The 134,663-nt window shown below is 59.4% G+C and overlaps 9 protein-coding genes across 32 annotated transcripts in view; 4 read left to right on the plus strand and 5 right to left on the minus strand.

Annotated features, from left to right (window-relative positions):
* Nucleotides 1-3,770: 3,770 nt before the first annotated feature.
* Nucleotides 3,771-9,494, plus strand: ZNF219 (zinc finger protein 219). The gene is made up of 4 exons (XM_077832521.1): nt 3,771-3,776; nt 5,002-6,496; nt 7,482-7,613; nt 8,800-9,494. The coding sequence occupies exons 1-4, from the start codon at nt 3,771-3,773 to the stop codon at nt 9,492-9,494; spliced, it is 2,328 nt and encodes a 775-aa protein (XP_077688647.1).
* A 3,875-nt stretch (nt 9,495-13,369) lies between these two features.
* LOC144273918 (uncharacterized) lies at nt 13,370-41,121 on the plus strand. 12 transcript variants are annotated; one of them, XR_013347811.1, is made up of 5 exons: nt 13,370-13,444; nt 13,959-14,898; nt 15,746-15,948; nt 16,791-17,031; nt 17,416-18,541. XR_013347811.1 is itself a non-coding variant. In XM_077832644.1 (5 exons), the coding sequence occupies exon 5, from the start codon at nt 38,533-38,535 to the stop codon at nt 40,774-40,776; it is 2,244 nt and encodes a 747-aa protein (XP_077688770.1). In that variant the 5' UTR covers nt 36,312-36,391; nt 36,747-36,848; nt 37,039-37,142; nt 37,619-37,765; nt 38,519-38,532; the 3' UTR covers nt 40,777-41,121. The 12 variants fall into 12 exon arrangements, 8 of the variants coding, with proteins under 8 accessions (XP_077688772.1, XP_077688768.1, XP_077688766.1 ...); XR_013347813.1 differs by lacking the exon at nt 13,370-13,444 and having other exon boundaries at nt 13,475-14,062; nt 14,812-14,898; XR_013347812.1 differs by lacking the exon at nt 13,370-13,444 and adding an exon at nt 15,512-15,558 and having other exon boundaries at nt 13,476-14,898; nt 15,820-15,948.
* Nucleotides 19,895-26,011, plus strand: LOC144273917 (uncharacterized). Its single transcript, XM_077832638.1, has 4 exons — nt 19,895-20,013; nt 20,844-20,919; nt 21,219-21,311; nt 22,008-26,011. The coding sequence occupies exons 2-4, from the start codon at nt 20,871-20,873 to the stop codon at nt 25,607-25,609; spliced, it is 3,744 nt and encodes a 1,247-aa protein (XP_077688764.1). The 5' UTR covers nt 19,895-20,013; nt 20,844-20,870; the 3' UTR covers nt 25,610-26,011.
* LOC144273919 (uncharacterized) lies at nt 28,839-32,708 on the minus strand. Of its 5 annotated transcripts, none has more exons than XM_077832650.1 (4): nt 32,611-32,708; nt 30,852-30,908; nt 30,505-30,601; nt 28,839-30,191 (listed from the first exon to the last, which is right to left on the minus strand). In XM_077832650.1, exons 2-4 carry the CDS (start codon nt 30,852-30,854, stop codon nt 29,173-29,175), a joined length of 1,119 nt encoding a protein of 372 aa, XP_077688776.1. In that variant the 5' UTR covers nt 30,855-30,908; nt 32,611-32,708; the 3' UTR covers nt 28,839-29,172. The 5 variants fall into 5 exon arrangements, with proteins under 5 accessions (XP_077688776.1, XP_077688777.1, XP_077688775.1 ...); XM_077832651.1 differs by lacking the exon at nt 32,611-32,708 and adding an exon at nt 32,385-32,409; XM_077832649.1 differs by lacking the exon at nt 32,611-32,708 and adding an exon at nt 32,268-32,403.
* Nucleotides 41,122-46,760: 5,639 nt separating the features above from the next.
* On the minus strand, nt 46,761-61,825 carry NDRG2 (NDRG family member 2). 2 transcript variants are annotated; one of them, XM_077832039.1, is made up of 16 exons: nt 61,726-61,825; nt 57,706-57,791; nt 56,780-56,885; nt 56,455-56,575; nt 56,243-56,305; nt 54,020-54,080; nt 53,589-53,675; nt 53,251-53,307; nt 52,305-52,408; nt 51,938-51,982; nt 51,496-51,547; nt 49,894-49,941; nt 49,666-49,701; nt 49,280-49,331; nt 49,061-49,094; nt 46,761-48,668 (listed from the first exon to the last, which is right to left on the minus strand). In XM_077832039.1, the coding sequence occupies exons 2-16, from the start codon at nt 57,781-57,783 to the stop codon at nt 48,443-48,445; spliced, it is 1,170 nt and encodes a 389-aa protein (XP_077688165.1). In that variant the 5' UTR covers nt 57,784-57,791; nt 61,726-61,825; the 3' UTR covers nt 46,761-48,442. The 2 variants fall into 2 exon arrangements, with proteins under 2 accessions (XP_077688165.1, XP_077688164.1); XM_077832038.1 differs by lacking the exon at nt 49,061-49,094.
* A 4,433-nt stretch (nt 61,826-66,258) lies between these two features.
* LOC144273865 (von Willebrand factor A domain-containing protein 5A-like) lies at nt 66,259-84,690 on the minus strand. Of its 5 annotated transcripts, XM_077832560.1 has the most exons (17): nt 83,810-84,690; nt 83,422-83,624; nt 82,733-82,955; nt 76,675-76,847; nt 75,867-75,981; nt 75,544-75,716; nt 74,118-74,206; nt 73,614-73,758; nt 72,467-72,546; nt 72,085-72,199; nt 71,727-71,891; nt 71,297-71,400; nt 70,192-70,400; nt 69,304-69,636; nt 68,735-68,871; nt 68,093-68,219; nt 66,259-67,657 (listed from the first exon to the last, which is right to left on the minus strand). In XM_077832560.1, exons 1-17 carry the CDS (start codon nt 83,847-83,849, stop codon nt 67,578-67,580), a joined length of 2,511 nt encoding a protein of 836 aa, XP_077688686.1. In that variant the 5' UTR covers nt 83,850-84,690; the 3' UTR covers nt 66,259-67,577. The 5 variants fall into 5 exon arrangements, with proteins under 5 accessions (XP_077688686.1, XP_077688688.1, XP_077688689.1 ...); XM_077832562.1 differs by lacking the exons at nt 75,867-75,981; nt 82,733-82,955; nt 83,422-83,624; nt 83,810-84,690 and having other exon boundaries at nt 76,675-76,748; XM_077832563.1 differs by lacking the exons at nt 75,867-75,981; nt 76,675-76,847; nt 82,733-82,955; nt 83,422-83,624; nt 83,810-84,690 and having other exon boundaries at nt 75,544-75,772.
* A 5,646-nt stretch (nt 84,691-90,336) lies between these two features.
* Nucleotides 90,337-95,331, minus strand: LOC144273867 (von Willebrand factor A domain-containing protein 5A-like). Its single transcript, XM_077832569.1, has 7 exons — nt 95,195-95,331; nt 94,732-94,835; nt 94,216-94,424; nt 93,188-93,322; nt 91,794-91,930; nt 91,072-91,198; nt 90,337-90,649 (listed from the first exon to the last, which is right to left on the minus strand). Exons 2-7 carry the CDS (start codon nt 94,818-94,820, stop codon nt 90,570-90,572), a joined length of 777 nt encoding a protein of 258 aa, XP_077688695.1. The 5' UTR covers nt 94,821-94,835; nt 95,195-95,331; the 3' UTR covers nt 90,337-90,569.
* On the minus strand, nt 95,207-115,643 carry LOC144273866 (von Willebrand factor A domain-containing protein 5A-like). Of its 4 annotated transcripts, XM_077832566.1 has the most exons (14): nt 115,575-115,643; nt 112,860-112,924; nt 112,369-112,571; nt 111,907-111,951; nt 109,917-110,139; nt 106,936-107,108; nt 106,184-106,298; nt 100,410-100,582; nt 100,177-100,265; nt 99,879-100,023; nt 99,235-99,314; nt 98,514-98,628; nt 98,222-98,386; nt 95,207-95,352 (listed from the first exon to the last, which is right to left on the minus strand). In XM_077832566.1, exons 2-14 carry the CDS (start codon nt 112,897-112,899, stop codon nt 95,326-95,328), a joined length of 1,593 nt encoding a protein of 530 aa, XP_077688692.1. In that variant the 5' UTR covers nt 112,900-112,924; nt 115,575-115,643; the 3' UTR covers nt 95,207-95,325. The 4 variants fall into 4 exon arrangements, 3 of the variants coding, with proteins under 3 accessions (XP_077688692.1, XP_077688693.1, XP_077688694.1); XM_077832567.1 differs by lacking the exon at nt 111,907-111,951; XM_077832568.1 differs by lacking the exons at nt 95,207-95,352; nt 98,222-98,386; nt 98,514-98,628; nt 111,907-111,951 and having other exon boundaries at nt 99,231-99,314.
* A 15,833-nt stretch (nt 115,644-131,476) lies between these two features.
* LOC144273541 (uncharacterized) overlaps nt 131,477-134,663 on the plus strand; it is a 12,772-nt gene continuing 9,585 nt past the window's right edge. The window contains exons 1-3 of the mRNA XM_077832180.1: nt 131,477-132,493; nt 133,917-133,978; nt 134,238-134,441. Of these exons, the coding sequence (XP_077688306.1) occupies nt 133,939-133,978; nt 134,238-134,441 (244 nt within the window). The 5' untranslated portion in view covers nt 131,477-132,493; nt 133,917-133,938. The remainder of the gene's footprint in view (nt 132,494-133,916; nt 133,979-134,237; nt 134,442-134,663) is intronic.

The raw sequence follows: 134,663 nt of genomic DNA on the forward strand, positions 1-134,663 counted from the left end.
GAGTGATGGTGGGGGAGAGTGAATGATGCAGGGAGGAGGGGATGAATGAGCAGGGTCGGGGCCTCGGAGAAGGGGTGGGGCCTTGGGGAGGGGGGTGAGGAAGGGGTGTTCTATTTTGTGCGATTAGAAAGTTGGCAACCCTACTTGGAGGGAGGGGGAGAATCCAATGTGATGCTGGTTTTGCGGGAGGTGTGAATTCCGGTGTGAGGCTGGTGTGTGTGTGTGTGGGTGTGATACTGACGTCGTATAGACTCTAAGGGCTGAATGAACCATCATGTTGATCTAGTTTTGACCTCCTGCAGGTTGCAGGCCACAGAACCTCACCCACCCACTCCAGTAACAGACCCCCGACCTCTGGCTGAGATACTGACATCCTCAAATGTTGGTTTAAAGACTTCCAGTTACAGAGAATCCACCCTTTGCTCTAGTTCAAAGGAGCAAGTGACCTGTGCCCCATGCTGCAGAGAAAGGGGAAAACGCCCCAGGGTTCCTGCTAATCTGACCTTGGGGAAAATTCCTTCCCGGTGTCAGATATGGCAATCGGTTAGACCCTGAGCATGTGAGTGAGACCCACCAGCCAGACCCCTGGGAAATAATTCTCTGTCGTAAGTCAGGGCCCTCCCCACCTAACGCCCAGTCACTGGCTGCTGGGGGTACTGAGCCATATGCGATTGCAGGCAGTCCCATCATAACATCCCCTCCAGACATTTACCAAGCTCAGTCTTAAAACAAGTTAATTTTTTTACCCCACACTGCTCCCCTTGGGTGGCTGTTCCAGAACTTCAACTCCTCTGATGGTTAGAAACCTTTGCCTAATTTCAAGGCTAACCTTGTTGATGGTCAGGAGAGCTGGTAGTAATAACAACTGAAATACATGGTTTCTGCCTTCAGCACCCCCACTGTAAAAGTTTTTCCAGCACCCTTGCAAAGAGGTGGCTTTCTTTACTGATCCATACCTTGCAGGCTTTCTGCTTTCTCTCAATAGCCTGTTTGAGATGCTTGTTCATCCAGCTTGGCCTGCAACCCTCCCTACAAATTTTTCCCTTGCTTGGGATGCCGACTTCACATAGCTTTTACTTAAAGTAATTCCAAGCCTCCTCCACATTCAGATCCTTGAGTTCCTCAGGCCAGTCCACTTCCATAATAAGTCCCTTCATTTTGTAAAGTTTGCCCTTTGGAAATCAAGGACCCCAGTTGCAGACCTATTTTTGCTTATCCTTCCATTTAGTTTAAACTGAATCAACTCATGATCACTCAAACGAAGGTTGTCCTCTACAACCAGTTCTTCCATGTGGTCCTTGCTTCTGACCGGCACTAGATCTAAAATGGCATCACTTCTTGTTGGTTCAGCGACAATAATAGCTCATCTTAATTAATTAGCCTCTTACAGTTTGTATGGAAACTTCCACCTTTTCTGTATGTATATATATATCTTCTTACTATACGTTCCATTCTATGCATCCGATGAAGTGAGCTGTAGCCCACGAAAGCTTTTGCTCTAATAAATTGGTTAGTCTCTAAGATGCCACAAGTCCTCCTGTTTTATTTGGTGAAGAAATCTGTCAGCTATCACATCCAGGGACATCTGGGCCCTACTATTATTAGTAGCACCTGTCCTCCCTCCTATATCTGGGAAGTTAAAGTCTCCCATAATCACATAATTCCTAGTAGTATTTCTTTCATTAAAAACCTTAAAGAAGTCTCTATCCCCATCCAAATCAGATCCTGGGGGTCTGTAGCACACCCCAAGCACTGCCCCAAGGGAGTCTCTGTTACCTTTCTTCCCCAAAGTGATTTTGACCCAAACAGATTCCCTTTTATCCGTTCCATCACCTCTAATTTCTTTACAATCTACCACATCGTTAACACACAATGTTGCTCCACCACCTTTGCCTTTATTTCTGTCTTTCCTGAAAAGCCTTCAATACCCGGGCTCCTGCCATAACCGCTCTTCCACCATGTTTCTGTTATCCTTGTCATAGGTAGTTTCACTTCCTGCACCAGCTGTTCAATCTCCTCCATTTTATTACCCAGGCTCCTTGCATTGGTGTACAGACATCAAAGCTGTTTCTGCTTGGCTTGGCACAGATTCCTCGCCCATTAGGTACAGTCATTTTACTACCAGCATCACCTAAGACTGTTAGTGTCATTGGTACTGGCTCTGTCTTTCCTCTTGTTGTCCATTATCCTACCCTCTGCTGTTCCTGTCTCCATTGCTCTATCTTCTTGTACGTGATTTTCCACCTGCTCAGTGTTAGAATCAGGCATGGAGATTACATGAGCATCGCCCAACTGTCTCTCCCGAGTTCCTAGTTTAAAGCTCTTTTAATGAGTTGTGCCAACCTCCAGCCCAGAGGTCTATTTCAGTCCCTACTCAGATGGAGTCCATCCCATGAGAACAGGCCTCTGTCCATGAATTGCGTCCCTGTGGTTGAACATCCCAAAGCCCTCCTCATAGCACCACTGCCAGAGCCCTCTGCTGATCTGCGGAGCCATCATAATCTTGTCTCGTCTTGGCTCTCCTTCTCTAGGGACAGGCAGAATCCCAGGGAAGATCCCCTGAGCCTCCATTTCTTTAAGTGTCTTCCCCAACCTGGTATACTCTCCCTTGAATCTAGCTGTATCATTTGTTCCCACGGGAAGGACAGTCAGTGGGTTCTTTCCTGCTCCGATCAGGATCCTCTTCAGCCTCAGGTCCCCATCCCGTACCTTAGCTCCCAGCAGACAGCACCCCCTGCTGTTCTCTGGATCAGCTCTGGTGACAGGCCCATCTGTTCTTCGAAGTAGCGAATCCCCAGTCATGGAGACCTGCCTTTTCTTGGGGATGGTGCAATTCTCCACCCTCCCTCCTTCTGTGCTTTCTGGCTGTGTCTTCTTGTCTTCTGCTCTCACTTGCAGCCCTCAGCATGTCACCGTCTCCTGTCCTCCTGGGGCTCCGAACTCTGGAGCTCCGTTGTCTCTTCCCTCTTCTTGTAGAACTAGCCGCTCTCCTCTTCTTCCTCGCCCTCCCACCTTCTGTCACTGCCTGCTGCACCCCTTCATTTTCCAGCCCAGCAAACCTCTTCCTCAGCTCTACTCTTCACTAGCTGGGTCTTTTCTTCTGCCTGGATCTCATGCTTCCACTGTGCAATTACCCCACCTGGCAGGCTAACCTCGCAGCTCTCCGGTCCAGCCTGCATCTGCAAGGCTGGAGGTTTCCCTTCAGCCACCTCCCTCCTTCCCCGCATCAGCTGCTCAAATCCCCTTTGAAACACAGCCAGACTTTCTAGCTGCGTCTCCAGACCTTGGGTCGTCTCTTCCATCCGCTCTATCAGGCAGCGCTTCATCCAAAGGCAGCACCTTTATGGTTCCCTCTCCAGAATAACATACATCCTGCAGCTTCCACATCCAGTCACCTTCATCATCTCTGCCGTTCCTTGGGCCACTTCCATTGCTGCCTCTGGAGGAGTCAGAGCCTTCCCACCTAAGCTCTTGTCACTGCCCCGAAGGAACAGGGGCTTGCCTCCCTTCTCCCACTCACCTCCATTCAAACTCCCCTGGTTTCAGCTCCGGCTGCCATGCCACTGCTCCGGAGTCCTGTGCGATGCTGGCGTTGGGGGCGAGTCCCGCATTGTGGGTGTCCGGCGTGAATCCCTGGGTGATGAATTCTGAGCTCCTCTGGTTTTTCTCTTGCAGCCCATGCCACTGTCTGTTGGGTTTGAAGATGCGCCCGGCCCCATCCCCTCGGCTGCCCTGAAAGAGCAGGACTGAAGCATGTGATCGCTGGCACCATGGAGGTAAGTGCTCTTCCATCCCACTGGGACGCTTCCTGGGACTGGATCCCATTTCCTAGCCTTGGGCCTGGAGGCAGTGGCTGGGGGAGAGGGAGGCCTCCTGGAAAGGAGAACTGATGAGGGTGTAAACACAGACAGCGGATGCCCTCACCCCAGCCAGGCAGCGGATTGGAATTGCTGAGTTTCATGGAGCCATAGGATCTGTGCTAGGCCCCAGCTTTTAACACTCTCAGTGGGCCAGAACGCTAAGGGGTCCAACGCTTCCTTCAGGGGAGGCCACGCGGCCTCAGTGCCTGAGCCTCGGGGCTCCAGCCGTCCTGCGTCATGCCCTGAGCTTGCCAGCGAGTCCCGCTGAGGCTTGTTGAGCGCGCTCAGCAAGTATTTACAGTGGCAGCAGGCTGCGTTTTCAAACCAGGCAGCAGTTTATTGTCGCCTGGCACACAGCGCTCGAGAGCTCAGGTTAGCACAGAGACAGAGGTTAAGACACAGTCCACCAGGCGAGGCCCATACTTTGTCCCCTGCTGGTCACCTCTCCTCCTTTGTCTCCAGGCAGGGCCAGGCTGAGTTCACAGCCCCACCTGCCTGCGCTGTTGAGTGTCAATTGTTCGGTCCTTGGGGCTTCCTTTGTTTCTGTGGACCCTCTGCTGAGCTGAGTTGGTTTCAATCAGTTCCTTAGCAACCCCATTCACTGCAGTCCAGACAGCAAGGAGTCACCCGCACCCTGTGTCCTGTGCTGTCCCCTTTCCCCTCTGCTGAGCAACAATGCAAACTATAGAGGGAAACTGAGGCACACATAGACTTCATGAAAATATTACAGAAAATTCCCACTTCGTCATATTGGACCCCTGGGTTAAAGGACCCATTCAGGAAGATTAGGGCATTGCTTTGCATCAGTCGTCGTTGCGTGGAGACGCTACCAGGGTGGCGCTGGAGAGGCCGCCAGAGCAGTGTCGTTCTGGGGGCCCCTCCAGACAGCGTAGCTGTGACAGTCTCACTTGGGGCAGCTTCCCCGTCTCACAGCGATGGGCTCAGGCTCTCTGCAGACTCAGGCATCGGTCACCTCAGGTCCAAAATCACAACTTTTTTCCTGGCTTGGGAAGTCCGTTTCCAGCCCATCTCTCACCCAATCTCCAACTATTGGGAGTCAGGAGGGGGCCCTTCCTGGGCTCCCTTTATTCCTCGCTTGTCTTCCAGCTCCAGTGCTCCCCTTCCCTCTTGTCCCCTGCAGGAGGTGGACTCCCGGTCGCCGTCCCCACACAAGGCGGTGGACTCCAGCCCTGCCAGCTGTGCGGCCCTGCCGTCTCCCCCACCCCAGCAGGAGCTGCCGCCGTCCCCCCTGCCCGAGGGGCTGTCCCCTGGCGAGGGCGACAACCCGGCCTTCAACGGAGAGCTGGACCTGCAGCGGTACTTCAACGGGCCGGGGCCCGCGCTGGGGGCGGGCGGGGGGCGCAAAGCCCGGCCCTACCCCTGCGCCGTCTGCGGCAAGCGCTTCCGCTTCAACAGCATCCTGGCACTGCACACGCGGATCCACGCCAGCGAGACCCCCTTCACCTGCCCCTACTGCGGGCACCGCGCTGCCCAGCGCGGCCTCCTGCGGCTCCACCTCCGCTCCCACCGCCCCGAGGCCTGCGCCCGCCTCAGCCACCAGAGCCGCCTGCTGCTGGAGCTGGAGGAGCGGGCGCTGCTTCGACGGGGCCCGCCAGCCGCCAGCGAGGGGGAGGAAGAAGAGGAGGAAGAGGAGGAGGAGGAACCCCCCCCACTGCCTATCCCCCCGCCAGCCCCACCCCCTGCCCCCCCGTCACCCCCACCGCCACTGCCTCCCCCCAGCTTCCGCTGCCCCTTCTGCAAAGGCAAGTTCCGGACGCTGGGCGAGCGGGAGCGACACCTGCGGATCCTGCACCAGCCCTACAAGTGTGGGCAGTGCCCCTTTGCCGCCGCCCAGGAGGGGGAGCTGCAGCGGCACAGCCGGGAGGCCCACGCCCCCCCGGCGCCTCCGGCCCCCGCCGCGCCGCCCCCCGCCGAGTTCCGCTGCCAGGTGTGCGGCCAGGCCTTCACCCAGTCCTGGTTCCTCAAGGGGCACATGCGCAAACACAAGGACTCCTTCGACCACAAGTGCCAGGTCTGCGGGCGCTGCTTCAAGGAGCCCTGGTTCCTCAAGAACCACATGAAGGTGCATCTCAGCAAGCTGGGGCTGAAGGGGGAGCGGGCTGCGGCCGTGCCAGCAGCCGGCGGGAAGCCCAAGGCGCCTCGGGGGCTGCTGCTGGGCTACGAGGCGCTGTATCCCGCCTTCCTGCCGCCCCCGGACAAGGCCGAGCAGGGCTCCTTCCTGGGCTACCTGGAGCTGCGTCCACCGGGCGACGCCAGCTGCGCCGAACGGCTCCAGGCCACGGCCCGCGCAGTGGAGAGCGGGCAGGAGGTGGCGGCCCAGCCGTGGGGGGAGCGCCGGCGGCACAGCGGGGGCGAGATGGCCAGGGAGGAGGGTGGCGCCGGCGTGGGACAGCACCGCTGCCCCGACTGCGCCCGGGCCTTTGCCACCTACCAGCAGATGGCCCTACACAGCCGCAGCCACCGGCCCCAGGATGGCGACTGGGCCAGGGGCCGGGCCCTGGGGGCGCTGGCCTCGCTCCATGCGGCAGCGGGACACGGGCTGCCCACGGACGGCGGGGGAGGCTCCAACGCAGGCAGTGGCTGGGGTGCGGCCCTGTCCAGCCCGGGGATACAGGGTGAGTACGGCCCCCACAGCACCCCCTTACACCACCTACATACCCCCGGCACCACGGCCCTGCCCAGCCCGGGGATACAGGGTGAGTATGGCCCCCACAGCACCCCCCACCCACAGCACCCCCTTACACCGCCTACATACCCCCAGCACCACAGCCCTGCCCAGCCCGGGGGTACAGGGTGAGTACGGCCCCCACAGCACCACAGCACCCCCTTACACCGCCTACATACCCCCGGCACCACGGCCCTGCCCAGCCCGGGGGTACAGGGTGAGTACGGCCCCCACAGCACCCCCCACCCACAGCACCCCCTTACACCGCCTACATACCCCCGGCACCACGGCCCTGCCCAGCCCGGGGATACAGGGTGAGTACGGCCCCCACAGCACCCCCCACCCACAGCACCCCCTCACACCACCTACATACCCCCAGCACCACGGCCCTGCCCAGCCCGGGGGTACAGGGTGAGTACGGCCCCCACAGCACCCCCCACCCACAGCACCCCCTTACACTGCCTACATACCCCCGGCACCACGGCCCTGCCCAGCCCGGGGGTACAGGGTGAGTACGGCCCCCACAGCACCCCCCACCCACAGCACCCCCTTGCACCGCCTACATACCCCCAGCACCACGACCCTGCCCAGCCCAGGGGTACAGGGTGAATATGGCCCCCACCCCCACCCCCCTTCTTATCCCACCTGCATCCCCCCGGCACCAAGGTCCTGCCCAGCCCGGGGATACAGGGTGAGTACAGCCCCCACAACACCCCCACCCTCTGTGTCCCCGTTACCCACACCTGCCCAACCCGGGGATACAGGGTGAGTACGGACCCCCCAGCTCCCACCCATCTTCTGCATCCCTCCCACCCACATGCACCCTGAGGTGCCTCCCACCTCCCCATGTCCCCCCAGCCCCACAGGCCTGCACTCCCTGCCCCTCCCCTGAGCCCCCATCTCCTGGGCTCACGCTGTCCCTCCTGTCTGTGCAGAGGAGAAGGGGCTGCGCGGGGGGGCCCTGCGTCCGGATGGGGGCCGTGGCACGTCAGGCAAAGACTGTCCATACTGTGGGAAAACCTTCCGCTCCTCCCACCATCTCAAGGTTCATCTGCGCGTCCACACAGGTGAGCTGGGCCCTGGGGGGCCTGCAGGACAGAGCCCTACCCAGGCTCTCTACGGCCCCTCCGTCTGGAGGGGAAAGACAGAGTGGAGCCCATGCAGTGCAGGGCACCTCAGGAACTGCACTTGGACTGGCAGCCCCACAACTCCAGCCTCCGCCAGCCATGCTGCTGGTGGGACTGCCTGTGCTGGCAGCAGCAGTAGGCTATTACCTTCCCTGTGCCAAAGGGTTTCCTGAGACTTCCTGGGAGTGGGTTCCGCCTTAGAGGTGGTTGCATCTGAGCAGGTCTCCAGATCACAAAGCTGGCGTCACATGGAGTGGACTTAGGGTGGGGCAGTGGGCTGGGTAGGGCAGCAGGCTGGGTAGGGCAGCTGGTGCCCAGAGCAGAAGGGTGTCCCTGGGTGGGTGTCTGCATCCTGGCCCATGCAGTGGGCTGGACTGGATGGTCCTGATGGGCTTGCCTGGCCAGGGTGCCTGGCATGATCTGGATGCGAGGTCTCGACTGATATTTTAGTTGCATCAAAGAAAGTGTTTTTTGTGTGAAAACAAAAATTTCACCCCAACATGGACTTTTTTTAGAATTTTCCAGGTTTGTTTAAAACCAAAAAATGGTGGGTTTCCAGTGTTCCTCACTTACTCCCCAAATTATTAGGGACAAAACCAGAAAAAGGGGGGATGGAGGATGGCAGCTGTTTGGTAAAAAGTGCCATGCTGGAGTCCAAAATCGGTTCTGCTTGGGATGCCCCAAGGGAGCTAGGCTGACATGCCTGGGTGTGTCTGTCTGTCTGTCTGCATCTGTGTCTGTACATCAGTGTCTGTGGTGAGTCTTTGCATCCGTCTGTCCTGCTGGCACAGGGGAGTGAAACGGTGTGATCTCTGCCGGCGTGAGCCCAGAGGGTACATGGAGTTACACCAGCAAAGCTATCGTCTTGGTTTGTGTGCGTGTGTGAAGCGCGGGTGGGTGGGTGTAAGTGTGCATGTGTGTGGAGGGGGGTGTAGTGTGCGTGTGTGCACAGTGCCCATGCATGTGGGTGTTAAGTGTGCGTGGGTGCGTGGAATAAACTAGCCCGGTACTTGGCCTGTCTTTGTGTCCGTCCGGGCCTCCGTGTTTCTCTGTGTCCCTCTTGCTCTGCGTCTGTCTCTCTCTGGGCTCCCCAGCAGGGTCTGATGTCTCCCCTCTCCTCCGGCAGGCGAGCGCCCCTACAAGTGCCCACACTGCGACTACGCTGGCACCCAGTCCGGCTCTCTCAAGTACCACCTGCAGCGCCACCACCGCGAGCAGAAGAACAGCACTGGTGCCGGGGCGGCCGGGGGCTTGGAGCCGAGGGGCCGCCCCGCCCCCAGTGCTCCCGCCAAGCCGCCCGCCTTCCCGCCGGAGCTGCTCCTGCAGGCCGCCGAGAAGTACCGCGGGGCCTTCCTGCCGCAGGCCTGGGGCACGGCCAGCCACGAGCCCCTGCCCCGACCGTCCCGCCGCAAGCCGGCCTGCGCTGGCCGAGCCCTGCGCAACGGCCGAGCCGACTTCGAGCCACTGGACCTGTCGCTGCGGCCGGCGCTAGAGGGGGTGCCGCCTGGTGAGCTCACCCTGCACCGATGCCTCTTCTGCCCCTTTGCCACCTCCGCACCTGAGCTCATGGCCCTGCACCTGCAGGTCCACCACAGCCGCAAGGCCCGGGGGCGCCGCCCTGTCACGGCCCCCCCCGCACGGCCCCACGCCTGCCTGGGGCAGGATGGGGAGCAGCCCCCACTGCACCCCCAGGACGAGGGGCCTGGAGTTGGGGAAGAGCCCCCCACCGCCGTGCCCCACATGTCCCAACAGCCCCCCGGAGCCCCTATGGACACGGAGCCCAGTGAGAGGCAAGGGGAGCTGGAGCTGGTGCTGGCTTGAGGCAGCGGAGTGGCCAGCCGGGGCCCCGCTCTCCACACGGGGCCTGGAGATCCCAGTGCCTGGGCGGGGCAGGGACATGACCCCCCAGTCCTCCCACTAGTGGGGCAAGGCGGACGCAGGGGCCTGTAGTGTAGACATGAAACACTAACACTGGGCGGGAGAACTTGCTAGAAAGTAGACTCATAGGGACAGTGAGCCAGCAGGGGAGGGAAGCCACGAGGGGGCAGAGAGTTGGGGGACAGAGAGCCACTGATGGGGGATATGCCTGGTGAGGGGCAGAGAGCCGTGGGGAGTGGACAGCCCCTGCTGCCCTGCGCCCTCTGCAACCCGACTGGCTGGCAGGGGGCTATGGCTGGCCAGGGACTGTGGTGGGGCACTCTGGGTGTAGTGGGGTGCTCTGGCTGGCCGGGGGCTGAGTCAGGGTGCCCTGGCTGGCAGAGGCTGGTGGCTGGCAGGGGGCTGTTGTGGGGCACTCTGGCTAGCGGGGTGCTCTCCCCTGGGGTTGTGGTGGTAGTTTCCTAGTGTCTGTAGACGTCTCCGTTGTCGGTTCCAGTGTTGTCGTGCTAACGGAGGCCCCGGCGCAGGCTGTGGGTCTATGCGGCTCTGGGACACGGAGAGCTGCCCACGAAGCGGGCCGAGCAGGGGCGGCCGTGTCCTGGGGAGGGCCGTGTCCATGGAAGGGTCCCTGGGTGGGTGAGTGTCCACACCCTGGCCTTGTCTCCATGGGGACTCATGCTGTAGCGTGGTCTCCGTGTTGATCGTTGTGTGGCCTCCCTCCTGTGGCCGCCGGTGCTCGGTGCTGTGGCCTCGTCTCCATGGTGATCGGTGCCATGGCCTCGGCCCCATGACGATGGTTGCCGTGGCAGCTGGACGATCCGTAGAGTTCTCTATTTTTTTTATTCTTTTCTTGTAGAAAATTTGAAACTGGAAATAAAAAGAAAAATGAACAAATGGACTTGCTCCCTGGCCCCCCCCCCCGGAGGCTGGTGTGTGTATTTGCCAGGAAACTTCCCCACAGGCCCCAGCCTGGTGCAGAACAGCCCCCCAACCTGGGACCAGTTCCCCCTCTAGCTCCCTGGGGTCAGTTTCTCCCTCGGGCTCTCCCAACCCTGGGGACGTAGGCTAGTCAGCTGAACCCTGGCAGCCAGGCTGGAGGGCTGGCTCCCCACACACCCACAGCCCATCAGCCCTAAGCTTCAACCACCCCACCCATCCTGGGACTGTTCCCACCTCCCAGGGGTGTCCCCCTCCGCACACCCCCATCTACGTCACCCACACACTCCCCCCGCCACATCACCCCCAGCCACGTCACCTGCCAACCATGTCAGTCGTCCACACACACACACAGCCACATCACCTCCCAGCCATGTCAGTCATTCACACACTCCCCAACCATGTCACCCTCCCAGCCCCATCAGCCATCCACAACCCTAGCCACATTACTCCCCTCTCTACACCCAGCTCCCAGCCACATCACCTCCCATCACACTGCCAGCCACATCACACCCACACACGCCCCCAGCCACGTCACCTCCCAACCACGTCAGTCATCCACACGCCCCCAGCCATGTCAGTCATCCACACACTCCCCAGCCACATGAGTCATCCCAACACCCCAGCCATATCACCCTCCCAGCCACATCACTCCCCTCCCCACTCCCAGCCCCCAGCCAAGTCATCCCCCAGCACACTGCCAGCCACGTCACAGCCACACATTCCCCCACACCCCCCAGCCATGTCACCCCCAGCCACGTCAGTCATCCACACACCTCCAGCCATGCCACCTCCCAGCAATGTCAGTCATCCACAGACACCCCAGCCATACCACCCTTCCAGCCACGTCAGTTGTCCACCACACCAGTCATATCACTCCTCTCCCCACTCCCAGCCCCCAGCCACGTCACCCCCAACACACTGCCAGCCACATCACACCCACACACCCCCCAGCCACATCACCCCTCAGCCCTGTCACCTCCCAACCATGTCAGTCATCCACACACACTCCAGCCACGTCACCCTCCCAGCCGTGTCAGTCGTCCACCACCCCAGCAACATCACTCCACTTCCAGCCCCCAGCCCCGTCACCTCCCAACCACATCACCCTTCCAGCCACGTCAGTTGTCCACACACTCCCAGGGGTGTCACCCCACCACATCCCTAGCCATGTCACCCAGCAGCATCACCCCCCCCAACACACTGCCAGCCACATCACCGCTCCAGCCACATCACTCCCAAGATCCCTTAGCCACGTTACACCCCCCAGTCACATTACCCCCACCAAAACTCCCCAGCCACATCCCAGGGGTGTCACCTCCCCCCACATGACCAGACAGCCCCCCCAAGACCTCAGGTGCTTCGCCCCACAGTCCCAGACACATCAGCCCGCATACCCCTCCAGCCCTTCATTGAACTCCCCAGCAGCTGCTGACCCTGCCTGGGAGCCTGGCCCTGGGAGCCAATGCCCTGGCCACCTGGGCAGCTCCCCAAGAGCCAACCTCGCCTCAGGGACCCCAGCTCTGCCCTGCCCCAGTGCATTCTGGGAATAAGCCCAGCTGGGCCAGGGCAGAGCATGGGGTAGAATGGAGGGGGTGTATTGGGCAAATCTCCTGGGGCTGGAGAGAGGGCGGGTAAGTCTCCTCCAGTCCCCAGCACATGGTGCTCTGGCACAGCACTGCTGATCTGTGGAGCAGAAGGGGGGACCTGGACTGGATGCACCTGTGGATTTGATCTGGGGGGGCAAGGGAGGGATACTGGGCTGGACGGGCCTGGGGGGGCGCAGCTCTGCTCTGGTAGGACCCACCCTCCTCCTATGGATTCGCAGACAGTGCTGCAGCCACCCAGCCGCTACACTGGATTCCTACCCCAGCGTCTCTGGGAAAGAGCAGTCGCCCCCTTGGGAAATTCTGCAGCCCCCAGCCCCAAACCCTCGGAGCTGGAGCAGGAGTTGATGCTTCCCAGATGTCTCTTGGGAAATCAAGCCCATCCCACCAGCACCCAGCCTGCCCCATCGCCCCTGTGATGCCCCATCATGGGCTGTCCTGTCCTACCCTGCACTGTGGCTCCGTGGTCCCTGCCCCAGCTGCTCTCTGGCTACACAGCTGTGACCCGAGCCTCGGGGGGGAGCCCCCTGCCATCTAGGCATGGCCCCACACTACAGGCTCCATGTGTGGCTCCTGGGATGGGGCAAGCTCCCCAGCACCCAGTGGCAGGCTGCAGGGAAGTGACATAGCCCTGAGCTGGGATGCTGCAAAGGGCCCATTCCTGGTTGCTTTGGAGAGTGTGGGGAGAGCCTCGCCCAGTCCAGCCAGGGTTGCTGGCCACCCATCAGGACCCCTGGCTTCTGTCCCTGGCTCTGGAGGGGAGTGAGGGCTAGTGGCTAGAGGAGGAGCTGGCTTGCTTCTGGTCAGAGCTAGGATGGAGGGGGGACACTCAGGACTCTGGAGTATAACATCCTGTCCCTGCCACAGACATCCTGTGTGACCTTGGGGGAGTCACTTCAGGTCGCCCCGTGCCTCAGTTTCCCCATGTGTGAAATGGCTATAATAAGCTGTTCTTCCAGCCAGCAGAGCAATTCACAGCTCTGGCAGATGGATCCAATGGGATTACTCCCGATTGACACCAGTGTAATAGAATCATAGAATCTCAGGGTTGGAAGGGACCTCAGGAGGTCATTTAGTCCAACCCCCTGCTCAAAGCAGGGCCAACCCCAACAGGTCTTTGGGGCAGGGGGCAGTAACAGCCCCCAGCAGCCTCACTCTTCGGGGGCCCCTGCGGAGCAGCCCTGGGCAGGGCCCGGCCGGGAGCAGGCGCCGCCAGAGGGGGCTGGCTCCGGAGCGCAGGCGGCGGCGCTCGCTGCCCCACGTCCCGCTCCGCCCAGCGCGCACCGAGCCGGCTGCGCCCGGGGCCCGCGGGGCGAGCGCCGGGAATGCGGCGCCAGCCCAGGGGCCCCGGTAACTGGGGGAGCCGCGGGGGGCGGCACCCGGGATCGGGCAGGGGATCGGGGCAGGGGCCCCTGTGCCTGGGGAAGGGCAGGTAGTGTCCCGGCGCTGCACGACACAGCCCCAGCAGTGGGGGACTGCCCGGACCAGACACCCCTGACAGCCCAACCCCTGGCAGGGCTCCGCCCCCTGCTAGAGCCACCCACTCCCCCTCTGCCACTGGGGAGGGGCTCAGAGATATGGCTGGTAACAGCCCCCCGTTGGCCCCAGGGCTTTCCATGGGGTCCCCCTCCCAGAATGCTCCTGGCCCCTGCACCCCGAGCAGCCTCCGCCCCATGGGCTGTTCTGGCTGGGAGAGTTATCTGAGCACCGCCCGCTGCCCTGCCCCCCCAAGCGCTGGGATGCCCAAATCCCAGACATAGCGCACAGCCCCCCACCCCCTACAAGGTCTGGCTTTCCCCGAGGCCCTGGTACGGGCATGGAAGGGTCTCAGGCGTGACCTGGCCTGTCTCCTTCCCTCAAACAGGCTCCCCCCACCCCGTCCCAGGTGGCCCTGACTTTCCGGAGAGAGTGCGGGGAGGTGGTCACAGAGCTGTGAGGAAGGGGAGATGCCATGTGGCGACTGTCCAGGTGAGGAAGGGGTTAACCTGCCCTGGCGCGGTTGGTTGGCGCAGGAGTGCCGCCATGTGGAATGGCCCTGGTGCTGCCATGAGCAGTATGGGGCCTATGAAGTGGCACCCTGTGGAGCCCCCCATGCCTGGCCCTCTCTGGGGCCAGGTAGGAGGTGGTCACAGCTGCTCTCCCCTTGGGAAAAGTTTGGGGGGGTCAGCCCCTGGTTCCCAGCCCCATAAACAGTGATTGGTTAGTGACCCCCCGCCCACCATCACGGGGTGTCCCTTTGCCTCAGTGCCGGGGTGGCTCTGGGGGCTGTCTATTGGGCAGCAGTGATGGGAAAGGATCTAGGGGGCACAGCGGACAAGCAGCTGGACACAAGCTACCAGTGCAGTGCCATGGCACGAGGGGTCGTGCAATCCTTGGATGTGGATGTAGAATGGTGTACACATTCTAACAGGGGGGTGATACATTGGAGAGGATGCAGGGAAGAGACCTGCAGAGTTTGAGGGCTGGAGAAAATGCCCTTGAGTGACCAACATAAAGAGCTAGATCCGTCTGGTTTACCAAAAAGCAGACTCAATGTCTTAGCCAATAATCACATGACTCCAGGAACTGGGAATTCGAGGAAAACACCAGATAGAGGTTGAAAACATGAGAGCCTCATCGCTTTCATTTGTCCACGAGAAAGTGAAGTGGGTGTGCGATCGTGATCTCTAAGTACCAATCTGGGGTCGAAAGCCTGAGTAGAGGGCTTTTCAACCCAGCAGGGGAAGTCAGAGCAGGATCCAGTGACCAGATGCTGAAGCTGGAAAAATTCAGATGAGAGAGAAGGTGGAAATTTTTCACTGAGGGTGAGTAACCATTGCAACAATTTACCAAGGGCTGCGGTGCATTCTCCAGCACTTGAAGCGTTTGCATCAAGATGGCTGCCTTTCTAAGGGATCTGCTCTAGTCTGGACATGGTGAAGGAATCAGTGGGTGATTCTCCGGCCTGTGCTGTGCAGGGTCAGAATGGCCCTTTGGCCTTAATATCTGTTGGGCTAAGACAACATGGGAAATGGGGTGTTTGGTGGAAAATACCTTGTTTTTAAAGATCTTAGACAGTTTAAAATGGAAGGGTCGTTAGACTATTGTGGAAAATCCAGTGTCATCCTCTTTTGGGAGTAAGAAATGGGAGGTTGAAGATGCCCTTCACTTACTTTGTAGTTTTCCAGTTTCTTAGTGATTGTATAAAATGGGGACAGAGACCTTTAGCTGACATTAAATGACATTTTGTTCTGTGTGAATTAGTCTCAGGACAGACTAGGTACCACCTCTGTGTTAATAAAGTACTTTATAAAAACGTAGAGCGCAGGCCATTGAATTATTATGTTATAGTGGTTCAAAAAAGAAACTTTTACAAAGGTGACAGAATAAACCACTTACTCACCTTATATGTTTTTTTGCCATGTGCTGAATCTACAGAGAACAATTTTATTCCTGCCAGGACACTGAAATGCCAACATAAAGCAGTAGGTCAATGCCCAAGTTTTTTATGAGGATTTGTATATATGGTTTTCGCTGCTTAGTTACGACACCATTTAGTAAATGTTTCTAAGGAATAAAAAGCTTTGCAAAAACCCCCTTGCTTTTCTTACCTAGTGTTTATTTCTGCTGCTAAACAAAAGTATCGTTTCCTTCCTTTTTCACACTTTTTAGTTAAAACATCGTAACGATGGCTGCATTGGAATAGATACAGAGAACTCTCTTATGCTGGTCTCTATCTTCTGTAGCATACTAACTGGTCGAGACGGTAGACTTCATAGAATCTTTGTCCAATCTGCTGTCAAGCCCATCTCACAGCCGCTGACGTTCAGATTGCTGCAGCTGGAGGAGGAGTTCCATGGATGGGTGAACTCTAGGTGTGCATTTATCTCGGGGGGATTCTCTTCAGAGCAGTGTGGCCAAGTGGATAGAGCAATGGACTGGGACTGTTGAGACCTGGGTTGTCTTCCTGGCTCTGCCCCTCCTGCTTGGGTTTGCTTGAGCAACTAATTTTCCCCTTTTTGTGCCTCAGTTTCCCCATTCATTAAATGGGAATCATGCTCTGAAGTGCTTTGAGATCTACTGATGAATAGTACCAGGGATTAAAGTGCAGGGCTCCCTTCCGCTCCCAATGGCCCAGAATATTCAAAGCCCTCCTCCTCTGTTGTGGATGATTCAGTTTTTCTCTAAAGTCAGACATTCAGCAGCCGTTCTCCGTTTCCGCTGCTGACACCATTTGCTGGCACAACTTGCTGCTGCCCTACCATGAGCCATGCCAATGCTGGGAAGGGCAGAAGTTGGGGTTTGTGTCTCTGCGAAATGCAGCAACGTCTGCCTTCCTGGGTCCCTTCGCTAGGCTGTGTGCCAGGGGCGGGATGTCATTTAAGCTACTGACACAATCTACGTGTGGTACTACATAATGCTAATGGGAAGACTCTTCTCCTTCGTGCACCTGGGACAGGGGCAATACGTTCTGGTGGTCGGCACAACAGCCAGGTCCCAGTAGCTCAGCCCCTTCTGTGAATTACTGTAGTGTGGAAGGACCCCAGTCGTGGTAGGTGCTGCACAGAGAACGAGCTCTGCCCCTGCCCCCAGAAGCTCACAGTCCAAGTGCGAGGCACAGGCCAAGAGATGGATACTGAGCAATGTGGGAGGACAAGGAGGTCAGCAGGATGTGCACTAGGCTCAGCTCACCAGGGGCCTGTCTGGTTTTTTGTAGGGCTCACAGCCCAGGAGAGTTCCGTGGAGGGATGTGAAGGTAGCTAACGAGGCTGCTGAAGGCTCCAGTTCCTGCAGGACTTGTGGTTGCACCCCTGCTGCTTTTCTGACGCCCCGCGAACCTGACAGCACCTCAGCTGTATCTTCCCGACATCCTCTGGGGCGCAGGGTGATGCAGAGAAATTGGTGTGGCCTGGTGGCCAGCGCACAGGCTGGCCCTTAGGCTCTATTCCCAGCTGTGGGTAAGTTCCGTCACATTCTTCTCTGGGCCTGAGTTTCCCTATCTGTAAAATGGGGATAATGCTGCACCGTTCTTTAGGACTGATGGATGGTAAGGGCTGGGTCTTGTTTGTTAGGTCTGCTCTAACTGAAATGATACACTGGCATAGCTTGGTCGGTCAGGGGTGTGAAAAAACACCCCAACTTCCCTTTGCTGACAGCCCCCCCAGTGCAGACACAGCTATGCCAGTGGAAGGTGGCTAGTGGTGTTCAGGGAGGGAATGTTCCTACACTGCAGAAAAACTCCTGTAGGTGAAGGCTGCGTCTACCCTATGGGGCTGCGCTGTTTAGTTTCCATAGTGTAGACGTGCCCGTACCTTCTCGGCCACGTCTTTATCTTCCCTCAGGCCCTGCCAAGTTCCTTACAGGCTTCCTGCTCCTGAGAGAATCTCTTGTTTGGGTTTGCTAGCCTTTCCTGTTTGCTCTTCAAAGTCCCTCCAGCCCTTCCGATTCCTTGTCACTTGTGGGACTGGCAGACGCTCTTTTCCTGGATTTCCATTCCTGAAAGATCTCGTCTGGCTCGCTTCACTTCCGGCCACGCAACCGTCACAGACTGTCCTGCCAGCATCACTACCGCTGGGGTTTCACGGTGCAATGGGTGGTGTGGATGCTCTGACTTGGGTTCAAATCCGCCTCATTTTGGTTTTGCTTAAAACCAGGTCTACACTTGGGAGTGTTAATTCATTCGTAGATTTTAAGGCCCTGTGATCATCTTGTCTGACCTCCTGTAGAACCCAGGCCAGAGAACATCCCTGAATCAATTCCTATTTGAACTTGAGCAGCTCTTTTAGAAAAACATCCTATCTTGATTTTAAAATTGCCAGGGATGGAGAATCCGCCACAAGCCCTGGGAGGTTGTTGCAATGGTTAATTATCCTCTCCATTAAAGATGTGCAGCACTCTGCCTTTGTCTGGCCTCAACTTCCAGCCACTGGCTCTTGTTAGATGTTTGTCTGCTAGACTGAAGAGCCGTCTGCTGTCACATTCCTGGTTCCTCTGTAGGTATTTATAGACCGGGATCAAGTCACCCCTTAACCGTGGCCATACGAAGAAAAAACCCCAGCTATTCCAGTGTGAAAATGTTTTTGCTGGTATAACTTATATTGGCTCAGGGTGTGAAATGAGCAATACCAGCAAAGAGTGCTTTTGCCACTTGAACCGCTTTGCTAGTACAGAAATGTCATACAACATCACCCCCAAACAGCCGTTGCTATTGGGGTAGCTGTGAGGCGTAGCCCTGCCCCACCTCAAGAAGGAACAGATTTAAGCTGCACTTTCATTATGTGAAATTGGATCATCCACACAGGGTTTCTGACGGGGAGTAGGGGATGTGGTTTCTGCGACAGCAGGGCCTGGACTTCATGCCCCAGAGGTCCCTGCCAATCTTGTGTTCTGTGGATTTGCCATCAGACCTCTCCTTCAAGCTCTCCTTTGCTGTGAGGCCTTCAATAAACATTTTTATCATCTGTTAAACTTTTCCGGTCTTTTTCTTGTACCAAACCAAACCCATTCCAGGTGTCAACACGTAGAACATGCCAAGGACAAAAAAAACTCTATGCCAGAAAAAAGGAGAGACCCCGGACCAGATCTGTAAAGGGATTTAAAAATCCCCAGGTGCCTTCGGTGCCTAAATACCTTTACAAATCTGGCCTCTAGCTATTGACACTATACTTGGATTCCCATGACAATATTCCCAGCCCTGTATTCAAGTATAGAAAAAAGAGGAACTCCAAGTCAAATGGGAAAAGGATGGGGAAGAGACAGGGAGGGGTGTGGATTGATCACCTGCCTTTCATACATGCAGCCTGCCGGGATCTTTAGTCCACTAGTTCTAGGAAACTGGCAGAAAAAGCCTACAATAAACTCAACAAGGGTTCGGCGGCTGGTGCGCCGAGGTGGCTGCCCATCGTCACATCGTCTCCTTGTGCTCCCCCATCAGCCTGGCTGATCCATCAGGGATGGGTGTTTTGTCCTGCGCTTGTACAGTGCCTAGCACTGGGGGCCCTTAGTCTCCTCCTACATGGGCTGCAGCGTTCCCATATGTGCAAGGCAGGGGTCTGGATTCTGTTCCCAACAGGGCGCGGGCCTGTGAATTCCATGTCCAGCTCTCTGCTCCTGTTTCACTCTGGGGCATGCACCTCACCTAGATGCCTTCCATTCGGTGTCCTGGGAGCATGATTTCCTTCCTTTTCAGTGCAGGGCCTCTGCGATCTGAGTAATAATAGGCTGTTGGGGGAGACTCCAGAGCTTTAGGAGTGAATCCAGAGTGGCTCCTGGGGCAGCAGGGACCATCTGGTCTGTGTCTGTGCAGTGCCTGGCATGGGCGGCCGCTGGTCTGCCAGGGTGAGTGTTGGACAGGTCAGGGCTGCTTCTTGGCGCTGTGGGGAATGGAGGGAGGTGGGGGTGCAGGAGGGCCAGGGCGAATGGGGGGCAGGTGGAGGGGTGCGGGGGGGAGGTGGGGGTGCAGGAGGGCTGGGGCAAACGGGGGGCAGGTGGAGGGGTGTGGGGGGGACGTGGGGGTGCAGGAGGGCTGGGGCGAATGGGGGGCAGGTGGAGGGGTGCGGGGGGGACCTGGGGGTGCAGGAGGGCCGGGGCGAATGGGGGGCAGGTGGAGGGGTACGTGGGGGTGCAGGAGGGCCGGGGTGAAGGGGATGCTGGGGGTGAGGGGGCTGTGGGGAAATGGGCATAGCAGGGCGGGGGCTGCATTTACGGGCAGGGGCCGGGCTCCCCTGCAGGCCCCGGGGCCGGACCAGCTCTGGGCCCGCCCCGGGGGAGGGTCCCGTGGGGCCGGCTATGGGGCACAGGGCGGAGTCCCCGGGGCTGGCGGCGGGAGGGTCCCGTGGGGCCGGGGGGGTGAAGCTCCAGGTGGACCCCGCCCCGGACGGCGCTGGGGCTGCCTGGGGGTCGCTGAGCCCGGGCCCGCCGCGGAGCCTCCCGCTCACCCGGTAATTGCACCCGGCGGCGGAGCAGCGGGGGCTGGGCGCAGCGTGGGGGGCTGGGCCGGGGACCTGGGAGCCATTCGGGGGGCTGCGCAGGCTGGGTAAAGCGTGGGGGGGCCCTGGGTGCAGTGGGGGGGGACTAGGTACAATGTTGGGGGGGGCTGAGCAGGATAGATTGGGTGCAGCGGTGGGGGGGGCTGGGTGCAGAATGGGGGGATGGGCAGGCTGGGTGCAGCGGGGGGGTCTCGGTATCTGGGGGCTAGGTGTAGTGGGGGGGCTGGGCAGGGCAGGGCAGGCTGGGTGCAGTGTGGGGGGACTGGGGGCTAGGTGTAGTGGGGGGGCTCGGCAGGCCGGGTGCAGCATGGGGGGGCTGGGTGCAGGGTGTGGATAGCTGGATGTTTGGGGCAGGTGCGAGGCTGGGCACAGCCTGGGAGGGGGCTGGGTTTTTGGGGCAGAGGGGCTGGGCAGTCTGGGTGAGGGGTGGGGGGTTGCTGAGTGTGTGGGGTGGTGTTAGGGTTGGGTGGGTGCTGGAATATCAGAATGTTGAGGGGGGGCTGGCTGCAGGAGTCTCTCTGGGGCTGGCTGGAGGTGGGGGGCTGTGTTTCCGGGGCTGGGGCCTGGCTGGTGGGTTTCTCAGGGCCCCGTTGGGGGGCACCTCGGGCTCCGTCGCTGGGGGCGCTGGCTGCTCCAGTTCTTTCCCTGCCATGTCTATTGGCTGGAGAGTGACCAAATGTTTCCCCAGTGACACAGATACCAGGGGCAGGGAATGGGGAGAAGCACACCCCCCCCCCCCCCCGCCCGCACTCCCCCACTGACTGCCTTTCTCACCCTGGCAGGCTGCAGAGCCACGTCCCGGTTCACTCATGGCTGCGGCAGAGCCCGCTCCGGGAAGGGACTCTCAGCGAGCTGCAGGTGAGTCTGCCCCAGGGGAGGGGGTGATGGTACGGGAATCCTGCCTAGTGGGGTGTGAGCCGCATGGGATGGATCAGGGGAGGGGGAATCCCTTGGGATTCTCAGTAGGGGGCACCCAGCGCAGCCCCCTCAATGAGGGGCTATTGGAATTGGCCTCCCGAGGGCTTCCCGTGGTGCAGCGGGAGCCTCCAGGCAATGACAGTCACCCTGGGACTCCCCCAGATACAGGGTGGTGCCACCCTCCCGTTTCCAGGGCTCTCCAGGAGGTCTCCCTGACCTCATCTCTTTGCTTCCTCCAGAAGGATGCTCTGTCCCCCTGCCAGACCCGGCGTCCTGGGTGGAAGGGGAGAATGTGTGGGTGCTGGAGCTGCAGCCCTACAGCGATCCCAGTGGTGAGTGAGCCCTCTGTACTTGGCACTGGGGTAACTGCTGCTGGGTCCAGTTCTGGGGCCCACAGTTGAGGAAGGAGGTTGATGAGTTGGAGAGGGGTCGGAGAAGAGCCACGAGACTGAGGAAAGGATAGAAAATCTGCCTTACAGCGATAGATCCCTGGAGCTCGATCTCTGTAGCTTAACAAAGAGAAGATTCAGGGATGACTTGACCACAGTCTGTACGCACCTACACAGGGGGAACAAATATTTGATAATGGGCTCTGCGCCCAGGGGAAGGGGTGATGGTGCGGGAGCCCTGCCTAGTGGGGTGTGAGCCGCATGGGATGGATCAGGGGAGGGGGAATCCCTTGGGATTCTAGCAGTTGAAGGTCTAACGCAAGCCAGTGGCTGGACACTGAAGCTAGGCATGTCCAGACTGGAAAGAAGGTGTGCCTTTTGACAGTGAGTAATTAACCATTAAAAGCATTTACCAGGAGTGGTGGTGGATTCTCCATCACTAACAATTTTCCAGGCAAGATGAGATGGTTCTCTTAAAGGGCTGCTCTGGTTCAAATCGGGATTGATTCCGGGCAGGTCTCGGGCCTGGGCTACACAGGAGGTCAGATTACATGATCGCGTGGGCCCTCCTGGCTGCACCCAGGTGGTTGCCCGGCTGAGGCTGGAACTCACCTCTGGTTGCGCTCTGTTTCCCAGCAGGTGATGAAGCGGTAAAGCTGGAGCCGCAGGGGCCCTTCCTGAGAAGCGCTGTGAGGGCTGGAAAGCAGGAGATGCCGAAGCCAGGCATAGCAGGGATGCTGGAGCCGGAGGGACCATTCCTGAGAAGCGCTGTGAGGGCTGGAAAGCAGGACATGCTGAAGCCAGGCGTAGGAGGGATGCTGGAGCCGGAGGGGCGCTTCCTGAGAAGCACAGTGAGGACTGTAAAGCAGGAGGTGCAGGAGCCAGGCGTAGCAGGGGTGCTGGAGCCAGAGGGGCCATTCTTGAGAAGCACAGTGAGGGCTGTAAAGCAGGAGACATTGGAGCCAGAGGGGCCGTTCCTGAGAAGCGCTGTGAGGGCTACAAAGCAGGAGATGCCGGAGCCAGGCGTAACAGGGATGTTGGAGTCGGAGAGGCCCTTCTTGAGAAGTGCTGTGAGGGCTGTAAAGCAGGAGATGCTGGAGCCAGGCATAGCAGGGATGCTGGAGCCAGAGGGGCCATTCCAGAGAAGTGCTGGAGAGAATATTCCCTGGATCCCGGAGCAGGGCAGAGCTGGCGGAAGCCAGCACCGGGCAGTGAGGAGGAACCCTCCACGGAGGAGGCAGGGTAAGAACAGCCGCTATGACCCCCCGCCGGGGAGGCAAGGGGGCAGCCCCCTGCGGGACATCACTGTGCCCCAGAGCGCAGCTGCAGGGGGGCCGCCCCACACGTGTGCCACCTGCGGAAAGAGTTTCAGCCGCCGCTCCAAGCTGAGCTCCCACCAGAGGAACCACACTGGAGACAAACCCCACAGCTGTGGGGACTGTGGGAAGGGCTTCCTGTGGCGCTCAGACCTGCTCCGACACCAGCTCATGCACACGGGGGAGCGTCCCCACCACTGCCCCCAGTGTGGCCGCGGCTTCAGCCGGGCTTCACGGCTCCTGCAGCATCAGAGAGTGCATACGGAAGCCAGCCATGGAATGGAGGGCAGCCCGGTGCCGAGTGCGCTGCAGGGAGTCCACGGGGAGCCTGGCCACGGAGTGGGGCAGAGCCTGGGGCTGAGTGAGGGGCTGGGAGTCCACACGGAGCCTGGCCACGGAGTGGGGCGGAGCCCGGGGCTGAGTGAGGGGCTGGGAGTCCACACGGAGCCTGGCCACAGAGTGGGGCGGAGCCCGGGGCTGAGTGAGGGGCTGGGAGTCCACACAGAGCCTGGCCACAGAGTGGGGCGGAGCCCGGGGCTGAGTGAGGGGCTGGGAGTCCACACAGAGCCTGACCACGGAGTGAGTGAGGGCCGGGAAGTCCACGGGGAGCCTGGCCACAGAGTGGGGCAGAGCCCGGGGCTGAGTGAAGGGCTGGGAGTCCACACAGAGCCTGACCACAGCATGGGGCGGAGCACGGGGCTGAGTGAGGGCCGGGGAGTTCATGTGGAGCCCAGCCATGGAGTGGTACGGAGCCTGGGGCTGAGTGAGGGGCTGGGAGTCCATGCGGAGCCTGGCCATGGAGCAGAGAGGACCTGGGCTCTGACTACGCTGCAGAGAAGCCATGTGGAGCCTGCCCATGGAGGGGAGGGCAATGTGGCACAGAGCCCAACCTTGTTTGCACTGCAGGGAGTCCATGGAGAACCTTGCCACGGAGCAGGGTGGAGCCCGGTGCTCACTACACTGCAGGGTGTCCACGTGGAGCCTGGCCACAGAGTGGGGCGGAGCCCGGGGCTGAGTGAGGGGCTGGGAGTCCACACAGAGCCTGGCCATGGAGTGGGGCGGAACCCGGGGCTGAGTGAGGGGCTGGGAGTTCACGCAGAGCCTGGCCATGGAGTGGGGCGGAGCCCAGGGCTGAATGAGGGGCTGGGAGTCCACATGGAGCCCGGCAATGGAGCAGAGAGGACCTGGGCTCTGACTACGCTGCAGGGAGTCCATACAGAGCCCTGCCATGGGGCGGGGTGGAGCCCAATGATGACTACATTGCAGAGAAGCCATGTGGAGCCTGCCCATGGAGGGGAGGGCAATGTGGCACAGAGCCCAACCTTGTTTGCACTGCAGGGAGTCCATGGAGAGCCCTGCCCTGGAGCGGGGTGGAGCCCAGTGCTCACTACACTGCAGGGCGTCCACGCAGAGCCAGGCCATGGAGCGAGGTGGAGCCCAGTGCTAACTACATTGCAGGGAGTCCACATGGAACCCTGCCACGGAGCAGGGTGGAGCCCGGTGCTCACTACGCTGCAGGGCGTCCACGCAGAGCCAGGCCATGGACCGGGGTGGAGCCCGATGCTCACTACACTGCAGGGTGTCCATGCAGAGCCAGGCCACGGAGCAGGGTGGAGCCCAATGCTCACTACACTGCAGGGCGTCCATGCAGAGCCAGGCCACAGAGCAGGGTGGAGCCCTGTGCTCACTACGCTGCCGGGTGTCCACGGAGAGCCCTGCCATGGACAAGAATGGAGCCCAGCCCTGAGTGCATTGCAGGGCATCCACGGGGAGCCCAGCCACAGCCCAGAAGGGAACCCGGCGCTGATTGCCTTGCAGAGGGTCCACACGGAGCCCTGGGACAGCGCAGAGGGTAATGTGGCACAATGCCCAACCTTGTTTGCACTGCAGAGAATTCAGGCAGAGCCCTGCTACAGCACTGAGGGACCCACGGCCCAGAGGCTGGAGCTGATTGTGCTGCAGAGAGTCCACGGGGAGTCCTGCCATGGAGCAGAGGGGAGTTCAGGCCTGATTGCCCGGCAGGGAGTCCATGGGGAGCCCTGCCACGGCACCGAGCAGAGCCCGGCACTGAGTGCAGTGCAGACAGTCCACGGGCAGCCCTGCCACGGCACCGAGCAGAGCCCGGCACTGAGTGCAGTGCAGACAGTCCACGGGCAGCCCTGCCACGGCACCGAGCAGAGCCCGGCACTGAGTGCAGTGCAGACAGTCCACGGGCAGCCCTGCCACGGCACCGAGCAGAACCCGGCACTGAGTGCAGTGCAGACAGTCCACGGGCAGCCCTGCCACGGCACCGAGCAGAACCCGGCACTGAGTGCAGTGCAGACAGTCCACGGGCAGCCCTGCCACGGCACCGAGCAGAACCCGGCACTGAGTGCAGTGCAGACAGTCCATGGGCAGCCCTGCCACGGCACCGAGCAGAGCCCGGCACTGAGTGCAGTGCAGACAGTCCACGGGCAGCCCTGCCACGGCACTGAGCAGAACCCGGCACTGAGTGCAGTGCAGACAGTCCACGGGGAAACCTGCCACGGAGCAGAGAGTCCCGTGGCCCAGAGCCTGGCACTGGCTGCGCTGCAGTGTCTCCAGGCTGGAGAGGCTCAATGTGTCATTGGTGAGCGAGGGGGAGGCCTGGCTGAGACCCCCCCATCCCCCGCAGCCTTGGTGCAGGATAATCCCTTCCAATGTCCTGAATGCCGAAAGTGCTTCGGCCGCAGCTCGTACCTGGTGAAGCACCGCCGGATCCACGGGGCGGGGAAGCCCCACCAGTGCCCCCAGTGTGGCAAGTGCTTCAGCCAGCGCTCATACCTCTGCAAGCACCGCCGCATCCATGCCGCCGCAGCCGGCAAACCCCACGAGTGTGCGCTGTGCGGCAAGCGCTTCAGCCTTCGGTCCTACCTCTGCAAACACCGCCGCATCCACACGAGATAGACCCGCTCCCCGGGCCTGGGAGCCACAGCAGCCCTGCACGGGCCGTGCACGGCCCTGGAGCCAAGGGGACGCCGCCCCGGAGCCATGGTACAAGCAGCCCATGGAGCGTGCCGTCAGAGCCCACGGCATGGGAGCACTACCGGCTGAGCTGGCAGGCACGCGGTGCGAGAGGGAGCGCTGGGTGAGGCTGCGTCCTTATGGGAGTGGTTGGTGGGAACAGAGGGGAGAACTTTCTGTGCCATGTTCTGTAATGTTTTTGGTCAATAAATGGTTTTGAAGAGGGGGAAATGCTCCCTTGTAAACGCGTGTCTCCTCTCTGCAGCTGTTTGGGGGCAGACACAGGGCAAGGGCTGTGGCCCTGGGGTGAGAGCAGGACAGCCTAACCCACGTATCCTGCGTGAGCCTCTCCAGCGGGGAGGCCAGTGTGCCCACGCAGCCATTCCCGCGGGGGGGACAATGCTGTCACGGGGCAGCCCATCACCCCTGCTGGAATGCAGCAGCTCACCCAAGGCTGGGATTCCCATGGGGCATCAGGTCCCCCTTTGGGAGCCCCAGCTTCCAGCAGGCCCTGCCACTCTGGTCCGCGGGCTACACCCAGGCTGGGGCAGCACATGGGAGGGGCAGTGCATGGAGTGGTGAGTGTCTTTCCTCCCGTGGGAGGCCCAGGGGCCAGGCCCAAGGTTGGGTTCCCCACAGGAATGGCATGATGCTGCTGCTGCCCCAGCCAAGTGCTCAGTTAAATAGAATCATAGAATCCCAGGGTTGGAAGGGACCTCAGGAGGTCATCTAGTCCAACCCCCTGCTCAAAGCAGGACCAAGCCCCAATTTTTGCCCCAGATCCCTAAATGGCCCCTCAAGGATTGAACTCACAACTTTGGGTTTAGCAGGCCCATGCTCAAACCACTGAACTATCCCTGCTGCTTGCTGCCCTCACAGCTGTAGGGTGGAATTTGGGAGCTGAGGGCATCAGAAACGCTAAGCTAGCGCCCGGCAGCCTCTCTAGCCCACTGGCTTATGCTGGGCTCCGGGGCCCATTGGAGAGCACCTGCTACAGCATAATGGCCTTGGCTGTTGGGGCCCCGGGGCCCGCTCGCTGTGGGGGCTCCCTCCCAGGCGTGTGCCCAGACCCTGCACCCAGTCCCCCGCTGGGTAGCAGCACCTCTGCCTGTGAGACAATTGCTCGTTCCCAAATTCTCTCTGGCCCTGGACTGGGCGTGCCGGTCACGTCCTGCTGTTATTAGAACAAACGTGGCTGGGGTGTTACTGGTTAAAACTTACCCAGAGAGGCAGTGGCCTTGAACCCACCAGGGGGGAGGGCCCGTCTGGGAAAGGGCCATTTCTCTGGGGTCTCTTTGGGGGCCCCAGAGCTGGGAGCACGGAGCCAATGGGGAAATAGACCCTAGGGTTAGGACGAGGCAGAGTGAGTGCCACCTCTGGGAGGCAGGGAGGGGACCTCCCCAAGCAGAGAGGAAGGTGGGGGGCGGGGCGATGGGCATGCATGTACAATCCCCTGAAGCCTGTGTGGGGGCCTAGGGCACCCCTTAGCTGAGCATCGATGAAGATACTGAATAGCATCGGACCTGACCCCCCACTCCATGACAATTCAATTGCTTTTTGCCTTCTGTTGATCCTGATCCCTTTAACAAGGCTGAGGTAGGTTTGGGGCAAATTTAAGCATTCAGCTGCACTTCAACAACCCAAAAGCAGCTTGCTCAGCCCCGGTCCCTGAGTCTCATGCCCCCAGCATGCAGGCCCCCCGTTCCCCTCACATGCTCCGCCTGACCCTCCCAACAGCAGAGCCACATACCCCCCCACGCCGGTCTGCCTTCACCCCATGCAGAGCCTGTGGGAGGAGCTGAGGTCTCGCAGGCCCACCTGAATTGTGAGCACAATTGTGGAAATGTGGGTAAAGGTTCGGAAATAGTTACTAATCCCCTGTAACAACCGACATTACGAAAAGGGAGCCAGCTGGCCTGCACTGGGCCAAACAAACAGGGCTCCAGCTCCAAGCCAGGAGCCCACGTCTCATGACCTAGAACTGGAGCCAGGAATCGATGGACCAGAACTGGGGGGTTGGCAATTAGGTCTGATAACGAGAGGAGGGGGCTGTGCCACTCTCAGGGCCGTACAGAGAAGGCTGCGAGATCCAAAGGGCCGGGAACTGGTGGCGTGAAACTGAGCTTCCGCATCAGAACTGCCCCCCAGCCTCCTGTGACCCCAGGACCCATCTTGAGCCCATTGGGCCTTCATTGCCCTGCTCCTGAGACATGCCAAGGCCAGAGGACACGGCTGCCCCCACTGGTGCTGGCTCGAGCCCAACCACCACCCGGGATGCGAATCCTGGGTTCCTGCTGTTACCCCATTCCCTGACGCTTCCTGTCACCCCATTCCCTTGGACACCTCCTGTCACCCCATTTCTGTGGGCTCCCACTGTCATCGCATTCCCTTGGCACCTCCTGTCACCCCATTTCCATGGGCTCCCGCTGTCACTGCATTCCCTTGGGCACCTCCTATCACCCCATTTCTGTGGGCTCCTGCTGTCACCCCATTCCCTTGGGCACCTCCTATCACTCCATTTCTGTGGGCTCCCGCTGTCACCCCATTCCCTTTGGCACCTCCTATCATCCCATTTCCGTGGGCTCCCGCTGTCACCCCATTCCCTTGGGCACCTCCTATCACCCCATTTCCGTGGGCTCCCGCTGTCACCCCATTCCCTTTGGCACCTCCTATCATCCCATTTCCGTGGGCTCCCGCTGTCACCCCATTCCTTTGGGCAGCCTTATCCTTCCCCACCTTAGCGCTTTGCTCTCTCTCTTGCCTTCTGTTCAGTGCCTGGCTCTCTCGCAGCTGAGCCTGTGACCAGAGTGGCCATGGATAGCAATGCCCTCGCCAGCCCAACGCTGGGACAGGTTTGCCAGGGCTGGGCCTGGCTTGCTCCAGCAGACAGGCTGCAAGCGAGACTCACCGGCGTTTTCTCTCCGGGCTGGTCTTTCCTTGTGTGTGTCTGCCATGCTCTGTCCTCAAGGAGGAAGGGCCAAAATAATGGCAGCTCCAGCCCATTCTCTTTGCCCCACAGAAAGCCACTGATCGCCAGCTCTATTGCTCGCTAAGAGACTGCCAGATGGGAGAGAGTTTTAGGAGAACCCCCCTGCCAGTGCGAAGAGGAGCACGGGCTGCCGGTGAACTAAGAGCCAGACTGAATACTTTACGTTTCAAAGGCTACAACTGGTTAGCGCTCTTTTCGGTAGCTTTAATCGAAGGCTAAGGAGATGTTTGCTGGGACATCAGCCCCCTATGGGCTCAGCAAGGCGGGGTCTCTGGACTGGAACCCCGAACCGAGTGGAACTGCTTAGCCCTGGGCAGCGACGGGGTCCCGTTAACGGCACAGACCCTGTGGGCTCATTTATTCCCGCTGAATTAACCCACCTCCGCAGAGCACCTTCCCCTCGCCCACTCGCCCAGGGCCCCCCGTGGCACCCTTCTCCCACCAGGGCCTGGAGCCTCCCCCTCCCACCGGGGGTCGCGCCCTGGCTTGTCGCCGCCGGGCCTGGGACTGCCAGGCCCTAGTCATGGAGCCTCTGGTGGCGGACGAGCGCCGAGCTCTGGCTGAAGCCGGAGCCGCACTCGTGGCAGGTGAAGGGCCGCTCCCCGGTGTGGACGTGCTGGTGCCGGAGCAGCGCGGAGCTGACGGCGAAGCGGCGGCCGCACTCGGCGCAGCGGAAGGGCGCCTCCCCGGAGTGCCTGCGGCGGTGCTGGCGGAGGGTGGCGCGGGCAGCGAAGGCGGCCCCGCAGTCCCGGCAGGGGAAGGGGCGCTGGCCGGCGTGCAGGCGCCGGTGGTGCTGCAGGGTGGCGGCCCGGGTGAAGCCCTTGCCGCAGTCGGAGCACTCGAAGGGGCGCTCGCCCGTGTGCAGCCGGCGGTGCTGGATCAGCGCGGTGGCCTGGGCGAAGCGCTCCCGACACTGCCCGCAGCAGAAGGGGCGCTCGCCGGTGTGGGTGCGGCAGTGGGCCGCCAGGTGGGCGCTGCGGGCGAAGGCGGCCCCGCAGTCCTGGCAGGCGAAGGGGCGCTCGCCGGTGTGGGAGCGCTGGTGGCGCAGCAGGTTGGAGCTCTGGCTGAAGCCCCGGCCGCACTCGGCGCAGCGGAAGGGGCGCTCCCCGGTGTGGGACTGGCGGTGCCGGGCCAGGTCGGCTTTGGTGCCGAAGCGCCGGTCGCAGTCGCCGCAGTGGAAGGGGCGCTCCCCGGTGTGGGTGCGACGGTGCTGCACCAGGTTGGCATTCTGGGTGAAGCGCTTGCCGCACTCAGCGCAGGCAAAGGGGCGCTCCCCGGTGTGGGTCCGCTCGTGCTTCACCAGGCGGGCGCTCACGGCGAAGCCGCGGCCACATTCGGCACACACGTAGCGCTGCTGAGCCCCTCGGGGCTGGGGGACTGGCTCGGCGGGGGTCGCTGGCTGCTGCCTAGAGCCGCTTCTCCTTCCCGACCGGCGCAGGCTCCTGACCCGCTCTGAGCGCTGGCAAACGTCCAGCTGGGCTCCTCTGGGTGCCCCGTCCAGCTGGGCAGCCCCCTCCTCGCTCGCCCGGTCATCTGCTGAGACACAGATGTGAGTAGCTCCCTGCACCGGGGCAAAGGGACCCTGCGGGTGGGAGTGCGTGTCACTAATAAACCTCTGTTTGTAGGGCTGGGAACCAGGGTCTGACCCCCAAACCCACCCATGGGGAGGGCAGAGTGTCCAGTTCTGCTGCATATCCTGGCTGAGCCCTAGAGACAACATGGGGTGGGGGATTCCCCCAGCACTAGTGGGGCCGTATCACAGGTCAGGTGAATACAGGTGGTCATGCTGGGAGCTTTGCAGCAGTTTTGGGGCCATTCCGCGCCAGAGCTGGGTTAAGCCCTTCCTCACCTGGGCTGGCACCACGTGGCATCTCCCCTTCCTCACAGCCCTGGGGATCCGGGACCTGCAGCTCCTCCCTGCACTCCATCTGGGAGTTGAGGGCAGCCTGGGACAGGGGAAGGAGATGGGAGAGGTCAGGGTTTAAGCTGGATTCTCACGGCCCTGGCCCCATCTCCAAGCCCCGTTCTCTCTGGACACAACGGTTCTAGATTCTGCATGTCTGGCAAAAGGCTCAGTCACCATATTGCACTGCAGCCCCCAGCTCTTCCCAGTGAGGGAGCCCCTGGGGTAGCCGTTGACCACCTGAGACAGGGCCCCTCTCCCCAGTCACGCCTTCACCAAGAGAAGGGACTCACCATGCTGCTCCCCGACGCGTCACGAAGGCAGGTCACGCTACCGAGGCTGGGAGAAGCCTGTCGAGAAATAACAGCGTCAGAGCCTGGGGAATCTCCAGGGGAGCAGTATCCAGGGCCGCAGGGACACTGGCAGCCGAGCCCTCGGGGACTGCCCCAGGCCGGGAAACGAAACCCAGGGAGTTAAGGCCAGTTCAAACCTCCCCACTTTCCGCTCCACATGCCAGGCCGGACGAGCTGGTCCCATGGCCCCGTCCGGCCCCACCCTCGACCAGAGGTTGCTTTGGTTTCATCCGAGGGTATTTCATAACAATCTCACTTTTTCCTTCAGCTTCTGGAACGGGGTCAGAGCCCCCAAGCAGTGCATGAGGGGTGCATCCCACACACCTGCAAGGAGCCTCCAGGAAGGCAGCCAGGCTGCATTTGGAGACTCCAAGCCCACCGCTACCCCTGGCCGTCCGTTCAGGGGTTTATCGTCTCATGGCACTTAGGCACTACATTGTTGCCAGTTAACCCAGAGGCATCTGCCCATCCTCTCAGCCCTGGGGAGCCACGACCCGACCCGGGGCTCTTCCACCCAGGAAGTCAGGGCAGCCCGGGGGGCGGGGTCCCGCTGGGGGGGAAGGAGACAGGCGTCTCCCATGGCACCATCCCTGTCCTGGGGGAGAGCCAGGCCCTCTCGGGGGCAGGGAGGCTGTGCCCGGGCGGGGATCCGGGGAGGCCCCTCTGCTGGGGGGCGGGGGACAGAGGGCAGTGTCCAGCCCCTCTATGACAGTAGGGAGAATCTCCCGCAGAGGCTGCAGCCGCCCCCCCGCCTAGTGCAGGAAGCCCGGCCCCGATCCCCTGCTCGATCCCGGGCGCCGCCCCCCGCGGCTCCCCCAGTTACCGGGGCCCCCGGGCTGGCGCCGCGTCCCCTGCGCTCCCCCGCGGGGCCCCGGGCGCAGCCGGCTCGGTGCGCGCTGGGCGGAGCGGGACGTGGGGCAGCGAGCGCCGCCGCCTGCGCTCCGGAGCCAGCCCCCTCTGGCGGCGCCTGCTCCCGGCCGGGCCCTGCCCAGGGCAGCCCCGAAGAGTGAGGGGGCCTGGGGATGTTACTGGCCCCCTGCCCAGCCCCCCAGAGAGGGGTCTGCCTCGGCTGTGTCACAATCTGGCTCTATTTGGGGGCCCTATCCCTGGGGGGCTGGGGCGTGTGGGGGGCTGCTGCCTGAACCCCGCGGCTGAGATCTCGCCCCCATTTTGCTGGTTGCTGCAGACACTGACCGAGATCCGGGCCCCCCTTGACACCAGCTGCTGCACAGCTCCCCCCCCCCCCCCGCCAGCTCTGGGAGGGGCAGATGATCCAGCTCCGTAATTGCTGGTGCTGAATGAAAGCAGTTTTGTCAGGCTTTGCAGCCCCCCACCCCCTCTTATGATCAGACTCACCAGCTGGTTATGAGCAGGGTTTGGAGCCAGGTTTCCAGACCCGGGGTGTTGCGTGTCCAAGTTAATGCCTACTCCCACTTGTTGAATGACAGTGAGGAGTTGGAATTATTTACTCACAGGTTCCACCAGAGATTAGCACTGTACAGGACTGTGCAGAGCCACGGGCTAACTAATCACCCTGTGACAGCAGATCCAGAACGGCTGGGACTGGGACTCCTTTGCTGCAATTGGAGGGATGCCTGGTTTCATTCCCCAGCTCAGTTCCAAGACCAGTGTCAAAAAGACCCTCTGCCAAAAGAAACATATATTCTGATGTCATAGCAGCTATACATGCTCAGTTTACCTGGTTTATGGGTGAAGGCAGGATTATTTACTGTCGAGAGGACTAATAATTCTTCAAGATAATAATGTTCACTGGCTCGCTCTTCCCCCCAATCAGTCTTCCCTGTTGATTCCCTAATAGAAAACATTTGCTGGAACAATCCTCCCTTATCAGTTTCCCAGGTTTATATATGCTTATGTAAGCAGGATCGATATCTATGTGAAGGGGATGGTTCCCCAAACTAACTGGAGTTTTATAGACACAGGGAAGCCACAGATTGTTAGCTATAATCTAACACACAGAATTCCCGAATAGGAACCTACTCAATGTGCAGCGGCAGGCAAAGTTAACAGAGTGTTGGGAAGCGTTAGAAAAGGGATCGATAACAAGACAGAAAATATCATATTGCCTCTATATAAATCCATGGTACACCCACATCTTGAATACCGTGTGCAGATGTGGTCACCCCATCTCAAAAAAAGATATATTGGAATTGGAAAAGGTTCAGAAAAGGGCAACAAAAATTATTAGGGGTATGGAATGGCTTCCGTATGAGGGGAGATTAAGAAGACTGGGAACTTTTCAGCTTCAAAAAGAGACAACTAAGCGGGGAATATGATAGAGGTCTATAAAATCATGACTGGCGTGGAGAAAGTGAATAAGGAAGTATTATTTACTCCTTCTCATAACACACGAACTAGGGGTCACCCAATGAAATTAACAAGCAGCAGGTTTAAAACAAACAAAAGGAAGTATTTCTTCACACAACACACAGTCAACCTGTGGAACTCTTTGTCAGAGGATGTTGTGAAGGCCAAGACTATAACAGGGTTCAAAAAAGAACTAGATACATTCAGGGAGGATAGGTCCATCAATGGCTATTAACCAGGATAGGCAGGGACGGTTTACATCTTGGACCAGATCTTGTGCTCCACATTCCTTCTGAAGCACCTGGCATTGGCTACTGTCGGAAGACAGGATACTGTGTTAGATGGACCTTTGGTCTGACCGAGGATGGCCACTCTTACCTTCTTATTGATCAAGGTTACTTATCGGTCAAGAACCAGTGTTCTGGGCCTTACAATTCACACATACTTTTTGTTAATATCCTAGAGATTCTAAAGAATAGTTAATATATAAATTAATCAAATATACGTAAAGAAAAGGCCTAAAAGGGTGAATATTTACTAACAGGTAACAGGTACTAACAGTATATGGCTAGAGGAGCGTATGGGGTTAGGCAGCACAAGGGGTGTAGGGCGGTGGATTTATCGGCAGAGGGAGGATGTATGGGGATGGATAGGGTCCAAGGGGTTTGTGGTGGTGGCTGGTCTCAGTGCAATGTCAGCCCTAGGGCTCTCACAGGTTCTGGGGGGGGTCAGAGGCCTGGTCTCCTGTGAAATCCAATGGGGCTGGAGCCCCGCCCTCTGCACTGCCCACTCCGGCAGAGTTTCACTGCCAGCCCCAGCTCCCAGAGTCCTGCGATCCCGCCTCTCGGCACAAGCACAGATCAGGGCTGTGGGGGACGCCTGACAACCCGCCGCAGACAGGCACAGCCGGGCGGCTCAGCCCCTGACAGCATCCCCCCCCCCATGTGACCTTACAGTGACCCGGTGTTTGGGGCGGGGGCTTGGCCAGGCTGCCTCTCCAGCTCCCTGGGCCCCGCCTCGCTGCAAGGCGCCCGCCCGCCCTCTCGCCCGGCAAGGGCTGCAGCCCCCGCCGCCCTGGGAGCAGGGCATGCTGGGAGATGTAGTTCTGAGCAGCGTGGCCAGGACAGCAGCCGAGCAGCCTGCTGGGACATGCATCCAGAACCTGTGACGGGTCACGATGGGGGATTCCCTTGGGCGCAGGGAATGCTGGGAGATGCATCTCTTACTGAGCATGATGCATGCTGGGAGATTCCGCAGGGGCACAAGGCGTGCTCGAAGATGCACCGCCCTCTTGAGGCCGGGCATGCCGGGAGGTGCGTCTCTACCGGGAGTGATGCATGCCGGGAGAGTCCTGTTGATCGCGGTGCATGCTGGGAGATGTAGTCCTGAGGTGCTCAGCGCGTACACAGGCAGCGTTTGAACCAGGGGCAGAGAAGCAGTATCTGTTCAGGTGCCCCTGTTGTGGGATAACTGTGCAGCAGCCCCCTCACCCCTGCTCAGGGCAGCGAGGCCCCCAGCATGGCTCCTGCCCTCTGCCCCCTCCCCCCCGAGCCCTGGGGCTGGACAGGGCTGTGATACCCTGACCTGGGCGTGCGGGGGACACCGAAATACACCAGCAATAACGCACACCCTGTACGCGAACAATAATGCACACCCCAAATCTGGGCTCTGGGCTCTTTCTGAGCGGTTTGGCACGGAAAGCTAGCATTGGAGGGTATCAGTTACTCAGGAAAGAATTTTCTGTAGTGTCTGGCTGGCTAATCTTGCCCATATGCTCAGGGTTTAGCTGATCGCCATATCTGGGGTCGGGAAGGAATTTTCCTCCAGGGCAGATTGGAAGAGGCCCTGGTTTTTCGCCTTCCTCTGTAGCATGGGGCACAGGTCACTTGCTGGAGGATTCTCTGCTCCTTGAAGTCTTCAAACCATGATTTGAGGACTTCAATAGCTCGGACATAGGTGAGGGGTTTTTCGCAGGAGTGGGTGGGTGAGATTCTGTGGCCTGTGTTGTGCAGGAGGTCAGACTAGATGATCATAATGGTCCCTTCTGACCTTAGTATCTATGAATCTATCTATGAATCAGCTGAGCACACGTCCAGTGGATGCAGGATGGGCTCACAGACCAAACTCTGAGCAGCAGTGGACAAGCTCCATAAAACGCGGTGGTCTCTAGTGAGGCTCTGTGGGGATCGTGCCAGCCCTGGTGCAATTCACAATGATCTCCATTGACGTCGAAATCAGTCTAAGCTCACCACTGAGAAAATTAGTGGAGAACCCAAATATCGGCAGGGTGGAGGACAGGGTATACGGAGCCATCTGGACTGCTCGGGAAAATGGCCTAATTCAAACAAAATGCATTTTAATCCAGCCCAGTGCAAAGTGACACATCAAGGCCAAAGGAAACCAGGCCAGCCCTACCAACTGGGAGAATGAGTCCTGGACAGCAGCCGCCCTGGAAAGGACTGAGGGGGCACAAAAAGCAAGACACTCACCACGAGCTCCCAGAGCGATGCTGTGGCACAAGAGCTAAGGGGAGGTGCAAATGTATAAACAGGGTGGTGAGCGGGAAGAGGGTGGTGACGGTACCTCTGTGTAGGTCACTGGGTTGAGATGGATACGGGAGCACCGGGCCTCCAGCCCTGCTCTGGTGGCCACATTGTACAGGGATGTGGAGGGTGCAGAGCAGAGCCACACAATAACTGGAGGGGCCTGGAGACAGGCCTGCCAGGGAGAGGCCCATCCCAAAGCAGACAGAGCGGAGACTTGATCACAGTGTCCAAGGCCCAGCCCAGGGCAGAATCCCCCAGGCCGGAGAAGGGCAGAAGAGGCGGTGGCTGGCAGCGGAAGCCAGACCGAGCCAAAGCAGAAATAAGGCACCGGGTCCCCCAGTGCTGGTGAGGAGCCCCCAAGGGCAGGGCGGGTGGGACGGATCCGCCGCCGCCCGCACCGCTGCTCGGCTCCAGGAGCCCGGCGCCAGGCGCTGGCTGAGCTCGCAGCCCGGCCGGGAGCAGGCGCCGCCAGAGGGGGCTGGCTCCGGAGCGCAGGCGGCGGCGCTCGCTGCCCCACGTCCCGCTCCGCCCAGCGCGCACCGAGCCGGCTGCGCCCGGGGCCCCGCGGGGGAGCGCAGGGGACGCGGCGCCAGCCCGGGGGCCCCGGTAACTGGGGGAGCCGCGGGGGGCGGCGCCCGGGATCGAGCAGGGGATCGGGGCCGGGGCCCCTGTGCGCGGGGAGTCGTGCGGGCCCCGCGGGGCGGCCGGGGCTCGGGGCTGCCTTGGGAGCGATGGTGCATGGGGTGCGGGGTGTGGGTGTGAGAAATCCCGGCCCAGCCAGAGAGGACGTGCATGTGCCCGCCGGTGCAATGATGTGTTGATGTCCCCAAGTGGGGTGTGTGTGGGGGGGTCTCCCCTGCACAGTTGTGGGGTGGGGGGGGGGCTGCGGGGAGTGGTGGCCCCGGCTGGGTCCTGTTTTACCCTCCTTCACTGGCCTCTGCTCTTGTTCTTTCCTTTGAAGCAGCAGGCGCTGTCCAGCGTTGCAGCCCCGATACCAGGCTAGATGGGCCCCTGCTCTTACTGGGCCTGGCAGGTCCTGAGCAGCAGCTTGTGCATCCCCCAGGTGAACCCACGTGTGTACCTGGCTGGGGGGGACGCTTTTCATGGTTGTGGGGATCTGTCCCCATGGGCGGGGGCAGTGAATATGCAGAAGTGCCCATCTCTCCGTGGAGGAGATGTGGGGGGCTGGAGGGAGTGGGGAGCAGACGGGGGGAGAGCAGCCAGGACTGAGCGTGGGAATCTTGTTGTTTCAGAGCCTGAGCGCACAGGGAGGTGGCCGGGGCATCTGCCAGGCAGAGCAGCCCTGTACAGCGAGCCAGTGCAGGAAGACATGCAGGAGCCCAGGTTCACAGCTGCTGTGAGTGAGAAGCCCTTTCCTCTCCATTAGCAGGAGCTTTGCGGGTTCTGGAAGGCAGGGGGCGGTGTCAGAGCCAGAGGCGGCTGGAGACCGGCCCCGCTGGGCCCCTGAATGCTCGAGAGAGACTGTCCCGTTGCTCGTTCCCAGTGGAAGGAGATTCTGAGACAGTGACATGGTCAAAGCATGCACCTAGGGCTTGTGCCCACCTGGAGCTGGGCTGGAGCAGAGCTGCGCCTCCTTCCGAATACACCGGCCCTGGCACCGCTGTATGCGCAGTTCTGGCTGGATCACCCTTGCAGAGCTTTCTGTCTCCTCCAGAGAGGGACGTGACGGGCTCGTGGGGGAGCCGTTCAGGTGTACGGCAGATACTCAGCTGCTGTGGTGCTGGGCCGCGGTGTAAAACTCTAAGCCCGCCAGCCGGCTTTGTGGGGTGGCTGTCCTTGTTCCCACCCTGAATTCGTCTCTCCGCCTGCCAGCCTTTGCACCTCCTTCAGCCCTTTCCTGCTAGAGCAAAGAGCTGCCAGAAACCTCCCCGTGGCCGTGCTCGGCTGCCCAGCTCAGTGCTCTGTAGCCCCAGCGAACCGTCCTGGTCAGACAGTTCTCAAGCTGCATCGGGAAACTAGGTAAGATGTTTGCCCTGCTGCTCCAGCCTCCCACCCCCTGGTGGTTAGGAACCACCTTCTCCTTCCAGCCTGCATTTACTCCTGCCCGTTTATCCCCATTCGTTTGTGTGCCAACGCTGTCCTTTAGCATCAGGAGCTCTTCTTCCTCCCTAGTGGTTTGGTGAAATCTCAACTCCCTTTACCAGCTGGGAGTTGAGATTTCCTTCCAGACCCTTGGTAAAGGTCCTGAGCGGCATTGTGCCAGGAACAGATCCCCGCAGGCCCCCACTGGAACCATCCCTCCTTGCATGAGGGTTTCTCCATTGGCTGCTGTTCTCTGAGATCTGCTCGGCTGGGTCCTTGGTGCTGGCATTGCAGACATGAGGAGGAATCGCAGAGCTTCCGAAGGGGCTGGGATGTGCCCGCCTCCCAGTTGGTATAATAGTGAGAACTGAGGGCCGGATTCTAAAGAGATCTGGGCACCTGAGAAGCGGATAAAAGCACCCACTAGTCCCCTATTAGCTTTTTAGGTGTCCAAACAGCTGTCAGTCTGGACCCGGGTGTCTAAATCCCATGAGCCACAGTGAATCGGGACTTGCAGCCCTTTGCAAATGTCACCGTGCCGGCATTCTGAGAGTGACTGGTGGCTGCGACTCCCAGGGCGAGTGTCCCAATCCCTTAGGCTGCTCTGCTGCTGCCCTTTTCCACCCCCTGAGGTTCCCGTTCTCCCTGGCACAGGGACAGATTCATCTCTGGATTTACTCTGTGTCTCAGCAGGCAACAGAGCCATGAGTGAGAGCGAGGAGGGGGCTCCCCAGACAGATGGAGCCATGAGTGAGAGCGCGGAGGGGGCTCCCCGCCTGGACAGGATCGGGCCGGAGAGCGCGGAGGGGGCTGGGACAGAGGAGCTGCAGGGGGACACTTGGTGGAGCCAGCAGCAGACGGAGGGGCAGCGGGGTACCGGCCGCTTCGAGGTGGGGCCGACAATCTGTGCCGAGTGCGGGGAGGGCTTTGGGGACGACGTGGCCCTGCTGGCCCACCGGGGGGCGCCCTGCAGAGGCGCGGCGGCGAAGCCGTTTGGCTGCTCCGGTTGTGGGCGGCGGTTCAGCCGCAGCTCCAACCTGCTGCGTCACCAGCGGGTGCACACGGGCGAGCGCCCCTTCGCCTGTGCTGCCTGCGGCCGGTGCTTCAGCCAGAGCGCCCACCTGGCCAAGCACCAGCGCCTCCATGGCGCCGCGGGGCTCCCCTCCCCGCCGGCGGAGCGCAGCTACAGCCGCAGCCCCGAGTTCCTGCGGTTCCAGCGGGCCCACGCCGGGCAGCGCCCCTTCGCCTGCCCCGACTGCGGCAAGCGCTTCGGCGCGGGCTCCTCCCTGGTGCAGCACCAGCGCATCCACACGGGCGAGCGCCCCTTCCCCTGCCCCGACTGCGGCAAGCGCTTCCTGCGGGCCCCGGACCTGAGCCTGCACCGGCGCATCCACACGGGCGAGCGCCCCTTCCCCTGCCCCGACTGCGGCCGGCGCTTCCTCCGCGGCCCCGACCTGGCGCTGCACCGGCGCACCCACACCGGGGAGCGCCCCTACCAGTGCGGCCAGTGCGGCCGCCGGTTCAGCCGCGGGCCCGGCCTCTTGCTCCACCTGCGCACCCACACCGGGGAGCGCCCCTACCAGTGCGCCCAGTGCGGCCGCCGCTTTAACCGCAGGTCCAACCTGGGCCGCCACCTGGCCACCCACAGCACCCCAGGGGGAGAGCCCAGTGCCCAGACCCTCATGCAGCAGGGAATCCCTGCGGAGGGGGAGGAGTCCCGAGGGCTGAAGGGGCGGAGCTCGGAGCCTGTGACTCAGCAGGGAATCCCTGCGGAGGGGGAGGAGTCCCGAGGGCTGAAGGGGCGGAGCTCGGAGCCTGTGACTCAGCAGGGAATCCCTGCGGAGGGGGAGGAGTCCCGAGGGCTGAAGGGGCGGAGCTCGGAGCCTGTGACTCAGCAGGGAATCCCTGCGGAGGGGGAGGAGTCCCGAGGGCTGAAGGGGCGGAGCTCGGAGCCTGTGACTCAGCGGGGTATCCCTGCGGAGGGGGAGGAGTCCCGAGGGCTGAAGGGGCGGAGCTCGGCGGCTGTGACACAGCAGGGAATCCCTGCCGAGGGGGAGGGGTCCCAAAGGTGGGAGGGGCGGAGCTCGTTGGCTGTGATCCCTGCAGAGGGGGCGGAGTCCCAAGGGCTGAAGGGGTGGAGCCCAGGCTCCCTGGGGGCTCCCCCGGGGAAGCGCCACGGCTGCCCGGACTGTGGGAAGGGCTTTGCCCAGCGCTCCCATCTGCTGGTTCACCAGCGGGTGCACACCGGGGAGCGCCCCTTCCCCTGCCTGGAGTGCGGCAAGCGCTTCAGGCAGAGCTCGGTGCTGGCCCGGCACCGGCGCACCCACACGGGCGAGCGCCCCTTCGCCTGCGGGGACTGTGGCCGGTGCTTTGCGGAGAGCGCGGTGCTGCTCCGGCACCGGGCCGTGCACTCCAGCGAGCGCCCCTACTGCTGCATGGACTGTGGCCGTGGCTTCAGCCTCCACGCCAACCTCCTCCAGCACCGGCGGCTCCACGCCCGGCGCCCCCACGTCTGCACTGACTGCGGCAAGGCCTTCAGTGAGGCCGCAGCCCTGGCCGCCCACCGCGGCACCCGGCACGGGGCCGGCAAGCCCTTCACCTGCACCGGCTGCGGCAAGCGCTTTGGCCGCAGCTCCACGCTGGCTCGGCACCGGCGCATCCATGCTGAAAGGCCCCATGAATGTGCCCGCTGCGGCCACAGATTTGGGGAGAGCGCCGAGCTGGTGCAGCACCTGCGGGTGCACAGCGAGACCCCCTACGAGTGTGCCCGATGCGGGGAGCGCTTTGCCCAGAGCCACACGCTGATCTCACACCAGGCCATCCACGCCGAGCCCAGCCACGGCCAGAGCCACACTGCCCATGCCCGCCGGTCCCCCCTTGCCAAGCATGGGGACATCGTCCTGCCCAAGTCCCCAGCTGTGTCCCACCAGAGACTCCACACCGGATAGGAGCCAGGACAGAGCCCTGGAGTCCTGACTCCCAGCACCCCCCCCAGCAACCCATTAGACCCCATGCCCCACCTAGAGCCAGGGATAGAACCCAGGAGCTCTGCTCTGACCCACTAGACCAGGGGCGGGCAAACTTTTTGGTTTCAGGGCCACCTTGGGTTTTGGAAATTGTATGAAGGGCCGGTTAAGGGAGGCTGTGACCCCGCTCCCTATTCGCCCCGCCCCCCCGATGGGCCCCTCCCCCAGGACTCCTGCCCCATCCAACCCTCCCTGTTCCCTGATGGCCCCCCCAGGACCCCTGCCCCATCCACTCCCTGTCCCCTGACCGCCCCCGGAACCCCTGCCCCTGACTGCCCCCCACCACCCCATCCAGTCCCCCCTCCTTCCTGACTGCTGCCCCTGGACCCCTGCCCCCATTCAACCCCCCCCTCCCCCCATTCCCCACCCTCTGACCGCCCCAATCCCATCCACAGCCCCGCCCCCTGACCACCACTCCGAACTCCCCTGTCCTCTATCCAACCCCCGCTGCTCCCTGCCCCCTTACCGCCTAGAGCATCGCACCGGTGTAGCGTAGTAAATTGCTCCCTGTAACTGCTACCAGTAGCTCATTCCTACGCGGAGCAGTTTAATACACTACGCTGGCAGCATGGCGCGCCAAGGCTGCGGGGGGTGGGGGTGGGGGGAACAGCAGGGGAGGGGCCGGGGTCTAGCCTCCTGGGCCAGGAGCTCAGGGGCCGGGCAGGAGGGTCCTGTTGGCCGTAGTTTGCCCACCTCTGCACTAAGCCATGGGTGGGCAAACTACGGCCCGGGGGCTGTATCCGGCCCTTCAGACGTTTTAATCCAGCCCTTGAGCTCCAGCCAGGGAATGGGGTTAGGGGCTTGCCCCGCTCTGCATGTGCCGTGGCTCCATGTGGCTCCTGGAAGCAGCTGATATGTCCCCTCTCTGGCTCCTACACGTAGGGGCAGCCAGGGGGCTCTGCCCCTGCCCCAAGTGCCACCCCCGCAGCTCCCATTGGCTGGGAACAGGCCCATGGGAGCTGCAGGGATAGTGCCTGTGGATGGGGCGGCGTGCAGAACCGCCTGGCTCCCCTACATGTAGGAGCTGGAGGGGGGACATGCAGCTGCTTCCAAGAGCTGCTTGAGGTAAGCGCTGCCTGGAGCCTGCATCCCTGACCCCCTCCCATGTCCCAGCCCCTCGGTCCCAGCATGCTCCTGCACCCTGAATCCCTCATACCCAGCTCCACCCCAGAGCCTGCACCCCCAGCCGGAGCCCACACCACCCCCCCACACCCCTCAACCACCTGCCCCAGCCTGGAGCCCTCTCCCACACCCTGAACTCATTTCTGGCCTCTCCCCAGAGCCCAAAACCCCCAATTTCGTGAGCATTCATGGCCCGCCATACAATTTCCATACCCACATGTGGCCCTGCCAAAAAGTTTGCCCACCCCTGCACTAGGCCCCACTCCTTCCCCAGAGCCAGGGATAGAACTGAGGGGTCCTGGCTCCCAACCCCCCCTGCTCTAACCCACTAGACCCCACACCTCTCCCAGAGCCAGGGATAGAACCCAGGAGTCCTGCCTCCCAGCTCCCTGCTCTAACCACCTTGGAGCCTGGCTGAGGGGGCACATCTGTCCCTGCAGTGCTGTGGGGCTCCAGCCTTTTTGGACCTAAGGGGTGGGCAGGCAGCTCCATCTGAGTGGGGTCCTTGGGGAACTGTACCTTCCAGAGGCTCATGTCTTGTGATACAGAGGCTGTTGGAGATACTGAATGAAGCAGGTCTATGTCACGAACCTTGTCTCTGAGTGATTGTTGGGCTCAGGATTCCTGGGTTCTCTCCTTGGCTCAGGGAGGGGGATGGGGGCTAGTGGGTTCGATCAGGTGCAGTTTGGGAGCCAGGACTCCTTGGTTCTGCTCTAGGAGGGGAGTAGGGTCTGGTGGTTAGGGCTGGGGGACTGGGAATCAGGTCTCCTGGTTGCCATGTCTCTAGACTGCGTGGGAGGCACATGGGATAAGTTACATGGATATAAAAAGAAACAGCACCCTACTAGACTGAATGCAGGGTGAGTGTCTCTGGGTGATGTGCTGCTATGGTCCCTGGGAGATCCTCCCCCTCCCTCACTTTGGGCAAATCACGGCCCTGCTTCCTGCCTCAGTTTCCCAACGTGTAAAAGGGGGATAATGCTCTCGGCCCTGCTTGGTAAAGATGTGAGCATTAGGGCATGTGCCCACCATGATAGCTTAACTTTCTTGCCACTCGTTTTCACTGCTCTCCCCCAAAGGGGCATCGGGTGCCATGTCCAGCAGTGGAGACCCCTCTGCCAGGCTCAGCGCCGTGGCTTGCTCCCCAGGTCTGGGCAAAAGCCCTTGGTAAAATCCCTAAACTTGGGGAAAAGCTGGGGCCTTTATAGCTTGGGGATCCCTTGGTCAAGTGACCCTAAATTGGGGTCTCTAACCCAGTCCTGCACCCCTATGAGACACCCCAAATCTGAGTAACGGCGCAGTGTTTAGGGCACTGGGAAGACTCAAGCCTTAAAGAGCAAGCTGGGCTTAGCCTGGCTGGGGTAAGCTGCTGTACATGATACAGGACGCCCCCGAGCTGCAGGGCTGCGCTCGGGGGGATGGTCTCTCGAAGGAACCTTGCCTGGGTGCCGGCACCCAGCCCCTGCACCCACTGTCTGGCAGGCGACCGCTGCCAGCTGGGCACTGACTAGCCAGGAGACACCGCCCTTCCCTGAGCCCAGGGCAGAGTTGCTTGCAGAGCCGGGACTCGGCGGGCGCACGCCCTCCCCAGCGTCGCCCCGTCTGGCTCGCTGCCCAGCGGAACTGAGATGGCGTTGCTGGTGCCAGCTTCACGCTGCGCACTTGGGAGCACAAGCCGGCCCAGTGTCGGCATGCCAGCCAAGCAATACTGACCCGGGGCTGGGCGGATGCCAGCTCTGCTATAGAAAGCCTCGGAGATAAGAGCCCACCGATAACATGCCAGCTGGGAGTTCTCCCCGCGCACTTGGCCTTGGGCACCTTGCAGCCAGCCCGAGATGGTAGCAGCAGCGAAATCCGTGGGGCAGTAATAGCCCCCCCTGCCTCCTCGCCCCAATGGCCAGACACGTGCTCAGTGCCCAGTCACCGGCCAGAGAGAGCTTGGCTGGCAGCAGCATGCGCTGGACTTCTGCTACACTGAGGGGCTCACAGACTGTAGGCTGCGCTTTGAGGGGGACAGAAGTCACCCCTCAGAATGCCCGCGGCCTGGCCCCAGAAGAGACCAGAGTGCTGCATGGCCGGGGGCGGGGGGAGGGGGGCGCTATGTAGAGCAGCCAGCTTTTCCGTTCGAGGTGCTCGGTTTTGTTACTGGTTTTCCATGCGGCCGCTGGATACCCCCAGATCTCTGAGAGCCCACAGGTCTGTAGCTGCTCCAGCCCCCGGTGGAGCAAATGTGCTGGTGAGCTCTCAGACCAGACCTGGCCTTTGCCCTGCCCCTGTGACCAGCATCTCCCCGCACCAACCACCCCCTGGGGGCCACTTCTTGTTCAATTCCCACCAGCACCTCATTAGCATTGGTGTAAGTATGCAAATCAGCACCCAGTGTAAGCCCCACAAGGGCAGTGAGGGAATGAGCATCTCCCTGCTCCTGGCTGGAGGAACCCACCTTTACCGGGAGGGTTGGCCAGCCGGGCTGAGCTGGGCAGTCTGCTCACATGGGAGCCGTACATACAGCACACAATGGTGGTGACACCCAGGGGCCACTGGAGCCCTCCCATGACACCTGTTAAGAACGGCCCTACTGGGTCAGAGCAAAGGTCCATCGAGCCAGTATCCTGTCTTCCGACAGTGGCCAATGCCAGGTGCCCCAGAGGGAATGAACAGAGCCATCAAGGATCCATCCTGTCGCCCATTCCCAGCTTCTGGCAAACAGAGGCTGGGCACACCATCCCACCTAACACTCATTGGTGGACCTATCCTCTATGAATTTATCTAGTTCTTTTTTGGACCCTGTTATAGTCTTGGCCATCACAACATCCTCTGGCAAAGAGTTCCACAGGTTGACGGCGTTGTGTGAAGAAATACTTCCTTTCGTTTGTTTTAAACCGGTTGCCTACTAATTTCATTGGGTGCCCCCTAGTTCTTGTGTTATGAAGAGTGAATAACACGTCCTTATTCACTTTCTCCACACCAGTCATAACTTTATAGACCTCAATCACATCCCCCCTTAGTTGTCTCATTTCCAAGCTCAGAAGTCCCAGTCTCATTAATCTCTCTTCATATGGAAGCTGCTCCATACCCCTAATCATTTTTGTTGCCCTTTTCTGAACCTTTTCCAATTCCAATGTATCTTTTTTGAGTTGGGGCGACTAGCTTTGCATGCAGTATTCAAGATGTGGGCGTACCAGGGATTTACACAGTGGCATATTTTCTGTCTTCTTATCTAGCCCTTTCTCAATCATTCTCTAATTCTGTTCACTTATTTGAGGGCCGCTGCACGTTGAGTGGGTGTTTTCAGAGAACTAGCCCCCGTGACTTCATTGGCGAAAGGCATTGTAGTTGCCAGACCCTAGGGAGCCCTGTGCCCCCTCCATGCCCCCGTGACCCCTGCCAGTTGGCCCCAGAGGGCCGAGGGTCCTACTTGCCTGCCTGGCCATTGCCTTCCCTTGGTGGTGACGAAGGAGCAGGGCTGTGCGTGTCACACACCAGTGCAGGGAACAGACACCCCGGGAGCAGGCTTACCCGAGCTGGAGCTGCAGGAGAGCACATTCACCGCCAGCCATGCAGTGACGGAGTGGCAGGCCAGGGCAGGCACCATGCAGGTCAGACAAAGCCGGGAAAGGTCAAACGGCCCCACGCAGCAGCAATGTCAGCGGCAGGGGTCTGGAGGCCTTGGTGGAGAGCAGCACGGCCCAGGCTGGGAGGCTGGGGTGGGCGCGGAGAGGCTCTGGTGTATGCCGGTGGGTTAGAATGGAAGCTCTTTCATGGGCTGTCAGAGCTGTAATTCCCCATCCACCCACAGGGGGGTGACACTGAGCCCAAAGTACCCCAATCCACTGGGGGGGAAAGGCTAGGCAAGAAGAGAGGACACTGCGCATTAGCAGGATACGCCCCAAGGCCACCTGCAGCCATGCGCCAAGGAGCTGATGGTGTCAATCACCTAAAGCCCGACAGCCGCTGAAAATCCCAGCCTCCATGGCCGCCAGCCCGTGGTGCTGTTCCTCGTCAGGGCACGTGGGGAAACAGAGGCACAGTGCACTGAAACGGATCTCCGGCAAGGTTGGGTCTGCTCGGCATCCTACCGCGAGTAATGCAAGGAGCTTGTAACTCAAAGCATGGTGGCCTTACTCCAGCTGCCTCACGTTTCACACACTGCCGGGCCCCTTGCACCAGGGTCACCGACGCTTGGAGGGGAGTACGAGGCGAGCCAGGCGTGTGTAGCACCATGACCGTCCTTGCCCACCTTCTAGGGCTGCAGCTACATGGCGGGGGGGGAGGTTCTTTCCTCTGGTAGTCAGTGCCGGCCCCAATGCCCCGTGTGGTGCAGGGAGTGGGGCGGGGGGAATCGGGGGGGGGTACTCTCTCCTGGCAGGCACTGCTGCCCCAGTTTGGCACTAATGGGCACTATGCTGAAGGGAGTAGGTCAGAGGGAAACCAGCAGGGGGTGCTCTCCCCTGCCAGCCAGTGCTGCCCCAATACGGGGCTCGGGGGCGCTGTGCTGCGGGGGACAGAGCGAGAGGCTTGGGGGGCAGCGTTGTGTGGGGGACAGACTGAGGGGCTCAGTGGGGGGGGGGGGCTGTGCTGTGGGTACACATGATTTTCTTTCCCCACCTGCAATATTTAGGATCAGCCCCCTATGGGGTCCTGGGGCCCCGCTGGGTTTTCTTCCCCTCTTATTCTCACCTGAGCCTGCTCTGGGCAACACACCAGCTCCTGCTCTGACCTGCTCCTTCAGCCAGTTATGCCCCTCTGTCTCCTTACATCACACACGGCCAGTCACAGAGGGGTGCGGGGCAGATTCCTCTACAGATTTTATTGTTAAGGCTGGGATTGGCTGTCAGTTGCTCTGGAACAGCCCCAGCCCCGTGGATATACAGCTGCTACAGCCAGACAGAGCCCAATACATCAGCAGTACAGTCGGACACAAGAGCCCGGCGGAGCCAGAGCGCAGCACACAGTGTTGTTACAGTTGGAGCCTGGTACGTCACCGGTACAGTCGGAGCCAGACTGGTACATGGGCAGTACAGTTGGAGCCCAGTACGCACAGAGCTGTTACAGTCCGACCCAGTTACATTCACAGCTTGTTACAGGTGGAACCCAGTTCAAACAGGACCTGTTACGCAGCCAGCACAGGCGTGTCCGCTACACTCAGTCTGTCACAGTCGGAGCCTAGCCTTATAGTGCCCAATACAGGCAGAGCCTTTACAGCTGTAACTCTACACCAGCATGAGTCCATTACACCTGGAGCCCTCTACTTACAGTGCCCATTACAAACCCAGTACAGCCAGAGCTGGTTACACAGACAGCTGCTACAGTCAGAGTCCGTTACTAGGACCAGCAGTCAAGAGCCTGGTGCAATTGTTGGAACCTACCCCAGGCTAAAGCTGTTACAGTCAGAGGCTGGTATAACCAGGCACTTTTACAGCCGGAACCCAACAGTCAGAACCTGCTCGAGTTGGGGCCTGCAACAGTTGGCAGCCAGTTGAATATCACATTCCTGCAGGCCCCCTTCTTGTACCACCCCACCAGCTCGCCAACATCCCCAGCTGAGCAGTTCTCTGCCTCAGCCACGCTCCAGCCAGCATGGCTCCTGCATGCACGCCACACGCCGCTAAATATCTACGCAGGTTAGTGCACAGTGCCCTGCCCCCTCGCACCTGCGCCCCCTGGGGGAGACGCCCTGAACACCCAACGTCTGTGGGGAATAACTGGGAAGGGAGCCAAATGTAGACACACGGGCCTCCCAACCTCCCCGTACAAGAACCCAGGTTGGGGGATGGCGAATGGCTTTGCAATGCATCCTGGGAAAGGATGGAGACGTGTGTGTGGGGATTTAGATGTCACATCAGGACAGATGTGGTCAAGGGGCACTCAGGACAGATAGAGACTGGGGGGGGAGGCAGGGAGAGACACTCCCAGAAGAGGGGCTTCCAGGACAGACACGTATATAGGGAGGTGGTGGGTGACCCTTGGGATGGCTGGATGACACGGCTGTCTCTGGACAGACAGATGGACGGAATGGGGAGGGCTCACAGGAAGGGGATGTTCATGACAGACAGATGGACACGAAAGGGGCAGGAACAGGACTGCCCTGGGACAAACGGACAGAAGTCAGGGCTATGACAGGCAAAGGGGGTGTGGGGAACACACAGCGCCCCCCCCCCGAACTTCTTCCCCTCCACTTGCAAAACACCTCCCACCCCCAAAGATCCAGAAAGGCCAAGGAGGGGGAAGGAGCCAAGGTGATGGGGGAGGGAAGGGCTGGGGCTAAGGAGGGGGAGGAGCCAAGGGGAAAGGGGCAGGGCCCAGAGGGCGTTGATTATTTTGTGATTATTTTGTTTTTAAAGGGTTAACGCTGCTTGTGCTGTTGTTTCTGGGATCGGGGCCTCCCCGGTTTAGTACCGTTAGGGGGTGAGCGTCGCATGGCCCCTGGGGCCGGAGTGCATTGTGGGATAGCAGGAAGTCCTGGTCAGAGGCGGGAGGTGTCTCCATCCCCTCCCCCTCCTCTGCTCAGCAGGAGACCTCCATGGTGTGGGCTCCGCTCCCCGGGGTGGGCGGCGGCGGCGGCTGGGGGCTCCCCGACTCGCTGTTCTGGGACAGGGTGCGGGAGCGGGACTGGCTCCCGTCCCCTGAGGCTGCGCTGGACAGCGAGGCGGTGCGGGAGCGCGACAGGCGCGTCATGCAGGAGGAGGCCACTATAGGGAGACAGAGAGGGGAGGAGTCAGATGGGCCCCGCCCCTCTGTTCTGCCCCGCCCACCAGATCCCAGCAATAGGCCCCCATTTGTACTGGTGTGCCCCACAAGAGGCTGTGGAGTGAGGGGTGGGGGCGGGGCACGGCCAGGCCATGCAGGGGGGCAGGGAGCTCCCCACACAAACTGCACAATGCCCCCCATGCCTGAACAGGGAGTGGATGGGGGTGTGTGTGTGCAGGAGGGGGGGAGCTAATGTGGGGAGTGTGGGGTGCATGGGAGGCAGTGCAGGACACTGGGGTGTGGGGGACAGGGAGCCAGTGCAGGATGTGGGGTGGGGTGGCCACGTGTTGGGATCTGGGGGTGCAGGGGGGGGATAGCAGAGAAGGTACCTGACCCCATACTCAGTTTCCTGTCCAGGACGTAGGGGACTGAGAAAGACAGAGACAGACACTTCAGGAACTGGCCTGGCTGTGGGACAGCGGCTCAGGGCTGGAGAAGGGCCAAGGACCCACCCATGGGGGAACGGGGGGGGGAAGGGGGGGGGGCTGGGCCAGGGCGCAGGTCTGGGAGATCGGGACATTCCCCTCCCTGCTGCCCCCCCGTGGCTACTCACTGTATCCCATGCCCTGGACGAAGTACTTGAATGCCTCAGTCAGCTTCCCAGGCTGAGAGATGGGGACAAGATGGAGATTAGACCCTGTGCCCCACAGCTGGGCTACCCCCAGACCCTCCCCTATTGCCCCTGCCCCCTATATACCCTAGCTGTGCACCACACCTCACAACCCTCCCTCCACCCCTTACATCCCCAGACTGTGCCCCACAACCCTCCCCCTATAGATCCTGGCTGTACCCCCCAGCCCACCCCCCATTATGTCCTTCCAGTGCCTCCCCCAGACTCCTCCCCCCATGCTGCCCTGTGCCCCCAACTACTGCCCCAGAGACACCCTCCCCTTCACACTGCCCTGTGCCCTCCATCCCCATTGGGAAGACAGCTCTCACCTGTGTCAGCTGGGGCTGCCCCCCGGAATCTGCCATCTGGAAAACAAACCCAACACTCAACTATTGGAGGGGCCCAGGGCTGGGCTAGCAAGGGGCTGTGGGTTGGGAGTGAGGAGCACCGGCAGAGCTGGGGGCGAAGGGGGGGGGCAGGAGGAAGATGGGGAGCCCAGGGCTGGGCTAGCTGGGGCTACGAGTTGGGATGGGGCGGAGGCAGGGGACGTCACTCACCTTGAGGAAGGAGGTCTGGGTGGGATCCAGTTTGGAATTACACTCCACCTGGTTTTGGGGGGGGGGGGGGGGGAAACAGAGAACAGTGTGAGGGGCAGGCAGAGCACAGAGACACCTGGACCTTGAACCCCAATCCCCCCCCCAGCCCAGCCTAATGCCATCCCAAGGCCCAGAGCTCGTTGTGCCCCCAGAGGGTTGGCCAGGGAGTGAGATGTTACCCCCATGCTTTGCTGTGTGTGTGAGAGAGAGAGAGAGGGGTGGGGGGGCCTGGAGCCCCTGGCTAGTGACACTTTGTATGATGCCTGTGTGCGTGCCTCAGTTTCCCCTGTGTGCCACATGTCTCAGCACAGGGGGTGGGAGAGCATGTTTATTGTTGCAGAGGCCCAGGTATTACCCTGCCTAGCAGCCTGGACTCCAGCCCAGGGCCGGGACCCTTTTTAACCTAGCAACAGCTGACCAGAGGGCCCCATCTGAACCTGGAGCCATCCGGTTGTGTGAGCTGTTTGCCCGGGACCAAAGACAAAGAGCGGAGGAGGGGCTGTTGGGGGAGGGGATATAGGGGGCTCAGCTGGAAGGAGGGGGCGGCTGGACGGGGGACAAGGAGTAGCCGGAGCCCATGGGGATGGGGACGGGGACAGACCCAGCTGGTCGGAGCTCAGACTCTCCAGACCTGAGGGCCCCGAGAACTTCCTGGGCTGGGTTCAGACGTTCAATAAACCTGTTTCACACGGGCTGAGTCACTGCAGGCTAGAGACCGGGGTGGGCTCCCCGGGGGCCCACGGCAGAGCCAGGCGTGCTGGAGGCTCAGAGGCGCGGTCCTGGGAGGCGGCAGGGCCAGAGCCCCAGACCCTGGAGAGCGAGTTTGACCCTTGCAGGGCACTGATGCACCCACTGGGGTTCCTCGCACGGGGCCTGGGAGTCTGGGGTGCTGCCCCAGAGCCACAGACCCTGCGAGCCAGGCAGGTCCTGAGGGAAACCAACACGACCCTGGTCGGTTTCACGATGCTGGTCAGTACCCAGAGCAGGAAATCAGGGCGGTTCCTGCCAGGGCAGCCCAGGGGGCAGGTGACGTCCCCCCCAAACCAGCCGGGGACCTAAAGAGAGGACAGGCAGAGAGAGAAAGTGCGTGTGCGTCCATCTGTCTGTCCGTCTATCCCTGCTGGAGGGAATGAATGTCCGTGTCCCTGCTGCCCCCAGCTGGGTGTGATGAGCCCGGCTCAGAGTGTGCGTCCGTCCGTCTGTTCGTCCCCAGCAGGGGGGAATGAATCCTGCACTGTCTGTCTGGCCCTGTCCCCGCTGCACCCTGCTGGCGGGAATGAGCCTGGCTCTGGGTGTGTCCCCCACCGTGTGGCGTGCTGGGGTTGTGTAGCAGGGTGCGCTGTGGGGCTGTGTGCTGTCTATGCTGTGTAGTTGTGTAGCTGCAGGTCTGGGTGCTGTCTATGTTGTGCAGCTGTGGGGGGCTTGCATAGTGGTGGGGGGTTGTGCAGCAGAGTGTGACGTGGGGCTGTGCGCTATGTTGTGTAGCTGCAGGGGGTTGTGTACCTGCAGGGCTGTACGCTATGTTGTGTAGTTGTGCATCGTGTGGTTTGTTCTGTTACTCACCACAGCATCTTCGTGGGGGGCCTGATCTCCCACCACCAGCATCACAGGGCACCTGTGAGGACAGACAGATGGAAAAGGGATGGTCAGAGCGCTCCCTCTCCCCCTTGGCAGCTGCTCTGGCGGTGGGCAGGGAAGCTGGGCAGAGCAGAGGAAAGGGGTGGAGGGGGTAATGGGTCTGCTAGGTGTCCCCCCCAATCCCTGGGGGGTTCTGGAGACAGGCCCTGCCCCTAACCAGGGGGCTGAGGGATACTTGGGGGGCAGGGGTACAGGGCTGCTCTGGGGTGTTTGTGGAGTACCCAGAGGACAGTGGGGAGAAGGGGGTCCCTGTGTGCTTATGGGGGGCTGAGAGGTGTTAGGGCATTCATGGAGGACCATGAGCAAGGGTGTCCTAGGGCGGCTGTGGGGTGCTCGGGGGATACCTGGGCAGGCCGGGCTCACTTACTTCAGGGTGACATCTCCTCCGCGTTCGAAGTTCAGGTCCCGGCGGCTGGGGGTGGGCGGGAGGAAATGGGAGGCTGAGAACTGCCCTGCACCCCCCGCGTCTTCCAAACCAGCCCCCTGAACACCCCTCCCCCCCGCCCACCGATTTCCCCCCAGTCTCAGCACAGGGGGCAGGAATCTGCAGCAAACTTCCCCGCCTGGGGCCCCCAGGTCACCTCTGCCCCATGACCCTTTCCGGTAACTCCAGCCTCAGTCTTGCCAGCCCTGTGGCAGAGCCCCCTTGCCCCCCCCGCAACCTCCAGCCCCCTCCCAGCCAAGTCCCCCATACGTGACCCGCCTCCAGCCCCCCAGATAAGCCCCCCACACACGTGTTGTAGCTGCTCCAATAGAGCTGAATGTTGCTGAGGTTCGGGGCTCCGACCAGCGACTCCCTGCACTGCTGGACCAGCTCCGTGCAGCCAGACAGCTCCTCCTGGGGGGGGCAGGGCATTAATGACCAGTTATACCCCCGTCGGTCCTGCTCCCCCCACCCGTCCCCCACAGCCCTGCCCCCCAGCTTCGTGCAGCCAGACAGCTCCTCCTGGGGGGGCAGGGCATTAATGACCAGTTATACCCCCGTTGGTCCTGCTCCCCCCACCCGTCCCCCACAGCCCTTCCCCCCAGCTTCGTGCAGCCAGACAGCTCCTCCTGGGGGGGGGGGGGCAGGGCATTAGTGACCAGTTACAGCCCGTCGGTCCTGCTCCCCCACCCGTCCCCCACAGCCCTGCCCCCCAGCTTCGTGCAGCCAGACAGCTCCTCCTGGGGGTGGGGCAGGGCATTAGTGACCAGTTACAGCCCCTGTCGGTCCTGCTCCCCCCACCCGTCCCCCACAGCCCTGCCCCCCAGCTTCGTGCATCCAGACAGCTCCTCCTGGGGGGGCAGGGCATTAGTGACCAGTTACAGCCCCCGTCGGTCCTGCTCCCCCCGTCCGTCCCCCACAGCCCTGCCCCCCCAGCTTCGTGCAGCCAGACAGCGCGTTACTGACCACTTACAGCCCCTGCTGGTCCTGCTCTCCCCACCCGTCCCCCACAGCCCTGCCCCCCCCAGTTCCCTGCAGCCGGACAGCTCCTCTTGGGGGGGCAGGGTGTTACTGACTAGATACGACCCCCCTGCTGGTCCTGCTTTCCCTGCCCTTCCCATCTAACCTCTCCACTGCCCCCCTCCCCAGGCTACCTCCCTCCACCCTGGGAAGACCCCTGGATCTAGCCCTTGGGAGCACAGGAGTGGGGCCCATCCGCAGCCCCCGGGGGCAACACATAGATTTCCCCCCCTCACCTGGCTGAAGAGATGAGCCAGGATCATCTCGGGGATGGACGAGGTCAGGCCGGTCAGCTGGGGGAGGAAGGCAGAGGGTGAGAGGGGGCACCAGGGATGCGGGGAGGGGTTGGGAGAGCAACACCTAGGGGGGTGAGAGAGACATGACCTGGGGGGGGGGGGCACCAGGAGCTGACCCTAGGCCAGAAGAAAATTCCGTCTGATCTCTCCAGCTGTCCACAGTCTCTGTTTGCTACCCCAGGACTGTATGCCCCCACATCCCGGCACAGCCCCCCCGGTACAGGAAAGCCAGGGGAGGGCTCCAGGGGCTGCAGAGACTGGGGAAGGGATCCCTGTACCTTGTGAGCTGCCCAGTCCATCCAGCCCTTGGCATTGGGGTCGATGTTGATCAGAACCAAGCCCTCCACGGTGTCAGGGTGAGAGAGCTGTTGGGGGGGGCGGGGAGGGTGGGAAGAGAAATAAGGGTGAAACCAGCCCCCAGTCCCAGCCCCCACTGCCCACTGCTAGCCCAGCTCTGCCCCCCTCAGCTCTGCCAGGGCCCCTCACTCCTGACCCACAGCCCCCTGCTAGCCCAGCCCTGTCCCCCCAGCTCTGCCGGTGCCCCTCACTCCTGACCTGCAGTCCCTGCTAGCCCAGCCCTGTCCCCCCAGTTCTGCCAGTGCCCCTCACTCCTGACCAACAGTCCCCTGCTAGCCCAGCCCTGCCCCCCACAGCTCTGCCGGTGCCCCTCATTCTTGACCCACAGCTCCCCTGGGCCTGCGTCACTCACACTGTAGCGGGCGAGGATGTAGGCGCCGGCTCCCACCCCGATGCCGATGATGCTGGTGAAGCTGTGGGAGGAAGCGAGGGGGGTGGTGGTGGTTAATAAACCTTGGGGGGATGGGGGGGGGGCGTTGTTCCTAGCTCCCAAGGACCATGAAATCTGGGACCTGTCTGGTCACCAGCCCTACAAATTCACCCCCCCCCCCCCGTGGTAACAGGGAGCGTCAGTTGGTGGGTGTCACGGTGACCTGGAACAGGTAAAAGATGGACGCAGGCTTTGGCTGCATGATGTTACCCAGGGACGGTGTTTAGATCAGGCCTGAAGCCAGTGCAGGGCTGGAGACCAACACCCCAAAGCCGGGAGGTTGGACGCGGGCGAATTGGGGGACGTGGGGCCAGATTCCGTCTCTTTCCTCTCGCTCTCAGTCTCCCGCGGGTCTAAGGAGCGTCTGGCGCAGCCCCACCAGGCCAGCTCTCCCGCAGCACAGCTGATAACCTGGGACCAGACAGGCTTCTGAACGCAATGCCCTGAACAGCCTGATGCGGCTCTAAGTTTGCCAGGTCTCGGCACGGCCGATCAGGCCGTGGGCTGAGCCTGGGTTTTGCCAGCAGCGAGGCTGCAAATGAGTCTGTGTGAAGTGGGAATTTTTATGAGGCCTGTGTGTGCCTCAGTTTCCCCAACACGTTGCATGGTGTGACGAAGCAGAGGATTGTCTTGGTGTTTTGCAAGAGCGGGGTGTGTGCCTCAGTTTACCTGTGTGCTGCATGTGTAACAAGGTAGAGGGAGAGGGTTGGTTGTTACAGAGGATCAGGTGTGACGCCTAGTAGCCGGGACTCTGACAATGGCCTGGAGATGGGGGACCCTAGTGACCGAGAGGCCCAGCCCAGCTGGGAAGGCGGCCGGTTCTGGCCAGTGGGAGGACAAAGGGCTGAGGCGAGAAGGGCCTGGTGACCTGACAGCCAGTTCCAGTGGGTGGGAACAAAGGCAGAAGAGAGAGGGCCCCAGTGACCTGTTTAACTGGGAGTGAAGACAAAGGACAGGGGAGTAGCTGTGGCGGAGATGTTATAGGGTGATTGGCTGAAAGAAGGGGGGGGCTGGAGTGGGGAGAGAGGGCAGCCAGAGCCCACCTGGATGCAGGACAGACCTAGATGTGCTGTGCTGAGGGTTGAGAGGGCCGGAGAACCTCCTATGCTGGCTCAATAAGCTGGCTGAGAGTCACTGCAGGCTAGAGATCGGTGGGCTTTGCTCCCCGGGGGGCAAGAATGAGGAGACTCCCTGAGGGGCCCACGGCAGAGCCAGGTGTGCTGGAGGCTCAGAGGTGCGGGTTTGGGAGGCAGCAGGGCCAGAAAGCCCCTATCCCCAGCGGGAGAGCGACCTTTCCGGGGTCTGTCACACCGAAGGGGGGTTCCTCCCAGGGGCCGTACAAAGCCGGGAGCACCAGGCCTGTGAGTCCGTGACACCCGGCTACCCAGCGGGGCAAAGAGGAGTTGCGTTTGCTCTCAGGGCAGGCTAAGGCCACGTCTATACGTGCAGCACGCCTGGCGAACACGCTCTCTCCCGTCGGTGTGAATACCCAGCCCTGCGAGCGGCAAAAGCGCTGTGCACACGGACGCGCCCGTTGGAACAGTCATGCCCCGGAGCGACACACGCTTTGCCGACACTGGCTGTAGTGTAGACGTGGCCGCAGAGACACAGGTGGGGGCATGTCGCCTGCTGTCTGAGCAGACTGAACGGGACAGGCTGACCCCGTATCAACGGAAGTCGCAAAGACAACGGCAAACCCAGTTCCCAGGACACGGCCACCCCGGAGGAGATGGGTCCTCTGCCTCTCAGCAAAGACGCTGGCTAGAGGAGGAAGGACTGGGGAGGTGGGAGCTGGGGGCCGGGAACGGGCAGACACCCAGACGCAGCCGGAACGTGGGGTGCCTCCGGCTGGGCCCCGCCTGAGCAGAACCCACGGAGCCTGGTTCACATGGTGCGAGGCCAGGCAGTCCCAGGGGCTGTTCGCACCTTTGGCTCTCTGTTCCACCTCGATTAACTCAGCAGAGCAGAGACAGGGGTCCGGCCAGGCATGGTACAGACCCCAGCTCCCCCGAGACAGGGTCCCATCACCCCCCTCCGCACCTGAGCTCTGGGAGCCAATTCCCCCCCAGACAGCCCCACAGTGCCAGGAGGGGGAGGCGGGGAAGGGGTGCATGCTGTGTTTGTCTGTTCCTGCCCCCTACTCACTTCAGGTACTGCAAGATGCAGGGGATCATGTCAGCCAGCTGGTCCAGCGACGGGTACTGGTACCTGCAGGAAGAGGGCACGTCAGCTGGGGTGGGGCGGGGGAGAAGGCTGCACCGGGGGGGGCTCACTGCATGGGAAACAGCGGGGGAAAGGGGAGCAGAGAGGGGTAGAGTGGGGGTGGAGAGAGAAGGGTGGGGGGCAGCGGGTCTCACCCCAAGGGGAACAGCGGGGCTCCTTCCTCCATGCCGGGGGCGTCCACGTGAACCACCACAAAGTTCTTGATGATCTCCTGCATGTCCTCAAAACGGAAGAGCGGCTCGAAGCAGGACTGGTCTGGAGCAGGCAGAATAGACCCGAGTGTCACAGCAGCAGGGGGCGCGGTGGGGGGAGCACCCAGCAGGGGGCCCTGGGGGGAGTGGGATGGGAGCTCCCAGTAGGGGTTTGCTGGGGGGGGTGGGAAGCTCCCAGCAGGGGGTACTGGCTGTGGGGGGAGATCCCTGCAGGGGTCCCATTCCTCGCACTCCCAGCCCCACTTACGGTTGAGCCCCACGTCGTGGTAGGTCAGGATGGCCGGGCGCTTGGGCTTCGGGGTGCCATGGACGGTGAAGGCCACGAGTCCATAGGGCGTCTCCACCGAGTGCTTCTGCCAAAGAGAGAGAGAGAGATGGGGGCTGTGAGGTGTAGGGGGCTGCCCCATGGCTGGCGCGGGTCCCAAGATGGAAGCAGCTGACGCTGTCGCGGAGAGTGGGCCCCCTGCTTTCCAACAATGCCCAGGGGATGCCTGAGATATCGGTCCCCAAACAGCCCCCACCCCCCGTTCCATGGCCCATACGCTGCCGTGGGATCCCCACAGAGCTGGGCCCCTGCGGGTTCGAATCCTGACTCTCCAGCAGAGGGTGGGGGAGGCAAGGCTGGGGTGCCTGGGGGTCCACTACTAAAGTCCTGCTCCCTCACACCCAGGACACTGCGAGACGGGGTTCAAGCCAGGGAGGGGTCAGTGCAGCTCAGACAACAGGAGCCAGGACTCCTGGGTTCTCTCCCTGGCTCCTAGAGGGAGTGGGGGTCTCGTGGTCAGAGCAGGGGTTGGATGCGGGGGTGGGCTGGGAGCCTGGACTCCTGGGTTCTCTCCCTAACTCCAGGAGGGAGTAGGGTCTAGTGGTTAGAGTGGGGGGGCTGGGAGCCAGGACTCCTGGGTTCTCTCCCCAGCACAGTCTGTGGAGTTCAGGGAGGGGTGGGGAGGGAGGACCTGGTGGTGCCCTGGGAGGAGTCCAGCTGCTAATACCTCAGTGTCCTACCGGGGGGGGGGGGGGGGGAGAGTCTTGTCTGGGGGGGGGCAGGCAGGAAGAGGGTGGATGGGGAACAAGGCCAGAAGCGTAATGGGGGATGGGGGGGCCGGATGGGGTGTTGGGAGGGCAACGCAGCAGTGAGCACCCCTCCCCCCAGCGTGCCCATTGCCCTCTGACCTTGCCCGGGACGGGCTGCGAGGGGGGCAGTAGCAGGGGCTTCTCCTCCGTGATCTGCACCTCGTGGAGCTCGGTCATGGCTGCACCTGGGGGAGAGGGAAAGGGGGGGGGGTCAGAGCGGGACACAGAGACACCGGCCAGCGCTACCCCTCCTCCACCCCGACACACAGACCCCCCAAAGCCGCCCCCCCAACTCACAGACCCTCCCCCCCAAAAAATACCCAGCAGATCCCTGTGGCCTGAGGTGCTCAGAGACCTCCCCCCAATCCCAGGAGCCCCCTGCCCAGCCCAGCCCACTACCCTGCTCTGGGCAGGGCCTCAGGGCTGGGGGGGGGGGTAGGGGGTGATATTTTCCCAGGATCGGGGACTGTGAATCAGGCTCAGGAAGACCCTCCCCACATTGGTGTCCCAGGGAGTTTGGGCATCAGGCTCCATTGGGGGGCAAATTCTGCCCCCCCACTCATCAGGAGGCCCTGGCTAAATGGGCAATGTGGGACATGCCCCTCTCCCACCCATCCTGCCTTGCACCCCACAGTGCCTCTTGCTGGGAAAGTAGCCTGATTCTGTCACCTCCACCCTCTCCAGTCCCCGTGGGAGCGGGGATTCAGCCCCCCAGTGCCCCAGGCGGGAAGGGGTTAGTCCCTGCAGCCCAGTGAGGGGAGAGAGGTGGGGCGCTCTTGTGGGCAGGGCCGGGTACCAGGCCGGGGATGGGGGGAGGTCAGGGGAAGCAAGGCATGATCAACTGGAGCCGACCTAAGGGAGAACATGAACGGGCTCTGAGCTGGGGTGCTGTGCGGCCGAGGGATTCAAACCTGCCACGAGGAGGTGTCCAGTGGGATGGCTTGGGTGGAGCTGGGGCCCAGGCTGCAGCCTCTCTAAATGGCACGGGTGGGTGTGAATGCCCCCCCCAGGCCACTGGTCCCGACGAGTGCCGTTCGCTCTCCAAGGGGGAAAGAGCTGTGACGAAGGTGGGATTTTTGCTGATATTTTGATGACCCCCATTGTGTGCCTCAGTTTCCCAATATGCAGCATGGTTGCCCAGTAGGGTGACCAGATTGCAAGAGTAAGATATTGGGAGACACGGGGGGAGCCACAGGCTCACAGCTTTCACTGGAGCAATAGGGAAGGGGGATGCACAGCCCTAGGAAACTGCAAGGAGGGTGCATGGTCCCGGCTCCAGCCCCTGCCGCAAGCCAGGGGTGCAGGGCCCTGGCTCCCATTGCAAAGGCGGGTCTCAGCGCTGGGGCAGAGGGTTGGGGCACAGGAGGGGGGTCAGGGTGTTGACTCTGGGAGGGAATTTGGGTGTGGGAGGGGGCTCATGGCTGGGTGTGGGGGGGGGTCAGGGTGCTGACTCCAGGAGGGAGTTTGGGTGCGGGAGAGGGCTCTGGGCTGAGGCAAGGGGTTGGGGTACAGGAGGGGATTCAGGGTGCGGGCTCCGGGCAGGGTTTACCTCAGGTGGCTCCCCGGAAGTGGCAACATCTCCCTCTGGGTCCTAGAGGGAGGCACCAGGAGGCAGCTCTGCACCCTGCCGTGCCCCCAGGCGCCGCCCCCGCAGCTCCTATTGGCCACGGTTCCTGGCCAATGGGAGCTGTGGAGCCAGAGCAGGGGCAGTGCACAGAGGGAGATGTCACCACTTCCAGGGAGGAGCAGGGTAGGGAGCCTGCCAGCCCTACAATATCGGGAGAAATGGGCATCCTGATCGTACATCGGTCGGGACGTGGGACAAAAAATTAAATATCGGGACAGTCCCGATTTTATCAGGAGTCTGGTCACCCTCTTGCCCAGCACGGGGGAAGGGCTGCGGGTGCTTTCAGGAAAGGCTAAAAGGCACCGGCGTTGGGGACACCTCCCTGCCTGGGGGGAACGAGGCATCGTTAAGGAACCGGCTGGAACTGACCCAAGTGAACAAGGCGCCCGGATGCCAGCTCCAGTGACGCCTAGATTCCCCCTCCCCCATCTCAGCAGGGGAGCTGAGCAAAGAACCCCCAGCTGAAGCAGAAAGGGCTGGGAAAGTGGGAGCTGGGGGGCGAGTGGGGGCTGCCCACCCGGGAAGGGACGAGGGGGTCAGACACTCAGATGCAGCTGGAACACGGGGTGCCTTGGCCCAAGGCCGACCCGACGCCGCGTCTCCCTGCCGCCCTCAGGGCTTCTTGGGCCGCGTCCCGGTGACTAACCAACCCAATCCTGCGTGGCTCTCCCAGGAGCCTGGCTCTGCTCACCGGGTGCGGCGGGGGGGTTGGAGCCCCAGCGGGCTGGGGAGGTTGTGTGGCCTCCCCTGAAGGGAAAATGGGACCTCTTGGGGGTCCTGCAAGGGGCTACTCTAAAGCTGGAGGCATAGCACCGATCCTGGGGATCTGGGACACAAGTTTGGGGGCAGGTTATGGGGGTCAGGGGGGAGGTTATGAGGGTGGTTGCCAGGTGGGGCAGGGGAGTTGGGAGGGGAGTTATGGGGCAACAGGGACAGGTGCAGGGGTCATAGACGTAGGGGAGTTGGAAGAGTCATGGGGAGCCAGGGTGGGTTCCAGGCAGGATGTCACAGGGAGCAGGGTGTAGGGGAACTGGGGAGTTAGGCAGAAGATGGGGGGCCAGGAAAGGGCGGGTCAGTGATTGTCCAGGCTGGGTCCCTACCAAGGTGCCAGCAGCCAATGCCCCCTTAGCCCCTCAGTGCCTGGTCCATTCCCTGGACCCCGGCCCCCTCCCCTCTTGGACCAGGACCGCAGGTTGTGGGGTGTTGCCAGCCCCAGGACATGTGGGGCCCCGGGTGGGGAGCAAGGGAAACAGACAGACCAGCACAGTCTGTCTGTGGGCTGCCCTATGGGCTGGGAGGGTCCCATCCCATAATCCCCTAAGCCTAGCTCTCCTGGTCCTGGGGCAGGTCTTCTTCCATGCTTCTGGGGGGCTTGGGGTAGCTGGGTTGGGCTGGCTCTGGGGTCATCTTCAGGAGGAGGGGAGAGACCAGCTACTGGCTGGGGGGAGCCAAACCTGCATCCCTTGTGGACAGATCTTGGCAGGGGGCGGGACAGAGGTGGACAGATGGATGGACAGTTCAGGGGAAGGATGGCTGGCTCTGAATGGCTGGGGAGCTGGCTGGACAGACTGATGGGTGGGGGTGGGGAGCTCTACCCACTACACCCCACTCCCCTCCCAGAGCCCAGCAGTCCTGGTTCCCAGCCCCACCTCCCCTGCTCTAACTACTACACCCCACTCCCCTCCCGGAGCCAGGGATAGAACCCAGGAGTCCTGGCTCCCAGCCCCTGTTCTCAGAGGCAGCCAGGCGGCCCCACGGGTGTATGTGTGTGTCTGGTACCATGGGGCTGGGTGACGGTGACCAATGACTCTATTCCAGCCCCAGGGGAGATGAGGGGGGGGGCACAGGGCTGGGCTCAAGAGCGGCCAGCCAGGGCCTGAGACTAGTGGCCCCCCGTGAGTGGCACAGCCTTGTCAGGACCCCCGAGGACACAGCCCTGCCCTAAGGACGCTGGGATGGGCCCATGACCCCGTCCCCCAGAACCCCCCCCAGAAACCTCGCCCCTATCCTGCTCAGAGCCGGGGAGAGAACCCAGGAGTCCTGGCTCCTCCCAGCCCCCACTGCTCTAACCCACCAGCGCCGCCTCCCAGAGCGAGGGAGACAACCCAGGCGTCCGGCCCCTTCGCCATGGTGGGTTTTTCCGCTTGACATTTCGCGTGTCGCCGCTCGGAGGAAGAGCTGGGAATCGGGCCGGGTAGCCGGACACACGGAGCTGCGCCCCGGCCCCCCTCCTTAGTGATCGCCCCCCTCAGCTCCCCCCACCTCGCCAAGTCCTACCAACCCCCGCCCCCATTCTCAGCCCCTCCCACCGCCCCGATCCCCCCATCTCAGCCACGGCCCCACGACACCCCACTGCTCCCCGGGGACCCCTCCCCTGACTGAGACCCCCCCCAACCCAGACTGGCCCCCCCCCCCGAACATCAGCCCCCCTCCAGGCCTATCTGCTCCCCCCCCCCAGAACCCCCCATCAGACCCTTTCCACCCCCCCGTACCTGCTCTGTCCGTGTGTCCGGCTCCGCCTGCGCCTCCGTCCGCCCGTCTGTCCACCTTCACTTGCCTTTGACTGACTCTGGATACAAACAACACCCCCCCCTCCACAGGCCCCGCCCCCCAGCTCGGGGCTGCCAATCCCAGGGCCGGGGCCGGGGCCGGGGCGGGGGCGGGGGGGGACTTCCCTGCTACAGCGCTGGCATAGGGGGAGGGGAAGTGGGGAGGGGTCAGAGTGGGGGGAGGAGAAAGGGCGAGGGCAGAGAGTGGGGGAGAGGATGGGGGAGGAGGGGGAGGGGTCAGTATGGGGGGAGGGTATGGGTGGGGGGGAGTGGGCAGAGTGAGGGGATGGGGAAGGGGGCAGAGTGGGGGGAGGGGGATGGGCTCCCATCCTAGGGAGTCCACCCCACCAGGCCAGATTGGGGCTGGGCCCCCTGTGGGGGAAGGACCCCATGGCAGCCGCTCTCCCGCCTATTCCGTGCCATATTCCTGGGTCCCCCGTCCATCCGGTTGGACCGGTCTGAGCCTAGCCCTGCCCTGCACCAGCCAGCACAGCCGGCTCCTCCCAGCTCCTCAGCCACGGGCCAGGGCGTGTGCCCCCTCACCAGCTCTGTGTGCCCCCCAACCACCACAAACCAGGCTGTAGCTCCCAGCCCCCCGCTGCTCCCCTCCCCCCGCCAAAAAACAGTGGATAGAACCCAGGAGTTCTGCCCCCAACCCAACCTGGGGTTAGGACCCAGGTGTCCTGGCTCCCAGCCCCCCCAAACCCACTAGCTGTTCCGCTGGAGCAGATGGGCCAGATTGCGGGGGAGCGGAACCAGGCTGGGGGGCAAGTGAGGGGAGGGACAGGCCCCTGGGGTGTGCAGCGGGGCTGTCATGAGTGCGGCTGGCTCCCATCACCCACTCAGTCCTGGACCAGGGTCCCTGTGGGACTGGTGTGTGGGGCACTGTCTGAGGGACCCACCGTGGGCAGCCCCTCCTGGCAGCCAGTCAGATGTGCCCTTCGCCACCACCCATCTGTCCGTCCATCTATCCGTCCACCCTTCCCCTGCATCCATCCATCCATCTCCTTCCCCCACATTCGTCCATCCATCCATCCATCCTTCTCCATCCATCCACTCACCCCCTTCCCCCACTCATCCACCCTCCCATCCCCATGCCCACCCCCATCCCCCCACAGCCTCCACTCAGCCAGCTGTCCCCCAGGCCACCCCCCACACCCCCATGGCCAGCTCCTGGGGCCTCCCCGCCCAGCTCCTGGGGTCCTGCTCTGGGCAGGGCCCCTCATCTCGCACCCTCCAGTGGGGCTTTTCCTGGCTGTGCCACCCCTCCCGGCGAGCCAGGTGGACTGAGCAGGGTTTTGCTTCGAGGCTGGGGCCCAGCGTCACCCACGGGGCCGGCGTCCGTCATCACAGGGTGGTTTTTGAGCCGGCACCAGGTGCAGTTATTCCGATGGGGCCACAGGGCATCCCAGTTCCTACATGCGAAACACTCCCCAGCGGGCGTCTGGGGCCTCTGGAGGCCAGTCCCCGTCCAACCCCCCCCGGGAGGGCTGGGCCCTTCCCCGCTGGCTGCTCGGCTCTGGCCGGCCCAGTTTGACCCAGTATCTTGGAACCCTGGTGGGGGGAGAGGGGGGGACACGACTCCCTGGCGATGTTACAGGCTGCCTAATCACCCCTCCTGCTCTCAGCATCTGCCCCCGCCATGGAGGGATGGTCCCTGCCCACCCCCACACCCCCCCCAACCGGGCAGGCACCCAAAGCTTGCATGGGGAATTGCCAGATCTTTCGCCCTGACTGGCCACCAGAACCTCCCCGCCACCGGCCCGCATGGCTCAGGGTCCTGGGCCCCGCACTGCTGAGGGCGAGTCCCCGGCCACCTCCAGGCTCATTGCGGGAGGGGGATGGGGGGAGAGTGGGTTTCCCGTCTGAACTGTGGCTGGATTGAACCTTCCACGCGGATGGCTGAAGGGGTCCCAGGGTGGATGGGAAGGGGGGTGCAGCGGGAGTTGTTGGGGGACGGGAAGGGAAACTACACTGGGGGGGATTGAACTGGGGGGGTCCAGCCCTGATCACGTCCTAGGCCCCCTAGTGCCGGGCGTGGGGGGGAGGAAAGGCCAGAGGCCAATGCAGGGACAGTGGGGAAGGATGGGACGGCTGCCCCACCAGGAGAGAAAAGTGTCACCCCCCATCCCAGCACTAAGAGCCTCTTTCTGACCCAGCCCCTCAGCGCCCACCCCCCAACCCCCTCTTGTCCCTTCCCCTCCCCATTCCGCTTAGGTCCAGCCTTCAGTGCTCCCTTCCCCCGCCCCAGACTATGGGCCTGAACATTGTGTTCCCTTTGTGAACACAGAGTCATGGGCCCAGAGCCACTTTAAAAACACCAGCCCCTTGCACACCCCCCACCCCCCCCCAAATCGCAGCTCAGCCTGGATGGGGCGCCTGGATTATTAACCCTTTGCCCTGTGGAGAGAGACACTGAAGACACAGTTTGAGTAGGACCTACAAAAATACAAACTCTGTCCCAGTGGCCGCTGTGCAATCTAGGCCTTTGCATTCCTGTGCGTGTGTGTAGAGCCCAGGGCTGGGCTAGCGGAGGGGGGCTGCGGGTCAGGAGGGAGGGGCACCGGCAGAGCTGGGGGGTGGAGGGGAAGGAGTGAGGGGCCCCAGTGTGAGAGGGCTGCGAGTCGGGAGTGAGGGGCACCGGCAGAGCTGGGGAAGCCCAGGGCTGGGCTAGCAGAGTCTGAGGGGCACTGGCGTGGGAGGGCTGTGGGTCGGGAGTGAGGGGCACTGGCAGAGCCCTGTACGTGGGGCAGTGGGGAGGAGGCAGGAGGCGCCTGGATTCCTTGGCCAGGGCTCCGAGTTGCTGGCAGGGGAAGCTGCAAAACAAGCCGAGGGGGGTCGGATTGGAGACAAGAACCGGCTCTAAAAATAGGGCACTTGGCTGAGCATGTGAGCCAGGCCACAGCGATTTAAAGGGGCCGGAGCTGGGGGGAGAGGGGCCCGTGGGAGGACCCCCCAGAAGGCACAATTAACCCTTTGGGGTCCAGAACTCCCTTCCCCTCCCGTATCCTAGCTGCCCGCCCAAAGGAGTGGAGTCCACTGGTTAGAACAGGGGGGCCAGGAGCCAGGACTGGGAGGGCAGTGAGCTCTAATGGGTTGTGGGGAACGAGCCAGGACACCTGGGTTCTATCCCCAGTTCGCTGTCTCGGCCCCTCCCTGAACAGCCTGGGACTCGAGTCAACACTTGCGGCTGCTTCGCTGCTGATTTATTCTATTTAATTAAATGAATTATGAGCCGGCCCTGAAGACACCAAGCCAGAGGAGATTAGCTGCTGTTGCACAGCCAGTAGAACAGCGCCCCTAGTGGGAGTGGTCGGGACTGCGGTGTGGGGCTGGAATGAACACTGACCCCTGCTGGGGAAATGAAATATTCCCATGCAGGATACGTGAGAGTGTGTGTGTGTGTGAGGGGGGGGGGAGGGGGGTGTAGCCCAGGGTAGGCTAGCTGGGGGCTGCTGGTCAGGACTGAGGAGCACTGGTAGAGCTGGAGGGAGGAGGGAGCCCGGATTGGGCTAGCAGGGGGCTGCGGGTTGGGAGTGGGGGGGCAGGGCTGGGCTAACAGGGTTGGGAGTTGGGGGCAGGGCTGGGCTAGCAGGGGGCTGTGGGTTGGGAGTGAGGGGCACTAGTGGGGAGCGGGGAAGCTCAGGGCCATCTGGGTGTGTCTGACACCCTGCTGGGTGGGTGAGCTTTGTCGCTCCACCCAAGGGACGTTGAGGTCCAGCCCTTGGCCCGCAGCCCCCAGTGGCGTCTCTCTCCCTGCGCGGGGCTGCTCGAGGGATGGGAACAATGTGAATGGGGCTGGCGGTGCCAAGGTGGGGGGGGGGAGCATCAATGCTCCTTTATGTGGCTCGCTGCGTGCCTGGGCTGATAATGTGCGGGGAGGGGGGGCAGGTCCCTCTGCCCCCTGGGCCCCTCCCTGCCCCAGTGCCCCCCTGGCATTTGCGGGGGGGACAACAGTGGCTGGATTAACCTATTGGGGAGGGGTGATGCCAAGCGAGGCTGGCGGAGGGGGCCTGGACTCCCCTGAGCCAGCCGGGTCCCGCCCTGGGGCTGGATGGGAGCTGGCACCCCCTAGAGGGCACAGGCCCTGTGCCGCATCCTCCCCCCAGTCTGCCAGGCCCCACCCTGGGGCTGGATCAGAGCCTAGTTCTGGCACAGAACGGACCTGAAAATTGATTCAATGGGGCCAGCTGGCGGCCAGAGACTGGCAGAGAAATTCCTCCCCATTTAGCATCAGAAAACTGAAACCCAGGGCAGGGTCAGTGAGGCCGCGAGGGGAGACGCGGCTGCCTGGGGCGGGTGTTGCAGGTTATACAGGGACGCCTCACCCAGTGCTGAGATGAGGCCACCTCTGGGGTGGGGCATGAGGTCTGGTTACATAGGAACTGTTTGCCCAGCTCTGAGAAGCGGCTGCCTCGGAGGGGAAGGGAGATGGGGGGGCTAGTTATACAGGGGCCCCTCGCTTGGCACCGAGACGTGACTGCCTCAGTGGGGCTATACAGGGACCCCTCGGTCATTTGGAAAAAACAAACGATGGTGGTGTTGCCCCCACAGTGGCTGGGAGCGGCGTGGGGGATACGGAGCCGTGGGGTCAGTGCTGCAGCGGGTGATGTTATGATGAACTCAGATCTGTATCATGATCAGAGGTAGGCTGTGTGATGAAGCGGGACTGTTCTTAATGTTTTCTCTGAATAGTGTGGGGGTGCCTCAGTTTCCCCTATGCAGTTCTTAAGTATCTAGGTAGTGGGATAAGGGTGTATGATCATTGCAGAGCCCTAGAGGGCAGGTGTGTGCAGGGGTCTGGACACCGAGAATGGCCGACACCCTGTTTCCTGGCCACTGATGGCCTGGCCCTTCCCGCCTGCAAGGTGAGAGCTAAAGGGTTGGAGAACAAAGGAATCAGGAGACCTCCTGGCCGGGGAAAGGGACAAAGCCCAGAGGAGGAGGGGCTGGAGAGAGTTTCAGTTTGGTGCTGGGTGGTGGAACGCAGGGAACCCCAGGGATGGGGTCTAAGCTTCCTGCCCCCAGAAGGACTTGACTGAGGGGTCCTGGTTGTGCCCATCAGCTCTGTTTTAGACTGTGTTTCTATTGTCCAATAAACCTTCTGTTTTACTGGCTGGCTGAGAGTCCCAGTGAATCCCAGGAAGAGGGGTGCAGGGCCCGGACTCCCTCACACTTCATGACAGGCTGTACAGTTGGAGACACAGGGGACCGATTGGGATTTAGAAGGGATAAGCGGACATGAGATATCTAAGTAAAGCAGGGCTGAAACCCACTGTCCGCAGCAGTGAGATGTGATCTCCCAGCTTCGCCAGACGACGCCCTAGGCGTAAGAAATGCTTGACATAAGTAAATGACCAAAGAGCGACTCTTATGTCACAAGATCAGGAGAAAGACGTGCCGACAGGTGATGCTGCGAAAAAGCGACCGCGATGTACGTAGAAGCTCTAAATCTGAACCAAGTAGCAGAGGAGACTTTCCCTCCATTGGGCTTGTAACTGGCCACCAGAGGCGAACCCACGGTGGTGTAAGAGAACATCACTAACTCGATGCTAAATAAAAATAAAGGCTCCAGCCAGCGTGGGGTGGAGCTTAGTTCTCCTCTTCAGCTAGCAGGAGGCAGATGCATCCGAATTGGTGGTAGCGGTGGCATCCCAGTTGGGGGTTAGCTCTGGGCTAGGCACAGGCTGGCCAGGTGGGGCTGCACCCAGTGGCCCCTGCTGGCCTCTAAGCTCCAGGTCGGAGGCCCAGGGTAGCTTGGGGGGCGGGTTCAGGGATCCCGGGGCAGGGGGAGCTCAGAGCTCGAAGACGGCAGGGCCGATGTTTAAGCCCAGCAGGGCGTTGGCAGCTTCCAGGCACTCACTCAGCCGGGGCCCTGAAACAAGAGAGGGGTCAAGGGGGAGACACCAGCCTGGGCAACAGGGAGGGTCGGGGCAAAGGGCAGAGAGCTCACAGAATGGGGGACTGGCATGAGGGTCAGGGACCTGGAGGGGTGCATGGGGGCCCAGGGAGGGAGCCAGGATTGTGACAGCGAGCAGGAAGCTGGGAGACTGTCATGGGACTGGAGGGCTCTGGAGGGGCCAGACTGGGGGGCCCAGAGGCAGAGGTTGGGGCTGGGCTTTTGGGGGCTGGGCTGTAGAACCTGGGGGGCAGGGCTCTCAGGGATGGGGGCCCTGTGAGGCAGGGTTGGGGCTGTGAGCCCTTGGGGCAGGGGATCTTGGGGGAAGGCTGGGCTGTGGGGTTCCCATGAGGCAGAATCTTTCCAGTCGAGACCCTGGGCCCTGCTCCTGACCCCCCACTCCCCTCTCACCTGCTTGGCCCCGCACCCAACCCACAGCCTTGGCCTCCAGCAGCTCCCACTCGTCGCGTTGCCCCGCGGCCCGGCCGTGCAGCCAGACGACGGCCAGCACCGTGGCCCAGATGCCGGGAGGCATGTCCTTGGGGGGGAGGGGGAAGAGACAGCCTGAGACAGCACCCAGCCTGGGGAACGCTGCCCCCATCCCCCCACCCTGGGGACCCCCTGCCTCCCAGCACTGCCCCCCATGCCCTCACCCTGGGGACCCCCCAATCCAGTGCTCCCGCCCGCTCCCCAGAATCAGAGGGTTCCCAGCCCCCCTGCTGTAGCACCATGGACCCCCTACCCAGATGCCCAGTGCCATGCCCAGGGGTAGGGAGACAGCCTCAGAGTGGGCCTGGCCTGGGGCCCCCCATGCCTCCCCCAGCTCTGGGGCCTCTTGATCCAATGCTCCGACCCCCTGTAAGTGGGGTCCCAGACCCCCATTCTGGGTCCGTCTCGCTGACTGGGCTCCAGGTTCAAGAGTCATTTGATCCAGTTGTCCTCAGACCCACCCCCTCAGTCTGGGTCACCCTGTCTCATCTAGGAGCAGAGAACAGGCTCAACTCATGGCACCTGCCCCCCATCTCTCCCCTGTCCCTCACCTCCCACACTCACCTGACTGGGCATCCTCCCCCTGGCATCGGTCTCGCTTACCCCCAGAGCGGCGGCCAGCTGGGGGTCCAGGTCCCACGAGCCGTCAGCATTCTGCAGAGACACCAGCCTCAGCAGGGGAGACTCCTCTGGTGCCCGCTCTAGGGAGAGACGTGGGGAGATGGGGCTGGGACATGGTTACAGAAGAGTGACATGGCCTGTCCAGGTTGATTCTCCCCCACGCATGCCGCCCATCCGGTTTGCCCCCTCCAAAGAACTTTAGCTCATTGATACAAACTCACACCCCAAATTCCAGCTTCACAGAGTTTTGTGCCTGGGAGTTTCCTTATCTTTTTTCATTTTGTTGCAAGATAATTTGCATCACAACACTTAAAAAACCCAGCTGTGGACTCCCCCTCCCGCAGCGTCACACCGGTGTTTTGCCCAGGAAGTTCCTTCGGATCGGATGTCGCTGTTAAACACTTGCCCAGCTCCGTGACCGTCAGGGCACGTCTGTCTCGGCCCCGAGGAAGCATCATCCTGGCGTTTGCCGCCCTCCCGGCGCCCTGACTCCCAGCCCCTGCCCCCCTCACCTGGCTTGCCGCGGCACCGGGCGAGGCGTGTTCCCAGGACTTTCCGCAGTTGCCCTTTCACTGGGGGCTTTCCTGGTTCAGCTATGGGTGGGGGAGGAGGCGGACAGTTCTGGGTTTGGGGAGCACATGTGCGGGGGCTGCTCCTGCCGGTGCGTGCCATACATTCGTTCTTGAACAGTTCCATGGAGGGGTGGTCCTCTCTGGCCTCGAGGGCGGAAGCAGGCATCAGGACGCTGCACTCATGGGAGGCGCATCTGGGCACGGGCCTGTGGGATCTACGTGCCATCAGCGAGAGACACTGCGTGTACGGTATCCTGGCCGCAGCCTTGAAGTCTGGGGGGGGCAGACAGACGGACATGGAGACAGACAGAGAGAAGCTAAGGGAGGGAAGAACCCGCCCACCCCCCGGCACCCAGAGCCAACGCACTGCTGGGACCCCTCCTCCCTGCCCGCCAGCTGGGACCCCCTCCCCGCACCCAGCCCCATCCTCTTCTCCCCCCAGCTACCTCTGAGTCCCTCCCCCGCCGGACTGTGACCCCCCAGATCCAGCCTCTCCCCCACAGCTTCCCCCCAGGAAGGATCCTTCCTCCAGCCCCAGGGGATGCAGGGGTGGGTGCTGCACCCCATGGATGAGGGCAGGACTCTGTGGGGCAGGGAGGGGGTGGCACAGCCCCTTGGGAGCTGGGGCAGGGAGAGGGGCAAAGGGACATTCGCCCAGAAACATGATGCCCCTCCATGCTTCCAGATCCCCCTCTTGCACTGGGATCCCCCTGTGCTGGAATTCCCTGTCCCCGCCCCCCCACAGTGCCAGGTTCCCCCACCCACCTGAACTTCCCCCCCAACCCGCCCCGCACCCGGTGCCGGGAACCCTGACCCCTCCAGGGTTACCTGCCAGCGGGATGTCCCGTCTCACCAGCGGCCCCTGCACTGGCTGCCTCCACTCTGTGTCCACCCCCACGTAGGCCGTGACGGAGCAGACGACCCCCGAGCTCAGGCTGGTCGCCAGTGCCCGGTGCTGGTCCCCCTCCGACCCGGTGTCCATGGCCCCCTCCAGCTCCAGCAGCAGCCATTTGGCTGCCAGCCGGTGAACGGGCAGCCTGTGCCGGGGACAGAGAGTCACGGGGTGAGCCCTGGACGACTGCGTTCCAGCCGCACCGTGGGGAGCAGGGGCTAGTGGGATGGAGTGTGTTGGGGGGGTTGGGTGCCAGGACTCCTGGGTTCTATCTCTGGCTATAGGAGGGGAGTGGGACCTAGTGATCTGCATTGCCAGCAGATCGAGGGACGTGATCGTTCCCCTCTATTCGGCACTGGGTGAGGCCTCATCTGGAGTACTGTGTCCAGTTTTGGGCCCCACACTGCAAGGATGTGGAAAAATTGAAAAGCGTCCAGCGGAGGGTAACAAAAATGATTAGGGGTCTGGAACACATGACTTATGAGGAGAGGCTGAGGGAACTGGGATTGTTGAGTCTGCAGAAGAGAAGAATGAGGGGGGATTTGATAGCTGCTTTCAACTACCTGAGAGGGGGTTCCAAAGAGGATGGATCTAGACTATTCTCAGTGGTAGCGGATGACAGAACAAGGAGTAATGGTCTCAAATTGCAGTGGGGGAGGTTTAGGTTGGATATTAGGAAAAACTTTTTCACTAGGAGGGTGGTGAAACACTGGAATGCGTTGCCTAGGGAGGTGGTGGAATCTCCTTCCTTAGAAGTTTTTAAGGTCAGGCTTGACAAAGCCCTGGCTGGGATGATTTTGTTGGGGTTGGCCCTGCTTTGAGCAGGGGGTTGGACTAGGTGACCTCCTGAGGTCCCTTCCAACCCTGATGGTCTATAATTCTATGAAGGGGACTGGGAGCCAGGACTCCTACGTGCCTCTGTGGCCTGGGGCAGGTCCCATCCCATCTCTGTCCTGTTGGGGGTGGGAAAATGGGGTGGCGGCGGGGGGCAGGAGCCAGCTGCCTAGTGGGGGATAGGGGCCGGGGGAGTGTTGCTGTCACCTGTCTCCATCTTGTGGCTGCAGGGGGAACTGCAGCATCTCCTTGTAGGTCTGGTCCTGGACGCGGTACTGCAGGGTAACGCACCCCACGGCAGTGTCTGGGGGCTGCAGGCAGAGAAAGGGGGTCAGAGGGGCAGTGTGAGGGGGGAGAAGATGCCCAGGAACCCCCAGACCCAGGTTACAGAACAAAGAGGGTAAATACACCTGATGAACACCAGTTGTTGGGCTGCCTAGTCAGCCAAATGACCATCATTAGGGGCCAGGGTCAACATCCCTGTTTGAGATCAATGGGGTGGGGTAGCGCAGAGATCTCCAGCTCAATGGCCATTGTCAGGGGTTAGAGTTATCGCCCAGGGGTTGGGGGGTGTTCCCGAACCAATCACTGATCCCAAGCCCTGGGGGCGCCCCGGGCAAGGGCCTTGCTCTCTCACCTGGGGCTGCCCGCGGAGCTGGGCGTAGATGAGGCACCGCTGCCCAGGGAAGATCACCTCAGGGCCCCGGCCCAGCAACTCCGCCTCCATCCCAGGGGGAAGATCCCAGCTCAGCGAGATCCCGGTCACGGCCGGCTGCAGGGCCCGCTTCAGAGACTGCAGTGCCTGGGGGAGAGACCGATATACCAGGGTGGGGCCAGGACGCCTGGGTCCTATCCCCGGTCTGGAAGGGGAGTTGGGGCTAGTGAGTTAGAGCACGGGGGCTCGGAGTCCGGACTCCTGGGTTCTCTCCCAGCTCTGGGAGGGGGTGGGGTCTGCTGTGTTAGAGCCGGGGGAGCCTGGACTTCTGGGTTCTCACCTTGGGCTGCATGCGGTCCTGGCCCGTGATGAACTCGGCGCTGCCCCCTGCTGCCCGGGCAATGCCTTTGACCAGAGCTGTGGAGGCTCCGGCCCCGATACCGAAGGAGAAGCATCTGCAGGGGGGCAGAGATAGGAGAGAGAGCGGCAGAGCTGGGGGGCCCAGCCAGTGCTGGGGTGGGGGCAGTGCAGTTGGAGAGGGGCCAGTAGGGCTGAAGGGAATGGGCTGGGGGGGTCTCCCCATACTGGCAGGGCAGGAAAGCAGAGTTGGGGAGATGATAGGGGCAGGGGTCCCCATGGAAGGAGGCTGGGGATCACGGTTGGGGGTCAGGACTGGGGGGGCAGGGTTGGGAGGGCACTGGGGGGGCAGGTGCTCCGGTTACCTGTGGGCCCCCTGGTGACGCTGCACCTCGGCAATGATGTCCTGGGTGTTCGTCACCTCCCCGTCCGTGAACACAAAGAGCTGGCAGGGGAGAGATGCTGTCAGAGCCAGGGACCCCAAATTTCCTCGGAGACCCCTCTCCCGCTGGGAATGGGGGCAGCCCCCAGCGAATCTTCCCCACTGACCCCCCTCCCAGAGACCCCCAGCCCCTTAAGACCCCTTCAGCCCCCCTTCCTCTCCTCCTAGACATCTCCCCTGGGGAGCCTGACAGACAGGGACCCCGACCTTCTGCCCTGTCTCTAACTGTGACCCCCAACCCTCCACCTGTCACCTTTTCATCAGCCCCTGGAGACACTAACCTGCCTGACTGCTGTGGACACCTTTCTTGGATGCTTCTGACCCCCACCACGTGCCTCCCTGCTCCCCGGCTGCAGGACGCCCCCCAGAGCTGAGCACAGCACCCAGGGCTGCCCCCCGCCCCACAGAGGTACCCTGACCGGCTTCTGCCTGCCATGCCCTGCTCACACCCCAGGGACACCGGCCCCTGGTTGGCCCCAGTCCTACTCTGAGCCACCCCCAAAGCCCCCATCAGCTGCCTCCCAGCCCCTCTCCAAGCAACCCCCATTGCTCCCTGTCAGCTGCCTCCAGAGCACCTTGCCCCTCTCTGAGGGTCTCCCCACTGGGAAATTCAGGAACAGCCTCCTCAAGCAAGCTGAGGGGTAGAGAATCCTTCCCAGGGGCTGGCTGGGGGGTCTTGCCCCCATGCTCAGAGCTCGCTGACCCCCCATGTGTGGGGTGGGGAAGAGATTTTCCCCAGTGTCAGATGGGCAGAGATTCTGGGGGGTTCATCTCCCTCGGAAGCAGGGGCACTTGCTGGTTTGAACTGGAATAACTAGGGGGGCTCTGGGACCTGACTTTTGTAACTCAGGGTTTGGGGGTGTTGGTGACTCAGCCCCAGGGATTGTGGCTTTCTTGTGGGGGGCCAGGGGCTGTCTTGTGGGGGGCCAGGGGCCAGATGAGATGATCAGGATGGTTCTTTCTGGTATGAAAGTCTCTGAGTTTATCCTCCCCGGCCCCATTCCCTTCTGAGAGGCCCCCAGAATCCCCCTCTCTGAGCCCCTGGGACACCTTGCTACTGCCCCCAGTACCTGGCGTGGGTGCCCATCCCGGCAGGGGCTGCGGTAAATGGCTCGTAGAGGCTCCAAGATCTCGGTGCCCCCCAGGTCGGCCTGGAGCTGCTGGACGCGCTGCAGGGACTCGGCCATGGTCTGTTGGGTGTATCCCACACTCTGCCTGTGGGGGGCGCTGAGCGGTCAGGGGCCGGGACAGCTGGAGCCAGAGACACCCCTACCCCAGCCTGCCCTGCTCCCAACCCAGGGACACCCCAACCCCAGCCAGGCCTGCCCCCCACCAGACCTGTCCTGACCAGCCCTGGCCCCAGCCCACAGACACCCCAACCCCAGCCTGCACTGCCCGCAGCCAGGGACACCCCAATCCCAGCTAGCCCTGTCTCCCACCAGACCTGTCCCTGCCAGCCCTGCCCCCAGCCCACAGACACCCTGACCCTGACCCTAGCCAGCCCTGTTCCCAGCCAGCCCTGCCCCCTAACCCAACCAGCCCCTTTCCTGCCCTGCCCTGCCCCTTTGACTCACGGGTAGAAGGACTCAAAATGAGATCCAAAGCCATAGATGTTGAAATAACAGCCCAGGGGCAAACTCTTCAACAGCAGGACCAGGGTCTCCTGGGGATGGAGAGAGATGGACGGAGTCACCCCCCATGTCCAGCCAGCCTGAGCTGCCCCCTCCCTCCCCCAGCTCTGCCCCCTGGGCCCAGCCAGCCTGGGTTTCTCCCCCCCCCGGCTCTGCCCCCTGCTCCCACCCTGTTCTGCCCCACGGGTCCAGCCAGCCTAGGCTGCTCCCCTGCACGGCTCTGCCTCATGGGCCCAGCCAGCCTAGGCTGCTCTTCTCCCAGCTCAGGCCCTCTGGGCCCAGCCAGCCTGGGCTGCTCCCCTGGGCTCTGCCCCATGGGACCCTTCTAGCATGGCCTCCTGCCAGGCTTACGCCTGATGGAATTCTGCACCACTGCGCAAGCGCAGAACTAATGTGTCCTGCAGAATTTATTTCCTGCAGAAAATACATTTCTGCCTGAGAAGTTCTGCAGTTCCGCCTTTCACCCACCAAAGGCCACAGTGGTGCCAGAACAGCCAGCAGCATGAACACAGTCGGCTGTTGTGGGCAAACAGCGTAACTGCAGCACTTCTGGGGCAGAATGTATTTTCTGTGGGGAAAAAAATTTCGGTGCGTGCCTGGTGCTTCAGAATTCACCCAGGAGAAGAACTTCATCACAGCAACCTGCTAGCAGAGCCAGGTTACAACAGACAGAGTGGGGCACATGGGGCTGCTGGGTGGGACAGACTGGGGCACAGGCTCAGGATCTAGTGGGGTGACACCATTGAGCCAGGAGCTGAATGGGAGTGGGGGTGCAAGGCCACATGGGAACGAGGGTAGAGGAGATGCAGGAACACATGGGGATGGGTGTGTGTGTGGAGGAACAGGGGCAGATGTGGCTGACTGAATGGGAGAGGCTTGGGGTCGGCCAGGATCTACATGGGGGAGGCTCCCCAACTCCCTAACAATTTGCCACTACCCCCAAAACACCTGTTCCATACTTCTCCCATCCACACCCAACAACCCTCCCGATTCGCTCCAGGCTCCTTCCCTCTCCCTCAGATCCTCTGTTACCCCTGACTCCCCCAACCGTTTGCACTGCTTCTGAGGGTGGCAGGAAATAAGGTTCTGTATTGTAGTTTAAATGAATTACTCAAAGTTCTGTGTTAATATGCCCAGTAAGGAATATATTTGTCAAAAAAAAATTTTACCAAAATCTTTTTGTTGTCTGTATTGTTACAGACATACTTTCTGATAGATATTTTGAAATAAATTACCAAAATAATTGAAACTGGCATAATTATATTCTGTTATTTTGACAAAAAATGCAGATTGTTGCAGAATTTTAAAACATTGTGTGCAGAATTTTAATTTTTTGGTACAGAATTCCCTGAGAAAGTACTGGCCGTACCTTGGCGCTGTCGATGCGCTGGGGGGAGCGGTCTTGGCCGTCCATGGGGCACTCCATGCTGCCGGAGCGGTCCAGCAGGAAGATGAACTCTCCGGCTGGGCTCTGGCCCGGCACCGCCTCGGGCAGGCTGGGCAGCAGGGTCACCATCACGGCCGGGTTGCCCATCAGGGAGTCTGTAGGGAGATGGGGCCAGCCTGATCCTGTCCCCAATCCCCTTCACACACTCTATCCCGAGCTCCTTCAACGCCCACCCCTAATCCCCACCCCACAGTCCCTCCCCACCCAGGGGAAGCAGGGTGTGGGACCCCCACCCCCACCCCCACCTGGCTCTGCTTCAGGCAACCTGGCCTCCAGCACCACGCTGGGTTTGTGCGGCTCCGCATAATACACCAGCAGCTCCACGTCCCGGTCCCACGGTGGGTCCTGGGCTAGTGACACCTGGGGGGGTGACAGACACACAGTCCCCTCCCTTCAGTTCCTGGGGGGCAGGATCTCGCTGGCTCTCGCTCCTGGCTCAGTGCCCCTCCATGGAGCCAGAGGGGAGGGGGTGACCTGGGAACATGAGCTGCACCCCCCCTGGGAACTTGGGCTGGGCCCCCTGGGTTAGGTAGGAGGGAGAGAGGGAAAAACACCTGGGGAAAACACTACAAAACTCTGAATTTTTGGGGGTGCTAAATCTTTCCAATATGAGGGTGACATTTTCCCACCCCACATTTTATTCTACTGAAAATGAAGGAGAGGGAAACTCCCAGAAAGTGAAGGGGACCAGGGCACATCCAACGCCCAGGATTTCACCCCATGGGCTGGTCTCAGCCCCTCAAGATTTTCCCCAGAGAACTCGGGGAATTCCCCGGATCCGTTTGTGTCGCTCATCCCTCCCCCACACCTTCTGGGACACACCCCCTGCCCCACCCCAGAGCTCCCACAGCTGTATATGTCCCCACAGGACCCATACCCAGATGGTCCCCTGGGACCTGCCCCACCCAGCCTCGCCCCAAATCCCCCCCAGCCCTGTCCCCTGGCATCCACCCCTCAGCTGAGAGCCCCCCATCACCCCCTCACTCAGAGCTGCCCCCCACTGCCCCTCCCAGCAGGGCTGGTCAGGACCCATGCATCTGGGCAAGCCCTTACCTGGGCGCTGGTCCGGTTCCCGGCCGTGTAGCTCAGGGGGGTGAGGGAGCAGTTGGAGAGCACACGGTCGATGCCGTGGGGCGACTGCAGTGTGGCGCTCAGACTCAGGGTGTAGGGCAGCGCCCCCTGGGGCACCCGCGGGACCGCCTGGGTGGCATCCGCTCTGTCCCACCCTGCAGAGAGACACGGGGTGAGAGCCGGGGGCTGGGAGAGTGGGGGAGGAGGGGGGGTCATGGGATATTGGTGGGTATGGGGAGATGTGGGATATTGGGGGAGGGCCCAGGGGAGTCACATATTCTGGGATAGGGATTGCGGGGCACTTACCGTGGGGGACATAGCAGTGACCTATGGAGTGTTAAGGGGTTATGAGGATCCATGTGGGTCTTTCCCTGGAGGGTATGTAGCAGGGGCTATGGTGTCTCATTGGATTACAGGCTGTGGGGTCACTCACCATGGGGTGCATAGTGGAGGTTCAGGGGGTCATGGGTGTCACCATGTAGGGTAAAGCAGGGATGGGGAGGTTATGGGTCTCACCATGGGGCATGCAGCTGGGGGTGTGGAGGACTATGGGAGGCAAGGAGTTATGCAGGGCTATGTGTTTCACTGTGGGGTGCATAGCAGGGTTATGGGGGGCTAGATGTACAGGGTGCTACATTAGCCAGCGGGGGAAGCTATAAACAAGAGATTTACAACTCACCCGAAGGACAGTTGGCAGCTCACGTATGCCCTGGAGCTGCCTAGCCATGTAGCCCGGCCAGGACTTTTCCAGTAAGAAGCGCCAGAATATAAAAAGGGGGGAAACCAGCCCCCAGGCACCTCTCCTCCCACTTCGTTCCTGACGGCAATGTGAACACTCAGCAGACATTGAACTGGGGAGCTTGGTGCCAGGCTGGGAAGGGAGTCCAGCCTGTGCACTCAGAACTGGCAGCTGCCTGCAGCATCCTGTAGGGCAGGGGTTCTCTAACTGGGGGTCGGGACTCCTCAGGGGGTCGCGAGGAGATTACATAGAGGCTTGTGAGCTGTCAGCCTCCACCCCAAACCCCGCTTTATATCCAGCATTTATAATGGTGTTAAATATATAAAAAGGTGTTTTTAATTTATAAGGGAGGGTCGCACTCAGAGGCTTGCTATTTGAAAGGGGTCACCAGTACAAATGTTTGAGAACCACTGCTGTAGGGTGAGAAAAACTGCCTGCTTCAAACCTTTCTTAACATGGTAAGGGTTCAGGACGGAGAACGCACATTTAACTTTTATTTCTTATGTAACCAGTTCCGACCTTTGTACCCCATAACTTGGGATCACTTACAACCCTTCCTTCTCTAGCTATTAAACTCGCGTTAGTGTTTGATCTAAACCAGGGCGTTGGACTGGAGTGTCTGGGGAATGTCACTGAGCCCAGCAGGGCTGGTGAAGGATCGTTACCCTGGGACGGCCTGACAAACTAATCGATGAACTCGTGCTGCGCAGTGACCGGACTGGACAGCACAAGACGCACGTCTCTGGGGTGCGAGGCTGGGGCTGGAGAATTTGCGGATGTTGCCCTGGGTGTGGTTCCGGTGTGGCGGGGAGAGCTTCATGCAACTCAGCTGGGGGTGTGTTTGCACACTGGTGGCTGCGTGTGAGCAGAGCCTGGAGGGGCCGGGCGTTCACACAGCAAAGCCGTGTAAAAGACTCCCTGGGCTGGAGGATTAAGGGGGAACAGCGATTCAGCAATCCAGGAATGCCACAGTGGCACAGTGCGAGCAGGGTTAGATGCACAGCTTGTTGCTGAGTGAAGTCTGCACTTGGAGCACACAGGCGATGATTTTAAGTGGGCTCAAGTGTGAACAGGTTCCAGTTTTTTTATTTTCTCTTCGCTTATTTCGGGAAAGGGAAATAGACACAGAAAGGTAGAAAAATGAGCCAGCATGATGCAGTTGCAAAGTTAGCGCTGTGCAAACTGCGGGTAGCAGGAAAGGAGAAAGAATACCAGTGAACCTTGGAGCTGAAGGTTGAGGCTCACCAGCCCGTGTCGAAGGAGCAAGAAATAACTGCGGCCCCGGACATAGCAGCACATCAGAAAGCTTGGAGCTGCGAGGCAAAGAGGGAAAACCCCAGCTGGAAACATTAGACCAACAGAAGGAAATCCCAGTGTCACCAGCAGCTTCCTTTAACTCCAAATGTTTCGGACTGGGACCAGCTGTGGGCCTGTATACATAGAAACAGACTGTATGGAGGAATATTTCACCACTGCTGAAAAGCTGGGTGGTGCCCATGGGATTCCAGAGGGCAAGGGAATCCTCACACTCCGTGCAGAACTGCCTGGTAAAGCCTGGGCTGTACCCAATGCAATGCCATTTTTCTGGATGCTTTGGCATAGTCTATGTTTATGGACACTGTTTTGAAAGAGTTTCAATTTACTCCTGAGGTGTGTAGGACAAAATGTAGAGGTCTTCAAAGGAATGCTGGTGTGAGTAATCGGGAGTACGTTTACAGGGTGAAGGTGGGGCAGATTTTGGACAACTGCTAGATCTCATTGGCCAAGGATGTTTCCGGAGTCTCTGGGCTAACGATGCGAAGCAGCGTCTGTGACAGAAACGGTCACTTTGGATGACATCTTTGAGCACTCTCAGATGTCTAACAAGTCACAGAAAAAGAGGTTTAAAGCTGGGGCAAAGGGGGGATCCCATTTTATCTCTGGGAAAAAGGAGGGGGACTGGGAGGCTGGGCACCCACCTCCCCCAAAACCATTCTTCTAATCTCCTCCCCAAACCTCCTGTAAAAACAGAGGAGCACCTGCCATGGTAATTCCACTGCTCCCGGAGAACCCATTGCTCTGCGCGCAGGGACAGACAGCCCCGGGCAGCCCGTGTTAGTACCACTGTGCTCAGCACAGAAACCCCTGAGGAGCCTGAAGCGTACCACATTGGTTTTGTGGGATTTGGCTCTGCAGAGCCAGACGGGACATACTGAGACTTAGAATTAGTAACAGGGAACACTGGGATGGGAAGATACAGGTGCACAGATGACTGTGGCTAAACAGATTGTCATGCAAGAAGGTGACATGTGGCCAGGTCAAATGGAAGAGATTTTACCAGTTGGAGGAGTCAGGACTCCTGGGCCTTTAGCCAAGGTGCACACAGAATCTGGTGGCTCCGAAAGTGAATTGAAGGTGGGAACAGTGGACGATATCCCTGTCGACCTGCTTGTGGGGAATGATGTTTTCTGCACAGCTGAGGTTGTTCGTGTGGCAAGCTGCTGCCACAGGAAGGAATACTGTGCTGGAACCGCAGCGGGAAATGGGAAAGCCCCAGAGACTGCTAACGGAAACAGAGGAAGGCTCTCTGCTCTGCAGCAGGGGGGAGCAGCGTGCTTCCAGACATGGGAGGGGTTGAGACCAGCTTCTGTACCACAGCAGAAGGCAACATGTCCTCTGATCCCAGGGAGCAGTAGGGAGAGCCTATAACAGAGGACACTGTTCCAGGTGGCGACTGGCAGAGTTTCGCAGCTGAGCGAACCATAAATCTAGCTCTAGAGGGCACCAGGGAAGGGATCTTAGAGGGGGTCCCAGGAAAGGAAAATGGAGAGAGGATTTTTGTAGAAAATGGACAGCCCCTGTAAGCAGCTGGCTGTGCCTGGCCAGCCTTGTGGGGAAGTAGTGTTGTTAGCACACGGCTGCCCTCACACTGGTTGCTTATGGGGGAAATGCAGACTCAGCCCCTGTCCACTCCAGCAACAGAGTCAGAGGGTGGACCGTGCAGCTGAGGAAAGCGGTCTCACAGCCAGCTCCTTGGGGACATGGGGGGGTGGTGACAGACAGGCTCCCACTCCAGACCCTAGAGTAGATGGCCGGTTGTATTCTCCAGGTGACCAGTCTGGAAAGACTTCTGGAAAGTGATGGTCTCTCTTTAAAACAGGATGTAAACTCGGCTTGGGGAAAAGGGGTCAGTGAAGATGCAACAACCTGGCTGATAGGGTGGGGGTGGTTTCCCTCCCGAGGGACAGCACCAAGGAAGCAGCTGAGAGAATAGTACTAGTTACAGAAAAGGGGGCTGGGGAAGGACGGCTCTGCAGGCGAGGGGAACACGGTAACCCCAAGGGGGAGGGTGGCCTTCTTACAGATGCATCGCCATGGGGTTGGGACACAGCTCCAGTGGGGGCCTGCCCATGTGGGGGAGCCCCCTGCATCGCTGCCTCACCAGCCTCTGAGACACCCCAGCCCCACAGACAGGGCTGGATTAAGAGCGGATACCGAAGGGAACCCTAAGGTGAAGAAAGAGCCAGAAACTAATTGAGGGCAAAGGTTTGGTTAAAGAGTTAAATGACACAATGAGTATGACGCAAACCCACCTCAGGGACAGACTGCATAAACAAAAGGCGTGATGTGACAGCGATATGTGCAAACGCCCTTTTACAAGGAGAAACTTGGTGTTAATGTTTAACCCCGTTAAAAGCTCCAATAGGCACAGTGCTTGGAAATGATGGACGTGGCAAACAAGAACAAAGATTATTTCAAGAAGCCTCACGGTAATGCTGTTTCACAGGTAATGCATGCAAGCAGACTTAAAACCCATCACGGCGGAGAAGCCATGGCAAACATGATCTGCTGTGTAGAAAGGGAAACTGAGGCACAGCACCTCATTGATTGGATGGCCAAATGCCAAGGTAATACTTTCCAGAATGTAAGTAATATCCACCTGGAGATAACACCAGTTGAAGCAACAGAAGTGATATCAGTGATGCAAGAACAGAAAATGGTGTTTTCCAACCAGCCAGGAAAGACATATGCTAACTCATGAGATTGCTAGACTGGTCCCTAAAGCGTTAAAGGAGATAACCACATATGCTTGTGCAAAGTTGTGGAACATCAGAAACACACTTGGGAATTATGCTGTCTAAACTCAAATGGGCCTTAACGCACCCTGCCTTGGGGTGACTGACTCGCCGACGGTTTCTGAAGTGGGAAGCCGTGACCGTCTGCACTAGCATGGCCGACCCTTGTACGAGAGGATGACAAATCTGGAACAAGTCTGCTGAATAGTACGGTCCTGTTAAAAGGTGTGCGCCCGGCGTTATGAGATTCTGGTCTATGTTTGTAACTGCACCGCCTTGTAAAACTGAGAAATGTCCACAGACAAGCACCTCAGAGGCTGGGTGACCAACATCCAGCCAGGTGCTATGCAACCATCCCCGGCCATTTGCCAGTGGGGAGCTGTAAAGGAGAGATTTACGGCCCACCTGAAGGACAATTGCTCGCTCACCTATGCCCTGGAGCTGCCTAGCCACATAGCCCAGCCAGGACTTTTCCAGTAAGAAGCGTCAGGATATAAAAAGGGGGAAAACTGGGCCTTGGGCACCTCTCCTCCCTCTTTCTTCTTTCCTGAAAGCTTGACAGACCGACCTGAGGAGCTCAGTGCCAGGCTGGGAAGGGAGTCCAGCCTGTGCACTCAGAACTGGCAGCTGCTTCAAACCTTTCTTAACATGGTAAGGGTTCAGGATGGAGAATACACATTTAACTTTTATTTCTTATGTAACCAGTTCCGACCTTTGTGCCCCATAACTTGGGATCACTTACAACCCTTCCTTCTCTAGCTATTAAACTGGCGTTAGTGTTTGATCTAAACCAGGGCGTTGGACTGGAGTGTCTGGGGAATGTCACTGAGCCCAGCAGGGCTGGTGAAGGATCATTACCCTGGGACGGCCTGACAAACTAATCGATGAACTCGTGCTGCGCAGTGACCGGACTGGACAGCACAAGACGCACGTCTCTGGGGTGCGAGGCTGGGGCTGGAGAATTTGCGGATGTTGCCCTGGGTGTGGTTCCGGCGTGGCGGGGAGAGCTTCATGCAACTCAGCTGGGGGTGTGTTTGCACACTGGTGGCTGCGTGTGAGCAGAGCCTGGAGGGGCCGGGCGTTCACACAGCAAAGCCGTGTAAAAGACTCCCTGGGCTGGAGGATTAAGGGGGAACAGCAATTCAGCAATCCAGATTGTACCCTGGGGGTGCAGCAGGATCTGTGAAGTGGCCATGGGTCTAATTGTGGGGTGCATGGGGGGCGCAGGGGAATCTGTGCGACTCACCGTGGGGCGTGTAGCGGGGACGCAGCACGGCCGGCAGCACGTAGCGGGCGGCTCCATCGGGCTCCAGCGGCAGCTCACAGACGTAGCGCAGGGTCAACGCTGCCTCCTCTCCGGGGGGCAGGTTCCCCAGGGAGCAGCTGAACACGTCACCCCCGGCCCCCTCCTGCTGCAGCAGGAATGAGCTCTGGCCCGCGGCCAGCGTATCCCCGTACAGCTCCTGAGCCTGTCGGAGAGACAGGGTCACCCCGAGATCCCGCTGCCCCCAACAACCCCCTGTCCCCCAGCCAGCACATCCCCATACAGCTCCCATGCCTGCCAGAGAGACAGGGTCACCCTGAGATCCCCCGAGACCCTCGACATCCCACCCCTGCCCCCACGGCTAGCATGGCCCCGTACAGCTCCCATGCCTGCCGGGAGAGACGGGATCACCCTGAGATCCCCCGAGACCCTCGACATCCCACCCCTGCCCCCACGGCCAGCACGGCCCCATACAGCTCCCATGCCTGCCGGGAGAGACAGGGTCACCCTGAGATCCCCCGAGACCCTCGACATCCCACCCCTGCCCCCATGGCCAGCACGGCCCCGTACAGCTCCCATGCCTGCCGGGAGAGACGGGGTCACCCTGAGCTCCCCCCAGCCTTGCCCCCCTGGTACCATCTCTCCCCCACAGGGTCCCTGCCCCCTGGTACCTGTTTCTTCTCGCGGAGCTGGGCCTGGATGCAGGTGCCCCCCAGGCGGGCCTGGAAGGCGTAGACGGCCGCCTCAGTGTCCACGGGGAATATGAACACGGCCTCCACGGGCCATGGCTCCTCGTTCCTGTAGAGCAGCTCACAGCCCACGTCAGCCACGAAGCCTTGGATCAGCACCGTCACCGAGCTGCTGCGCAGGGGCACTGGGAGGGAGGGGGATGTCAGCCAGGGGATCCCCCCCATGGGCGCCAGGGAAGGGGGATGTCAGCCACAGGCCCTGTGATCCCCACGTGCACACGGGGTGGGGCCACCTCAGCCACGGACCCCCCACAAACCCCCATGGGGCCACCCTCCCCCTTCCAGCACCATCCCCACAGCCCTGACTCACCCGGCTTGTTGAAGCGGGTCAGGAGGCCGCAGCTCGTCATCTTGGCTCCGGGATCGGGGATCTGTGCGGGGAAAGGGTGGGTGAGATATGGGGTTCCCGTGGAAACTGACAGGCAGAGGGGGCCCCCCACCAGCGACTGTTCCGAGACCCCAGCCCCTGCTCAGCCATGTCCTGTGGCAGGGAGTCCCACAGGCTCTCAGTAGCCTAGCTCAGAGATCAGAGTGACGGCTTCTCTCGGGACCCCCTTCCCTGCACACGGTGCCAGGCAAGGCAGGGAGGGACAGGTCGGGATCGGGGTACAGCTGGGAGCCGGGGGATGGACGGCGAAATGTGGGAGAGTGTGGTGGTGCATACACCCCATCACCAGGGCTCTCAGCTGGGCCAGACAAACACAATCAGGGTCTCTGGCAGCAATGACCACATGCCAGCACGGGACACGAGAACCTGGGCCCACCCTGCTCCCACTGGGTCCCCGCCCCATGGAGCTGGCAATCTCCCGGGTCAGGATTCAGGTCTCGGCTCCCAGTCTAGCCCCTGGATCACTTCCTACCCCTGCGTCCTCCCCAGTCAGTGGCTTGGCGTCTGCGGAGTTGGGCAGTGCCCTGGAGCCTAGTTGGGGAGACTCACGTCTGGAGGTCACCTCTCCAGGACCGGAGAGTGCATACCCTGTCCTCCACCACCCGCTCCCTTTTATCCACACCTGCCACCTTTAGCATGCCCAGGCAGGGGCAGGGCCTCTGTGGTTAACCCCCGCTTGCCCAGTGCGGGTGGACACACCCCCTCCCAAGGGAGTGTATGGTGCTGGACGGACGGAGAGACGGAAGGAAGAAGGGTGTGTGGGAAGAACAGTGCATGTGGGGAGTGAGCATGGATGGACAGAAGGAAAGGTGTGTGGGGTTGGACGGGGGGGTGCTGAGGACGGACAGATGGACAGAAAGGGGTGTCGGACAGGCGTGGGGATGAGGACAGATGGATGGAAGGAAGGGGAGTCAGAGCAGGGGGTGAGGATGGACAGACGGATGGGCGGGGGGGTTAGACAGGCATGGCATGGGGGGATGGGCTGGTGGGATCTGGAGGCAGCTCGAACCCAACAATGTGCTGAATTTCCTGCTCTGGTTCCGATCCAAACTCCCACCCTTCCCCCATTCTGGGCCCCGCTCCCAGTGCCACGCTGGGGGGTTAGTTGGGGGAAGGGGTCAGGGAGCCAGGACTCCTGGCTTCTATCCCCAGCCCCTGGGGAAGCCCTGAAGCAGTGCCAGGCTGTGGGGAACTGGGTGGGTCACTGGGGGGTTCACCCAACTGGGGTGTCACCCTGCAGAGAACAGAGGCGGTTTGCAGAGCAGCCGTTCCAAGCGGTGGGGGTATGTGCGTGCTGCTATGTATTTTCACTGGGGGCACGGCTGGGGGCTCCTGTTCCCGGTCCCGGAGCCGGCCAGCCTGGGCCTGGCGGGGGTGAAAGGCCGGCAGTGGGCTGGGTTCTCCAGCAGCAGGAACCCGGCTCTGAATGCGCGGGGAGTCTCTGTGGAGGAGCGGGGATCTGAGGGTGCAGGGCGGGGGGGAGGGGCGCGAGGAACTCCAGAGCTGCATGACCAAGAGAGGCTTCAGACCCCGCTCTCGGGGCCATGTTTCATCTTGCTGCCGCTCGGCCAGGTGAAGAATTCCCAGCTCCGAGGCAGGACGGGAATGTTGGGATCACCCGGGTAACCCGCACACCTGGCAAGGCCTGGAATGAACTTCTGGGGAAACTGAGGCACAAACCCCCATCCTGCTTCAAGCGCTGGCTGCCATGGAGGGTCAACCCCGATCTTGGGTGAGCTGTGCCAATGGCTAGTTACCCGTGCCCAAAAAAATGCATCTTCCTTTCAGTGCGACCTCATCTGCCTGCTACCCCCAGTCCCGGACCGGAGCCAGAGCAGGGCCTGTGATGCTGCTGCTCCCCCCTGGGGCAGGTATTCACAACCGGGGTCCAGGCTCCTCGTTGCCTGCTCTGGGGTAAGCACCATAGGCTGGGAAATGGTGGAGGCCCCGGGAAAGGCTCTGGCGGGGAAGGGAAGCTGGTTGTTTGTCGCTGGGATTTAACTCTGACACCTAGTTCCCTGGCTGGAGAAAGGGAGTTGGCGTGAAAGCTACAGCAATTCACGGCTGCGGCTCTTGCTGCTGCAGCTGCTTCTGGCAGAGCGCCCGAGGCTGAGTCACTGGCCGGCGGGTGAGGTCTGAGCGGGGAACAGGCCCCCAGTGGCTCCCAAGAGCCAGTGGGGAGCAGGACAGACCCGGCAGGTGCCATGGGGATAAGCACCGGGAGATCCATGCAGGGAGAAGTAGAAAAAGGAACAGAAAGGGGTGGGGGAACTAGGGGTTGGACAGGGCAGAGCCACAAAGGTTTAGGGGTCACCTCCCTCCAACCCCCCAACCCTGCCCTGGCACGAGGGCCCCCACATCCAGGGAGGGGAGATTCTGCAGGGGCAAAGCCCTGAGTCAGGGGGATAGGTCCAGACCTGGGGGCAAGGGGGGGACCCCTGGACACGGGGGGCAGGACCCAGAGACACGGGGGGCAGCTAGTTCTGGAGGCAGGACCCAGAGAGGACTGAGAGACCCTAGACCCGGGGGGCAGAACTAGGGGGACCATGATGGACCTTACCTCAGGGGAGGGATGCAGAGGCTGGAAAATCGAAAGTAACTTTTCCCAGCTAACCCCGCCCCACCCAGCGAAGGAGAGTCTGCAAACTCCTCACTCCCAGCTACTCTAAATCAGGGACTGTCTGCAAAGTCCCCGACCCTCCCCACTGGGAGCCAGGGACTGTCTGCAACCCCTTCCCTCCACACAGCTAGTCATGTGCTAGGGCGCCTCTGCAAACTGTCCCCCCTCCTTGAACTGGGGCTTTGCTGCCCTCCGGGGCCATTTCACTGGCAGGCCCGCTGTCAGCTCCAGCTGCGCTGCCTTTCCCAAGGAGGGTCTGATATGCCAGACACACACCGCAGGGGACCCCTAAACCCAGCCCTGGGTGGGCACCAAACACAGCTGGAGCATCCCCCCAAACTCTGATTATACTAAAAATCAGAGTCAGTCCCTGGGCTGTCCTGGCCTTATTGACCCGCGGCTGTCACTTGTCAGACAGATATTGAACCAAAACCCGGGGGGTACAAGAGGTTTTTATTTTATTTGCTATTCCTGATACTTTTCATTTCAGAATCTTTAGGACATGCTCCCCATCCCTGTCCCCCCAGTGAGACTCATCACCCCACTGGGACTCAGGAAGCAGCTCCTGCCTCTCGGAGCAATGGGCTCAGGCTCTCTGCAGACTCTGGCCTCGTTAGTCATACTCTGGGCAATTCCCGGCTCTCACGGCTCAGCTGGCTGGAACAGCAGGGGCCTGTGGAAAGCCCAGGAGCTGCAAGCGGACAGGCTGCAGGGACACGCTCTGCAGTCCCTAGTCCCGGGGCCAAGGGAGGCATGTTTGGGCCTATGGAGTGGAGTCTGCGGTTACTGCCTGGGAGGAGGGAGTCTGGGCTGGCAAACCCAGATGGGGGAGCCGGAAAGGCTCAGGGGAAAGCAGCAAGCTACAGGACAGCACAGAGCTGGGCTGCTGAGCAAGGGTCCGAGCTGGGACCCGGAGCAGAGGGCGACCCAGTTCCCCTTCCATTCCCTGGGGCAGGGGCCCAGACCGAAGAGCGGATTGCCTGGGACATTTTGCCCCGAAAGCCTTTGATACCCTGGAAGGGAAGGACACTAGGACCTGGCTGGAGGGCCGAGTCACCCCGAGGCAGCTGCAGCTCCTGGGGAGAGGGGCTGCGGAGTGAGCGGGGACAGTGGGAAGTGAGACCCCAGAAGAGGGTGCAGCACCTGGAAGGAACAATGGCTATAGCGGCTAGGAGGAGGCGCCCTAGCAGCAGGTGCTGATGCGGCTGTACAGCGTGACCCCCATAAGCAATGCAGGGTGCCACTCTGCGGTGGACTCGATGCACAATCCCGTGTCCTGCGGGAGGCTGGATGGGATGGACACTCCTCCTGGTCCTAGAGCCTATGGAGCCATGAATCTGGGACATGGGACAAGCCCTGTCCTGGCCCCCAGAGGTGGTCGCACCCTCCTTCCCGCCCTGTCTCTCCCGGAGCCCCGGTGGGGTTGCCAGACTAGGGAGAGGAAATGCCCCAGTGCTGGGCACAGAGCAGAGAGCTCCTCGGATCTGCCCTGGGGGAGCTGGGCCCATGAGCAGAGGAGGCCCAGTGCCCCACGTGAGCCCAAATGAGCTAATCAGCAGGTGTGGGGCTACACCTGTGGATGGGCAGGGACTCCTCGGAGGAGTGGGGTGGGTCCTGGAGGTCGCCCTGGGGCCCGCGCATTGGAGAGGAGCAGAGCTGGCTGGGTCTGGGAGGCTGCCAGAAGCAAAGTCACCAGAGGCCCCCGGGAGGTTGCCCTGAAACCCGCGGCCCAGGGGCGATCTAAAGGCTAGTTCTGGAGGTTTGATTTGCTGGCGTTTGGCCAAAACACCTCGTTACTGGGACTGGGGAGGGGAGGGTGCGTGCCAGGGGGCTGGGGAGAGGCCCTGCCTGGGACGGTGCCCCACTGTGGGGGAGAGCAGAGATGGCTGGCAGACAAAGCCAGGTCCCACATCCCCCATCAAAACTGGCAGATGGGATCTGTGCTAAGCCCTACCTCCTCTGGGATTTAGCCACCTCTCTGCTCAGGCATCGCAGCCAGAATGCCATCCTGGAGTTAGGCACCATGCCAGGAAAGCCAGGGGAGGAGGGGGTAGATCCGTATGACTCCTCGCCCACCTGGCTGTGGGAGACCCAGGTCGATCCCCTTCCACCTGCCAGGGAGACGGGATTTGAACCTGGGCTCCCCCCTGCAGGAGAGCGCACTGACCTCACTGCGGGTGTCACCCCGGAGCTGCCGTGAGGAACTATCAAGGGGAGCTGTTGAGTGACGAGCGAGTGACTCTGGAGTCTGGTGCCTGCAGATCTCCCCACGGGGCAAAGAGCAGGACCCCCGGCTCCCCTGCCTAGTGAGTTATTGATCTAGAGAACAGCAGGTCTGGCTGGAGCCTCCCCCGGGTTAGCCCAGAGCTCTGGGTTCGGGTGCTGCAGCCTGGTGAGAGAAACATGCTCCCGGCCTCTCTCCCCATCCAGGAGGGTGGGGAACTGAACCAGGGCGACTGCTCAAAGCCCTGGGGTAAAAGCCGTAAGGAGCAGCTGGAGCTAAGAGCACAGCCACTGGATCTGGCCTTGCGACAGCTGCGTGGAGCCTCCCGCCGGAGGTGCAGGGCCTGGGGCCATGGGCAGGGCTGTAGGGACCCTGACAGTGAACATGTGGGTGCAGCAGGAGCTCGCAGGACTCAACAGCAGCTGAGCAGGGTTGGGAAATGCCGTGGAAGCCCGAACGTCGGACATCAGAGCCGGAAGTGGGAGTTGGGCACCTGTCTGAATCGTAAGATCCTGTGCTAGCCGTGGGCAGAGTTAAGGGCATTTGGGGGCCATGCTCTGCGTTTCCTGGCTGAATGGGTTTGTATTTCTTTTCAGTGTCATGGAGACGGGGAGTCTCTGGGGTTTGCAACACATGCTGTGGGGATCCCAGCACCAGCCATGGGATATTTTTTACCTCACAGGGACCTCACCTTGAACTTCACCTTAATGGAGCTTTCTGCCTGGTCACCTACAACGAGCCTGGATTCCGCCTGCTCCCACCCAGCTCCTGGGCTCGGGGGGGGGTTGGCCCACCCCTAGGCCCCGGCTGGGTGCCAGCTCCCCTGGGTTTATAGCTGTTACACATCAGGATGACAACCCCCATCCCTCTAGACTGCCCGGGGGAGCTGGGCACCCAGCTGCCATCTGGGCCTGGAAAATCTCCCCCCGTCTTTTTGCTCTAGAATTGTTCCTTCCAATTTCAATGCCCTGGGCTGGCAGCATCAGGGCCTGGCCCCACAGCCGCTGGGGCTCAGCGCAGGAGACTTGGCTGCCGGAGCCCACGTGGCTGTAGGCGTCAGCAGCGTGGGGGGCGGGGGGGGGGCCGTGTGAGCAGGGGGGAGAGCGTTTGCTGCTTCCCTGTCCCATTACAACACCGCTGTGGCCTCGCTCCAGGCAGGGCCGGAGGTTCCCGAGCTGCAGGGGCATTGGATGCCTGGTTCCCAGGTATCTGAATGGGAATCACGCGCCCAGCGGTGGCCGAGCAGGGGCTGATTTTCCAGGCCTGGCTGCTCCTTCTCCTGCGGGAGCAGAGACCAGTTGGGGGCGTCAGGGATCCACACAGACCCACAGCTAAAACAACCTGCTAAACCCTGCCCATGGCCCATGCCCTGCGTCTGCCACCTGCACCCCACATGCTCCCCGCTCTCCGGGGCTCCTCCCGGCCCCAGCCAGCCGCCCCGGTGTCTGGGTCCAGCTGCTCTGCCCCATCAGAAAGCCGGCGCTGGGAGTGCTAATCCACCTGCTCAGGGCAGGCCGTCCCTGACCCTGCTGGGAACCCAGTGCCCTGGGGAGCCGTGGGGAGTGCAGAGTCCCGGGACCCCAGGCAAAGCCAGGCAGACAGACAAACCCGGGGAACTGCTTTATTCCAGCGAGGGGCTGGCAGAGACAGGCTCCGCCCGCAGCACTAAGGGCCTGTCGGTCTGGTGTAAGTTACAGGGTCAGTGTAAACAGTTTTCGTTAAACTTATGCAAACCAATTGGCTGCTCTTAATTTAGGATCCCTGGGGGGTCTCTGCATGGCTGGAGGCCCAGGGTAGCTGGGGGGAAGGGTGTGGGGGGCAGGAGGCGGGGCGGGGGCTCAGAGACTGAAGACTGCAGGCCCAACGCTGCAGCCCAGCAGGGTGTTGGCGGCTTCCAGGCATTCGCTCAGCCGGGGCCCTGCAACGAGAAGAGGGTCAGGGGGAGACATCAGTCTGGGGGACAAAGAGCAGAGAGCTCACAGCCCGGGGGGAATGGGACGGGGAGCAGGGGGCTGGGAGCCTGTCTATCCTGGGACTGGAGGCTTCTGGGGGTCTGGCTGGGGAGCCAGAGGCTGTTAGGATGCCGGGGGGCAGGGGACCCTGGGACCAATGGGGGGCAGGATCTCAGGGCTGTGGTTCGCAGGACGGTGGGGTCCCATGGAGTAGCGGTGGTGCTGTGGGCCTGGAGGATCTCGTGTGGGGCGCTGGGCTGTGGGACATGGGGGTCTCGGGGTGGGCTGGGCTGTGGGACAGAGGGTCTCAGTGGGGGCTGGGCTGTGGGGGAGGGGCTCTCTGGTCGAGGCCCTGGGCCCTGCTCCCAAACGTCCACTCCCCTCTCACCTGCTTGGCCCCGCACCCAGCCCACAGCCTTGGCCTCCAGCAGCTCCCACTCGTCGCGCTGCCCCGCAGCCCGGCCGTGCAGCCAGACCACGGCCAGCACCGTGGCCCAGACGCCGGGGGGCACGTCCTGGGGGGGGGAAGAGATACTGCCTGAGACAGTGCCCAGTCTGGGGACCCCCCTGTCCCTCCGAGCTCTGACCCCATCCTCCCTCTCCCTAATGCTGCCCCATCCCCTCACTCTAGGGACCCCACCCCCCGGACTGCCCCATCCCCCCGGGGATCCCCCTGCACTTCCCCAGTGTTCCCCCCATCCCCTGCCCTGGGGACCCCCCAATCCAGCACGCCCACCCCTTCCCCAGGCTCAGAGGATTCCCAGCCCCCCGGCTCTAGCACCGTGGACCCCCTACTCAGATGCCCAGTGGCATTCCCGGGGGTACGGAGACAGCCTCGGAAAGGACCCAGCCTCGGCCTCCCCATGTCCCCCCCACAGCCCTGGGCTCCCTCGATCCAATGCGCCGATCCCCTGTAAGGGGGTTTCTAACTCCCCTCTGTGGGCCTGTCTTCCCCACTGGGCTCCAGGTTCAGGGGTCATTGGATCCAGTCGCTCTTAGACCCCACCCTCAGTCTGGGTCACACACTGTCTCATCTAGGAGCAGAGAACAGGCCCAACTCATGGCACCTGCCCTGCCATCTCTCCCCTCTCCTCCGCCCCCCACACTCACCTGACTGGGCATCCTCCCCCTGGCATCGGTCTCGCTCACCCCCAGCGCAGTGGCCAGCTGGGGGTCCAGGTCCCATGATCCGTCGGCATTCTGCAGAGACACCAGCCTCAGCAGGGGAGACTCCTCTGGTGCCCACTCTAGGGAGAGACGTGGGGAGATGGCTCTTGCACAGGGTTATGGATACAGAACAGCAATGTGGCCTGTCCAGGCTGAGGGACAGCCAACAAGCTTAACTGTGACCCCCTGTGCATCCTTAACTCTGCCCCATCCTTTATCTGCTCCTCAGCACCCTTAACTCTGCCCCTTCCTGCACCCATGGGATGACAATTAATTTGCAGTTGGAGTTAGGAACCAAACTTCCTTGGGCCCCATGAATGTCTCCGCCCCAGTCATTAATCTCACAACCCCAGGGTGTTTCTCAAACACAATCTGACCCTGGGACCATCCCACACTATAGCCTGCAATACAGACCTATGTTCAGGGAGACACAGAAGCGTCTAAGGGTATAGGGGAGATGGGATGTTACAGAGTCTATACGATATTATAGCCATACCTGGGCCAGGGTTATGGGACACAGTTAAGGTTACCTGGGCTACTGCAACTTTGTATTTCCAGACTCTTCCAATTCAGGTTTTAAGGGTAGCCTTAACTTTAAAATTCTGCCTTTTGTGGGCTTCTTCGTTTAGAAACCAGACCGTGCCAACCACGATCTGTGCCCCTGAACTCACCTGTACAAACATCCAAGCCTGGGCCCAGCGTCACAAGGTATTTTTGTCTGGGAATTTAGCTGCGTGTCCATTTCAGAGAAAACTGCTCAGCGACATTTCTGTTCCTAAAAAGCAACTGATTACCCCCTCCGCTGCCCAGTTGCCCCCCCCCTTAGCTCATTGATACAAACTCACACCCCAAATTCCAGTTTCACAGAGTTTTTTGCCTGGAAGTTTCCTTATTTTTTTTTTCATTTTGTTGCAAGATAATTTGTGTCACAACACTTAAAAAACCCAGCTGCGGACTCCCCCTCCCCCAGCGTCACACGGGTGTTTTGCCCAGGAAGTTCCTTCGGATCAGACGTCGCTGTTAAACACTTGCCCAGCTCTGGGACCGTCAGGGCACGTCTGTCTCGGATCCAAGGAAGTGTCATCCTGGCGTTTGCCGCCCGCCTCGAGTCCTGACTCCCAGCCCCTGCCCCCCTCACCTTTCTGGGAGGCAGTCTCTGGCAGGGTGTCGTGTATGCAGGACTTCCTGCCCTCGCGTCAGGGGCTCCCCCGGCTGAGCTTTTGGATGGGGAGGGAGTCAGGAGGCACGGTGCTGGGGGAGGAGACAGCCAGTACTGGCCCTGGGGAGCTCTGGGGGAGAGTGCCCCGGAGGGGATGGGGGTGGGGAGCGGCTCTCACCTGGCACATCTGAGCTGTCCTCAAAGTCGCAGACCATGGCGCAGTCCATGGACACATCGGAGGGCCCTTGGGCCCAGGCCATGGGCCCAGGGGCAGAATAACACATCTTCTGCAGGGGGGTTGCAGCCCCAAAGTCTGGGGGGGAGACGGACAGACAGAGTGGGACAGACAGACATGCAAACAGAGACAAGCTAAGAGAAGGAAGGGAAATCCCCCCACCCACGACACCCAGAGCGAACGCAGCACTGGGACCCCTCCCCCATGCCCCCCAGCTGGGACCCCCTACACCGAGCCCCATCCTCCTCTCCCCCCAGCTCCCTCAGAGTCAGGATCCCCCCTAGCCCCTTCCCCACAGGCTGGGGCCCCCCTGAATCCAACCCCTCCCCTGCAGCTTCCCCCCAACTGGGACCCCTCATCCAGCCCCAGAGGACACGGGGGTGGGTGCTGCACCCCATGAATGAGGGCAGGATGCTGGGGGGGGCGGCAAGAGGCCCCCACTAGCCAATCCGGCTCATGACAGCAATGTGCCCGCCCCTCTGGTCCCTGCCTCTGTCTGGGTCCGACTGTCTGATTCTCAGTCTCTGCCCCAGTCTGTTTGGGTCTCTGGTTCTGGGTCCATCTGTCTGTCCGTACGTTCCACAGGCCCCACTCTCCCGGCTGGGATGGGTCAGGCCCCGTGGGCTGTCCCCGTCCACCCAGCCAGCGCCTGCCACTCCCCCCTGCCCTGGGAACGGGGGCACTGAGGTTGCCCTGGGGGGGCAGCACAGCCCCACGGGAGCTGGGGCAGGGACAAGAGCAAAGGGACATTAGCCCATAACTGTGATGCCCCCCTCCCCAAGCTTCAGGGTCCCTCCTCTCACACTGGGATCCCCCTGTTCTGGGATCCTTCCCATAATTCCCTCCCCCTTCCCTCGCCCTGGTGCCAGGTTCCCCCAACAGTGCCAGGTTGGTTCCTCCTCCCACCTGAGCCCGCCCCCCCACATGCTGATCCGCCCCAGTGCCGGGATCCCCGGCCCGTCCGGGGTTACCTGCCAGCGGGATGTCCCGTCTCACCAGCGGCCCCTGCACCGGCTGCCCCCGCTCCGTGTCCACCCCCACGTAGGCCGTGAGGGAGCAGATGACCCCTGAGGCCAGGCTGGTCGCCAGTGCCCGGTGCTGGTCCCCCTCCGACCCGGTGTCCATGGCCCCCTCCAGCTCCAGCAGCAGCCATTTGGCTGCCAGCCGGTGAACGGGCAGCCTGTGCCGGGGACAGAGTCGCGGGGTGAGCCCTGGACGCCTGGGTTCCTGCCACCGTGGGGAGAGGAGTAGGGGCTAGTGGGCTAGTGTATTGTTGGGGGGAGCCAGGACTCCTGGGTTCAATCTCTGGCTATAGGAGGGGAGTGGGGTCTAGTGGTCACAGCAGGGAGTCTGGGAGCCAGGACTTCTGCTTCCTTCTGTGACCTGGAACAGGTCCCATCCCATCTCTATTCTGTTGGTGGTGGGGATGTGGGGGGCAGGACCCGGTGGCTTGGTGAGGATGTGGACCAGGGGAGTGTTGCTGTCACCTGTCTCCATCTTGTGGCTGCAGGGGGAACTGCAGCATCTCCTTGTAGGTCTGGTCCTGGACGCGGTACTGCAGGGTGACGCCCCCCATGGCAGTGTCTGGGGGCTGCGGGCAGAGAAAGGGGGTCAGAGGTGGAGTGCGAGGGGGGAGAAGATGCCTGGGGACCCTCCCAGACCCAGGTTACAGAACAAAGGGGGAAAATATGCTTGATTCACAGCAGTTGGGGGTCGCCTAGTCAGCCAACAGCCATCATTAGGATCAGGAGTTAGCAACCCCCTTTGAGATCAATGTGGCTGGGGTAGCACAGAAGCCTCCAGCCCAGTGGTCACTGGTAGGGGACACAGTTATCGATCCCCACGGAGGTCATGTCTACGCTACATACTGCAGTGTACCTATGTCACTCAGAGGTGTGAAAAATCCACACCCCTGAGCTCCAGCACCCTGAGCAACGTAGTTACACTGACCGTAGCCCCCCGTGTAGACAGCGCCGTGTCGGTGGGAGAGCTTCTCCCGTTGGCTTAGAGCATCTTCACCAGACATGCTACAGTGTCGCAGCTCCGCCAGTGTAAATTTGTAGTGTAGACCTGCCCTGAGATCAATGCAGCCAGGCTAGTGCAGAGACCTGCAGCCCAATGGCCATTGTTAGAGGTCAGAGTTAACAATCCCCACTGAGATTGATGGGGCTGGGATAGCACAGAGACGCACCCCAGCCCAACTGCCATAATTAGTGATCAGAGTTAATAACCCTCACTGAAATCAATGGGGCTGGGGTGGCACAGAGACCCCCAGAAAAATGGCCACCATTCAGGTTCAGAGCCAACAATCCCCACTGAGATCAATGAGGTTGGGGTAGCAAAGAAACCTGAAACCCAATGGCCATCATTAGGGACCAGAGTTAACAATCTCCACTGAGATCGATGGGGTTGGAGTAGCACAGAGACCCCCAGCCCAATGGCCATCATTGAGAACGTAAGAGCAGCCATACAGGGTCAGACCAAAGGTCCATCTAGCTCAGTATCCTCCTTCCAACCGTTTAAACCTGCTGCCTATTAATTTCATTTGGTGATCCCCCTAGTTCGTGTGTTATGAGAAGGAGTAACACTTCCTTATTTACTTTCTCCACACCAGTCATGATTTTATAGACCTCTGTCATATCCCCCCCTTAGTCATCTCTTTTGCAAGCTGAAAGGTCCCAGTCTTATTAATCTCTCCTCATTCAGAAGCCGCTCCATACCCTTAATCATTTTTGTTGCCCTTTTCTGAAACTTTTCTAATTCTAATATATCTTGTTTGAGTTGGGGCGACTAGCTCTGCACGCAGTATTCAAGATGTGGGCGTACCAGGGATGTATACAGAGGCAATGTGATATTTTCTGTCTCATTATCTAGCCCTTTCCTAATGATACCCAACATTGTGTTTGCTTTTTTGCTGCCGCTGCACATTGAGTGGATGTTTTCAGAGAATTATCCACAATGTCTCCACGAAAAGGAGGACTTGTGGCACCTTAGAGACTAACCAATTTATCTGAGCATAAGCTTTTGTGAGCTACAGCTCACTTCATCGGATGCATCCGATGAAGTGAGCTGTAGCTCACGAAAGCTTATGCTCTAATAAATGTGTTAGTCTCTAAGGTGTCACAAGTCCTCCTTTTCTTTTTGTGAATACAGACTAACACGGCTGCTACTCTGAAAAATGTCTCCAAGATCTCTTTCTCAAGTGGTAACAGCTAATTTAGACCCCACCATTTTAGATGTAGAGTTGGGATGATGTTTTCCAACGTGCATTACTTTGCATTTATCAGCATGGAATTTCATCTGCCATTTTTTTGCTCAGTCAGGTTTATATCATTTTTGGTGGTGCCCAGAAAGGGTCCAAGCAGAGCTGTCAAGTCCATAGGATGGACCGGGGCAACTTCCCCGTGGGTACCCGTGCTTCAGGGGGACGTGGGGTCCAGGGCGGCCTGGGGGATTAGCAGGGGGCCTGGCGCTGGCAGCAGCAAGCGACCCGGCCCCGGCCCACTCACCAGCACTCTGTCCAGCCGGCTCCCGGCGTCGCTCGGGGGAGGCAGGGCAGGGGCGCGTGCTTTGGGAAAGGGGTGGAGTGGGGGTGGGGCTGGGTCACTTGCTGCTGCTGGAGCCAGGCCCCCTGCTGACCCCACAGGCTGCCCTGGACCTCGCGTCCCCCTGAAGTGTGGGCCCCACAAAGCGCAGGGCCCGGGGTGGTTGCCCTGGTCCGTCCTATGGACGGGATGGCTCTGATTAAATATAAGCCCAAACATTGGTGGAGCCGTGCCCACGTTCCTGAATATGGGTGGAGCATGGGCACCACAGGCCCATATAACTTGCTGCCTATGTTGTGAGATCCTTTTGTAGCTCTTCGCAGTCTGCCTAGGACTTGACTGTCTTGAGTACTTTTGTATCATCTGCAAATTTTGTCACCTCACTGTTTACCCCTTTTCCCAGATCATTCATGAATATGTCAAATAGGTCTGGACCCAGTACACACCCCTATTTACCTCTCTCCATTCTGAAAACTCACCATTTATTCCTACCCTTTGTTTCCTGTCTTTTAACCAGTTACTGATCCATGAGAGGACCTTCCCTCTTATCCCGTGACAGCTTACTTTGCTTAAGAGTCTTTGGGGAGGGACCTTGTCAAAGGCTTTCTGGAAATCCTAGTACACTATATCCACTGGATCCCCCTTGTCCACATGCTTGTTGACCCCCTCAAAGAATTGGAGTAGATTGGTGAGGCATGATTTCCCATCACAAAAACCATGTTGACTCTTCCCCAACAAATTCTGTTCATCTATGTGTCTGACAATTTTGTTCTTTACTCTAATTTCAACCAGTTTGCCCGATGCTGAAGTCAGCCTTATTGGCCTGTAATTGCCGGGATCACCTCTGGAGCCCTTTTTAAAAATTGGTGTCACATTAGCTCTTCTCCAGTCATGTTTAGTTTATCAGTCTGTTCCAAAACCTCCCCTAATGACACCTCAAGCTGGGACAGTTCCTCAGATTTGTCATCTAAAAATAATGGCTCAGGTTTGGGAATTTCCCTCACATCCTCCACCGTGAAGACCGACGCAAAATATTCATTCAGTTTTTCCGCAATGGCCTTATCGTCCTTGAGTGCTCCTTTAGCACTTCGGTCGTCCGGTTGCCCCACTGGCTGTTTAGCAGGCTTCCTGCTTTTGATGTTCTTAAAAATTTTTTTTGCTGTTCCTTTTGGAGTCTTTGGCTAGCTGGTCTTCAAATTCTTTTCTGGCTTTCTTAATGATATTTTTACACTTCACTTGCAGGAGTTTATGCTCCTTTCTGTTCTCCTCACTAGGATTTAACTTCCACTTTTTAAAGGATGCCTCTTTACCTCTCACTCCTTCTTTTAGAGTTACCGCCCAGGAGGGGGTGGGAGGTTCCTGGCTCAGTCACTGATCCTGAGCCCTGGGGCCGTCCCGGGGGGGGGGGGGGGGGAGGGGCTCGCTCTCTCACCTGGGGCTGTCCGCGGAGCCGGGCGTAGATGAGGCACCGCTGCCCAGGGAAGATCACCTCAGGGCCCCGGCCCAGCAGCTCCGCCTCCATCCCAGGGGGCAGATCCCAGCTCAGCGAGATCCGGGTCATGGCCGGCTGCAGGGCCTGCTTCAGAGACTGCAGCGCCTGGGGAGAGAGAAGCACACGCAGGGTGGAGCCAGGACACCAGGGTCCTATCCCCAGCCTGGAGGTGGGCGTGGAGACTGGTGGGTTTGAGCAGGATGGCTGGGAGCCCAGACACCTGGGTTCTCACCTTGGGCTGCATGCGGTCCTGGCCCGTGATGAACTCGGCGCTGCCCCCTGCTGCCCGGGCGATGCCTTTGACCAGAGCCGTGGAGGCCCCTTCCCCAATGCCGAAGGAGAAGCACCTGCAGGTGGGCAGTGTCCGGGGGGAAGAGGTGTGTGTCAGAGACAGGAGGGGGAGGGGCAGAGCTGGGGGGGCCCACTCAGTGCTGAGGGGCAGTTGGGAGAGAGAGAGGCCAGTAGGGCTGGGGGCAGGGTGAGATGAACGGATGGGCAGATGCTGGTGTTGGGGGTTTTTCGGCTGGTAGGGCTGGGGTGCAGGATTGGGGAGACGATGGGACAAAGGTTCTCCATGCTGGCAGGGCCGGAGGGAGAGAGTATGAGGTTGCTGGGGGGTCGCCAGGTCAGCAGGCAGCTTTGAGGAGATAATGGAGGGCAGGGTTGGGGGGTGCTGGAGGTTCCCAAGCTCGGGGGAGAGAGTTTGGGGCTGCTGAGGGTGTCCATGCTGGCAGAGCTGGGGGGCAGGGTTGGGGGGTGCGGGGTAAGGGTTAGGTTAGGGTTTGGGGCATCTGCCCTGGCTTCCGACAGTCTGACCTGAGGTTGGCACTCTTAGCTGGGAGCCACTCCGCACACCGTGACAAGGTTGGGGGGAATCTAGGGGGCAGAGGTGCTGGGAGGCAGGGCTGGGGGGCACGGTGGGAGGGATGCTGGAGGGCAGGTGCCCCCATTACCTGTGCGTCCCCCGGTGATGCTGCACCTCGGTGATAACCTCCTGCGTGTTCACCACCTCCCCGTCCGTGAACACGAACAGCTGGAGGGGGAGAGACGCTGTCAGAGCCGGGGACCCAAAATCCCCCTGGAGACACCCCCTCCCCCTGGGAATAGTGGCAGCCCCCAGAGAGCCTGTCCCACTGACCCCCCTCCCAGAGACCCCCAGCTCCATGAGACCCCCCGCGGCACTCCTCCCTCCCTCCCAGAGGCCTCCCCGGGGGGGCTGACAGACGGGGACCCCTGACTAACTGGGAACCCAACTGTCACCTCTTCCCTGGCCCCTGGAGACATTAACCCGCCTGACTGCTGTGGGCACCTTTCTGGAAGCTCCCTCCTGCCCCCCACCATGTGCCCTCTCTGCCCCCTGGCTGCAGGGCACCCCCCAGTGCTGCCCCCCAGCTCTATACAGAGGTACTGCCTCCGGCTCCTGCCTGCCATGCCCTGCTCCCATCCCCAGGTGCACCAGCCCCCTGTTGCCCCCAGTCCTACTCTGAGCCCCCCAAGTCCTGATCAGCTGGCTCCTGGCTCCCAGCCCCCCCTATCAGCTCCCACCAGCCTCAGTCCCTCTCCGAGGCCCCGGGATGCCCTGTGGCTGCCCCGATACCTGGCGTGGGTGCCCGTCCCGGCAGGGGCTGCGGTAAATGGCTCGTAGCGGTGCCAAGATCTCGGTGCCCCCCAGGTCAGCCTGGAGCTGCTGGACGCGCTGCAAGGACTCGGCCATGGTCTGCTGGGTGTATCCCACACTCTGCCTGCGGGGGATGCCGAGGGGTCAGGGGCCAGGACAGGTGGAGCCAGGGACACCCTGACCCCAGCCAGCCCTGCCCCCAATCCACAGACACCCAAACCCCAGCCTGCCCTGCCCCCTAACCCAGTTAGCAACCCCCAGCCCCCCTCCGACTCACGGGTAGAAGGACTCAAACTGAGACCCAAAGCCGTAGATGTTGAAATAACAGCCCAGGGGCAAACTCTTCAACAGCAGGACCAGGGTCTCCTGGGGATGGACAGATGGACGGAGTCACTCCTCTGGTCCAGCCAGCCTGGGCTCCCCCCTACCCCCGGTTCTGCCCCCCGCATGCCCAGCCAGCCTGAGCTGTTCTCCTCCACAGGCCCATCTAACGCGGCCTCCTGGCTGTACCTTGGCGCTGTCGATGCGCTGGGGGGAGTAGTCTCGGCCGTCCATGGGGCACTCCATGCTGCCGGAGCGGTCCAGCAGGAAGATGAACTCCCCGGCAGGGCTCTGGCCCAGCACCGCCTCGGGCAGGCTGGGCAGCAGGGTCACCATCAAGGCCGGGTCGCCCATCAGGGAGCCTGCGGGGAGATGGGGCCAGCCCCAAATGGGGTGGGCATGGGATGGAGTCCTGTGAGCCTGCGAGAGCCCCCAGTCCCTCCTGACTGCCCCAGAGCCCCACCTATGTCCCTCCCACACACTGCCCTCCCTCTAGATCCTCCACTGCCCCCAGCCCCTCCAGTAACCCCCAACTGCCCCAGAGCCCCACCCCCACTCCTCTGTCCCTCCCCCGACTTCGCCCTCCCCCAGATCCCCCACCATCCCCAGCGCCTCCTGACTGCCCCAGAGCCCCACCCCATCCCTCCCCCCAGACCTCCTTCTCATAGATCCCACACTGCCCCCAATTCCCAGCCCCCCAGGGGCTTGCCCTTCCATCACCCGTTCTCCCCTGTATCCCCAAACCTGCAGTGCACCCCAGTGTTTACCTGCTCTCAGGAACTCCGCCCTCCCACTCCCAGCTCCACTGAGACCCCCCTGCTCTGGCCCCCCAACACCTCATCTCCAGCTCCTTCAACACCCACCCATAATCATAAGAAGGACCAGACTGGGTCAAACCTCCATCCAGCCCAGTATCCTGTCTGACAACAGTGGCCAGAACCAGGCGCACCAGAGGGAATGAACAGAACAGTGAGTCATCAAGTGATCGATCCCTTATCGCCCATTCCCAGCTTCTGGCAAACAGAGGCTAGGGACACCATCCCTGCCCATCCTGGCTAATAGCCATTGATGGACCTATCCTCCATGAATTTATCTAGTTCTTTTTTGAACCCTGTTAAGGACTTGGCCTTCACAACATCCTCTGGCAAGGAGTTCCACAGGCTGACTGTGCCACTGTGTGAAAAAATACTTCCTTTTGTTTGTTTTCAAACTGCTGCCTATTAGTTTAATTTGGTGACCTTTGGTTCTTGTGTTATGAGGAGTAAATAACACATCCTTATTTACTTTTTCCACACCAGTCATGATTTTATAGACCTCAATCACATCCCCCCTTAGTCATCTCTTTTCCAAGCTGAAAAGTCCTGGTTTTATTAATCTCTCTGCATACAGAAGCTGTTTCATACTCCATATCATTTTTGTTGCCCTTTTCTGAACATTTTCCAATTTCAATGTATCTTTTTTGAGTTTGAGCGACCACATCTACACACAGTATTCAATATGGGGGTGTACCCTGGATTTATCTAGAGCAGCGTTTCTCAAACTGGGGTCCGCGAGGGAACTCCATGGCGGCCGCGGGCCCCGCTGATCAACTCTTCCCCCTCCCTCCCTCCCTCAACTCCTCCACGTGGAAGCGGCTGCCAGCTCCCTGTGGCCCCGAGGTGGCCAGTGAGGCTCCACTCACTGCCCCCACCCAAGTGCCGGCTCCGCAGCTCCCATTAGCCAGGAAGGGGCAGGGCAGGGCGTCCCCAAAAAATTTTAAATCAAAATGGGGGTCCTCGGATTGCTGAAGTTTGAGAACGGCTGATCTAGAGGCGATATGATATTTTCTGTCTTATTCTCTAGCCCTTTCCTAATGATTCCTACCAGTCTGTTCGCTTTTTTGACAGCCGCTGTGCATCAAGTGGATGTTTTACTCCCGGGGGGAATTCTGCACCACTGTGCATGCACAGAATTTATGTCCAGCTCAGATTTCTTTGCTTCCCCTCAAAAAAAAAAAAAAAAAAAAAAAAAGGACTTTCTGACGGGGAAGTAAAGGGAAGCCACGAGAGTGGTCCTGTGACCCTCCCCAGCTGCAGGTTTCAGGTTCCCAGGGCAGCCAGTAGAGCGGTATATCACTGTGGGGCAGGACTGGGGAAGACCCAGCTGATGGCTCCGACCCTGTGCTGGGTTCAGCTGCTAGTCCCGGCTGGGCTGGGGAGGGCGGGACTTCCTCTTCCCCTGCACGGCATCCGGGGCCGGGTCAGACCCACCCCCAGATTTCTCCCCTGACTGCAGAAAGCTCTGCAAAGTCCCCCCCAACCCCGCTGGCCCCACTTCCTGCACCCTTTGCTCCTCATCTGCAGGGGGAGGGATCCCTGTACAGGGAACTGTTCCTCCACCCGCCCAACCCCCTGCATCCAGACTCATACCCAGACCCTCCCGCCAAGCCTCACCCCCCTGCACTCGGATCCCCACCCCACTGAGCCCCACTCCCCCAGCATCTGGACCCCCCCCGGATCCCCCTTCTCCAGACCCCCCTGCAGAGCTCTATCTCCCCCCACCACCAGACCCCACCCTGCTGAGCCCCAACCACCTTCACCTGGATCCCCCTGCAGAGTCCCATTACCGCTGCACCCAGAACCCTCCAACAAGCTCCTGTGCATCCAGATCCCCCTGTCCACAGATCCCCCACTGAGCCGCCCGCACCCAGACTGCCCCACACAAAACCTTCTCAACCCACACCTGGATCCCCCTGTGACGAAGTGGGACTGTTCTTAATGTTTCCTCTGAATAGTGTGGGGGTGCCTCAGTTTCCCCAATGCAGTTCTTAAGTATCTAGGTGGTGGGGTAAGGGTGTATGATCGTTGCAGAGCCCTAGAGGGCAGGTGTGTGCAGGGGTCTGGACACAGAGAATGGCCGACACCCTGTTTCCTGGCAAGTGATGGCCTGGGCCCTTCCCCCCTGCAAGGTGAGAGCTAAAGAGTTGGAGAACAAAGGAATCAGGTGACCTCCTGGCCCCGGAAAGGGACAAAGCCCAGAGGAGGGGAGGCTGGAGGGAGTTTCATTTTGGGGCTGGCTGGAGACGTGGAGTGAAGGGCAGACATGGTTGTCTGACTCACGGCCCCCCAAAATGGACCCAGCTGAGGGGTCTGGTTTTCTGCACCTACAAGCTCTGTTTTAGACCATGTTCCTGTCGTCTAATAAATCTCTGTTTTACCTGCTGGCTGAGAGTCACGTCTGACTGTGAAGTTGGGGGGCAGGACCCTCTGGCTTCTCCGGGAGCCCCGCCTGGGTGGACTCGCTGTGGGAAGCGCATGGAGGGGCAGAGGATGCTGGATGCTCCGAGGTCAGACCCAGGAAGGTGGAAGCTGTGGGAGCTGTGTGTCCTGCAGATGGGCTGCTCGCAGAGAGGAGGCTCCCCCAGAGTCCTGCCTGGCTTCGTGGGGAGCAGATCCAGAGCATCGCCCAGGGACTCCGTGACACCCCCACACTTGGATCCTTCCTTGCTGAGCCTGCTTTCCTACACCTGGAGCGCCTGGCACGGACGGGCAGGGCCCTGGGATGTTTCTGGGCCAGGCCCTGTCCTTGCGCTGTGCCAGGGTTGGGTGCAGCCTCACTGCTGAGGCCGTGTCCCGGAGGGAGCTGCACAATGAATGTTTATGCAAAGTTTATGCTCCTTTCTATTTCCCTTAGTAGGATTTAACTTCCACTTTTTAAAGGATGCCTCTAACTCGGGGGGGACAAACTTTTTGACCCGAGGGCCACATCGGGGTGGGGAAATTGCATGCAGGGCTGGGGCAGGGGGTTAGGGTGTGGGAGAGAGTGCAGGGAGTGGGAGGGGGTGCAGTGTGCAGGACGGGGCTCAGGGCAAGGGAATGGGGTAGAAGAGGGGTGCGGGGTGTACGAGGGGGCTCAGGACAGGGGGTTGAGGTGCAGAAGGAGTGCAAGGTGCAGCAGGGGGCTCAGAGCAAGGGGCTGAGGTGCAGGAAGGGTGCAAGGTGCAGCAGGCGGCTCAGGGCAGGGGATTGGGGTGCAGGAGGGGTGCGGCAGGGGGCTCAAGCAGGGGGTTGGGGGTATGGTGGGGGCTCAGGGCAGGGAGTTGGGGCGCAGGAGGGGTGTGTCAGGGTGTTGAGGTGCAGGAGGGGTGTGGGGTGAAGCAGGGGGCTCAGGGCAGGGAGTTGGGGGGCGGGGTGCAGGACGGGTTTGGGGTGTGCGCTCTGGCCCAGCGCCGCTTACCCAGAGAGGCTCCGGGGTGGCAGCGGTGTGCACCGGGGCCAGGGCAGGCTCCCTGCCTGCCTGTCCTGGCCCCGCGCCACTCCGAGAAGCGTCCAGCACCACGATCCTGCGGCCCCTAGGGGAGTGGGGGCAGAGGGCTCCGCGCACTGCTCTTGCCTGTGGGTACCTCCCCCGAAGCTCCCATTGGCCGTGGTTCCTCGTTCCCGGCCAATGGGAGCTTCCGGGAAGGTATCCACAGGTAAGAGCAGCTCGTGGAGCCCTCTGCCCTCCCTCCCCCAGGGGCCACAGGGACTTGGTGCCGGATGCTTCCCGGAGCGGTGACGGGCCAGCTGTGCCACGGGGGTGGCAATCCCGCAGGCCGAATCCAAAACCCTGAGGGTCAGATCCGGCCCGCGGGCCGTGGTTTGCCCACCCCGCCCTACTTCTTTTACTTTGTTGTTTAGCCACGGTGGCACTTCTTTGGTTCTCTCTGTTTTTTAATCTGGGGTATACATATAAGTTGAGCCTCTATTATGGTGTCTTTAAAAAGTTTCCATGCAGTTTGCAGGGATACCACTTTCTGCACTGTACCTTTTAAATTCTGTTTAACTAACGTCCTCATTTTTGTGTAGTCCCCCTTTCTGAAATTAAATGCTACCATGGTGGGCTGCTGTGGTGTTTTCCCCGCGTGTTAAATGTTAAATTTAATTATATTGTGGTCACTATTACCGAGTGGCCCAGCTATATTCACCTCTTGGACCAGATCCGGTGCTCCACTAAGGACTAATCAAGAATTGCCTCTCCTCTTGTGGGTTCCAGGACTAGTCATTTAAGATGTCAAGAAACTATCTCCGCATCCCGTCCTGAGGTGACATGTACCCCGTCAATATGGGGATGGTTGAAATCCCACATTATTATTGAGTTTTTTATTTTAATAGCCCTTCCAGTCTCCCTGAGCATTATCACAGTCACTATCACCATCCTGGTCAGGTGGCCGGTAATATATCCAGACTGCTATATTCTTATTATTTGAGCATGGAATTACTGTCCACAGTGATTCTCTGGTACAGTTTGGTTCATTTAAGATTTGTACTTCATTTGATTCTCTGCTTTCTTTCACATATAGTGCCACTCCCCCGCCAGCACGACCTGCTCTGTCCTTCTGATATATTTTGTACCCTGGTATTACTGTGTCCCATTGATTATCCTCATTCCACCAAGTCTCTGTGATGCCTATTATATCAATCTCCTCATTTAATACAAGGCACCCAAGTTCACCCATCTTATTATTTAGACTTCTAGCATTGGTATATTAGCACTTTAAGAACTTGTCACTTTTTAGCTGTCTGCCATTACGTGATGTAATTGAATGGGACTTTCCTTTAGTTGACTGTTTCTCATCAGATCCTACCCATATTTTATCATCTTCCATCCTCTCCTCGGTACGAGGACATAGAGAGCCTCCATCAATAGATCCTCCTTCTGTCTGAACCACGTGGTCCTCTGCACCTGTCGGCTTCCCCCCAGCCCTTACTTTAAAAACTGCTCTAGACCTTTTTAACCCTGCCCCCAGATTCCACCTGCACCCCTCTGAGCACGCAGCCCCATCAACCCTAGGACCCCCCCATTCCCCTACCATCCCCCTCACTGCCCCGGGACCCACGATCCCAAATCACCGACCAGAACACTCCTCCCCCACATCCCTCCCCCTTGGATCCCCCCATTCCCACCCCGCCGGCCAGGGGCATCAGGGTGCAGGACCCCCCCACCTGGCTCTGCTCCGGGCAACCCGATCTCCAGCACTGCGCTGGGTTTGTGCGGCTCCGCGTAATACACCAGCAGCTCCACATCTCGGTCCCATGGGGGAGCCTCGGCCAGTGACACCTGGTAGGGCGACAGACACAGTCATCTAGCCATGGCTCCTGGGGGGCAGGGTCCCGCTGGGTCTTGTGCCAGGCTCAATGCCCCCCATGCAGCCAGAGGGGAGGGAGCAACTCTGGGTTAGATGGGAGGGAGAGAGGGAAAAATATCGCAAGGGCAACACGGGGACTTGGCTCTTCTTGCGGAAAACACTGCAAAAATTCTGACTTTGTTGGGCTAAATCTTTCCAATTTGGAGGTGATATTTTTCCGCTCCCCCCCTATTTTCTTTCATTGAAAATCAAGGAGAATGAAACTCCCAGAAAGCAAAGGGAACCAGGGCCCCTCGAATGTCCAGGATTTCACCCCCATGGACTGGTCTCAGCCCCTTGAGATTTTCCCCAGAGAACGCGGGCAATTCCCCAGATCCACTGGTGTCGCTTGACCCTCTCCCCCGCAACCCCATGCCTTCTGGGACCCACCCCTTGCCCCATCCCAGAGCTCCCACCTCTGTAGATGCCCACCCAGGACCCACACCCAGACAGTCCCCTGGCACCACCCCTCAGCCCAGAGCTCCCATTACCTCCCTGCTCAGAGCTGCCCCCCAATACTGACCTCCCAGTGGGGATGGACGAGACTCAGGTGTCCGGGTGAACACTTACCTGGGCGGTGGTTCGGTTCCCAGATGTGTAGCTCAGGGGGGAGAGGGAGCAGTTGGAGAGCACACGGTCGATGCCGTGGGGCGACTGCAGCGTGGCACTCAGGCTCAGGGTGTAGGGCAGCTCCCCCTGCGGGACTCGTGGGACGCCCTGGGTGACGTCCTCCCCATCCCACCCTGCAGAGAGAGACACAGGGTGAGCATGGGGCCCAGGCAGAGAAAGATGCATCCTGGAAGTGAATGCCTGGCTGTGAAGATGGTGTCGCCAGGAGGGCTTTGGCTTCCTTAACCACGAGATGCTGTTCCAGGAAGGACTGCTAAGCAGAGATGGGGTCTACCTAGCGAGGAAGGGGAAGAGCATATCTGGATACAGACTGGCTAACCTAGTGAAGAGGGTTTTAAACTAGGTTTGAAGGGGGCAGGTGACCAAATCCCACAGGTAAGTCAAGAAGATGGAGACCTGGGAGAAGGTTTAGAATTTGGGGGGAACATGGACTGTTATAGGAGGGATAAAGGAGAGACAAGACAGAACTGGGTGGGGGGGGAATCAAACAGTATCTTAGATGTCTGTATACTAATGCAAGAAGTATGGGGAATAAGCAGAAAGTTGCAGTGGGGAGGTTTAGGTTGGATGTTAGGAAAAACTTTTTCACTAGGAGGGTGGTGAAGCCCTGGAATGGGTTACCTAGGGAGGTGGTGGAATCTCCTTCCTTGGAGGTTTTTAAGGACAGGCTTGACAAAGCCCTGGCTGGGGTGATTTAGTTGGGGTTGGTCCTGCTTTGAGCAGGGGGTTGGACTAGATGACCTCCTGAGGTCCCTTCCAGCCCTAATAGTCTATGATTCTATGAACTCGAAATGCTAGTAAATAAACACAACTATGACACAGATGGCATCACGGAGACTTGGTGGGATAATACGCACGACTGGAACATTGGTCTAGAAGGGTACAGCCGACTCAGGAAGGACAAGCAGGGAAAAAGGGAGGAGGTGTTGCCTTTTATATTAAAAATGGATCCACTTGGACTGAGGTTGAGCTGGAAATAGGAGACAGACCTGTTGAAAGTCTCGGGGTAAGGATAAAAGGGGTAAAGAACAAGGGTGATGTCAGGGCAGGGGTCTACTACAGACCACACAGCCAGGAAGAAGAGGTGGCTGGGGCTTTTTTTAATCAACTAACAAAATCATCCAAAGCCCCGGACCTGGCGGTGATGGGGGACTTTAGCTCCTCAGACATCTGGTGGGAAAATAACACAGCAGGGCACAGATTATCCAACAAGTTCTTGGAATGTCTTGGAGACAATATTTTAATTCAGAAGGTGGAGAAAGCTACCAAGGGGGGAGGCTGTTCTAGATTTGATTTTGACAAATAGGGAGGAACTGGTTGAGAATCTGAAAGTGGAAGGCTGCTGGGGTGAAAGTGATCATGAAATGACAGAGTTCATGGTTCTAAGGAATGGTAGGAGGGAGAACAGCAAAATAAAGACAGTGGATTTCAAGAAGGCAGACTTCAGCAAACTCAGGGAGTTGGCAGGTAAGAGCCCATGTGAAGCAAGTCTAAGGGGAAAAACAACTGGAGACAGTTTGGCAGTTTTTCAGAGATGTGATTAAGGGCAGAAGAGGAAACTATCCCACTGCGTGTATGAAAGATAGGAAGTACGGCAAGAGACCACCCTGCCTTAACCAGGAGATCTTCAATGATCTAAAAATCAAGAGTCCTCTAAAAAGTGGAAATTAGGTATAATTACAAAGGATGAATATAAACAAATAACACAAGTATGTAGGGACAAAATTAGAAAGGCCAAGACGCAAAACGAGATCAAACTAGCTAGAGAGATAAAGGGTACAAATACTACAAAGAAGCAAGAGCAAGGACAGGGTAGGCTCATACTCAACGAGGCGGGGATAATAACAGAAAATGTGGAAATGGCAGAGGTGCTTAATGACTTCTTTGTTTTGGTTTTCACCAAGAAAATTGGTGGTGATTGTATATCTAACGTAGTGAATGCCAGGGAAATGACTGCCTAGGATAGGAGTACTGCGGAAAGGGATCTGGGAGTCATAGTGGACAACAAGTTAAGTACAGTCAACAGTGTAACACTGTGACAAAAAAAAGCAAACCTCAATCTGGGCTGTATTAGCAGGAGTGTTGTAAGCAAGACACGAGAAGTAATTCTGCTCTACTCTGCATTGATTAGGCCTCAACTGGAGTATCATGTCCAGTTCTGGGTGCCACATTTCAGGAAGGATGTGGACAAACTGGAGAAAGTCCAGAGAACAGCAACAAAAATGATAAAAGGTCTAGCAAACATGGCCTATGAGGGAAGATTGAAAAAATTGCGTTTGTTTAGTCTGGAGAAGAGAAGACTGAGGGGGACATGATCACAGTTTTCAAGTATGTAAAAGGTTGTTACAAAGGAGGAAGAAGAAAAATTGTAAGAAGCAATGAGCTTAAATTGCAGCAAGGGAGGTTTAGGCTGGACATTAGGAAAAACTTCCTAACTGTCAGGGTGGTTAAGCACCGGAATAAATTGCCTAGGGAGGTTGTGGAATCTCCATCACTGGAGATTTCTGAGAGCAGGTTAAACAAACACTTGTCAGGGATGGTCTAGATAATTAATCCTGCCATGAGTGCAGGGAACTGGACTAGATGACCTCTCAAGGTCCCTTCCAGTTCTCTGATTCTATGGGGGGGTGTGGGCTATTGGGGGGGATGGGGGGATGCTGGGATATCAGGGGAAGGCCCGGGGGGGGTCCACATACCCTGGGGTGGGGATTGCAGGGCTGGGGGGGCACTTACCATGGGGCACACAGTAGTGGTCTATGAGGGTCCATGTGGGTCTTTCCCTGTGGGGTACATAGCAGGGGCTAGGAGGTCTCAGGGGGTTACAGGCTGTGGGGTCACTCACTGTAGGGTGCGCAGTGGGGGTGTTGGGAACTACAGGTCTCACCAGGCAGGCTAAAGTGGCAGGGGGCTGTGAGTCTCACCATCGGGCGCGTAGCGGGGACACAGCACGGCCGGCAGCACGTAGCGGGCGGCCCCATCAGGCTCCAGCGGCAGCTCGCAGACGTAGCGCAGGGTCAACGCTGCCTCCTCCCCGGGGGGCAGGTTCCCCAGGGAGCAGCTGAAAATGTCGCCCACGGCCCCCTCCTGCTGCAGCAGAAAGGAGCTCTGCCCCCCGGCCAGCGCGTCCCCGTACAGCTCCTGCGCCTGCCAGAGAGACAGGGTCATCCCGAGATCCCCCTGGCCCCTGAGATTCCCCTGCCCTACCCCCGGGCTAGCATGTCCTCATACAGGTTACTTCTGGGGGAATTCTGCACCACTGCGTATGCCCAGAATTCACGTCTGGTGCAGACTCTCCCCCCTGCAGATAATAATTCTGCCCAAGAAATACTGCAGTTCCACCTTTCTTCCTCCAGAGGCCGCTGTGACACCAAAACAGCCAGGAGCTGGCTCTGTTCATCACAGCACGCTGCCGGTGGAGCCAGGTTAGGACAGAGTGGGGCACACGGGGCTGCAAGGGGCGTCACGGAGAGGGGTTCAGAAGGGCTGGTGGGGGCAAGAGACTGGGCAGTGGGCTCAGGAGCTTGTGGGGTGACACCATTGAGCCAGGGACTGAATGGGAGGGGGGCTGCAGGGCCACATGGGAACAGGGAAGGGGGATGCAGGGACACACAGGGATGGGGGAGGAGGCTGCAGAGACCGATGCGGGGTGTGGAGACGGGGCAGATGTGGCTGACTGAATGGGAGAGGAATGGTGTGAGCCAGGGTCTGCCTGGGGGAGGCTCCCCAACTCACTAAAAATCCGCCACTCCCCACAAAAAACCTGTTCTATACTTCTCCCATCCACACCCAACAACCTTCCCGATTCACTCCAGGCTCCTTGCCTCTTCCTCAGCTCCTCCATTACTCCTGACTCCCATAAGCCTTTGTGCTGCTTCTGAGGCGTGCAGGAAATACAGTTCTATACTGGGGGCAGGGATAGCTCAGTGGTTTGAGCATTGGCCTGCTAAACCCATGGTTGTGAGTTCAAGCCTTGAGGGGGCCATTTAGGGATCTGGGGCAAAAATTGGGGATTGGCCCTTGTCATAAATATAAAGGGAAGGGTAAACCCCTTTAAAATCCCTCCTGGCCAGAGGAAAAATCCTCTCACCTGTAAAGGGTTAAGAAGCTAAAGGTAACCTCGCTGGCACCTGACCAAAATGACCAATGAGGAGACAAGATACTTTCAAAAACTGGGAGGAGGGAGAGAAACAAACGGTCTGTGTGTCTGTTGGTATGCTGCTTTTGTCGGGGATAGAACAGGAATGGAGTCTTAGAACTTTTAGTAAGTAATCTAGCTAGGTATGCTTTAGATTATGATTTCTTTAAATGGCTGAGAAAAGAATTGTGCTGAATAGAATGACTATTTCTGTCTGTGTGTCTTTTTTATAACTTAAGGTTTTGCCTAGAGGGATTCTCTATGTTTTGAATCTAATTACCCTGTAAGGTATCTACCATCCTGATTTTACAGAGGTGATTTCTTTACTCCTATTTACTTCTATTTCTATTAAAAGTCTCCTTGTAAGAAAACGGAATGCTTTTTCATTGTTCTCAGATCCAAGGGTTAGGGTCTGTGGTCACCTATGCAAATTGGTGAGGATTTTTACCAAATCTTTCCCAGGAAGTGGGGTGCAAGGGTTGGGAGGATTTTTGGGGGAAAGACGTGTCCAAACTACATTTCCCAGTAAACCCAGTTAGAGTTTGGTGGTGGCAGTGGTTATTCCAAGGACAAATGATAAAATTAATTTGTACCTTGGGGAAGTTTTAACCTAAGCTGGTAAAAGTAAGCTTAGGAGGTTTTCATGCAGGTCCCCACATCTGTACCCTAGAGTTCAGAGTGGGGGAGGAACCTTGACAGCCCTGCTTTGAGCAGGGGGTTGGACTAGATGACCTCCTGAGATCCCTTCCAACCCTGATATTGTGGAAAAAAATTACCAGAATCTTTTTTTCGGTCTGTGTTGTTACAGATGTACTTGCTGGCTGTATTTTGAAATAAATTACCAAAATAATGGAAACTGGCATGATTACATTGTGTTATTTTGACCAAAAAATATGCAGAATTTTAAAATATTGTGCACAGCATTTTAAATTTTTTGGTGCCTAATTCCCCCATGAGTAACAGCTCCTGCACCTCCTGAAGAGACAGGGTAAGCCTGAGATCTCCTTCTCCCACGAGATCCCTCTGCCAGCATGTCCCCGTACAGCTCCGGCGCCTGCTGGGAGAGATGGGGTTACGCCGAGAGCCCCTGCCTCCCGACATCCCTCTGCCCTGCCCCCCGGCCAGTGCGTACCCATACAGCTCATGCGCCTGCCAGGAGAGACGGGGTCACCCTGAGATCCCCCCAGCCCTGCCCCCCCGGTACCGTCTCTCCCCCCGGGATCTCTGCCCCCCGATACCTGTTTCTTCTCGTGGAGTTGGGCCTCAATGCTGGCGCCCCCCAGGCGGGCTTGGAAGGCGTAGACGGCCGCCTCGGCGTCCACGGGGAACACGAATACGGCCTCCACGGGCCCTGGCTCATCGTTCCTGTAGAGCAGCTCACAGCCCACGTCAGCCACGAAGCCTCGGATCAGCACCGTCACCGAGCCGCTGCGCAGGGGCACTGGGGGGACGGGTACGTCAGCCAGGGGATCCCCACTTGGGAGCCAGGGGAGGGGGACGTTAGCCAGGGGCCCCTCTGACCACCCCTATGAGCTCCAGGGGAGTGGGACTTCAGCCATGGGCCCCTCTGACCCCCATGGGCGACAGGGAACAGGGCTGTCAGCCATGGGCCTCTTGGACCCCCCGATGGGTGTCAGAGGAGGGAGACGTCAGCCATGGGAACCTCTGACACCCCCATGGGCGCCAGGGGAGGGGGACGTCAGCCATGGGACTCCCCGCCCTGACTCACCCGGCTTGTTGGAACTGTTCAGGAGGCCGCAGCTTGTCATCTTGGTACGGGGTCGGGGATCTGTGCTGGGAAAGGGTGTGTTGTGAGATACAGGGTTTCCATGGAAACTGACGAGCACAGGGTGTCCCCCCAGCAATGACTCCAAGACCCCAGCCCCGCTCCCCTGCTCAGCCAGGTCATGTGGCAGGGAGTCCCGCAGGCTCTCAGGCCGAGCTCAGAGATCAGAGTGACAGCTCCTCTCGGGCTCCCGGTCCCATACATGGCGCCAGCCCCCAGCAAGTAGGGGCAGGCAGGGACCGGGGCACAGCTGGGAGCTGGATGGAGAAATGTGTGCGGGGGGGGGATGGGGATGGATGGACAGACTGATGGGAGGGGGGTGGGGATGGATGTTTGGATGGAGGGAATGGCTGGGAGAGGGGTGGAGAAATGTAGGGGAGCCTCACAGGGCCCTGTGCGTCTGCTGTGGGGGATGGGATGTCCCGCTTGCCAAGAGTGAGATGGATACACCCTGTCTTCAGGGCTCTCAGGGGAGCCAGACAAACAAAATCGGAGAGTGCAGGGGGGTGAGGACGGACAGATGGACAGAAGGGCGGTTGGCAGCACGGTGGGGGCTGAGGATGGACAGACACATGGAATAGGGGGTTGGACAGTGTGGCGGGGGGTGAGGATGGACAGACAGATGGAAGGGGGGCTGGATAGTGCGGTGGGGGGTGAGGATGGACAGATGGACGAAAGGGGGGTTGGACAATGCGATGGGGGGTCTGGGGTGAAGATTGACAGACGGATGGAAGGGCAGTGGACAGTGTGGCGGGGGGTGAGGACGGATAGACGGACGGAAGGGGGATTGGACAGTGCGGTGGGGAGTGAGGACGGACAGAAGGGGGGTTGGACAGTGCGGCAGGGGGCGAGGATGGATAGACGGACGGAGGAGGGCTGGACAATGTGGCGTGGGGTGAGGATGGACAGATGGATGGAAGGGGGGTTGGACAATGTGGTGGGGGGTGTGGGGTGAGAATGGACAGAGGGACGGAAGGGGGGTTGGACAATGTGGTGGGGGGTGTGGGGTGAGGATGGACAGATGGATGGAAGGGCGTTGGACAGTGCGGCAGGGGGTGAGGACGGACAGATGGACGGAAGGGGGGTTGGACAGTGCGGTGGGGGGTGAGGACGGACAGAAGGGGGGCTGGACAGTGTGGCGGGGGGTGTGGGGTGAGGACGGACAGGCGGACGGAGGGGGGGTGGACAGTGCGGCGGGGGGTGAGGACGGATAGGCGGACGGAGGGGGATGGACAGTGCGGCGGGGGGTGTAGGGTGAGGGCGGACAGGCGGACGGAGGGGGATGGACAGTGCGGCGGGGGGTGTAGGGTGAAGGCGGACAGGCGGACGGAGGGGGGTGGACAGTGTGGCGGGGGGTGTGGGGGGAGGACGGACGGAGGACAGTGCGGGGGGGGGAGGGCGGACAGGTGGACGGACGGGGCGGACAGTGCGGCGGAGGGTGTGGGGGGAGGACGGACAGGCGGACGGAGGACAGTGCGGCGGGGGGGGGAGGGCGGACAGGCGGACGGCGGACAGTGCGGCGGGGGGGAGGACGGAAAGGCGGACGGGGGGGGGCGGACAGTGCGGCGGGGTTGTGGGGGGAGGATGGACAGGCGGACGGAGGACAGTGCGGCGGGGGGGAGGACGGAAAGGCGGACGGGGGGGCGGACAGTGCGGCGGGGGGGGACGGAAAGGCGGACGGAGGGGGGCGGACAGTGCGGCGGGGGGTGTGGCGTGAGGGCGGACGGAGGGGGGCGGACAGTGCGGCGGGGGCTGTGGGGGGAGAACGGAAAGGCGGACGGGGCGGGCGGACAGTGCGGCGGGGGGGGAGGACGGAAAGGCGGACGGGGGGGGCGGACAGTGCGGCGGGGGGTGTGGGGGGAGGACGGAAAGGCGGACGGGGGGGGCGGACAGGTGGACGGAGGGGGGCGAACAGTGCGGCGGGGGGGGAGGACGGACAGGCGGACGGAGGGGGGCGGACAGTGCGGCGGGGGGTGTGGGGGGAGGACGGACAGGCGGACGGAGGACAGTGCGGGGGGGGGAGGGCGGACAGGTGGACGGAGGGGGGCGGACAGTGCGGCGGGGGCTGTGGGGGGAGGACGGACAGGCGGACGGAGGACAGTGCGGGGGGGGGAGGGCGGACAGGTGGACGGAGGGGGGCGGACAGTGCGGCGGGGGCTGTGGGGGGAGGACGGACAGGCGGACGGAGGACAGTGCGGGGGGGGGGGAGGGCGGGCAGGTGGACGGAGGGGGGCGGACAGTGCGGCGGGGGGGGGAGGACGGACAGGCGGACGGGGGGGGGGGGCGGACAGCGGCGGGGGGTGTGGGGGCCGGGGGGCGGGTTTGACCCCGCAGGGTGCAGGGTTTCCTGCTCTGGCTCCGGTCCGAACTCCCCCTCCCCGTCGCGGGCCCCGCTGCCAGAGCCGCGCTGCCCCGAGCCGGACCTGCCAGTCCGGGTCATAGACCCCGCTCCGCTGAGGGGAGTCCCCGCGGCTGGGGGGCCGGCCAGTGGGGAGGGGCTGGGCTGGGCCGTGACTCCAGCCCCCCGGCCGTGTTACAGGGGGCGGCGCACACACCCTTGTGTGCCCAGCTCGCGGGGTGGGAGCGGGACCCCTGGGTCCTGTCCCCGGCTGGGGGCCCCGAGGCGAGGGGGCTCTGGGGGTCCTGGGGCCCCGTTACCTTCACTCGCCCGCCCCGTGTCGCAGCGGCTGGGAAAGCGAAACCAACCACCCCTGTTCCCGGGTAGCGCCGCCCAGCCCAGCCAGGGAGCGTCTGCAAACTCCCCGCCGCAGCTACTCCACCCCAGGGGCCGTCGGACGCTCCCGCTCTCGTGGGGAACTTTCCTGGCGTCTGCACTGCCCCGGGGGACTCGGCTGGATAAGGACCCCAGTCGTCGCTCCAGCTCCCTTTGCCCGGAGGCCTGCGTGCCCTCGAGGGGCTCCCCTTCCTCCTTCTGGCTGGGCTAAGTCCCCGAAACCCCAACAGGGCTGGGGCTCGTGTCCTTGTCACTTGGGACAGGGGCGAGGGTGTCCCCACTCTGGGGTGCTCTCTCTGCACCGGACGCCTCCCTGCCCCGCTGGCCATTCCGTACAGTTCAAAGCCGATACACTGGAGTGAACAGCAACTGAGAACCAAAACCAGGGGGAAACGGGAAAGTTTCTAGGACAGTGGTTCTCAGACCTTTTTTTCCCGCAGACCACTTGAAAATTGCTGGGGGTCTTGGTGGACCACTTAATCATAGACGATGCTGGTTGGAAGAGACCTCAGGAGGTCATCTAGTCCAACCCCCTGCGCCAGGCAGGACCAACCCCAACTAAATGGTCTTTCCTAATGTTGTTTGGACTGTTAGCTAACTATTGTTGGAGGATGGATCTCCACTGTTCTCCATGGTGACAGAGGACAGAACGAGGAGTAATGGTCTCAAGTTGCAGTGGGGGAGGTTTAGGTTGGATATTAGGAAAAACTTTTTCACTAGGAGGGTGGTGAAGCACTGGAATGGGTTACCTAGGGAGGTGGTGGAATCTCCTTCCTTAGGGGATTTTAAGGCCAGGCTTGACAAAGCCCTGGCTGGGATGATTTAGTTGTGGATTGGTCCTACTTTGAGCAGGGGGTTGGACTAGATGACCTCCTGAGGTCCCTTCCAACCCTGATATTCTATGATTCTATGAATTTATGAAAAGCTCAATATAAAAAAACCCTTAACAATAATTATTTATCTCTCCTGCATGCATATTATCTGCAGACACAGCACAGCTGTAAGATGTGAAACAAATCTATGAGTCAACTAGAAATTGCCATGCTCTCATTGCAAATATTAATACAATATGTTCTGATCCTGGAAAGGAGAGGGAAAGGCATTCACTCAAGCTTATGCAATTTCTCTGAGATGTCCACTCTAAATCAGATTAACACTTCATACACCTGGAACAGTAAAAATAGGTAATAAAGCAACACAAACAGCAAAATAAAACCACAAACAAACAAGTGACAACACTGAAAATACGAAGGGAAAGAAAATATCCAGTGGTTGGTTCTGGGTATTTTAAAGGGGTGTTTAGGACCCACGCTGTGCAAGTGCAACAGAGCCCTACAGAGACAGGCAAAGTTTTCCTGCTTTCATATTGTGTGTGTTACCAACTCAAAAACTCACAGTGGGCTCATGGAGTTTCTAGAAGCCCTGGAGCACATGAACACATGGCTTGGAGTTTGCAGACAGATCCCTGCTTCAAAGAGCTTGCAAATAAGGTCTTTATCCTACAAAACACCTAGCAGCATCCCCACCAAACCTAGTGCTGCTTGCTGCTTAAGACAGTGGGAGTACTCTGAAGAGCCAGAACTGTGCCAGAGAACAAAGATCTGGCTATAATGGTTTCCAGACCTCTCCCCAAACGTAATGGAAATCACTTGCCTGGACTAGCAATTTCCATTCAGTTTTAGCACTAGTTTGGAGAGAGCTATCTCTCTCCCTCCGCAGCAGCTACTATGCTGGGGCTGGGAAGGAGGGGGGTGTTTCTCCCCAGCCACGGCAGCCTCAGAGCTGGGGCTGAGAAGGAGGGGGGGTCTCTCCCCAACCACAGCAGCCACAGAGCTGGGGCTGGGAAGGAGGGAGGTCTCTCCCCCGCCACAGCAGCCACAGAGCTGGGGCTGGGGAGGAGGGGGGTCTCCCCCCCATCATGGCAGCCACAGAGCTGGGGCTGGGAAGGAGGGGGGGGGTCTCTCCCCGGCGGCTGCAGCCCTGGAGCTGGGGAAAGATGTCTCTTTCTCTGGCCGCTGCAGCCCTGCATATCCCAAATTTCCCCCACCCTCTCATCTCACCCCACTGCCCCCCCGCCTACCTCCTATTCTCCCCAAGGCCACCACCTCACCTTACATGTGCATCTTCTCGAGGGTCCAGACACCTAATTAGTGGAGCCTGTGCGGCTCCACTAATTAGGGGGGTGACCCTTCATTCTTTAGTGCGCAGCTGCCCAGGTGTGCACCTTAGAGGGAACTATCTGTGGACCCCTGAATGGAGCTCATGGTGCTCCGTGGACCACAGTTTGAGAACGTCTGTTCTGGGGACAAGGACCCGCCCCGTGGGGACACCACAACCAGCTGACTCACAGGCTGCTCCTCCCACGTCCCAGGCACCCTCAGGCTCTGGGTGGCAGGACCCTTCTCCCCAGCGTTGGCTCCCCCCATTGGGATTGGGTTCCCCCATCCAAGTCCAACCTACAAGGCCCCTGGGCTGGGGGTATCTCCCTCTGCTGGGCCATCTGCCCAGGGTCCCCCCTTGCTCTCCGACAGGCACAGGTGCAGGGGGAGTTACACCTTGAGGTCTACACGGCCTGGCTCATGCAGGGCTCAGTCAGTGCACAGAACAACTCTTTTCCACGTGCACCAATGGACTGACCAAAGGACCCCAGCCCAGTAATTTACATCAGTGTTTATGTCTCTGCGGAGACCTTCCATGCCACCCTCGGGTGAGCTTGACTGTAAGCACCAGACCCAGGGGATTTTGATATCCTTATGCCCTCTGCCAGCTGGCATCCAGAGGACCTGGGGCACAGGGCTCTGGGGCCTGTTCTGGGGAGCTGTTTTCCAGTCATTCCCCAGCCGGTGCCCTCTGGGGATAATCACAGCTCTGTGGGCCTTGGGCAGGGTGTGTTTGCTACCCGGTTCCCCGCTTGCTGGGGTTGCCGGGAGTCCCTGAATCCCTGGGCTGGGACATGTGCCTGGCGCACCATGCGGAAGCCTGATGCTGCAGGAGGCCCTGGGCAGAGATGTCCCGAGAGAACTGGACAGCCTCGGGCCTGAGCCCCCACCGGAGGCTGGGAGGGTGTTGAGGTAGTGAATGCTCCGGCAGGCTGGAGCAGGCTGGCTGGCTCAGGAGAGAAAGACTGGAGCAGCCGCTTTTCCTTTCAGGTCCCCAGGGCCAAACCCAGCCCCAGGGAGCAGCTGCCCAGCGGTGCCCAGGTGCTGTCCTGGGGTGCGCAATGACAGCACCTGCTGAATGCCCCCTCCACCCGGACCCCCTCAGCAAGACCAAGGGCTGGCCAGTGGCGCTCATCGGGAAAGTGAGGCCCGCGCCCCTTGGGCTTCCCTGCACAGGTCATGCCAGCGGGCACATCGCCCCAGCAGGCCTCCCAGCCCAGCTCCGTGGCCTGGTGCTGAAGCTTGGGGAGGGGCGGGGAGCCAGAGACTGAGCCTGGGCCCAGGCCCAAGCTGTCTGCATAGCTATGGGTCTGGGCCAAGCCCTGCTGGCACAAGTCTGTGGCTCCATGCCGGGAGCTGCGCTGCTGGCTGCAGTGTGCAGAATAGAGACAGACAACCCCGGGGCACATGGAATGGCTTGCACACCTGTTCTCTCCACGGGTCGGGCTTAGGAGCAGCAGTTCCTGGGCTCCAGCCCACAGCTCTCCCCACTAGGCACTGCTGTTGCTCGACCTTGGGGAACGTGCAGAAAGCTCCTGGGGGAGAGACATTAACTTCTGCCTCTGCGCCTCTGTGCAGGGCTCCGGGGAGCAAGCTGCCGAGAGCCCTTGGAGAACAGAGCCGGATAAAACCCCTTCCCACGGAGCCAGGCAGTGACTGCCAGGGAGCTCGTCTGCGCAGAGCGATGGGTCAGAGTCTGTTTCTGTATGGGCCGGAGGACTGCGAGACGCAGAGGAGCTCTCAGCTTGCTCTGCCTTTGGCCTTGAACTGCTAGCACGATGCCTGTGTTCAAGAGAGCGAGAGCTGTCTACACAAGACATGCCAGCAGCACAGCTGCAGTGTAGACGCCGCTCCGGCGCCTAGCACTGCCAGAAACCTGGCTCTTGGAGGCCACAGCGAGGTTGACAGGAGAGTTCATCCCTTGCCTTAGCGGGGTCCCCGACAGGGAAGAGCTCAGCTTCCTCACAGGGCATGAAGTGCTCCCATCTTGGCAATGCATACCAGCCTGAGACTGGAGTGAATCTGCGACAAAGCTCCGGACGGGACCAGGGGCGCTTTGAGGGAGGGGGAAGCCCCAAGTAAGCTGCAGGAAGTCACACGCCCCAGCACAGTGCGGTAGCGGGCCGAGGCAGAGGAGGCCAGTCCTCTGACACCAGGAGATCAGTTCCCTCCCGAATTTATAAGTGTCACCAAAGTTGCCCAGACATTGGACTTTCCACGGAACAGCAAGTCAAATGCAAAATCCTACGGAATGGCTGAGTGTGCCCTCTACTGATCCACCATGTCCACATGGTTGTTTGCTAGAGACAGCCAGACAAGTGACCTAAGAACAGACACATGCACACACTGGGCACTGGGCATGATGATAAACATGAGCTCTCGTTCTCACTTTGCAAACACCCAGTATCTTCTCTGCTCTGTTTTCTGCCTTTGAGTCCTCTTTCTCTGATTGCTCTCCATGTCCTCCCTTCAGCACTGGGCAGCTGTCATAAATATAAAGGGAAGGGTAACCACCTTTCTGTAGACAGTGCTGTAAAATCCCTCCTGGCAAGAGGCAAAACCCTTTCACCTGTAAAGGGTTAAGAAGCTAAGATAACCTCTCTGGCACCTGACCCAAAATGACCAATGAGGGGTCAAGATACTTTCAGATCTGGAGGGGGGGGAAAAAGATTTTTCTCTGTCTGTGTGATACCTTTGCTGGGAACAGATCAAGGATGCAAGCCCTCCAACTTCTGTAAAGTTAGTAAGTAATCTAGCTAGAAAATGCATTAGGTTTTCTTGTTTTGGCTGGTAAAATAAGCTGTGCTGGAAGGAATGTATATTCCTCTTTTTGTATCTTTTTGTAACTGAAGGTTTTGCCTAGAGGGATTCTCTATGTTTTGAATCTGATTACCCTGTAAAGTATTTACCATCCTGATTTTACAGAGGTGATTCTTTTACCTTTTTTTAAATTAAAATTCTTCTTTTAAGAACCTGATTGATTTTTCACTGTTCTTAAGGTCCAGGGGTTTGGGTCTGTGTTCCCCTGTACCAATTGGTGAGGATTCTTATCAAGCCTTCCCCAGGAAAGGTAATGTAGGGCTTGGGGGGATATTTTGGGGGAAGACATCTCCAAGTGGGCTCTTTCCCTGTTCTTTGTTTAAAACGCTTGGTGGTAGCAGCATACGGTTCAAGGACTCCCTCCGGGAACTGATGGGCAGGATCCCCTGGGAGAATAACATGAGGGGGAAAGGAGTTCAGGAGAGCTGGCTGTATTTTAAAGAATCCTTATTGAGGTTACAGGGACAAACCATCCCGAAGTGTAGAAAGAATAGTAAATATGGCAGCTTGGCTTAACAGTGAAATCCTTGCTGATCTTAAACACAAAAAAAAAGCTTACAAAAAGTGGAAGATTGGACAAATGACCAGGGATGAGTATAAAAATATTGCTCGGGCACGTAGGAGTGAAATCAGGAAGGCTAAATCATACCTGGAGTTGCAGCTAGTGAGAGATGTTAAGCGTAACAAGAAGGGTTCCTTCAGATATGTTAGCAAGAAGAAGAAAGCCAAGGAAAGTGTGGGCCCCTTACTGAATGAGGGAGGCAACCTAGTGACAGAGGATGTGGAGAAAGCTAATGTACTCAATGCTTTTTTTGCCTCTGTCTTCACGAACAAGATCAGCTCCCAGACTACTGCACTGGGCAGCACAGCATGGGGAGGAGGTGACCAGCCCTCTGTGGAGAAAGAAGTGGTTCGGGACTATTTAGAAAAGCTGGACGTGCACCAGTCCATGGGGCTGGGTGCGTTGCATCCAAGAGTGCTAAAGGAATTGGCGGATGTGATTGCAGAGTCATTGGCCATTATCTTTGAAAACTCATGGCGATCGGGGGAAGTCCCGGAAGACTGGAAAAAGGCTAATGTAGTGTCCATCTTTAAAAAAGGGAAGAAGGAGGATCCTGGGAACTACAGGCCAGTCAGCCTCACCTCAGTCCCTGGAAAAATCATAGAGCAGGTCCTCAAGGAATCAATTCTGAAGGACTTAGAGGAGAGGAAAGTGATCAGGAACAGTCAGCATGGATTCACTAAGGGCAAGTCATGCCTGACTAATCTAATTGCCTTCTATGATGAGATAACTGGTTCTGTGGATGAAGGCCAAGCAGTGGACGTGTTATTCCTTGACTTTAGCAAAGCTTTTGACATGGTCTCCCACAGTATTCTTGTGAGCAAGTTAAAGAAGTATGGGCTGGATGGATGCACTACAAGGTGGATAGAAAGTTGGCTAGACTGTCGGGCTCAACGGGTAGTGATCAATGGCTCCATGTCTAGTTGGTAGCCGGTATCTAGCGGAGTGCCCCAAGGGTCGGTCCTGGGGCCGGTTTTGTTCAATATCTTCATTAATGATCTGGAGGATGGTGTGGAATGCACTCTCAGCAAGTTTGCGGATGACACTAAACTGGGAGGAGAGGTAGATACGCTGGAGGGTAGGGATAGGATACAGAGGGACCTAGACAAATTGGAGGATTGGGCCAAAAGAAATCTGATGAGGTTCAACAAGGACAAGTGCAGAGTCCTGCACTTAGGACGGAAGAATCCAATGCACCGCTACAGACTAGGGACCGAATGACTAGGCAGCAGTTCTGCAGAGAAGGACCTAGGGGTGACAGTGGATGAGAAGCTGGATATGAGTCAACAGTATGCCCTTGTTGGCAAGAAGGCCAATGCATTTTGGGATGTATAAGTAGGGGCATTGCCAGCAGATTGAGGGACGTGATCGTTTCCCTCTATTCGACACTGGTGAGGCCTCATCTGGAGTACTGTGTCCAGTTTTGGGCCCCACACTACAAGAGGGATGTGGAAAAATTGGAGAGAGTCCAGCGAAGGGCAACAAAAATGATTAGGGGTCTGGAACACATGACTTATGAGGAGAGGCTGAGGGAACTGAGATTGTTTAGTCTACAGAAGAGAAGAATGAGGGGGGATTTGATAGCTGCTTTCAACTACCTGAAAGGTGGATCCAAAGAGGATGGATCCAGACTATTCTCAGTGATAGCAGATGACAGGACAAGAAGTAATGGTCTCAAGTTGCAGTGGGGGAGATTTAGGTTGGATATTAGGAAAAACTTTTTCACTAGGAGGGTTGTGAAACACTGGAATCCATTACCTAGGGAGGTGGTGGAATCCCCTTCTGTCAAGGTTCCTCCCCCACTCTGAACTCTAGGGTACAGATGTGGGGACCTGCATGAAAAACCTCCTAAGCTTATCTTTACCAGCTTAGGTCAAAACTTCCCCAAGGTACAAAATATTCCACCCGTTGTCCTTGGACTGGCCGCTACCACCACCAAACTAATACTGGTTACTGGGGAAGAGCTGTTTGGACGCGTCCTTCCCCCCAAAATACTTCCCAAAACCTTGCACCCCACTTCCTGGACAAGGTTTGGTAAAAAGCCTCACCAATTTGCCTAGGTGACTACAGACCCAGACCCTTGGATCTTAAGAACAATGAACAATCCTCCCAACACTTGCACCCCCCTTTCCTGGGAAATGTTGGATAAAAAGCCTCACCAATTTGCATAGGTGACCACAGACCCAAACCCTTGGATCTGAGAACAATGAAAAAGCATTCAGTTTCTTACAAGAAGACTTTTAATAAAAATAGAAGTAAATAGAAATGAAGAAATCCCCCCTGTAAAATCAGGATGGTAGATATCTTACAGGGTAATTAGATTAAAAAACATAGAGAACCCCTCTAGGCAAAACCTTAAGTTACAAAAAAGATACACAGACAGAAATAGTTATTCTATTCAGCACAATTCTTTTCTCAGCCATTTAAAGAAATCATAATCTAACACATACCTAGCTAGATTACTTTCTAAAAGTTCTAAGACTCCATTCCTGGTCTATCCCCGACAAAGACCAGCATATAGACAGACACACAGACCCTTTGTTTCTCTCCCTCCTCCCAGCTTTTGAAAGTATCTTGTCTCCTCATTGGTCATTTTGGTCAGGTGCCAGCGAGGTTACCTTTAGCTTCTTAACCCTTTACAGGTGAGAGGAGCTTTCCCCTGGCCAGGAGGGATTTCAAAGGGGTTTACCCTTCCCTTTATATTTATGACACCTTCCTTAGAAGTTTTTAAGGTCCTGCTTGACAAAGCCCTGGCTGGGATGATTTAGTTGGGGACTGGTCCTGCTTTGAGCAGGGGGTTGGACTAGATGACCTCCAGAGGTCCCTTCCAACTCTGATATTGTATGATTCTATGACAAGGCAAAGTTTGTACCTTGGGGAAGTTTTTAACTTAATCTGGTAAGAATAAGCTTAGGGAGTCTTTCATGCAGGTCCCCACATCTGTACCGCAGAGTTCAGAGTGGGGAGGGAACCCTGACAGCAGCCAAGGCAACAAAAGCCCAACTGAACCACCCTGACCAAATTCCGTCTCCTGAGATTCTCCGATCTCAGGGAGTTGCAGATTCTGCACTTCATGGTGTTTCTAGTCCTTTACTTGGCCACCCTGGTACGGAATCATCTCTATCCCACAGCTGAAGATGATTTCTTGCACTGAGATGTGGCCTAATGAAGTTTTGATGCTTGGTCTTGGGTCAGTAGTAGACGTGTTCTGCTTCGTTTTTATATTTTTTTCCTACTTTCACATCTTCGTGGCCTTGCTGAGAATCCCCTCCATGCAGGGAAGGTGTAAAGCCTCCTCCACCTGCCTGCTGCACTTGGTTGTGTTTTCTTTATTTACCTGCACAGCCATGTTCTCTTACTTGCGTCCACGGTCTGTGTCTTCCCCGCAGGTTGTGTTGTATTCCGTGCTGCTGCCAGTCATGAACCCCGTCATCTATAACCTGCAAAACAAGGAGCTAAAGCAGGCTCTGCAGAGAATTGCAAGCAAGATGCTCTTTGCCAGGAACATGGATTTCTCACCCTGAGTTTCTATGTGGAAGAGTTGCAGTGGTTTAACTCAAATCGGTTTGTAAATCCATCTAATTGAGCTGATTCAAACCCACGTGGTCACCTTTATTTTGGGTTAAGGATGCCTCATTTCAGTTTAGCTTAAACCTGTTCCCAAATGACTTAAACTCAACCAATACAAGCTGTTCTTAAACCAAATTTAGAGCATCCAGTTGGTTTGTATAAGTGTAACCAAGTCAGTTTGAATTGATACCGTAAGTCCTCAAACAGGAGGAAGGTCATTGTGTAGACAGGCCCTTGGTGCTGGGTGTAGGGACCGTCTCTGTGAGTTCCTCACTGCAATAAAGTAGTGTGACACTCTGCACCCTGGGGGAGTGCCTTGTAACCCTCATATTCCTCATTTGTATATAGTTGTGATATTGCATATAAAGCGGATCTTGTAAGGTGTCATGGGAAAGGTTACGATCTGCTGAAACCCACTCTTCCATCTAAATATGTGTATTGGTTTGAAGTTATGAGAATTGTGTTGCATGGTTGTGACATTCCCCTGGTGTTATGTGGACTGGTGATCTGCTAGGTCACTTCAGTCCTTGACTCTGGGAGCCAGCCTTACCCTGCTCTGCTGTGACAACCCTCACTCCTGGGATGTTCATGCACAGCCTGTGGCATGTAAGCTGCTTTGATTGTGCAACTGAATGACACTAGCCAATATCTCCGGTCCCAGACACAACCCTCGGAACCTCTGTCTTGCAGTGTCCAGTTATGCCCGCAGGACGCTGCAAGCTTATATGAGTTAATCAATTTAACAAAGAAATGGATATGTACCAGGCTTATTATCACAAGGGGAGTCTCTGACATGCTTCAAACCAAACACATGGTTTCAGGTGTTAATAAATCTGTTAGTTTATTCTTATGAAAGATAGATTTTAAGTGATTATAAGTCAAAGCACAACAAGTCGGATTTGGTCAAATGAAATAAAAGCAAAACACATTCTAAGCTGATCTTAACACTTTCAGTGCCCTTACAAACTTAGATGCTTCTCACCACAGCCTGACTGGTTGCTATTCAGCCAGGCTCTCCCCTTTGATCAGTGCTTCAGTCTCTTGGTGGTGACGTCAGTAGATGAAGGTGGAAGAGAGAGAGGAAGAGTATGGCAAATGTCTTTCCTTTTTATGTGATATTGCACTCCATAATGTTCTATGGAAATATACTTATGAGTATGCTTATGAGTGTGAATATAATGTAACTGGAATATGCTTCATGCAAAAGGTCTCTTGTAAGGTACCATTACAAAGCATATGATCCACTGAGTGTGGCCATCCCATTTGTTTGCATGTATAATTTCTATGTCTGGAGGTAGGAGAATAAGATATAAGCTTCTATTACTGATGTAAACATGCTAAGTGGAAGCCATTAAGGGTGCCTCAGAATCAATGACCTGTGAATGGGTTTGTTTACTGGCCAGCCTTCCTGTGTATTGTGTTGGCCAGCTCCTAGGTAATGAAGAAGGAGGTCTTGCAGTGACATGTGACCATGTCACTTGGAACTGGAATCCATCTTTAACCTGGTGCTTTTCCATTTAGAAGGAGTGGTGGGGACCCAGAGAGACAAAAGATTCCCACCTTGTGCCAAAGCCATGAAAGGGGGTGGAACAGAACAAAGGTGGCTGCAGTCATGAGAAATCCCCTAGTTACCCCCTGGGCTAGAACTAACAGGAATTGTATCGGGGAAAGGATTGGGCCCAGACTAAGAAGGAGTCTAGTCTGTGAAAGAAGCTTATTAGAATATCTCTGAGGGTGAGATTTACCTGTATTCAGTTTCTTAAATGTATTAAGCTTAGACTTGTGTGTTTTGTTTTATTTTGCTTGGTAACTTACTTTGTTCTGTCTGTTATTACTTGAAACCACTTAAATCCTACTTTTAATTCTTAATAAAATCACTTTTGTTTATTATTGAACTCAGAGTAAGTGATTAATACCTGGGGGAGCAAACAGCTGTGCATATCTCTCTATCAGTGTTATAGAGGGTGGATAATTTATGAGTTTACCCTGTATAAGCTTTATACAGAGTAAAACGGATTTATTTGGGGTCTGGATCCCCAAATAAGGGGGCTGGGTTTCTGGGTGCTGGAGACAGGAGTACCTGCTGTGTGGTTTTCAGTTAAAGCCTGCAGCTTTTGGTATGTGGTTCAGACCCTGGGTCTGTGTTGCAGCAGGCTAGCATGTCTGGCTCAACAAGACAGGGTTCTGGAGTCCCAAGCTGGGAGGGAAAACGGGCTTAGAGGTAATTCCAGCACGTCAGGTGACAGTCCCAAGGGGTCTCTGTGACTGAACCTATCACAGTGATGTCTGTAGATGGAGGTGGAAGAGAGAGGAAGAGCATGGCAAATGTCTCTCCCTTTTATCATGCTCTTTCTTCCCTCTTGGCTTTATACCATTCTTAGGAGTCAGGTGAGAATTACCTCATCGTAGTCCCAAACTGACCAAAGGAAGGGGGGTGACTCATTCGAGAATCCAACAGATCCTTTGTTGCTGCCTAGGCCAGCAACCTTTGTTCCTGTGAGGCTGGGCTGGGTTTGTCCCATACATGCCCTGATGAGGTGTGAACTGCCCCTCTGTTCCTGGAGAGTTTTGCCTGGGCCTGTTTTAAGCCACAAAGATACATTTTCAGCCTCATAATTATATACATGAAATTACAACCTATAACATTACTATTACAACAATGCTCAGTGCATCATGAGCCTTCTGAAGACACCTGACATGACAAACTTTGCATTGGATACCACACAATCATATTATAAGGATGACCATGGGGGTGTAAGGTGTTCCTACGAGGTACAGAACATCACAATGGTTGTCACATTCAGTGGGTTTGGGAAGTGCTCAGATACTAGCTTCCCAAAGACAATAACCAGGGGGATAGCCAACGCCCGGGAGGGCAGATATGAAAAAACCATCAACAGCCATTGTTCAGCGGGGAGCTACAATACAATGACTCACTTGAACAAGGCCACACCAGGGGAAGTGCTCATCCTTGCCTGGTGACTCAGCAATGCCCACCAGACATGCCTGGACTTGTGTTCTCCAAGCACATGGACTAAGGGTATAAAACAGAACATAGTGGTCCCATGCTTTGTCCTTTCTCTTCTTCTCCACCTACACTTAAGGCAACGAGAATGCTGGAGTTGAAGAGACTGGTTCCTGGACTAAGAGGGAAAAGCCTGTGTATAAAACACTGTAACCAACCTGCAATATCCAGTGGGGTGAGAAAAACTGCTTAATCTAGATGTTGCCCAGTCCAATAGGGTTGAGAGTTTAGACTGCATGCTCATATTTTATTTTATTTTGGTAACTATGCTAACTTTTTGCCTATCACTTATGATCACTTAAAATCCATCTTTTGTAATCAATAAACTTATTCTAATGTTTGTCCTTACCAGGGAGTTTGCCTGAAGTGGTTGGTAAATCTGCTCCAGTTACAAAGGCTGGTATATATCCACTTTCCACTGATGAAGTGGTGAACCAATTAATAAATTTGCATTGCTCAAGGAAAGGTCTTGAGCAGTGCAAGACAGGATATTCCCGAGGTACAAGGCTGGGAATTGAGGGAATCTGGCTGGTGCCTTTGTCTATGTGATTTGTGAGTGGCTCTGGGAGCATTCCATGAAATCTAGCTGGCTGTGGGGCTGCACGTGCTGTTGTGCTGAGTGATAACAGCGCCTGGAGGGGTTTGCTGCTTGTCACCAGTAAAGCATTGTGAGGGACAACCCAGATTTGTGAGTGAAGGGAACACAGAGGTCCCACAGTCCCAGGGTGCACCCCGGGGATCCCATCACAAGCAGTTTCCCTAAGTTTGTCCCAGTGGCTTGCCTGTCTGCCTGGCTTTGGCTGGAGTCCTGGGGCGCCGCACTTCCTACGGCTGCCAATGGCACTGGGTTCCCAGCAGGGTCAGGGACGGCCTGCCCTGAGCGGGTGGATTAATGCTCCCAGCTCTGGTTTTCTGGTGGGGCAGAGCAGCTGGATCCAGATGCTGGGGCGGCTGGCTAGGGCCAGGAGGAGCCCCAGAGAGCAGGGAACACGTGGGGTGCAGGTTGCAGACACAGGGCAGGGTTTAGCAGGTCGTTTTAGCTGTGGATCCGTGTGGATCCCTGACAACCCCTCAGTGGTCTCTGCTCCACCAGGAGAATGAGCAGCCAGACCCGGAAAATCTGCCCCTGCTCACCCGAGGGGCAGTGCGGGGTAATTTGATGCTTGGAAAATAATCCCTGGCTGAGATCTCCAAAGCACCTTGGCCATTTGGATGTATGATTCAGATAACTGGGAACTGGGTGTCCAGCCCCCCTGCAGCTCAGGAACCTCCAGCCCTGCCTGGAGCGAGAACACAGTTGTATTGTAATGGGACAGGGAAGCAGCACCTAGGAGTGGGCCAAACCCCCACCTATGAGCCCAGGAGCTGGGTGGGGGCAGGCAGAATCCAGGCTCTTTGTAGGTCGCCAGGCAGAAAGCTCCATTAAGGTGAAGTTCAAGGTGAGGGGAGGTGCCTGTCCGTGCGGGGTAAGAAATATCCCATGGCTGGTGCCAGGATCCCCATAGCATGTGTTGCAAACCCCAGAGACTCCCTGTCACTGTGACACTGAAAAGAAATATTTCAGGTTTCAGAGTAGCAGCCGTGTTTGTCTGTATCCGCAAAAAGAAAAGGAGGACTTGTAGACTTTGTTAGTCTCTAAGGTGCCACAAGTACTGCTTTTCTTTTTGAAAAGAAATACAAACCCATTCAGCCAGGAAATGCAGAGCATGGCCTCCAAATGCCCTTAACTCTGCCCGGGGCCAGCACAGGATCTTACGATTTAGACAGAGGTGCCCATCTCCCACTTCCAGCTCTGATGTTCCATGTTCAGGCTCCCCTGGCATTCTCCAAACCCCACTCAGCTGCTGCTGAGCCCTGTGAGCTCCCTGTCAGGTCCCTACAGCATCTCCATTTCTGCCCCAGGCCCTGCACCTCCGGCGGGTGCCCAGGCTCTCAGCCCCACGTCCGGCCCGAGGGGGAGGCTCCAAGCAGCTGTTGCGATGCCGGATCCAGTGGTTGTGCTCTGATCTCCAGCTATCTCCTTATGGCTCGTATTCCAAGGCTTTGAGCGCTCGCCCTGGTTCAGCTCCCTGCCCTGCCAGCTGGGGAGACAGGCCGGGAGTGTGGGCCTCTCACCTGGCTGCAGCACCCGCACCCAGAGCTCCGGGTTAACCCGGCGGAGGCTCCAACTGGAGCTGTTTCACTCTGGAACAATAATTCACTCATCAGGGGACGGGTTCTTGCTCTCCTGCCACTGGGGAGCTCTGGGGCACCAGGCTCCAGTGTCACTGACTCACTTTCTGGCCCAACGGCTCCTCTTAGCTATTCCCTATGGCAGCTCCCGGGGACATCCGCAGCTCATTCCACCACTGCTTTCCCCTGAGCCTTTCTGGCTCCCCACTCTGGATTTGCCAGCTCAGACTCCCTCCTCCCAGGCAGGTAGTAACCACAGACTCCACTCCATAGCTCCAGACACGCCTCCCTTGGCCCTGGGAGTGATTGCAGCTCCTGGGCTTTCCACAGGCCCCTGCTGTTCCCGGCCAGCTGAGCTGTGAGAGTGGGGAGTTGACCCGAGTGTGAACAACAGTGCCTGAGATTGCAGAGAGCCTGAGCCCATTGCTCCAAGAGGCGGGTCATGAGTTCCAAAGAGATGGTAAGTCTTACTGGGGGTTGGGAAGGGAGCATTTGCCAATGAGTCTGAAATGAAATGTGTCAGAAATAGCAACAAACAAATAAAAAAACAATACAAATCCATTTTATTCCTTAGGGTTTTGTTTCACATTGTGTCTGACAAATGACAGCTGAGGGATAATGAGGCCAGGGCGGCCTGGGGATCGACACTGTGATTTTTAGTGTCAGCAAACAGATTTCTGAGGGGAAACTGGGTGCATTTGCTGCCCATCCAGGGCCGGGATTTGGGGTCCCCTGGGTGTGTGTGTCTGGCAGGTCGGACCCTCCTTGGGGAAGGCAGCATGGCTGGGATGGACAGTGGGCATGCCAGTGAAATAGCCCCCAGAGGGCAGCAAAGGGTCAGGAAGGCGCAGTTTGGAGACACCCCCAGCCCCAATTCAGTGTGTGTGTGTGTGGGCAGTTTGCAGACATGCCCTAGCACAGTGGTTCTCAACCAGGGGTACAGCTGCCCCTGGGGTTACACAAGGGTCTTCCAGGGGTACCTCAGCTCCTCTAGAGATTTGCCCAATTTTACAACAGGTGACATAAAAAGCACTAGTGTAGTCCCTACAAACAGACATTTCATGCAGCCAATGCCTTGTTTATTCTGCTCTATACACTGGACACTGAAATGTCGGTGCGAGATTTATATTCCAGTCGATTTATTTTCTGATTGTCTGGTAAAAGGGAACAGCTCAGCCATTGGGGAGTCACAGGGTTTTGGGGCACGTTTGCATTTTTATGTCTGATTTTGCAAGCAAGTGGTTTTTAAGTGAGGTGAAATTTGGGGGTACGCCAGACACACCAGACTCCTGAAAGGGGGTACAGTCGCTATCTGGAAAGGCTGAGCGCCACTGCACCGGCACAAGGGGGGCTGTGTGGCGTGAAGGGTTTGCAGACGCTCCCTGGCTCCCAGTGGGTGGGAGGAACTTTGCGGACGTCCCCTGGTTTGCAGTACTGAGGACGGGGAGTTTGCAGACGCGCCCCGGCGGGGGGCGGAGCTAGTTTCCCTTCCAGCTGACTCAGGGCTTCGCTGTCCGGTGACCGAGGGGGAAAGTACCGCTGCTGCAGATCGGGCCCGTGGGATCAGGCTCCCCAGAGCACCCCCTCCTGGGGTCCATGGCCCGCCCTGGTCCTGCCTCCTGGGTTCATGGTCCCCTCCATCCTCTCTGGGTCCAGGGGCCCCTTCCATCTTCTCTGGGTCCTGACCCCTTCCCTTGTCCAGGGGTCCCCCCTGATCCCCAGACCCCGATCTGGGCCCATCCCCCTCATATGGGGCTTTGCCCCTGCAGCGTCTTCCCTCCCTGGGTGTGGGGGCCCTGTGTGCTGGGGCAGTTTGGGGGGGTTGGAGGGAGGTGACCCCTAAACCTTCCTGGTTCCAACTCACCCTCCCACCTTTCTGTTCCTTTTTGTACTTCTCCCTGCATGGATCTCCCGGCGCCCATCCCAGTGGCACCTGTCCTGCTCCCCATGGCTCCTGGGGGCTGTTGAGGGGGTGTTCCCCACTCAGACCTCACCCCCCCCGTACAGCGACTCGGGCGCTCTGCCAGAAGCAGCTGCAGCAGCCAGAGCTGCAGCCGGTGGCTTGCTGTAGCTTTCACGCCGACTCCCTTTCTCCGGTCTGGGAACTAGGCGTCAGAGTTAAATCCCAGCGACAAACAACCAGCCCTGCTTCCCCGGCAGAGCCTTTCCCGGGGCTTCCGCCATTTCCCGGTCTGTGGTGCTTACCCCGGAGTGGGCGAAGAGGTGCCTGGCTCCCGGCTGTGAATACCTGCTCCGTTGGGACACGGCAGCAGTGCAGGCCCTGCTATGGCACCGGCCCGGGGCTAGCGGTGGCAGGCAGATGAGGTCGCACTGGAGGGAAGGCGCACTAGCCATTGGCACAACTCACCTGGGGCTGTGGTGGATCCTCTGTGGCGGCCAGTGTTTGATGCGGGACGGACGGGGCTGGGCCTCAGTTTCCCCAGGAGTTTGTTCCAGGCCCTGCGGGTTACCCAGGTGATCCCAATGTTCCCGTCTGTCCTTGGAGCTGAGAATTCTCCAGCTGGCCCAGCGGCGGTGAGACAATATGGGGCCCCAAGAACGGGGTCTGGAGCAGTGTTCCCTCTAATTTTTTACGTGCATGCATGGAATGAATTTTGTTATGTGCAGCAATATGGAGGTGACGTGTGGTGGGGGTGGGGCCCAGGAATTTGGAGTGGGGGAGGGGGGTCAGGGCTGGGGTAGAGGGTTGGGGTGTGCGCTCTGGCTGGGGGTGTAGGTTCTGGGGTGGGGCCGGGGATGAGGAATTTGGGTGAGGGAGGGGGCTCAGGGCTGGGACAGAGGGTTGGGTATGGGATGGGGTGAGGGCTCTGGCTAGGGGTGTGGGCTCCAGGGTGGGGCTGAGGATGAGGGGCTTGGGGTGCAGACTGCCCCGGGGAGAGAGGACTCCCCCTAGCCCTCTCTCCCCGCAGGAGCTCGGGACCAGGCCAGGGGAGAGGCGCCTCTCTGCTGCAGCTCCGGCAGGGTGGGACTGGGCTGCGGGAGGGGTGCTTCTCCCCACCTTCGCGGCCCTCGGTAGCCAGCTGCACAGCCATGCAGCTTAGAGGAAATTTAGGTCTGGAGCCCCTCTTGGTCATGGCAGCTCTGGCATGCCTCGCCCCCCAGCACCCTCAGATCCCTGCTCCTCAAGGGGGACTCCCCGTGTGCTCAGAGCTGGGTTCCTGCTGCTGGAGATCCCAGCCCGCTGCTGGCCTTTCACCCCCGCCAGGCCCAGGCGGTCCGGCTCTGGGTCAGGGAGCAAGAGCCCCCAGCTGTGGCCAGGGCTGGACTTCGCAGCCTCAGGCCGGGGGGTTCATGGCGGTCACTCCAGTCCCGGGTGAAGGTAAATAGCAGCGCCCCCCCTCCCCCATCAGCTTGGAACAGCTGCTCTGTAAACCCCTTCTGTTCTTTGCGGGGCAATACCCTAGCTGGGTGAACAACTCCCCAGTGACCCACTCGGGTTCCCTGCAGCCCGGCACTGCTCCAGGCCCCCCCCGCAAGGGCTGGGGATAGAACCCAGAAGTCCTGGTTCCATGCCCCCTCTACCCCCGCTTAACCCACTAGTACCCACTCCCCGCCCAGAGCCAGGGATAGAACCCAGGAATCCTGACTCCCAGCCTCTCCCTACTCTAACCACTAGCCCCTCCCCTGTGCTCTGACCGAACCCCCACCCCTCCTTCCATCTGTCTGTCTGTCCATACATTCCTATACACTGCCCTCTACACTTCTCCACCCACCCCCATTGCTGGCTGGAACTGTGTGTGGGGAGGGGGGCCCTGGGAAGAGCCATCACTGTGATCTCTGAGCTAGGCCCTGTGAGCCTGTGGGACTCCCTGCCACAGGATTTGGCTGAGCAGGGGGGTGGGGTTGGGGTCTCAGAGCCATTGCTGTGGGGTGGGGGTACCCCGTGCCTGTCAGTTTTCCTAGGAATCCTGTATCTCACCCCGCTTCCCCTGCACAGATCCCCCGACCCTGGAGCCAAGATGACTCAGTGCGGCCTCCTGACCGGCTCCAACAAGTCGGGTAATTCAGGGCTGGGGGGCGGGGGTGGGACTGCGAGGGGGAGGGCAGCCCCATGGCTGACCCGGCCCCTCCCCTGGTGCCCATGGGGTATGTGGGGGGCTCGTAGATGACACCCCTCTCCCCTGGCACCCATGCGGGGGTCCCTGGCTGACATCCCCCTCCTCCAGTGCCCATGGGGGTCTGTGGGGTCCTGTAGCTGACCCGCTGTCCCCCCAGTGCCCATGGCGGGACCCCTGGCTGATGACCCTGTTCCCCCCAGTGCCTCTGCGCAGCGGCTCGGTGATGGTGCTGATCCGAGGCTTCGTGGCTGACATGGGCTGCGAGCTGCCCTACAGGAATGAGGAGCCAGGGCCCGTGGAGGCCGTGTTCGTATTCCCCGTGGACACTGAGGCGGCTGTCTACGCCGTCCAGGCCCGCCTGGCGGAAGCCTGTATCCAGGCCCAGCTCCGTGGAAAAAAAACAGGTACCAGGGGGCAAGTGTCCTGGGGGGGGAGAGGGCGCTCGTGGGGGGGACTGGGGGGGGATCTTGGGATGCCCCATCTCTCCAGCAGGCGCAGGGGCTGTACGGGAATGTGCTGGCTGGGGGATGGCAGGGGGATGTCGGGGTAACCACGTCTCTCCCTGCAGGAGCTGTATGGGGTGCTAGGGCTGATGGGGGTGGATTCTCAGAGCGCTGCTGGGGGAA

This window comes from Eretmochelys imbricata, chromosome 13, assembly GCF_965152235.1.
Source record: "Eretmochelys imbricata isolate rEreImb1 chromosome 13, rEreImb1.hap1, whole genome shotgun sequence".
NCBI lineage: Eukaryota > Metazoa > Chordata > Testudines > Cheloniidae > Eretmochelys > Eretmochelys imbricata.

Bases quoted from the DNA above. Each gene is read 5' to 3' on its own strand.
- LOC144273866 (XM_077832566.1), bottom strand. From the start codon at position 112,899: ATGACAAGCTGCGGCCTCCTGAACAGTTCCAACAAGCCGG. The intron at 111,952-112,368 runs GTATCGGGGGGC...TTCAAAATACAG, and splicing joins AACTCCACGAGAAGAAACAG to CCAGCAAGTACATCTGTAAC. The intron at 106,299-106,935 runs GTAAGTGTTCAC...TCGCCCTACCAG, and splicing joins GGAACCGAACCACCGCCCAG to GTGTCACTGGCCGAGGCTCC.
- ZNF219 (XM_077832521.1), top strand. The intron at 6,497-7,481 runs GTGAGTACGGCC...CTGTCTGTGCAG, and splicing joins GTCCAGCCCGGGGATACAGG to AGGAGAAGGGGCTGCGCGGG. The intron at 7,614-8,799 runs GTGAGCTGGGCC...CTCCTCCGGCAG, and splicing joins TCATCTGCGCGTCCACACAG to GCGAGCGCCCCTACAAGTGC.
- NDRG2 (XM_077832039.1), bottom strand. From the start codon at position 57,783: ATGACCGAGCTCCACGAGGTGCAGATCACGGAGGAGAAGCCCCTGCTA. The intron at 49,332-49,665 runs GTGAGAGCTGTC...CCCATCTCTCAG, and splicing joins GGCAGCCCCAGCTGACACAG to CCTGGGAAGCTGACTGAGGC. The intron at 49,095-49,279 runs GTGAGTAGCCAC...TGTCTTTCTCAG, and splicing joins CGTCCAGGGCATGGGATACA to TCCCCTACGTCCTGGACAGG.
- LOC144273867 (XM_077832569.1), bottom strand. From the start codon at position 94,820: ATGGGGGGCGTCACCCTGCAGTACCGCGTCCAGGACCAGACCTACAAG. The intron at 91,199-91,793 runs GTGAGTGTGGGG...TCCCCCCCCCAG, and splicing joins GGGGGAGGATGCCCAGTCAG to GACGTGCCCCCCGGCGTCTG. The intron at 90,650-91,071 runs GTGAGAGGGGAG...TTCTCGTTGCAG, and splicing joins CTGGGTGCGGGGCCAAGCAG to GGCCCCGGCTGAGCGAATGC.
- LOC144273919 (XM_077832647.1), bottom strand. From the start codon at position 31,271: ATGCAGCCTGGCTGCCTTCCTGGAGGCTCCTTGCAG. The intron at 30,909-31,235 runs GTGTGTGGGATG...ATTTCTCGACAG, and splicing joins TTCCTGGAGGCTCCTTGCAG to GCTTCTCCCAGCCTCGGTAG. The intron at 30,192-30,504 runs GTGAGGAAGGGC...TCTGTGTCTCAG, and splicing joins GCCACGTGGTGCCAGCCCAG to CAGATGACCGGGCGAGCGAG.
- LOC144273865 (XM_077832560.1), bottom strand. From the start codon at position 83,849: ATGACGAGCTGCGGCCTCCTGACCCGCTTCAACAAGCCGG. The intron at 70,401-71,296 runs GTGACAGCAACA...TCCCCGGCACAG, and splicing joins CAGCCACAAGATGGAGACAG to GCTGCCCGTTCACCGGCTGG. The intron at 68,872-69,303 runs GTGAGGGGGGCA...GTCTCTCCCTAG, and splicing joins CCGGTGCCGCGGCAAGCCAG to AGCGGGCACCAGAGGAGTCT.
- LOC144273917 (XM_077832638.1), top strand. From the start codon at position 20,871: ATGGCTGCGGCAGAGCCCGCTCCGGGAAGGGACTCTCAGCGAGCTGCA. The intron at 20,920-21,218 runs GTGAGTCTGCCC...TGCTTCCTCCAG, and splicing joins GGACTCTCAGCGAGCTGCAG to AAGGATGCTCTGTCCCCCTG. The intron at 21,312-22,007 runs GTGAGTGAGCCC...GTTTCCCAGCAG, and splicing joins GCCCTACAGCGATCCCAGTG to GTGATGAAGCGGTAAAGCTG.
- LOC144273918 (XM_077832646.1), top strand. From the start codon at position 38,533: ATGAGTGAGAGCGAGGAGGGGGCTCCCCAGACAGATGGAGCCATGAGT.